Source organism: Musca autumnalis, unplaced genomic scaffold (assembly GCF_047663935.1).
Source record: "Musca autumnalis isolate F117 unplaced genomic scaffold, ASM4766393v1 scaffold_4, whole genome shotgun sequence".
NCBI classification, from domain to species: domain Eukaryota; kingdom Metazoa; phylum Arthropoda; class Insecta; order Diptera; family Muscidae; genus Musca; species Musca autumnalis.
Genome location: NW_027411977.1, coordinates 108012286 through 108156464, shown reverse-complemented (window position 1 = coordinate 108156464; position 144179 = coordinate 108012286).

Here is a 144179-nt window from a genome sequence, read left to right as displayed (position 1 = left end):
TAAATTTTTAAGAGTTTTTATTACAACAACAAGGTTTGTTTTATTTTCATATTTATGTGTCTGATTTATATAAATTCATTTTTCTCGGAACGTTGAGCTGCAGAGCTATTTTCTAATAAAATGTTGCAGTTTTGTTTGCTGAATTCATGGTTTAGAACTTTTTTAATAAAAATATATATTAGTTATGCGTAAACACCCCAACTGCTGTTTCAGTGCATTTAATTGCATTTCAAATAAAAAAAAAAATCATAAAAGTACCACACTCATTTTTGTTTTAATAACAGATGAACAAATACATACATATGTGGGCGCACTATATTGCATAATTTAAACGAATATAAAAACTTAATATTTATACATCTATAATTAACATTTTTAAACACACAGTTTTTAATAACCTCAGTCTTGTGACTAAAGAGGAAATTTTGATACAGAAAAAATAGTGAATTAACAATATGAAAACATGTAAAACTGCTTTAAGTTCGGTGGGGCCACACTTTTCAACACCACTAATTGTATTGAAGTAAAACAGAATAATTAATATCCTTTCGTCTATGAATGTAATGAGCTCATTCGCCACGTCAAGGCTTATTCGTAGGAACAGTAGACGGTCAAATACAATGATGGACTATTTATTATCAATGAGACATCAATGCTTTCAATCCAGTTAAAATTCGAAATACCAAATCACAGTCTAGTATAAAATCTTGAAAATACAATAATTGGGGGTATGGGGTATATATGGTAACATGGGGCAGCTACGCAAACTGTAATTGCTAGAAAAAAAGGCAAAATTCTTTTTCACAATAAATATGGTACGTATGTTTTGTGATATATTATTTACCTTTTGCGATATCAAAAACATATTTAAAACCGTTAGAAGACAACCACTGAAGAATAGAAATCCCAATAATTTGCATAAAAAAGCAATTACACATCTCATTATATTCATATTATGAAATCTATAAGGGTTGGGGCCCCTATGTCATGATAGGGGCATGTTGGGATAATGTCAGAAATTTTTCATATTTAACTTAAATTCTTTATGCCATAGATATACCACACTATAACGTGAAGTTAAAGTCGAATATTCTGGTAAATGTATCTTATTTAATAATATTATGATTTTTGTACCTCAATTCAAGGTACCTACTTCAAGCGCTAGAATCGGTTTCTTTTTGTGAATTTTCGAATCATTTTTGATTATTCAATAAAAAAATTTCCTTTTTCGCATAGTGCTGATATTTAGGAAGAAGTATGGTAATTTACAGTTTTGGAGTCCGTTGGTGAAAGTCCCATACATGGGTGGCTACATGGGGCAACTTGTCCACTTTTTACACATTTTGTAAATTCTCAAAAATAATATTTTAAGAACAAAATTATAACCATAAATATATGAAAACTTATAGTCAAGATCTGCTAATATTTTTATCAAAAATAATATGTTTAAAAAACTTTAACGGTACCTATTTGAAAAAAACAAGTGGCGAAGGCGCCCCATTTTACCATATATATGTACCAAAACATAGAGCAATATTGATAGCTTTTCGTTGAATAGCCGATGCAGCTCGGTCGATATTCACCGTCAACGCATATTGGCCTGGAGATCTTTCGAAATACCAAGTACCAAGTCTACAGATGTGTCACTTCTTTTAACGTTTGCATCTTGTATAACTTTTTGCAGCAGGTTGATGAAGAGCTTAGGAGAGTTTTTTTATCTGAGGACCGGAGGAAATTTCAGTGTTGGGGAATATCAACGTATAGGACTCTCAAAAGTTGCTTTATAATCGAAAAGATATGGTGTGTGTGTCCAATAATTTAATTGATATGACTCAATAACTTAATTAAACCCTATGATTTGGGAATATAGTCTTATTTCGTTTCTTGTGGGCGGAACGTAGGATTCATCAGGCACCCCTTCCTCATTCCAGATGGTGCTAACTACATATCATCCTGTCGCCTCCAGTCTTTTTTTAGCTCGACTGGAATGTCGAAGACAGGTTCCTGCGTCCTTATTATTCCTAAGAAACACTGTGTGTAATTTTTTGAGTCATGTTTTATTAACCTGTGATAGAAGACCAAATAGAGAAGGCACGTGTCCCTCCGTTTTTACCTATCTCATAAACTTTCGCGGTTATAGGTCTCCAAAGGTTTGAAGCTTTGATGTCAAAATGAATAATTTTGTCAGGACCATATCTTCCAAATCGTTAAGAAATTTTATTGAATCTCAGGGCATTGTTTTAGCTATTGTCTTAAAGAAAAATAGTGAACACATAAAATCCATCAAACTTTATTTGCAAGGTAAATTTGTAAAAATTTTTTCGGTTTATGGTCTACAAATATTTGCCCATTCTTTCCTGTTCAGGTCCGTAAATACATGACGTTTAAAATTTTCTTGAATTTTGAAGAGTTTGTTATTTACAGACCTGAGTAGGGGAAAACGTACAGCACTATTGAATTGCCCAAAATTCATTTAGTACCAAAATAAATAAGTCGTTCTGACGATGTGTCTACTTCCGTCGATTAAAAATTGTCATCTAATTCCAGTACGCAATTATGGATCGATTGTCACGAAAGTTTGCAGGAGGTCGGGTTCCGGGCAGAAAATACACCTATAAAAAATATTAAAATATTTATGGGTGAAATGGGCGAAATATATAATTGTGATCCGATTTTCTAGATTATATGAGGATCCGGCAATGCACTATGGTCTCAAATCCAAATTTTCTGGCCATAACTATTTAAACGTCCATTTTGTATTGCAATTGATTATTATTTATAATATATGTGTAAAAACAGTAATTATTACGTGTACAAAAATGGGGTCTAAACCAAAACATTGACACATATTAAATTTTTTTGGTACGGAGGGTTCTTATTTTTTAATTAAAGTGGCAAAAAGTGGCAAGAAATGACTACTGAATTTGTTAGTAAAGACCCCCTGCCAGCTTCCAAAATCAATTTGGCGGAGGTTATATTTGGTAATTTTTTAAGTTTAAATATATTTAAAAATATTTGCTAAAAAATAAATTTCAATATAAATAAAAACAAGTGAGAAAAGGCTATAGTCGGTACGGGGCCGACTATGTGATACCCTACACCACTACCTCTGTGCATAATCTTTTCACACGAGATACGAACGTTTTCACCTAACTGGCTTTTATACCAAATGACTTAAGGCGAACTTTGCATAATTTTAAAGATGGGATTTTCTACTTTCTTAGTCAGGCTTTGCTTTTAGAAGGTCCCCCACCAAAGGGGTGATATCCGTCATTATTATTAAAATCGCAAAAATGAAAAGATGGGTTCTATTAGCGACTATTGCGATATCTTCGTTGTTTGACCACCTACGACAACCTGCGTTACGCCGTTGTAAAGGTAATATTTTCTACTTTCATTGCCCCTTATAGACGTTGTGATATTTGCTTTGGTATAAAATGTTTTTGCTCATTCAGTCCTCTAAATATTATCCGACCATCACCAAAATCAATAGGCTTCTTCCTCTGTGACGATCCGATCAAAATTGCGACCTGTAGCGTGATTTCCAAAAAAATGGAAAAATGGGATGAATTACCGACTATTGCGATATCTCCGTTATTTGGTCACCTTCGCCGACCTAGTTTGCATCATTGTAAATATGGGATCTTCTACTTTCATAGTCAGGCTTTGCTTTTGGAAAGTTCCCAACCAAAGCTGTGATATTCGTCATTATAACTAAAATCGCAAATATGAAAATTTGGGTTTAATTTGCGACTAGTGCGATATCTTCGTTGTTTGACCACCTACGACAACCTGCGTTACGTCGTTGTAAAGGTAATATTTTCTACTTTCATTAGCGACTATTGCGATGTATTCGTTGTACGACAACCTACTTTACTTCAAGGTGATATTTTCTGCTTTCATTGTCAGGTTTTGCTTTTGGTATACCCCTTATAGAAGCTGAGATATTCGCTTTGGAAAAAAAAACGTTTTCTTTTTATCCAAATAAGTTTTTTGCCCATTCTGACCCCTAAATATTATCCGACCCTCACCAAAATCAATAGGCTTCTTCCTCTTTTTTAGACCCCCATCAACACCCAAAATTTCGTGACGATCCGATCGCGACCTGTAGCGTGATTACAAGGTTTAGATGGACAGACGGACGGACACACATAGCCAGATCGACTCAGGTCGTCGAGACATTCATTTTGGTTTATATAAGTATGGGTCTACGACCATTATTTCGACGCGTTACAAACTTTTTGGCCAAAACCAACTTATAATACCCTCCCCATATTGTGGCGTAGGGTATAAAAATTGATTTTATATATTATGAAATATTATGAAAGTACTCACCATCAGCTTCCCAATTCATAATAAATTTTGTCTCACTTCTGTTTATTTATGCAAGGACACAACAAAAACAGTATATTTAACAACACAAAATCCTTTTTTATTTTTATACAAAAAAGTGCCAATATTGACACTGCACCAGCTAACGGTATCTATCGGTATTAACAAAAACTAATTTTTTTGGTTAAATAGAAGTGTTTTTTATTTTACTGCTGAACAAAATAAAATTTTGAAACCTCCAAAAATAGTTTTGGCCAAAAATTTCGTGATTGAAACCATATTGCAATGTCAAAGTGACTTTTGCGTGAAAATGATGAAATAGATAGTTTTAGGCAACCGTGAGAGGAATTCCCACTTTTACACAAAATAACTAATTATGAAAAATCTTTGGCACGAATTTTCCTTCACTGGGTCTCATATATGTATGTACATAAGGGTGGGGAAATTAGTGTGGAATGAAAGAAATCATACATCTACGGTGAAATCGAGCTTCCACGTTTTGACTTGTAGTTTTTTTTTTATACCCTCCACCATAGTATGGAGGGTATATTAAGTTTGTCATTCCGTTTGTAACACATCGAACTAATCATTTGCGACCCTATAAAGTATATATATTCTTGATCAGGATAAAATTCTAAGACTATCTAGCCATTTCCGTCTGTCCGTCTGTTGTAATCACTCTAGCGTCCGCAATAATTGAGATAGAGTGCTGAAATTTTGCACCCGAGGGTCTGCATAGGCAGGTCAAGTTCGAACATGGGCTCTATCGGTCCACTGTTTGGTATAGCCCCCATATAACGGTACCTCCGGATTTGAGGTATTTTGAGAATTTTAGCCACAATTTGTAGCCAAACTATCTGCAATTTGACATTTGAGGTTCTCAGTGGCCATAAAACATCTCCACGAAACATCGTCAACATAGGTCCATGTTTTGGTATAGCCCCCATATATCGCTACCCCCCGATTTTCGGTATTTTGAAAATTTTAGCTACAATTTTTAACTGAACTAGCTGTAATTTGCCATTTGAGGTTCTCAATGGTCATGAAACATCTCTACGAAACATCGTTAACATAGGTCCATGTTTTAGTATAGCCCCCAGCTACAATTTTTAACCGAACTACCTGTAATTTGCCATTTGAGGTTCTCAGTGGTCATGCAGTATCTCCACCAAACATCGTCAACATAGGTTCATGTTTTGGTATAGGCCCCATATAACGGTACCTCCCAATTTTCGGTATTTTGAGAATTTTAGCCACAATTTGTAACCAAACTATCTGCAATTTGACATTTGAGGTTCTCAGTGGTCATGAAACATCTCCACCAAACATCGTCAACATAGGTCCATATTTTGGTATGGCCCCCTTATAACCGTACCTCCCGCTTTTCGGTATTTTGAGCATTTTAGTTACAATTTTTAACCGAACTATCTGCAATTTGACATTTAAGGTTCTCAGTGGCCATGAAATATATCCACGAAACATCGTCAACACAGGTCCATGTTTTGGTACAGCCCCCATATATCGGTACCCCCGATTTTCGGTATTTTGACAATTTTAGCTACAATTTTTAACCGAACTAGCTGTAATTTGCCATTTGAGGTCCTCAGTGGTCATGAAACATCTCCACCAAACATTGTCAACATAGGTCCATGTTTTGGTATAGCCACCATATAACGAATTTTAGCTACAGTTTTTAACCGAAATAGCTGTAATTTGACATTTGAAGTTCTCAGTGGTCATAAAACATCTCCAACGAAACATCGTCAACATAGCCCCCATATAACGGTATCTCCCGATTTTCGGTATTTTAAGAATTTTAGCTGCAATTTTTAACCGAAATGGCTGTAATGATCGGTATTTTGAGAATTTTAGCTACAATTTTGTCTATTCAAAAATAATCGTCAATATAGGACCATGTTTTTGTATATCCCTCCATATAACTGTACCTTCCGATTTTCGAGAATTTTCAGTGGTCACGAAATTTCTTCACGCCATAACGCGGAAGTTCGACTCACGGCGCATCTGTCCTTCGGGGTTTTTAATATGCACACACCAAGGGCTTTCATCTCCAAAACGAATTATCTCTGCCCCAACATTTGTGTTCACAGTGTAATTTAAGCAATAGTGGGAGGCAGTAGGAGTCTATTCATTGTCGAAAAGTTGTTCCACCTAAAATTGTGAAAGGACCCTAATTTTTCCATTTTAATTAATACTATTTCATGGTGGAGGGTATAAAAAGTTGGGCCCGGCCGAACTTAAAGACTTTTTACTTGTTTTTTGAAAATTTGCAATTTTTCGGGCTCATATTTCGTAACTTTTTGTAATCTCAAGATAGGTTTTATTTTCAAAAATTTGAAATTGTAGAAAATTCGCACTTTTGATGGTTTTTTTTTTAGAATAAAATATGTTCCAAAAATAGAATATGCTGCAAAAAGTTTGAAATGCGGTTTTATCAAAATGACATTTTGGAATGCCGTGCCCACTGTAGCTCGAAAACATAAGCGAGAGACTTTAAAGTTTTTGACGTATTTATGCCGAAAAAACTATAATTTTTTTAGTTAAAATCGAAATTTCGACTTTGACAGTTCACTTTTTTTTAAATGAATATTTTTGTATAATCCCACAAAAACATATGCTGATTTGTTTTCCAGCTACAGTGACCACCGCAAACTGCTTTAGTAAAAATAGTGTTTCGTAGGCGGCTGTTTGTCAGAATACTGCGCAATATTTTTTCAAAAGAAAATCCGAAAGTAGCCCAATGTGTGATCTATTAGTTGAAAACAAAATCTTTTGAAAAACAATTGGTAGATTTCTTTAAAAAAAAAAACTCATGAAAAGTGTTATTTTACGTGATCAATAAGTGTCCATAACCCCTTAACACCCAAAAGCTTTGAAACGCTCCTTTAGGCAGTTTTTGCCTTGTGAAAATGCAAAGTTTTCGTGAAAATATTGATAAGTTACCAAAATTTGCTCTTTTAAAACGACGAAACTGACAGAAGGGGTATTCTAATGCTTTTGTGCTGTACTAAAGAGTTCTTAACTGTTTTAAATACAATTTTAGTAGTGGGTCGAAAAACTCGATTGTTTGGCTGGTATAGGCCAAAATATAAAAAAATGTCAATAACAGTGAATTTTCTACATTTTCGACTTGTTGCCATGAAAATGTGAAAATATTCAGAGACATTATAGCACGAAATGCAAATTTTCCAAACACAAAACAGCTTCAACATGCTCAATTTTCTGGTATGGTCTAATGTACTTTTTTGCGTAGTATAAACTAAAGCATCAGAAACGCGAAGCGCCCATTAAGATGTTAAAATCGCCCCGCCCTAATGTACATACATACATTTGTTCCCGCAAACATCTCCGAATTAAGAAAGGAGACCTCTCTCATAATGTACAGCGATTTCTGCAGGGAATATGCCATTAAACCAATTTTCGGTTCACCCAGTACCATATTAAGGAATATTTATGTACAGATGTATTTTAGGAATCGTGTAACTCTATTATTATACCTTAGGCATTTGAAACCATCTGAAAAAACTCCAAATAAATGACAAGAGTTTACCATGAATGTGCAAAGAAAATATATTACTTTCCAATGAAAATTCAATGAAACTTTACCAAAATACCACCACTTTGGGGGTTCTTGGTGGGTCATAAATCCTTTTTTGTCATTTGGGTCCACTAAAACAATTGCTGTAAAAATTATTTCCAACAAGCGGATTTTTGTAAACTTTTTTTGGCCACCATTACAACGTTTTAAACTGCAATCCAATAATATCCTTCGTTTATAACTAACATCACATATTTCTTATCCCTTTCCCGGTTTATACAGCCAATTTATTTAGAGAGGGGTTTTATGTTTGTGGGGGGAGGAAGGGTTTCATATACACGCTTAAACAGTTTGGGGATATCTGGCATATGGCCGTACACTAACTCTAAAACTTTTGCCGTAAATCACAATTTCCGGTAACTGTTGTCGCCGTATTTTTGGTGGGCAATTTTGTGGTTGAAGCCCTTTGGCGATGTTTGGTGTTCGGTTTGGCTCCTGCTGATTGTATTGTTGCTGCTGGCTGGCGTTTATAGTACATACATAGGTCTGTTTTATTGGTTGCTGTTTGTTGGAATAATTTATTGCGTTAAAGGATAAGTGCTTTTGTTGTTGTCGTTGTTTTAAAAACAATAATAGCTGTATATCCGATATTGAGAGCTAGCAGCAAAAAATCAATTGAATCAGTGCAAGGAAATTGAATTAAATTGGCGGAAAGACAACAACAACAAGAGCATGTACATAATCATATTGTAGGGCGTTAGTGTCTTTTTTGTTCCACCTTTTATTTTAAATTATGGTATCTGTGAATATTGAAAATAGCTATTAATTCTTAATAAAAACCAGGATAACCAGGTGGCGATGTCATGTCATTTATGACATCCGCTGTTGTCAATGACAATTTGCCTTCCTGTTGACTGGCATTCTTACTGCCGTGTCGTCATTCTTAGTTGTCATTATAATTAAATTGAGAAACAAATCCCGAAACAGGCAATGCCCAAAACACCGAGACGCTTGTCAATCATTTTGAGTTTCTGTTTCGTCGTTTGGTGAAAACCCAAACAATTCCGCGCACAAAAATAGAACAAGCCAAAATTCAGCTAAACACCGAGTAAATGAAGTTAACAACCCTGATATTTCAATATTCGTGTTTTAATTTTCATTGGATTTGTTGTAAGACACATCTGTGCTCATCCAAAAAATGTACACACATTTTTATTTTGTAATTCACCATCTTTGAAGGTATGTATGTATATTTTTTTTTTTGACAAAACTGACGGTGCCTCCTTTTTTCGTACAAAAATAGTATTTCAGGGGGAGAAAGAGGGTGATTTAATAATAATGGTGAACAGTTGAAGTTACAATTTTGCGCACGAATTACATTCGATCTTCCGACAAAGCAGCCTCACGTTTTTAGGCAACTAAACCCATGATTATCAGATTGTACTATTGTAATTTTTACGACTTCATAGCCCTATATATTATTTTGATGAGTTTTTATTTTAAATTAGATAACATTTTACATATAAGGTGATTCCATAAAAAATAAGTAAAAAAGTGTTAAATTAGGTCGGGCTGTACCACGGCACATTCACGAAAATTTAATGAAAATCGGTTCGTTAGTTTTCGAGGTACAACATATGTAAAAATTGGACAGGGTGTGGACTTCGGGCTCCAAATAAGAACATTGATCGGGGCACTAACGCCATTGTCTCGCAACATAATTTGCAAGTTTGGCACTTATAGCGAATATAAAACAATAGGGCCCTTTGAAATGCATTAACAAATATATACCCTACTTTCACGCCGGGATATTCCTGAACATTTTCTGAAAATTTCATGAAATTAGGTTCAGCAGTTTTTGTAAGTAGTTTCTATTGAAAATTGTGGACGTGGTCAGGGACGTACGCAGGATTTCATTTCGGGGGGGGCCCAACTTGACCAAAAATCATGAAAATTAAAAATGTTGTGTATCGTTTCGTAAAGCTATTTTTAAGGGTTTTTAGTTGATTTTATGTATATTCAATATTACCACAAAGTATATACATTCAATAGAGAGAGATCACAATATTTTAGATACAAGATTGAAATTTGGAACTGATTATAATATACTAGTCATTGGTATAGTTTCCATACAAAAGTTTTTAACCAAATTATCCAATTGAATTGAAGCAATAACTAAAAAATCTTTCAAATGAATATTACCCATATAGATGTACGTTTTGGTGTATCCCAGATTTTTCAACCACATTAGCTCTTATTTGGATTCTATGTCCCGCATCGAATAGCTTTCGAAAGATTATCTGTAATTCGAGGCATTAGCATAGTATTTAAAAATATCGTCAGTAATATGGATTTTGGAAATCCTTTTGGTTGGAGAACTTCCATGAAAAGAGTGGTGAAAATAGATCCACGTTTGAACACAGGGATTGCATTTGCGAATATGTCGAATAGATATATACAGTGTTTGGAGGATATAAACAGTTCGATCCGACGCCGTTTCTTCTTCAAAGTACATATATCACACACTAACTTCAGTGTCATTAAAAAAGTCTTGTATTATTGTAGGAAAATAATATTCTTTAATGTCATAAAAACACCAAAACTTTACTATTTTACCAGAAGTGATAGAGTCCGCGAAAGGAACCGGGCGTTGCAATCTATGACTCATAGACTCCGAATCCAACTCGCAGTATTGTTTGAGACTACGCAAAAACATGGTCGAAAAAATATCTCTAAAAAGAGCTCGGCAACTTCTTCTTCTTCTTTATTTGCCTATTCGTTTTACGAATTTATGGTGATCAATGCAGTTACATAAAATGTATTACAGTATATTCGGTATATATATATGTGTTTATAAGTTGTTGATTATTTCAGCAAAAGATTGTCGATTTCTGCACTCGCTAAGTAGAGTTGCAACATCATTAATACCGGTCCATTCCTGAATATTATTTATCCAAGATTTCTCTTTTCTTCCCCTGGACTGTCTTCCCTCTATTTTGCATCGGATAATGTTTTGGAGTAGTTTGTATTTGTTGTTTCGCATGATGTGTCCAAGATATGCTGTTTTTCGTTTCCTTATTGTACGTATAAGCTCTTTTTCTTGATGTATTCTTTGCAGCACTTCATTGTTCGTTACAAACTTGGCCCATGGTATTTTTAGAATTCGTCTGTAGGTCCAAAACTCGAAAGCTTCAAGCTTCTTCATGTCGGCTGCCTTCAGGGTCCACATTTCGACTCCATATAGCAAAACTGACCATACATATGTTTTCAGATATCTTAATTTTGACTTTATATTGATATCATGACTCACAAAAATTTTCTTGTATTTTATGAAAGCTTCTCTAGCCATTTCAATTCTGCTTCTTATTTCGTTTGAAATGCTCCACTTGTCATTTATTGTGGCACCAAGATATTTAAAACTATGTACTCTTTCCACGTCGATATTTTTTTATTTTTAAAGGCGTTTGATTGCCCATACTCTCTTTGGAAATAACCATATACTTAGTCTTTCTAATGTTTATCTTTAAACCGTAGCTTTAACTGTGTGCTGCCAGTCTATGTAGTAGGTATTGGAGTCCTGCAAAGCTATCAGCTAGTATGGTTGTGTCGTCTGCATATCTAATATTGTTGAGAAAAGTAGCTAAATTTTGAAGAAATAGGTTAAGTCGAAAAACTTCATCTGATACATCAATGGTTGTTGTTCCCGCTTATTTCTATCTTAATTGTACGACTAGCTGTTTATGGACTCGATAACCTTTAAAACTTTCCAACGAACAATCACTTCTGTCGGCACAGCGGAGACAAACTGATGAAAATTCATAACTTTTGTTTTCTGTAAAACAAGTAAAAAGTAACAGTCGGGTTTGCCTACAGAGATATGTATACCCTCAGCCTGTATGGGTTGAGACTTTTATATATAGACAGAGCGAATACGGGCAACATAGCCAATTTTTTGTAATATATAAATTGTGTAGCCAAGAAGTTCCAGAATTTCGTCTCCTGTTTTGGAAGTATAAACTTTCCAACAAAAATTTCGAAACATTTGGGGTGTATAACTTCACGATTGTTGTTACGAATCAATGCTTATGTTGTGCTCAAAAATGTGACTTCTATGAAAGCGCAAAAGTTTTGCACTTTTGTACAACCGATACCTGAAAGTATCGACTGATATAGTCCATTTTGGAAGTGGGCCTAATTTTGGAATTCAATTTAGTTGGTCGGCGCAAGATTTACAGCTTTTGGACCAATCCTGACATACCATGGACTTACGCACTAAAATACAATATCGCTGTAAACAAGACCGCAAGAAGTACCATTGGTCAAAAAGTGCAATGGTTCATCGAACAGCCCTTAAACTACACTAATGTTGAACTTTTGTGAGGGATGTATCCGAAGATGTTGTCCCAAATAGACCCTCTTGGTACTTGATATACATATGTACGTAATTATACCCTCAGTCTTTAGGCTAAAGAGGGTATTTACACTTTGATACGACCAAAAATGTGCCTCATCGAAATAATGGTTTTAGACCCCAAGTATGTTTGTACGATGTCCGTTTCAGACAATTTTGAGTAGATCTAGCAATGTCCGTCCGTCTGTCTGTCTGTCTGTCCGTCTGTCTGTCTGTCTGGCTGGTGCGCACGATAACTCTCGAACGGATCAATCGATTCGGTTCAAATTTTGGGTATCGAAATATTTTGTCCAGATTTGATTTAAGTTCGAAGATGGGCCATATAGATCCACCCCTTCAGGTACCTCCCCCACAAATGTTCAAAAACTGTCGCAAAACTTGTGCGCACGATAACTCTTGAAGGGAGTAACAAATTTGGTCCATACTTTGTATATCGTAAACATTCTACAAGAGGAAGATGAGGTTCCAATATGGTCTCAATCGGCCCACTCCTTCGAGTACCTCCCACACAAAATTTCGGAAAAGTTCAGTTTAGGGCCATCTCTCGAATCACTGTGATTTTTGTTTTAGCAACTTGCATTTACTGCCCTCCAGACGACCGAACAAGTTTTATTAGGGGCAAGTCCATACTTCCTGAGAAAATAGCCTGAAAGTTGCAAAAAACCCCTATGACACCGTGTGAGGTGGTTGGAGCGCAAGATAACTCTAGAACGGATCTGCCGATTCGGTCCAAAATTTGGCCATAGTAATATTTTGTCCAAACATAGTCTAAGTTTGAACATAAGCCAAATCGGTCCACTCCTTCATGTACCTCCCCCACAAAAGTTCAAAAATGTTCGGAAAATTTGTTCACAAGGTAACTCTTAAAGGGAGTGGCCGAATTGGTCCATACTTTACACATCCTAATATATCTATTAGATATAGATCAGGTTCAAATATGGACTATATTTGTCCAATCCATCCGGTACCTCCCACATAAAATTTGGGATAAGTTCACTTTAAGACCTGCTACGGAATCACTTTGATTTTTGTGGAAGCAAATTGCATTTGCTGCCTCAATTACGATGGTAAACGTTTTTTCAGGGGCAAGTCCATACTTCTTGAGTAAACATCCCGAAGTGTGTAAAAACCCCATATGGCCCCATATGCAGTGGCTGAAGATCCACTTCCGTAATGGTCAATGTAGATCCATTCCTTTTAGTATCTCCTCCGCAAAACTTTTGACCCCTAATCCTAATGAATATTTTTGTCGGTTCAAATTCCCAAAATTTATAAAAACCCCTAAATACATACGTTTTTTTGGGAAAAATTGTTTCAATATATACAGGCTGAGGGTATATCTCTGTCGGCAAAGCCGACTGATACTTTTTTACTTGTTTTAGGATGTTTATAGTTTCGGTCAAATCAGAAATTTGAAATTTTGTGTTGGAGGTATCTGAAGGAGTGAATCGATATAATCCATATTCGAACCCACTCTAGGTCTCGCAAAAATCGAATTGGACTTTGCTCAAGATTTTAGGGAAACATTTTGAAGTCTGGTCCCCTAAGGAAGTTTGGACAAAATATTGCGCGATACAAAATTTGGACCAAATCTGCTGATCTGTTCAGGAGTTATAATGAGCACGAGCCTGGAACTGGAATAAATCGACTCCAAATTGTTTGACGAGGGTTTCGTCAAAACATTTGATTATTCTAAGAACATTATTTCAATTAGGTAAATTTTTATCGTGATGGTTCAATATCACGGTGCTCTTGAACCAACGTTAAATGAAAGAAGCTTACAACTGGGAATTATTTGAGGATTCTAAAACAGCAATGTTCATAGATGAGAAAAATCCAAAAACACGAAAAAATCGCTGGAGGGAATTTTAAATAAGTTCACATTTTTAGGTATATTTTAGGTTTTCGCGATTTTGCTTGGAAACCGCTAGTCCTATCGAAATGGGGCTAAAGAAAATGTTGTAACTTTGAAAATTTGTTTGATTTGTTCCTAGGTTGCTCCATTTTTGAGATAAAGAAGTTCAGGTCACATTTTTGGGTTTTTTGTTAGGTTTTCATTCAATTGCTTCAAAACAGTAAGTCTTATCGAAATGGGACTACAGAAAGTCGTATAGCTGTGAAAATTCTCTACAAGATTGGGATTCGTAATTTTTTACTCTGTTGTACCATTTTTGAGATATGTAAGTTTAAGTTAGAAAATTGTAGTCATGACATTGTTTTATAAAGATACGATACACTCAGTGAATTGTCCCAATTTGAACTTCTATATTTCAAAAATGGTAAAACCCACGAAAATATTATAGAAAAACAATATTGTAGAGAATTTTCACTGCTACAACATTTTCTTTAGTTACATTTTAATATGGATTTTGGTTTCCCAGCAAACCGTCCAAACCTAAAAAACCCTAAAATTGCGATTTTTTTATTTTCTTATCTAAGCTTCTTTCATTTAAAGTTGGTTCAAGAGCACCGTGATATATAATACAAATTACAGCATATTTTAATACAATACCATATAACCAAAGTTTAAGCATTAATTTCGTTTACGGTTGTTTTCAGCTACAAATTTGTTACTGATAGGAAAAAATTCAGATTGGCATGCTATTTATAGCAGATATTATCACTTTATAATGCACAGCAATACATTTTTCTCCATTATTTTATTCCACTGTTTAGCAACAAATTGACATAAACTAGGAATACAAAATTTTGATTAAGGCAATAAAACAATTTTCTAAATGGTTTTCGAGATATACTCCACGAAAAACCCTTGTTATGTCGTACATATTGTCCAATAGACATTTCATTTTTGTACTTCTAATCCGCACTATACTGAATTTGTAATCGTTTTGAATACAAAATGAGTTTAAAGCCTCAAGACCTTTATATTCATTACAGAATTTCAAAACACTGGCATGGTATAAAGAAGGAATTCAGTTTTACTGGAAGTTTCTCTAAAAAGAGTATTCACACAAAAAAATTAAATATTTCTTAGACAACTTGTTGACAAAGTACATTTTCAGTACAGAACCTTCAGAACAATATCAGATTTCATTTGAAATTTCAAAAACAAAAATTATTTTAGAGAAGAAATCGTAATAATTTGTTAAAGTAGCTAACAAAAATTTGTCGGACCAAACCATTTCGGGGGGGGCCCGGGCCCCCCGTGCCCCCCCCCTGCGTACGTCCCTGGACGTGGTTATCAGTTTTCAAAATAAAACATATTTAAAAAAGTGGGCAAGATCGAGTATTTTGGCTCCAAATATATATGTACATAAGGTCGAAACACAACACCATTATCTCCCGAAAGTAATGGTCAAACCGATATGGCCATAAGTTTTTCATATATCAGTAAAAATTTCTAAAATTGTCTTTTCCATTTCAAAAAAATTAAAATAAAAAAAAATGATACTTTATCAGTGGTACATAGATTAAGGGATTATACCTAGTTGTGCAGACAAACAAGCTCATTTTTCACTATATTCGACAGCTATTTTTTTGGACAGTTTAGAAACTAATAATCTTGTCTCTAAGCGAAACAGTGTTTAAAAAAATTAACTGTTACAGCCTGTCACAGACATAAATACAACTAAGACTAGACAAAATGCATGCAACAAAAAAATGTTTACGAAACTTTGTATAGAAACATTACCCTTAATAGTCCGGTCAAAATAGACATTGAAATAGCAAAAATTCCCACAAAGCTGAATTTTGGTGGAGAGCTAGGGTTTGCCATTAGAAGCAACGTCCTAAAAGTCCCCTTCGATCCCATGTGTGCAAAAAAATTATTCGGGGTCAAAGGTCAAAATTTATGGGTTTTTAGGTTTTCGGATTTATTTTTTGAAAACGGTTGATCTAATCAAAAAGTGACTAAAGTAAATATTGTAGACAGAAAAATTATCTACAAGTTTGATCCTTACAATTTTTTTCTTAGAAGGAACCATTCTTGAGATATAGCTGTTCTAAAAAACACATGATTTTTATGCACTTATAAGGGAAATATGCTCATATTCAGACGAACCGGCTAAAATAAGCGAAGTAATCGGGTCTGTCCCCCAAAAAATATATATTTTCTTGAAGAGCGAAATTATAGCTATCTTCTAAAAAAATTCCAACAAAATCGGAGTGTGTTTAGTAAAGTTACTCAATGTTAGAGTAATTTTATGCAAAAATAGTCCATTTAACCCACATGTATAATCGAAAGCCCAACGGGAACGACCCCAACGAAAACTCTCCGATTTTTTCAAGTTTTGTCCGAAGGTAGGGTTTGTTGCGCTGATTACGGTTATTAGACCCGAAAGGCCAAATTTAAAAACCGGGTTAGACCAGGTTCTACTAAACCGATTACTGTAAAGTGGATATCGTTTGAAAGCTTACGGAAGTATCTAACAGATAGTGTCGTTACATTAACCGGTTCGCCTCATAATGTACTTACGCGGCTAATTTTTTATTTGACCTTTAGATCGAGATATCTCGAAAATGGTAAGTCTTTTTTAAGAATCATAAAGACCAATCTTGTAGACAATTATTGAATCTACAACTTTTACTTTATCGGACTTTTGCTAAATATTACCGTTTTTGAGAAAAATTAAAAAAAACTGAATAATGCCTCCAAAAATGACCTTTGACCGCGACCAACCCTAGCTCTCCACCAAAATTCAGCTTTGTGGGAATTTTTGCTATTTCCCCCTTATACGCATGTCTATTTTGACCGGACTATAACAGGTTGCAGTTAATTCAAAATCGCAACCAAGGAGGAACATTTCATGTAATGGTATCAGAAATGAAATTTATGAATTCAAGGATCTATTCAAGAATAATTCTATGTATCACCATATCGTGATATAACTTTATGTTAAATTCAAAAGCCATTCACTGAAGAATGATAACAAAAAAATGTCTTATCTTGTTGTATTTATGTCTTTGGCCTGTTCATGTACGTCGACCGAAAGGTTTTTTGCGCTTCGGAAGTGGAAAAAAATCATTTTCTGGGGCTCAATTCTGTTTCTATGAAAATGTGAAATAAAAACTTTTATAAAGGAGAAAGCTGTCAAATGAAAAAAAATATAAAGAAAATATTTTTCATTTCAAATTTTCATCGCACAAGAATACAGACGCCGTTCATGTAAATGTCTTCTACCCTAGACAGACGGCAGAGTTAATTTGCATTAAAAATGCCTTAATTTGAATTAACTTTTTAGCCTGACAGACGATAGTTTCTGCATTTATGAAACAGCTGTTTATGTTGTTTGTTTGTACCCAGCAGACAATTTCATAAAGTTTTACAAAAGTTCGCCAAAATATGCGAAGCAAATAAGGCCGCTGCACATACGGCGCGTTGAGCGTTGCGCTACAACAACCACATGAAAACTTCAAGAACAAACTTGGCATCACTTACACATTTTTCATGTGGTTGTTGTTTTCATCGCGCAACGCGTCGCACCACGGACTGTATGTATTTGGCCCATATTTCTACCATCGACTCTTTCACCACGATAATGCAAAAATAAATTTAATTTGTTCGCGATATTTTTGAGTTGTTTTAATGTTAAACAAGTAAAAAAGCGTTAAGTTCGGCCGGGCCGAACTTTTCATACCCTCCACCATAAAATATTCTCAACTAAAATGGAATAATTACCGTTATATAGGGGTTATAATAAAACATGGACCTATGTTGACAGTTTTTGATAGGAGCTTTTAATGTCAAATAACTCCTAATTCGGTTAAAAATTTTAGCTAGAATCCTCAAAATACCGAAAATCGGTACATAACGAGGGAACTTCAAATGTCAGTAACAGCTAGTTCGGAGGTATGTGGGCTATACGAAAATATGAACTTAAATGAACAATTTTTGTTGGCTTTTAAATTTAAAATTACAGAAAGTTCGTCCAAAAAGTAAGGCTAAGGTACGGAAAATTGCGAGGTTTGTTTTGGGGCTATACCAAAACATGGACCTACGTTCGGTTATACATTTTAAGTAAAATCCTACCGAAAATCGGGAAGTATCGTTATATTGAAAATGTTGAAAATTGTTGATGCAGATGTGTGGTGACCACTACAACCTTCAAATGTCAAATTACAGTTAATTCGGTTAAAAATTTTAGCTAAAATTGCCAATTACTGAAAATTGGGAGGTACCGTTATATGGGAGCTATATCCGAACATGGACCTATGTTGACAATTTTTTATGGAGAGGTGTTGTGACCACTAAGAACTTCAAATGTCAAATTACTGCTAGTTCGGTTTAATATTGTAGTTAAAATCATCAAATTACTGAAAACCGGGAGGTACTTTTATATGGGAGCTTTATCAATACATCGACCGTTCTTGACAATTTTTGGTGGAGTGGTGTGGTGACCACTAAGAATTTCAAATGTCAAATTTTCAAATTACAGATAATTCGGTTAAAATTTGTAGGTAAAATTCTCAAAATACCGAAAATCAGTTTTATGGGGATATCGAAATCCGTTATACCGAGGTACCGTTATATGGGGCTATACCAAAACATGGACTTACGTTCATAATTATTTCTAATACAAGTTTTTTGGTCACTAAGAACCCTATATATCAAATTATTGCTAATTCGGTCTAGAAATGTGAATTTAAATGTCAAAATACCTGAAATCGTGCGGTAACGTTATATGGGGGCTATTCCAAAACATGGACCTATGTCCACTAGTAATATAAGTTTATTGACATTTAAGAACCCTAAAAACGTCAAAATGCCATAAATCGGGGGTATCGTTATATGGGGGCTATACCAAAACGTGGACCTACAGTTGCGTTCAAAATAATAGGAGCGCCCATACAAAAAAAGAAAAATGTCAAAAAATATGGTTAAACTTATCCATTTTGGTTTATTTTGAATTTGTTTAACATTGTTGACATCCCAACAGTTAATTCATCAGCAGAAATGTGGCAATCTGTTTTAAATTATTTACTGTTTACACCAACATTATAAATCGTGTTTAAAGTTTTTGTTCAAAAAAATAGGAGTGTGGAAGAAAAAGGACGATAAAAATAGTTTTAGTTGAGTTTAGGATCAAAATTGTCAATATTTTAGTTAACAGTATTAAATCCATTAGATTTTATGAGATTTGATTGCTGTATGAAAACAAAAGCCCTTTGGAGGTAGCCAAAAAGAGGAGATTGTCCTTGCAGAATTTTTTTCCATAAATTGAGCACTTATTGGGCAACTCAATGGATTTTGTAAACAGAAGCTTTAACGATTAGATTTGTTGATGCTATGGATGTTATCTCTAACAATATATAATGATTGGTATCCCATAAATTTGTGTATTTTGATCCTTGAGCCAAGTTTAAGACAGTTTACATTAGCCCTTAAGGTAAGGATTGGCCAAAAAACCGTATCTATAAGGAATTTATTCCCCAACCAAATACTATTTGGAAGTCCTTAGGATGCTAACCTTGTGTATGCAATCAATTTCGCTTCTATTCAAAAAATGTTTAAAACGTGAACGGTTGAAATGTACTTTGAACCATTTAGTGATAGGCAGGCTGGGATTGCACTATGGTTGGTATATGCCGTAATATATTTTTCAATGTAAACGTACCTTTTTAACTCAAAAATACTTTATTTAGGTTAGTTTCATTAGAAAACTGTTTATTATACGATGCAAAACCTAATAAAAATAATCTTAGGCCAACATCAAAAGTATGTCTTTAAAATTTCCTTCTCAACAATGCGTTTTGAAAAATGTCTCATATGTGCCAATCATCCAATTATTTAAAAATGAACCATATAATGAATTCTGCGTGCAGTTAAGACGCTAAGGACCTCAAAACATCACTTGATCTAGAAATTAATGCCTTATAGATACGCATTTTTTAACCGATCCTTACGTAAAGAGGTAATGGAAACCGGCTTTAACTTAGCTCAAGGATCAAAATACACAAATTTCTGCGATACCGATCATTATATATTGTTCGAGATAACAGCCAGAGCATCAGAAAACTCTAATCACTAAAGTTCTGTCTACAAAATCCATTGAGTTACCCAATAAGTGCTCAATTTATGGAAAAAATCGCTGGAAGGACAATCACCTGTTTTTAGGCTACCTCCAAAAGAACTTTTGTTTTTAAACAGCCATCAAATCTCATAAAATCTATTGGATTCACTACTGTCTACTAAAGTATACACAATTTTGATCTTAAACTCAACTAAAAATATTTTTATTGTCCTTTTTCTTCCGCACTCCTATTTTTTTGAACAACAAATTTGAAGGCGATTTATAATGTTGGTGTAAACAGTAAATAATTTAAAACAGATTGCCACATTTCTGCTGATTAATTAACTGTTGGGATGTCAAGAATGTTAAACAAATTCAAAATAAACCAAAATGGGTAAGTTTAACCATGTTTATTCGACCATTCCCTTGGTGTGAATGAGCACTCCTATTATTTTGAACACAGCTGTATGTCCACAACTTTTGTTATATAAGTTTATTTACACTTAAGAACCCCAGATGTCAAATTATATCTTAATCGACCTGAAAATGTAGCTAAAACGTCAAAATACCGTAAATCGGGGGGCACCGTTATATGGGGGCTATACCAAAACGTGGTCCGATATAGCGCATCATAGAACTTGACCTGCCTGAAAACAAAAGACGCATTTTCCCAAAATTTCAGACAATTTTGGTGGAGAGGTGTGGTGACCACTAAGAACTTCAAATGTTCAAATTACAGATAATTCGGTTAAAACTTGTAGGTAAAAATCTCAGAATACCGAAAATCAGCAGGTACCGTTATGTGGGCTTATACCAAAACATGTACCTATGTTCATAATTTTTTCGAATATAAGTTTTTTGGTCACTAAGAACCCTAAATATCAAATTATAGCTAATTCGGTCCAGAAATGCGACTAAAATCGTCAAAATACCTGAAATCGGGCGGTAACGTTTGTTATATAAGTTTATTGGCACTAAAGAACCCTAAATGTCAATTTATAGCTAAATCGGTCTGAAAATGTAGCTAAAAACGTCAAAATACCGTAAATCGGGGGTACCGTTATATGGGGGCTATACCAAAACCTATGTCCACAACTTTTGTTATATAAGTTTATTGACACTTAATAACTAACCCTAAATGTCAAATTATAGCTAAATCGGTCTGAAGATGTAGCTAAAAACGTCTAAATACCGTAAATCGGGGGGGTACCGTTATATGGGGGCTATACCAAAACGTGGACCTATGTCCACAACTTTTGTTATATAAGTTTATTGACACTTAATAACCCTAAATGTCACATTATAGCTAAATCGGTCTGAAAATGTAGCTAAAAATGTCAAAATACCGTAAATCGAGGGGTACCGTTATATGGGGGCTGTACCAAAACGTGGGCCTATGTCCACAACTTTTGTTATATAAGTTTACTGACACTTAAGAACCCTAAATGTCAAATTATAGCTAAATCGGTCTGAAAATGTAGCTAAAAACGTCAAAATACCGTAAATCGGGGGGTACCGTTATATGGGGGCTATACGACTCAGAATTTTACCCTGATCAAGAATATATATACTTTATAGGGTCGCAAATGAGTATTTCAATGCGTTACAAACGGAAAAACAAACTTAATATACCCTCCATACTATGGTGGAGGGTATAAAAATGTCGCAAAACTGTAAAGAAACTTTTGAAGAAGATATTATTTTCGATAGAATTGGTATGGTGGGTAATGAAATGCTTGTGAAAATAAAAAATTTAAAAATAGATTTGATAGAAGGAGCGAAAAACGATTAGCTGCTATTCTATTCGCGAAAGACCACTACTTATTTTAAAGAAACCCGAAAATTTCAGATTTGTTTTACTTTTTTATTTTCTTCAACATGGAAATTTGACAAAGACTATTGATTTTCAACAGCATTGCCATATTGAAATTGCTAAATTCATTATAAATTCAATTTGATTTTGTGCATTTAAAATGGGGATAATGTTCAAATTAATTTGAATAAAGGCTGTTAATGCAAATTAAGACTGCCGTCTGTCTAGGCTATTCGAAACGAAAATCTATGCGAACGACAAGTCATACGAAATAACACGTAAACGTACACTTTTCCATTAAATTTGGGTTTATGTATTTCGAAAGGACTGTCTCTTATAGAAAGAGAATGTCAAAATCACTCACTTGCTTTGTAGCTGCCGAGTAGAACGTAAACTCGCGAATAACACCAAAAATCTTAAAACAAATTTATGCAACACATTCTTGAAACAAAATAAAAGTTTTATAGACACGTTTTAAAGGAGGTTTCATTCATTATTTTGAAGAAATCAATAAAATAAAATAATTCAAAATACCGACACATTTTATTTTTCAAACAAAACATCACATATATTCCAATGTTTGTATGTATATGTGGATTTTGTTTTCATTTCTCATTTGGCTCTCATTTATAAACATAGTTGTACAAATGTACATTCAAATTAGTAGTATTTCGCATAAGATACGTAACGGCAGTCGCACGATAGTTTGCGAAATACATGAACGCATTTTTAGACGGAAGTGAGTGACTGCTTTCCTTTCGTACAGGTTTCCGTGCGACATGCAGGAACAGGCGGTTAAAGTCATAATTTCGATTTTAACGAACAAATTTTACTTTTTTGTCAAAAAAGTGGCAAAAAAATTTTAAAAATCTTGCTCGCTTAGAGGTATTTTACACTATCTATCAATGTCATATGACACGAAAAAAAAAAAAACATTCCATATCTATCCACGGAGGCAATGTGGCGACGTAGTTTTTTACATTTTTGCTTGTGTGGGCCCACAGAGTAAATGGCGTAAGGAAAATCTCCAATATTGCAAATATTACCGAATATATAACGATGGAAATTTTCATGTCATATGACATTTACATATAGTGTAAACTACCCCTTAAAGACAAGCTTTTTATACCCTCCACCATAGGATGGGGGTATATTAAGTTTGTCACTACACGCAAAAAAACGGCCTCTCTAACATATGTCCCAAACATATTTTGCAGCAAACATATATATGTTTGCAACAGTCCCAAACATAATATATGTTTGGGTCTGCAAACAAATATATGTTTGGGTGCAAACATATATATGTTTGGGTGCAAAGATATTTATGTTTGGGTGCAAAGATATATATCGTCTGCTCCGTCGGAAAAGGTCGTAAGTCCCTCTCAATAAATTTTTCAGGAGGAAGAAAAAACATTCCAGCGCTTTCTGTATTAAAGATTTTATTATGGTGGTAAAGGCAGTATTCTTCGTTTATTTATTCGGCTTCAATACCTGTACTTTGTTTGATAAAATCCCATCGCGTTTGTGAGATAATTGGATGTCTTTGGACTTACGACCTTTTCCTTGTACAGTTTTGTATTTTTGTAGGGACTTACGACCTTTTCCTACAATTTACGGACGTTTTTAAAAAAAAATATTTATACTTTACAAAACAATGTGGAAAGGGTATTATAAGTTTGTTTTGTCCAATATTCGTGTAATATCGCGAAGTATTCGTCGTAGACCCCCTTCCTTTGCTATTTTTCATATCTTGACGTGATAAAGCGATCTAGCTATGTGTGTCCGTCCAACCATTAACAATTGTAATAAAACTCCAGGCCTCAATTTTAGACCTATCATCACGAAATTTTGTGGAGAGGTCGGGTTCCGACCAGATGTGACCCCATTAGATGTTGGTTATGATCGAAAGGTGTGAAATGGACCAAACTCGACTTTGTAGCTGTCCTGTAGATCGCAGTAATATTCCGATTGGCGCGAAATTTTAAGAATGAATTGTATTTAAGACAAAGCTTGCAATTTAACATGGTGATGTGATAATTATTAGCGGGTTTAATGACCAAAACTTTTGGGTGAAATCTTATATATAAAAGACAATGTGTGTATGTTTGTATGTTCCGCATAGATTCAAAAACGGCTTAACCGATTTCTTTTTGAAAATTTCAGAGAATGTACAAAGAACAACCGAGGTAAAAATAGGCTTTATATATTTTGAATTTCGGAGGGGCGGGGGCAGGCCCTATGTAAAAAAACGTTTTTTTTTTTTGCAAAATTTATGAATGTATTGGTCAGAAAATTAATTTGTTGAATCTCCGACCCTAAGTACTTATTCAATGTAATTTTCAGATTATGCACAGGGATGTCTCTTAGTTGAAGTAGGCTATATATTTTGTTGAATTTCGGAGGAGAGGGTTATATCAGTGCCCTATGTTTTAAATACCCAATCCTGGGTACATATTTTAGCAATAAGACCCGACAACTCCCACTTTCAAAAATATGCTACAAATCAATGAAAATACCAGATGTTATACATAACGAAGCTTTGGTCTTATTGGAAAGCAAGTGTTTAGATTAGAAGGCAACATATCTATAGTTTCATCAGGTATATAAGATACATTATATTAAGGTGGACACAGTCGGTATGCCTTAAGTCATCAGTTATTTGGCGGTATGTTAAAATTGCATATCAACACCAACATTTCTGAAGATTTTTATACACTCCACCATAATATGGAGGGTATAATTAAATTTGTCATTCAGTTTGTAGCATATCGATATATTCAGCTGAGACCCTATAAATTATATATATTCTTGATCAGAGCAAAATGCTAAGTCGGTATAACCATGACCGTCTGTCGGTCTTTTGAAATTAAGATACAGCTCCCATTTTTTAAGATAGATCTTCGTGATTTGGTATAGAAGTTTCTATTACTTGTAGGATGTTTGGTATTGAAAAGGGTGTATATCGGCCCACGTTTTGATATAGCCCCATAGAACGTTACCTCCCGATTTCCGGTATTTTGAAGGTGTGGCCTCAATATTACTCTGAAATGGCTGAAATTTTGTATTTATTCTTCGTTTGGGGTATAAAACGGTGACTCCCGAATTCCGGTTTTTTGAAGGTTAGCCACATTGTTTTACCGAAATTGCTGAAATTTGGTATTTAGTCTTATTCATAAACGAAAGGAAACTAATTGGTGGAGGGTATAACAAGTTCGGCCTGGCCGAATTTAACGACGTTCTTATCTTATTGATAGTCACTTGCATATACCAACTAATTTGCGATGCAAACAATATAATTGACATAAAAAAGGTAACATAAACTGTTTCAAGGGCCAGCAACGTGGACCGGTTCGGCTAATATTTAATATAGAACATGACACGTTATACTTACGACCTTCTATTTTTGCTTTCCTTAGCTACATTGTAATCCCAAATAGAGTCCTTTTTTGTCTCCCAAGTGTTTCTGCCCCATGTTTGTCTTCCTGCGTTTAGGAAGTTTATCATCAGAGCTTTCAGATTCACTGTGAAAACCATAGGGAACTGGACCCATGACACCATCGTCTAATTCCATTCCAAATTCATACTGCTCTTTGTTAGCAAAAAACATGATGTCTTCTTAGTTTAATAACATTTTAATCAATTATTATTTTAGAATAATTTAATAATATAAACATTGCACTTACCCGTCCGTTAGAAGGTATTACTTTATTGAATTCAGAATACAAACTTATATCGTTATGTGAATAAATGTCCCTAGAGAAACCACAAATTACAGTTGATAAAGTTAACTAAGATATACGACAGTAAAAACTGAGATTTTTTTAAAAATTGTTCAATATATAAGGTATTTGAACACATACAGCATCCCAATTTGTACCGATGAATATGCCAGAAGTCGATCTTTCATAATCAGTTCGCTTATAGGGAAAAATAGATTTGAAATGTAAATTTTCGTTGTAATGTAAAAATTATCACATTTTTGTTAAAAAGTTTGGTCCACAGGCTCCGCCAAATATCGTCCGATTATCATCCAAAGGTGTAGGCTACTTCTTTATATGGTACCCCAACCATGGATGACGTTAAACATTATATCTGAACTACATTAGCTGTAGTATCCTTTTAAACTATAAATTTTCCTGTGGACTTACGACATTTTCGTACTCAAATTTGTACGTTTTGTGGACTTACGACCTTTTCCGACAGGGGCAAAACATATAGAAAAACGCAACATACTACAATTTTCTTTGTATCATACGACGTGTTTTGACTTGTACTATCATCCTGTAACAAAAACGCGATTTCCAAAAAAGTGGACTTACGACCTTTTCCGACGGAGCAGACGATATGTTTGGGTGCAAACAAAGATATGTTTGGGTGAAAACAATTTTATGTTTGGGTACAAACATTTTATATGTTTGGGTGCAAAAAAATACAAACCCAAAAGGCACAAAAAAAAACAAACACATGCACAAGTGGGCGCTTACTGAGAGCAAGGGAGCGTAAAATTCAATGTAAAACACTTTAAAATGTGTGCTCACTTGCTCTCAGTAAGAACTCACTGGCTATCTCTATAGTATACACACAAATGTTGTGGTTTTTTATTAAAAGACAAAAGAACAACAAACACATAGGTACATACAAAAGTCCAAAGAAATACATAACACACTTTAATAAAAGAAAAACTGATTGAAATAATTTGTAAATAGTCACACTTTTAAAAAGGAAAAATATATAGAAACGTAGTTGAACGCTTCTCCTTAGTTGTGAAATAAAACAAATTGTCCTCATAGTTGAAATCATCAGCGGGGAATCGGCATCTAGAATCAAATGAATATGTAATGTAATAAATAAATATGGATATGCCATATTTCAAATATACATAAGTATGTATGTAATTACCAATATTAAATGCGATTTCTTCCTTGTCCAATAAAATAATTCCATTCAACTTTCCGATTCAATTATAAAATGTATTGGGCATTTAATTTACTAAAAAGCACAATTTCTTTAAGAAAACCCAAAACACTGATTTATTCACTCACTTTACCGTCTTGACTCTACAAAGGCAACTAAAACACTGAAGAAAGAAAAAACAAAATAATTCATACCATTTCTTCTTATCCTCTTCGCCTGCTGTTAACAACAACAAAACAAGAAACACACGAGTTTGACGCATACACGCCATCAAAGCACCAAAGCCCCCTTCTTCGCTTCTACGTCTTCTATTATACAATACACACAACTCTTTATTATAAAACAGCATTCCGAAGCCGCGAGAGCACTGTTATTACTCTCGTTGACAAACATTCTCTCTCCACCCATGAAAAAAATATTCTAACATAAAAAATATGTTTTACCCAAACATATCAAATTGAAATATGTTGCAAAATGTTGCAAACATATATTTGTTTGGACCCAAACATATTATGTTTGGATCCAAACATATATTTGTTTGGAACCGGTCCCAAACATAAATTTGTTTGGATCCAAACATATTTCTAACATAAATTTTTCTGCGTATACGTTTGTAACTACTCAAAATAATCATTGTAGACCCCACAGACTATATATGGGAAATGTTGCCAATTATTTCATATTCCATTTCCAAAAAATTGATTTTTTTCTTTTCGCGCTACATTAACGATTTTTGGTACATAGGTTAAGAAAAAATTCCCCAGTACAAATCCGCTCGCGAGCAAATTTTTGGTTGTTGCGGACAAATGTTATCGCGGTTTTACTTCTGCTTTTAAGAAAAAAATATTATAAAAATGCTAATTATTTTATTGAGCACAATTGTCACTAAAAAGTTATCACGAAGTGACGTCATTAAGTAGATTGCATAATATTTGTAAAATGTTACTCAGCATTCGCGGAATTTACAAAAAATTAACAAAATTTTAAATGTAATCCGTATTTTTTGAAAATATAGGTCCATTTATCCGTCAACAATTACAAAGAAGTAACAGTTTTAAAGAAAGACTTCACGGGGAATCAAATGAGACCAAACTTATAATCATCGGGATAGTAGTTTGGATATAATAGCCAAAATAAGCACATATTTGTGTTAAAAAACAAGTTTTGGTTTGGAATAATAGTTTTCACATGCATTCTAGAGTTGAAAATATTGGAAAAATTCTATAGGAGTACTTCTTTTATTTTTCTTGAAACTCCCAAGAAAATGGGGGGATTTTGCTTTATCTATATTCACATAGAAGGTTTCCCATTGAGGAAAGTTATCGGGTTGTTGAAATAAATCATTAAACTTCTTAAACGGAAATAGAGTTCAAATAAACCGATTTAACTTATATACATTATTAAAATATGTGTAAATCGCGTAATTATCAAAATCGTTTTGTCCGCATGTGATTTTCATGTACAGCAAGACCATATCTTTTAATTTGTATATATTTTTCGAAATATAATTTGGACGCTAAGATGTAGCATCGGCTGCATCTTAGCATTAAAAAGCCTATAAAACATCGCTAATTTGCGCAAAGTTCATACAATTTCGTTCCGCATCCGGTTTTAGTGTCACCATGAAAATCTGCATCGATAAATACCTATTTCAAGGCAATTAGTCAAGAACCGTGGATGTAGCATCACACACTATTTTTGGGATAAAATGAATGTAGTTCCCTTATCAGTGAAGTTTTTAAATCTCTGTTTCCGCAAAAAGGAAGATGCTGCACTAATTTGTTCATAGTAGTGCAAGCGGCCGACAGAATACGCGATAAAATGTGCGATATTTTCAAAAACAATATTAGGTGATTTTCCTACCTTGGAATTTCTCCTATCTCGCGTTTTAGTAGATGGATTTTAACGAATAATGATTTATTAGATCAGCAACGTAAAAATCCAAATTTTGCAATCATGCACGTGTAAATCGAATGCCAATTGTACAAATTAGACACGAAAAATATGATTTTCAGAAATTTGTTCGCACAAAATTTTCGTATTTGGATACAGATTTCTCTGAAGCTGTGTAGGCTACATTCACGACACATATATCAAATAAATCAGAATCGTGAGTTCTTCATTCCTATACATGATTTTTTGAAAAACCTGTTTGCGGAACGAAATTATAAGAAAATTTCAAAAAAAACTTAAAATCTGGCTTCAAAATGTCAGCATCATTTAATGGTAGACGCAGATCAAATTTTGAAAAGTTATACAGTGGTGGGATGATCCTTATTTAGTTGGCTTCTACTTTCACTTTGACAGGAAAATCGGGAAAAATGTGGTTTAATCACAAATCGAGAGAAAACAAAAAAAGTCACGTTGGCTTCAACCCATTTTTACCCATTTTTTAACATAAATATAGCCACAGCTTCCACGCAAATCAACTTTGAAGGCCAATATTTTTTGCCAAGTCTAAAAACATTTGAATTAATTCTCTTTCGAGTTGAGCTATTTAGACCTAATAGGTACATTGAAAAATTAGGAATCCACCGAAGTCCCACACATTCAACCACTATGCTACGTTTCACGGGTGGTTAGACCGATCATCAGGCATATTGAATGGTTGTTGTTGTTGTAGCAGCATATAATGCTGGGTTGGCAGCCGCTGGCCGAAACACTTTTGGTTTCGGGTCAATCCGGTACGTAAGAACCCGCTGCCGTGGGATTGCATATTGAATGGTGTTTTTTAGTGGGTGGACGAAGGCTAAGCTTGGAGACTAGCATTTATATCACAAATCATTCGAAATTTGTATATTCGAATTATTTATTTTTTTAATGTTAGTCATTTAATTCCAAACCTTTCCTATAGTCCGACTTGGCTGGTAACCCTATTTTTCAATGCTTTATTACAAATACTAAGGCAGCTTTTTTCCACCTTTATTTTATTTGTTCTTCTTATCAGAAGATTTTGATCATCAATATTTGTCATCGGAATCTTTGACAAGTTGATGGTGGCTTAGAACGCTAAGACGCCTGCAATCGTGTCACTTGGTTGTTGGGGTCCCAGGTTCGAATCCCAGCCTGACTCATGCTGAAATCATTTTTTTGTTTTGCCTTATTAAGGCGAAGGTCATTTTTAGAGTGATATTTGAATTAATTCTCTTTCGAGTTGAGCTATTTAGACCTAATAGGTACATTGAAAAATTAGGAATCCACCGAAGTCCCACACATTCAACCACTATGCTACGTTTCACGGGTGGTTAGATTTTAGCATTTAAATTGTACAATATACAACCACTATTCGCGAGTTATAAAGGGGTAATCCTTGGCTTCAACGATGTTAAATTTTCAATAATATTGCCCATATATTCTTGATCAGCGTGCAATTCTACATCGATATAGCCATGTCCGTCCGTCTGTCCGTCTGTCCGTCTGTGGAAATCACTCTAGCGTCCGAACGGATTGACGTAGGTGGATGAAATTTTGGGAAAATCTATTTGTACGTAGGACTTTTGGTATTGAAAGCGGGCTATGTAGGTCCACGCTTTCGTATAGCCTCCATACAAAATGACGCGTGACGCGTCATCGTTTTAAGGAATGTTTAAGATATTTGTCCCATTTTACCACCGAATTGGTTGTAACTTTGTATTTTGTGTTTCCAGAGGCTAAGAAATATTTCTACCATAAAATATTTATATATGTATGTAATAGGCTCATCAAACCATATGAAGATGAGTTAATTCATTTTCGAGTTATTGTTGGCACCGACTTCAAACATGCCATACTGAGAGACACGCGTTTAAAGTCTCCATATGCTACATACAAATCAAAATAAATTGTTGCCTTCCAATGTTCAGATCTTAGCCAATTTTGCTTCAAACTACCTGTACTTCAAAATAAGCCAATATCGTCATTTTAAATCACTTTTTGTAACTAACTTTGATGATTGCGCGTATATGGGCGTTCTAATTTTATTAATTAAAAAAATTTTAAAAAATTCGCGGCTTAATATAATAAGCTGTATAGGATATAAACGTTAAATGAACTTGTACCCTTTTGTGATGACGCAAAAATACACCTAAAATGTACCAATGGATTCGCGAAAAATTAAACTTCTGTTACAAAATTTTAGTATTTACAAAAATTGTTTGATTTTCTTAGATTTTTATAGGAAAAGTTGGATAAAAAATTTAATTAATTTAATTAATGAAAAAAGTTTAAGTTCTTCCACTTTTTTGTCAATATTTCGCGCAATAATGAAGATTTTCCGTTGCAGCAGTAGTTATCCTATTGGTGAACATTATTAGATAATTTTATTAAATCAGATGTACACCCATTTTGTGTTATAAAATTAAAATAAAGTTATACTAATTATTACAAAACTGGATCCGCGTAATGACATGGTGCACATCCGATTTTCTAAGACAGCGAATCAATTCATGTTATTTGATATACACTTTGTGACATTCTATTTGGCATCCACGATGTAGCATCTTCTGCAGATTAGGTCGCAAAAAATCCAGTAAATGCCCATCATTTCCAGGAAGTACGTTTACACTTTATGCGCATCGAATTTCAGTAATTTCCAATAAAAAATACATCATTCTATGTCGTTTAAATGCATTCCATCAAGATGTAGCATCACACAGGGTTGGTCAATTAATTGTCCTTTCCGTAAAATCCTATGTTGGACTATGACGAACTTTTAAAAATATGCAAATCCAGCCGTTCTCAACTGATGCAATTACGAACGAACTACATTTAATTTTTGTTTATATTAGACTAGCTGAAACGGGGGCGCTTCGCAAACCCGACTAAGACCAAATATACATTGATTTACAGGTTCCATCTAAGACTTGTAGACTTGTAGGCTGTTTCATCAGGTAACAGGTACATCTCCCCTGAGGATAATCTAGCCCATAAAGAAATTCGTTTCAGTAGGAATGACCCTAAGTTTGAGTGCTTCAACCATGAGGATAATTATAAATTATTTTCATCTTTTGTCCTATGTTATAAAGTACGAGTACCAAATTTGATATTTGGGTTCTTTGTTACTTCCCCTGATGCTACCCGTCTTATTTTTTCGCGACTTCATATATTGCTATAAGATTGATCCTTACCGAGGTTGATATTTCTCAAGCATAAAGTGAGTCTGATATATTAAATTTATTATTTCAATGCATTATGGGGTACCTTCCCCATGCCACTACTCTCTTACCTTATCACTAGAGACATTGTAAACCTTAACGTGGTGATGATTGTTGACATTTGGCAGTTCTGGATAATAAGGCAGAAATATTAATTTTTGTTTTAGTAATTAATTCTCTTTCGAGTTGAGCGTTCATAACCTAAGAGATACATTGAAAAATTAGGAGTTTAACGAAGTCCCACGCATCCAACCATTACGCTACGTTTCACGGGTGGTTAAGCTTATCTTCAGGCGTATTGAGATGTTGTTTTTTTTGTGGCAGACGAAGGCAAAGCTTGGTAACTAGTATATACATATATCGCACTTCATTAGATAAATGCATATGCGAAATTATGTCAGTTAATTGAAACTCCAAACTTTTCCTATAGTCCTGCTTGGTAATCCCATTTTTCAATGTTCACAAATACTATGGTAAGTTTTATTCCTACGTCATTAGTAATTGCTCTTTTATATCAGAAGATTTTTGATCATCAATTATTGTCTACTAGAGTTTTGACAAGTTTGTAAGAGATGATGTGCACTTACTTCCCGCTTATGTTGACTAAATCTGGAGACTATATCGGTAACCATTCTATAGATATTTGAATTTTAAATTAATTTTTTTTTGGAGGTACCTCCGATTCTATGCTATATCTCTTGATTCCCACGAAATTTCAAAAATTTGTATAGCCTATGTTACTTTCAGGCGATGCTGGAATATACTCTTAAAATTTCAGGAAAATCTGTCCAGCGGTTTTTGAGTTGTTAAGGCACAAACAAACAAACGTACAAACATTTTTCTATTTCATATATCGTCTTCTGTAATGCCCAAAGACGTAACCCTTTAAGGGTCACATGTGACGATATATTGATTACGGAACATGAATATTTATGGAGTAAACTATCGACTGAACAGAAAATGCAATATAACAGACATGGAACAATATATAGTAATTTAAAAAATTGTAGCATTAAACAAATCAAAATTGCCCAACGAATACAATTTCCTTAAAATACTGTATTTTAATTAGTATATTCTTGTAATATTCCCCTTAACATTGTAAACCAAAAAAACACAATATACAGTCGTGCGCATTTTTTACCCTCCCTCGTATATCAGACTACAATTTCTAAATCCACTAAAGCAATTTGGCTTAGTACAACCAAACAAGCTGTTTCAATTTACTTCAACATTTCACAATCCTATATTTTTTAACGACAAGAAACACCAAAAAGGGAACAACAAATAATTCGACTGTGTATGAAATCATCCCTTTTCCGTTTCGCAGGTTCGTGTGTCTCGTGTTTTCAATTGTCTGTGCAAGGATATGAAATAAGAGCATATTTTAAGGAAATACAAAATAAATTTGACGCCCGCACTTTGCCCAAAACACAGAAAAAGAGCCAAAACAATGTTAGAACATGTACATTTCCTTGTGTGTTAGATGTGTTACACCCCCTCCCCCTGCACAAATGCAGGAAACAAAATAAAGTGGCTAACTATTATTTCATATCCACAGACTGTATGACCGACCGACTTGTCGAACGACAACATTTAAGATTGACATTAACATTTCATTTCGATCTTTTCATTTTCGTTGTCCCTTGTGATGACGATGATGCGACAGCACAGGGGAATTGACGTCAAACTAAATTCCACTAAGACCTATTCACCCTCTTCAACACAGTGAATGAATATATATATATTTTTTTTTTCTAAAAATGACTCTAGTGTTAATCCTTTAATAGCTTTAACAAAATGTTAAATGGTTGAATACACCTCCTCCTCACATTGTTTACCGTATATATTTGAATTCAGAGCGAATTGTTTTTAATGGAAATGGGGGCGTGCCAAAAGATTTAAATGTGATCGGTTGGCTAATCATTTCCATTTAGTACACATATGGACAAATTTTCATGACAACTTATTGTAACAATTGTGTTCCAGAAATCATTCGTTGAAATTAATATTCAAGTGTCAAAGTCAATATTAAATGTTTAGAAAATAGACATACAGAGTGCTGTGTATGTATGTTTATATCGTTCTCTATGTTATAGGTGGTGTGTTTTTGTATTTTATTAACACACTCATCTCATGGTATTACTTATGGGGTATATACAGCGTTGTCGACTGTTTTTGATCGGAAATGGTAAAAAATTTCAATAACATTTGGAAAATCGTTAAAAATTGTCAACATGTTCTAAACTAGGTTGGGTTACGGTTTAAAATGATTTTTTCATCAATGAGACTGACTACATAACATATACAAACCGCAGCAATAAATCTACTCCAGCCTAACTCAAAACCGCCATAAAAACAGTTTTGATAAAATAAGAGTTTTTACCGAGTTCGCAGTAATGCAGCAAGGTAAAGCTGAACGACAGCTTTTGTTGAAATATCGTATACTTGACAGTCAGACTGTCCATATTTGTTGGTCATCCACATTTCGGACATCGATAGAAACTTTTTATGGAAAATCCATTAACTATCCTAAACGAACATTTTATTTGTAAAGTTTGACAGTTTTTTGCCTAAAACGTAGCAAAGTTTGACATAAGACCAAGTGTTGTGTTGTTTACAGTGACTAGAAAAAATCATCCGATCATTTTTCACAAATTTCGAAGTGGATAGTCACGGCAAGAGTGCATCGATCAAATTAAATCTTTGTATGGATATAAAGGATCATCCAATAGTACTATCAAACAAGTTAAAAAGGTTTAAGTTCGGCCGGGTTGAACTGCGAATCTGCACCAGAAATGTTCGCACTCTTTATAGAGAAGGTGCAGTTTACGCATTGGCAGATGTACTTGAAAAGTACAAGGCCGACATTACTGTCATACAGGAAATACGATGGAATGGGAAAGGCGTCACAACAACACCTAAAGGTGACGCGCCATGACACAAAGCATGAGTTTGGTTGCGGATTTGTAGTTGGTCGGAGGTTAAAGCATCTGGTCTCCAGCTTCCCCCAGTGAATGAATTCGATTAAAAGCAAAATTCTTCAACATCAGCTTTATTTGCGCTCGTGCTCCCACTGAAGACAAGGACGAGCAGACCAAAGATATATTATACGAGCGCTTAGAAGGAACTTATGACCGTTGCCCTGTCCGTGACATAAAAAATATACTAGGCGATTTTAATGCCAAAATTGCAAAAAAGAGAATATCTTTGGCCCAACCGTCGGGAAATTCAGTCTCCACAGTGAAACATCTGATAATGGTATGAGGCTGATTTACTTTGCAGCTGCAAGAAACATGGTAGTTTGCAGTACCATATTTAAGCATCTCGATATTCATAAGGGCATCTGGATGTCGCCAGATCAAAGAACAAGAAATAAAATTGATCACGATGTGATTGATGGAAGACATGCATCAAGCGTGTTGGATGTACGATCGTCCTGAGGTGCAAACATAGACTCGGTTAAACGTAGCAATCAAAGTGCGAACAGACACAACACGGAAGCTGGACATCGGTAAGCTGCAATCAAAACAGATAGTCACAGCATATTCCACTCAACTGGCCCAACTGCTTAATCAAAGCACTCCTCGTCCCTGTAACATATCAGGACAATGGCAAAACATTGCCAACTCCATGCAAACAGCCGCAAAATCAATACTTGGATACCAGAGACCTTCACCAAGGAATCCATGGTATGGCCAGGAGTGTCGTACTGCTACCGAAGAGAAAAATGCGGCATATAGGGCTACTTTACACTCAGTAGCAAGGCGTAGCGCACGAGAGAGGTATCGGGAGAAATGGAGAGAGGAGAAACGTCTTTTCCGCAGGAAAAAGACAGAGATGGAAAATCGGGAGTGTGAACAAATCGAGATGTACAGAAGACAGAATGAAGTCCGAAAATTCTACCAAGGAGTGAAACATCAAACTGATGGCTTTGGCACTGGCACATCCTCCTGTAGATACCAGCAAGGTAATCTAATAACCGATACATATAGGGTGCTAAGGATATGGAAAGAGCATTTTTCCAAAATGTTGGTATCTAATAGTAGCGAAGTCGACGAATATACCACAGATCCAATCCGGCCAAGATGAGGTAAAGACAGCAATAAACCGGCTGAAGAATAATAAGGCAGCAGGAGCTGATGGCCTACCAGCCGAGCTGTTTTAAACCGGAGGCGACACGCTGATAAGGTGTATGCATCAGCTAGTTAGCTCCATCTGGCATGAAGAACGCGTACCCGATGATTGGAACCTGAGCATCTCTTATAAGAAAGGAGATAAGACTTTATGCTCCAACTATAGTGTCAGGCATAGTGTGCGAACGACTAAAGCCCATGGTCAACGAAATATTTGGACCATACCAATGCGGCTAGACCTGGCAAGTCCACCATTGACCACATATTTACCCTGCGGCAAATCCTGGAGAAGACCGAAGAGATACAGATTGACACCTACCACCTTTTTGTCGATTATAAAGCAGCCTTCGACAGCCTTCCACGTTCAAAGGTATTCCAAGCCATGTCTGAATTTGGTATCCCCGCAAAACTCTTCCTGCTTTGTACAATGACTCTAATTGACACAATATCTTCAATTAAAATAGGAAAGAACCACTCCGAAGAGTTTTGTACCAAAAGAGGTTTCAAGCTAGGAGACGGCCTTTCGTGTGATCTTTTCAACATCCTGCTAGAAAAGGTTATACGAGAGGCAAACGTCAAAGAAGTGGCACAATGTACACCAATAACCACATGTTACTTGCTTATGCTGATGATATAGACATCATGGGACGATCAGTAAAAGAAGGTCGAAGGAGAATCTGCTAAAGTGCGTCTGGCGTTAAACGGCGAGAAGGCCAAGTTGATGGTGTCGACGCGCAATGCGTCCCTTGAGATCGGACCAACTGTTAAAGTTAATTCCTATAATATTGAGGTAGTAAAAGACTTCGTATACCTCGGCACCACGGTAAACACAACAAACGACATCAGTTGTTAAATAAAAAGGAGAATTGTATTGGACAACAGATGCTACTTTGGCTTAAGTAAGCACTTCAAAAACAAAGCCACAACTCGTCAAACAAAAAGAACGCATTACAAAACACTGATACTACCCGTGCTGATGTATGGTTCCGAAGCCTGGGTACTTGCGCAAGCAGAACAAATTAGTTTTACTAGGCGATCTCAATATAGACATTTTAAAACATAATGCTGTTACATCTAAATACCTCAGCATACTATCAACAAATGGAATGAAATCTATGATATCCAAAGCAACGAGAGAAGATGAAAATCGCAATACAAAAACATGCATAGATCATATATTCATCAGATGGAACAAAAAATTAAGAGAGGCATACTCTGCAATTATAACGAGCCCTATATCAGATCACCATGCACTATACGCTTGTGTAGATGATGAAACCCCGAAAATAATGAAAGATACTCAAAAAAACACAAAACATAAAATCAACACAAATAATGTAAATAGACAAATCAGAAATATTAATTGGGAAGAGATTATGAGCTCCTCAAATAGCTCAGATGAACTTTATACCAATATTTATAACACTTTCAATAAAATATATGAAAACTCAACTTCTGAACATTCAAAAAAGAAAAATCGTAACGGACTTCCTTGGATGAACGATGATATTTTAAAATCGTGTAGTATACGAGACGTTTTGTATAAAAAGTGGTATAAAAATAAGTCAAATAAAACCAATGAAAGCATCTACAAAAACTTCAATAATAGACTAAATAAGATAATAATCAAAGCTAAAAACGAACATACGTATAAGCAATTCATTAAAAACAAACATAATATTCGTGGAACATGGCAGGTAATTAATGATGTTATAGGCAAGAAAACTAAAAATATTGATGAGCATATCAAAAATAGTTTCACTGGCAAAGACATAAAGGAAATCGCGGACGACTTTGCGACAAATTTTAACCAAAATGTTCTGAACATAGTCCACCATTGCGATACAATCACTTTAAATACACGCTCAGAAAGAATAATCCCTAATTCAATTTTCCTTGAGTATACGACAGATGTCGAAATAAGTGGAATACTGAACACACTTAATACAAATAAATCTGCAGGTATCGATAATATCAGGACCATTGATATTAAAAATAATGCAACTTATCTCACGCCAATCATTACAAAATTAATAAACCAGAGCATATATGAATCATCAGTACCGCAGTTACTGAAACAATCAATAATCAGACCCATATACAAAGGAGGCAGCAAAACAGATTATGGAAACTACAGGCCAATTTCGATTCTACCAGTATTAGAAAAGGTTCTGGAAGAGGTCATAGTAAGAAGGCTGACTGGTTTTTTAACAAAATACAAAATAATTAACAAAAACCAATATGGTTTCCAAAAAAACAAAAACATAAATAAGCTACTAGGACACTTCTTCAAAATTGGGTCCAATATTGTATTTAATTTATACGAATGAAATGACACAAAATCTACACAATAGTACTTCATTCACTTATGCTGATGATACTGCTATAATAGTATCCCATAAAGAGATAAAAGAAGCCAGCTCTATAATGCAGCAAGAATTTAATATAATAACTAAATGGTGCCACGATTATGGACTCATTATAAATCCAAACAAAACAAAGGTTATGCACTTTAGGTCAAGAAGTGTGCCAAAACAAAACATACAAATAATTTTCCATGACAACAACTGCCTTCACAAACAACATACGCACGAAAATCAAGAAACGTGTACGACGAAATTGGAAATAGTTGAAAATTATAAATACTTGGGTGTTCACTTGGACCACAATTTCAAATGGAAAACCCACATCGATATTCTAAAGAATAATTACGCAATACCCAAATATAAAAATGAGTATGGAAAACTATCGCTTGATGTCGCTCTCCCAACCACTCTGAATGAACTTCCCAAGGAGATCTTAGAAATTAGTAATAAAATATTAAAAATAAAACAAATAAAAAAGTACTTTATTAATAAGTAAAAATGTTATTTTTAAAATGTTAAAATGAAGCCTACAGCAATGAATAACAAATCTATACATAAACATATTTATATTTTTACAGACAAGCCTTTCAAGGGCTTCGTAAAAATAATGTAACTGAATTATATTTTGAAATCAATAAAGAAAGTCCGTAAGGACAAAATTAAAAAAAAAAAAAAAAAAAAAAAAAAAAAGATAAGGCAGTGCTTGGCGTGTTTGAGAGAAAAATTCTTCGAAAGATCTACGGACCAATCTGCGTTGACAGTGAATATCGACGTCGTATGAACCACGAGCTGTATCTGCTATACAACGACATCAATATAGTTAAAGGTATCGAGATGCAGCGATTGCGTTGGCTAGGCCATATAATAAGAATGAGCGATGGTGAACCCGCTAAAAGGCGTATAAATTCGAGCCACATGGCGGTGCACGCAGAATTAGCAGGCCAAAGAACGCCAGACGCAAAAAAACACAAAACATAAAATCAACACAAATAATGTAAATAGACAAATCAGAAATATTAATTGGGAAGAGATTATGAGCTCCTCAAATAGCTCAGATGAACTTTATACCAATATTTATAACACTTTCAATAAAATATATGAAAACTCAACTTCTGAACATTCAAAAAAGAAAAATCGTAACGGACTTCCTTGGATGAACGATGATATTTTAAAATCGTGTAGTATACGAGACGTTTTGTATAAAAAGTGGTATAAAAATAAGTCAAATAAAACCAATGAAAGCATCTACAAAAACTTCAATAATAGACTAAATAAGATAATAATCAAAGCTAAAAACGAACATACGTATAAGCAATTCATTAAAAACAAACATAATATTCGTGGAACATGGCAGGTAATTAATGATGTTATAGGCAAGAAAACTAAAAATATTGATGAGCATATCAAAAATAGTTTCACTGGCAAAGACATAAAGGAAATCGCGGACGACTTTGCGACAAATTTTAACCAAAATGTTCTGAACATAGTCCACCATTGCGATACAATCACTTTAAATACACGCTCAGAAAGAATAATCCCTAATTCAATTTTCCTTGAGTATACGACAGATGTCGAAATAAGTGGAATACTGAACACACTTAATACAAATAAATCTGCAGGTATCGATAATATCAGGACCATTGATATTAAAAATAATGCAACTTATCTCACGCCAATCATTACAAAATTAATAAACCAGAGCATATATGAATCATCAGTACCGCAGTTACTGAAACAATCAATAATCAGACCCATATACAAAGGAGGCAGCAAAACAGATTATGGAAACTACAGGCCAATTTCGATTCTACCAGTATTAGAAAAGGTTCTGGAAGAGGTCATAGTAAGAAGGCTGACTGGTTTTTTAACAAAATACAAAATAATTAACAAAAACCAATATGGTTTCCAAAAAAACAAAAACATAAATAAGCTACTAGGACACTTCTTCAAAATTGGGTCCAATATTGTATTTAATTTATACGAATGAAATGACACAAAATCTACACAATAGTACTTCATTCACTTATGCTGATGATACTGCTATAATAGTATCCCATAAAGAGATAAAAGAAGCCAGCTCTATAATGCAGCAAGAATTTAATATAATAACTAAATGGTGCCACGATTATGGACTCATTATAAATCCAAACAAAACAAAGGTTATGCACTTTAGGTCAAGAAGTGTGCCAAAACAAAACATACAAATAATTTTCCATGACAACAACTGCCTTCACAAACAACATACGCACGAAAATCAAGAAACGTGTACGACGAAATTGGAAATAGTTGAAAATTATAAATACTTGGGTGTTCACTTGGACCACAATTTCAAATGGAAAACCCACATCGATATTCTAAAGAATAATTACGCAATACCCAAATATAAAAATGAGTATGGAAAACTATCGCTTGATGTCGCTCTCCCAACCACTCTGAATGAACTTCCCAAGGAGATCTTAGAAATTAGTAATAAAATATTAAAAATAAAACAAATAAAAAAGTACTTTATTAATAAGTAAAAATGTTATTTTTAAAATGTTAAAATGAAGCCTACAGCAATGAATAACAAATCTATACATAAACATATTTATATTTTTACAGACAAGCCTTTCAAGGGCTTCGTAAAAATAATGTAACTGAATTATATTTTGAAATCAATAAAGAAAGTCCGTAAGGACAAAATTAAAAAAAAAAAAAAAAAAAAAAAAAAAAGATAAGGCAGTGCTTGGCGTGTTTGAGAGAAAAATTCTTCGAAAGATCTACGGACCAATCTGCGTTGACAGTGAATATCGACGTCGTATGAACCACGAGCTGTATCTGCTATACAACGACATCAATATAGTTAAAGGTATCGAGATGCAGCGATTGCGTTGGCTAGGCCATATAATAAGAATGAGCGATGGTGAACCCGCTAAAAGGCGTATAAATTCGAGCCACATGGCGGTGCACGCAGAATTAGCAGGCCAAAGAACGCCAGACGCAAAAAAACACAAAACATAAAATCAACACAAATAATGTAAATAGACAAATCAGAAATATTAATTGGGAAGAGATTATGAGCTCCTCAAATAGCTCAGATGAACTTTATACCAATATTTATAACACTTTCAATAAAATATATGAAAACTCAACTTCTGAACATTCAAAAAAGAAAAATCGTAACGGACTTCCTTGGATGAACGATGATATTTTAAAATCGTGTAGTATACGAGACGTTTTGTATAAAAAGTGGTATAAAAATAAGTCAAATAAAACCAATGAAAGCATCTACAAAAACTTCAATAATAGACTAAATAAGATAATAATCAAAGCTAAAAACGAACATACGTATAAGCAATTCATTAAAAACAAACATAATATTCGTGGAACATGGCAGGTAATTAATGATGTTATAGGCAAGAAAACTAAAAATATTGATGAGCATATCAAAAATAGTTTCACTGGCAAAGACATAAAGGAAATCGCGGACGACTTTGCGACAAATTTTAACCAAAATGTTCTGAACATAGTCCACCATTGCGATACAATCACTTTAAATACACGCTCAGAAAGAATAATCCCTAATTCAATTTTCCTTGAGTATACGACAGATGTCGAAATAAGTGGAATACTGAACACACTTAATACAAATAAATCTGCAGGTATCGATAATATCAGGACCATTGATATTAAAAATAATGCAACTTATCTCACGCCAATCATTACAAAATTAATAAACCAGAGCATATATGAATCATCAGTACCGCAGTTACTGAAACAATCAATAATCAGACCCATATACAAAGGAGGCAGCAAAACAGATTATGGAAACTACAGGCCAATTTCGATTCTACCAGTATTAGAAAAGGTTCTGGAAGAGGTCATAGTAAGAAGGCTGACTGGTTTTTTAACAAAATACAAAATAATTAACAAAAACCAATATGGTTTCCAAAAAAACAAAAACATAAATAAGCTACTAGGACACTTCTTCAAAATTGGGTCCAATATTGTATTTAATTTATACGAATGAAATGACACAAAATCTACACAATAGTACTTCATTCACTTATGCTGATGATACTGCTATAATAGTATCCCATAAAGAGATAAAAGAAGCCAGCTCTATAATGCAGCAAGAATTTAATATAATAACTAAATGGTGCCACGATTACGGACTCATTATAAATCCAAACAAAACAAAGGTTATGCACTTTAGGTCAAGAAGTGTGCCAAAACAAAACATACAAATAATTTTCCATGACAACAACTGCCTTCACAAACAACATACGCACGAAAATCAAGAAACGTGTACGACGAAATTGGAAATAGTTGAAAATTATAAATACTTGGGTGTTCACTTGGACCACAATTTCAAATGGAAAACCCACATCGATATTCTAAAGAATAATTACGCAATACCCAAATATAAAAATGAGTATGGAAAACTATCGCTTGATGTCGCTCTCCCAACCACTCTGAATGAACTTCCCAAGGAGATCTTAGAAATTAGTAATAAAATATTAAAAATAAAACAAATAAAAAAGTACTTTATTAATAAGTAAAAATGTTATTTTTAAAATGTTAAAATGAAGCCTACAGCAATGAATAACAAATCTATACATAAACATATTTATATTTTTACAGACAAGCCTTTCAAGGGCTTCGTAAAAATAATGTAACTGAATTATATTTTGAAATCAATAAAGAAAGTCCGTAAGGACAAAATTAAAAAAAAAAAAAAAAAAAAAAAAAAGATAAGGCAGTGCTTGGCGTGTTTGAGAGAAAAATTCTTCGAAAGATCTACGGACCAATCTGCGTTGACAGTGAATATCGACGTCGTATGAACCACGAGCTGTATCTGCTATACAACGACATCAATATAGTTAAAGGTATCGAGATGCAGCGATTGCGTTGGCTAGGCCATATAATAAGAATGAGCGATGGTGAACCCGCTAAAAGGCGTATAAATTCGAGCCACATGGCGGTGCACGCAGAATTAGCAGGCCAAAGAATAGATGGCGCAAACAAGTAGATGAAGAGATGACAAGGCGCGGTATTCCAAAAAGCGAAGCACTAAACAGAGAGAATTGGAGACCTTTTCTTAGTTCGGTCTATGGAACAAATGTTCTGTAATGGGCCAGTTAAGTAAGTAAGTAATTGCTTGTTCATATTATCATCAAAGACTTCAGTTTTATGTAATTTGGAAAAGTGAAGTGTCCTGAGAAATTCGAAAAACGATCATGAGAAGACGAATCATTGTGCACCATGGGAATGCGACCTCTCAAATATCGATTCAAAGAAGCGCAATACTTGGAATTGATGGGTACAGCACTGCTTTGGCATCCAATGACTTGATTTAATTCCCGAACATCAAGAAAAATGCGTGGTCAACGCTTTTCGTCGCCAGAAGATGCTGTTAAAACGTTCAAAAACCATGTGTTGGAGGTGTCCCAATCAAGTCACTGTAAACAACATAACACATGATCGTATGACAACCTGTCCTGAGTACGTTTAGTCTAAGAACTGTAAAATTTTTCAAAAAAAAAAAAACATACAGATGGCGTCTGGCAACAGTGCGTGCCTAGGCCGCAAACTTGTCTAGTTCTCCTCGCATTCCAATAAACTGGCCCAATTGCTTAATCAAAGCACTTCTCGTCCCTAAAACATGTCAACACAGTGGGCTATTCTACAATAAGTATCAACGGGCAGCGCGATAGGAAGGTTTCAGGAGAAAAGGAGAGACGACAAATGGGGTTTCCTAAGGAAAAAGACAGAAATGAAAAATTTGGAGTGTGAAAAATGTATATGTACAGGAGCCAGAATGAAGTCCAAAAATTCGACAAATGAGTGAAACATCAAACTGGTGGCTATGGTACAGGCACATTCTCCTGCAGACAAGGTAAAGTGTGTGCTACGGTTATAGAAATAGGATTATTTCAAAACATTGGTACCCAATAGAAGCAAAGACGAAGATACCGCAGATCCAGTCCCAGAAGGTGATATTGAATGTATATCGCTTTAAAGGCATCAATAAACCGGCTGAATAATAATAAGCAGCAGGAGCCGTGTGCTTTCCAGTCGAATTGTTCAAAAGCGGAGGAAACCCACTGATAAGCTGTATGTATTAGCTAGTTAGCACCGTCTGGCAGCAAGAACGTGTACCAAACGATTGAAACCTGAGCATCGTCCACAAGAAAGGAGATAATACTGTGTGCTCTAAATATGGGGGCATAGGTCTGTTCCCTATTGCTTATAAGATTGTCAGGGATATTGTGTGAGCGTCTAAAGCATATGGTCAACGAAATAATTGGGCCATACCAATTCGGCTTTAGACCTGACAAATTGACCATTGACCAAATATTTACCCGGCGGCAAATCCTGGAAAAGACCCAAAGATGATGATGATGATGATGCAGATCGGCATTTACTATATTTTTGTCGACTATAGGTCAGGTTGAATGAGAATCTACTAATGTGGGTCTCGCTGTAAACGGTGACGAGACCAAGACAATGGTAACTACGCGCAACGCGTCGTCTATCTACAGGGTATAAGTCTGCTTCCTATAAGATAGTTTCAGAAATGTTGTCTGAGCTACCAAAGCCTATGGTCAACGAAGCAGATCGATCCTTACTATATTTTTGCCTATTATAGTACAGCAGCCTTCGACAGCCCTATACGTTTAAAGGTATTCTAAGCCATGTCCGAATTTGGTATTCTCGCAAAGCTCAAACAACTTTGTAAGGTGACTTCAACTGATACTCGTTCCTCAGTTGAAGTAGGAAAGAACCTTTCCGAACAGTTCAGTACCAAAAGATGTTTCAGCCAAGGAAACAGCATTTCAAGTGACCTCTTCAACATTCAGCTGGAAAAGGTTATGCGAAATGCGAACGTAAATAGAAATTGCACAATGTACACCAATATACCCATTTTAGTTGTCAACGACATTAATATCATGGACCGATCAGTAAAATAAGTAACTGTATCTTTAAGAAGGTCGAAGGAGAATCTGCTAAAGTGGATCTGGTACCGACGTGCAACGCGTCCGTAGAACCCGGACCAACTGTGGAAGCTTGCACCTTTAATTTTGAGGTAGTTGAAGACTTCGTCTTCCTCGGCACCGCCATAAACACACCAAAAACATCAGTTGTAAATAAGAAGAATAGTATTTCAAAAGATATGTTACTTTTTCTTAAGTAGTTTAAAAACAAAGCCACATCTCGTCAAACAAAAATAAAACCTGCACATCCCTTGCTTGTATATGGTTTCGAAGCCTGGTAACTTGCGCAAGCAGGTAAGGCAGTGCATGGTGTGTTTAAGAGAAAAATTATTTAAATGATATACCGGTAAATATACATTGACGGTGAATATCGATTATACAACGAAATCAGTATAGTTAAACGTATCGAGATACACCAATTGCGTATGGTAGTTCAATCCATAAGAATGTGCGATGATGAGCACACTAAAAAGGCGCAGGACCAGGTTTCGATGGAGTAAACAAGTGGAAGACGAGATCGAAAAACACGGTATTCCAAATTGAGGAACTAAAGCAACAAACAGAGAGAAATGGAAAGCTTTTCTTAGTTATGGTTGTAGGACTAATTTTCTCTAGAGCACGAACTAAATAAGTAAGTAGTAGACAGCGGAATTTTATGCAACCCCTATTTTTGGTCCGATTTATGTCAAATTTTGGGACTTGGCATATTTTTGGGTTCTGATTACATTGCAATTGAAACATATGACATATGCAAAATGCATAAATTTTTGCATATGCAAAATTTATACATTTTACATATTTTCTTATGCACCAAATATTTCAATAATAGGTACAAAAATGTTTGTGTGTAAAATTTTTCTATTTAAAATTCGCTTCAGACAAATCAATAAAGTATCGAAAATAGGGAGGTATCGTTCTATGGGGGCTATATGAAGACCTGAACCTAAAACCACAAATATTAGGTGGAAAGTTTTTTACCCCCAAGGAAGACTTAGTACCAAATTTCAGCCATTTCGGAGGGATATTGAGGGCACAACCTTCAAAATACCAGAAATCCTGAGGTACCGTTCTATGGGGGCTATATGAAGACGTGGACCTATACCGACAAATTTCAGGTGGAAAGTTTTATAACCACAACGAAGACAAAATGCCAAAATTCAGTCATTTCGGTGGGATATTGAGGCCACAACCTTCAAAATACCGAAAATCGGGAGGCACCATTCTACGTGGGCTATATGAAGACAGATTTCAGTTGTAAAGTTTCATACCGCTAAGGAAGACTTAATACCAAATTTCAGCCATTTCGGTGGGATATTTAGACCACAAATCCTTGAATATATTTTTGCATATGGTTTTGCATATGCTCATTTTTGGCAGATATGTAAAAATATGTCAAAATATGCAAAAATGTCTGGTCCTAATTCGTTTTATTTTGTAATAAAACGAGTTTCTGTCAAATCAGATTTTCACTACGACCATCCTAACCATATATGCATTTGCATAGGATTCCGCTGTCTAGTAAGTAGTGTGGCCAACATGGCGTTCTTGCATTAGACCCCAAGTATGTTTGGACGAAATCCGTTTAAGATAATTTGGAGCGCACGATAACTCTCAAAGGGATAATCCGATTCGGTCCAAAATTTGGCGTTCGTAATATTTTGTCCAGACATAGTTTAAGGTCGAAGATGGATTATATCGCTCCACTGTTACCGGCACTTCGCCCACAAAATTTTGAAAATATTTGGGAATTTTGAACCGATTTGGCCCATACTTTGGTCATCGCGACATTTCTACCAGACTTAGATGAGGTTCCAATATGGACTCAATCGGCCTCAATTATGGCTCCCAAAATAAGATCCACTTTAATAATGGACTATGTCGGTCCATTCCTTTAAGTACCTCCTCCGCAACACTTTTGAACCTTAATCTTAATCCACTATTTTGTCGGCAAGTTCAAATGTCCAAAAAGGGACGCAAAAGGCCCTTAATGCATTCGATCTGTCCGTAGATGAAAGTTTCAATTCACATACGATTTTAACTTATTTCTTTTGATAGTCATATACGGTCATAAGTCTTCAGCCTGATTGTGGTAAAAGCTCTTCAAAAAGGCGGTATTAAAATAGCAAAGAACCACTTCCGTGTGATATGAACTCAATGAGGTTTCAGAAAAAGAGGCAGTCAATAGCTCATATTGGCAAGGTTTTAACCCCTGATTATTCTTTATAGAACGGGATGGTGAACAATTTATTTTCGTCGAACCAATTTGCAAATTTCGAATTGAATCGTCTCTTTAATCTTCACACACTTATTCTTATATTGTTAATTATCACAATTCTAACAAATTAATATTTCAATAAACATTCGTTGATATTGAGTGTCATAATGCGATAGCAAATGTTGATGTTTTTATTATGTTAGATATCATTCATTCATCGAACATTGACATTACATGATTTAGCTTTTTTCGCAAATCCCTCTTACATTAATTGAATCAATGCGCATTAGTCTCCTTCTACCCAAATTTAAATGAGATGTTTTACATCTAAAATGGAGTTATCACAACTCGACACGCAGGCACTACTACCGGATGTGTACTTGTTTGTTACATATTTACCAACAACCATTGTGTCATAAAAGTGTGTGGGTGTGTGCGTGTGTATGTGAGTGCGTAATGGAACCATCAAATTGTGCAAATTCATTTACCATAGTAGAGTAATACAATGAAGCAGCAATATGTCATGTCATCATTGTTTGTCGTTTGAATTTTTTCCGCGTTTTTATATTAAGTGCTATGCTTTCATACATACACACATTATTATGTTCCCCGACTCATATCTCATATACAAGAAATCACATACAATTGCTAACAAATTGATACACACCGACATACTTGTATCGATCCAGTCATACAATATGTGCCGCCCACTTAGAGAAGCAACAACATCCAAGCAAATTTTGTATTGAATGTTAACGGTCGTTATTTGCTCACCAATCCTTCCTCCTCACATGTCTTCTCTAGACGACTAATGAAAACAAAACAAGTAAGATAGGGCTATATTCGGACGAGGCCGACCATGTGATACCCTACACCACTACCTCTGTGCACTTGTTTTCCACGGTATTTTTTATATGATTTCTACATACATATTTTAGCCGTCAAGTCAATTTACATTAAAGGTCGAGAGTTTCTCCTCCAAATATAACTTACGTGGGTAAAATGTTTCTTCCAGGAATAAGTTTCTCCTCCAAATATAACTTACGTGGGTAAAATGTTTCTTCCAGGAATAAGGATATAGTCATTATAAAAACAATTTTACCAAATTTCACACAAAAGTGTTGGTCGATTTAACCCGCTAAATATTATCTGAACTTCGTGGTACATTGCAAGCTTCTTCCTTGCCGTAAACTCAAACCTGACATAACATTTTACGCCGATCAGACTATTCAGCCGCTACAAAATCGGATAAAAATTTTGTTTTGGTCCATTTCATCCACTTAATATTTTGCGATCATCACCAAAAACTATAGGGGTCTATTCTGGTCTGAACCTAACCCATAATTGCAGCCTGGAGTTTGATTAGGGATCTATTCTGGTGTGAACCCGACCCATATTTGCAGCCTAGAGTTTGATTACAATTTTTAATGGACGTACAGACGGACGGACGGACACACATATTAAAATCGCTTTATCTCGTCGAGATATGAATTTTTCTATAGTCGGACCTCGATTATCCGTGAATCGATTATTCGGGAATCTCCATTATCCGGGATTGGAAAGAAATGTCGGTCTTTTTTCCATTACCTCTATTATTCGTTATAAACTCCATTATCCGGGAGTAAAAGCACCCATTTCATTTAATTTGATAAGAAATTCCCCCATTTCAAACAATTTGGATATTTATGCTATCACAAGAACTTTGTTCCATGGCTTTTGTCAATTCGTATGAATATGATGACGATGATATGATCATTCCCAAAATAACTTTAAAAGGAGAAATACATGCTTCCACAACATTTTTGGACTTCATGGAGACCGCTATCGGAACTAATATTTCAGAACGAAACAAATTGCAAGCTTACCAAGAAAAATGCATAAGAAGAGACAAGCAACATCAAAAAACATCATTTCAGGAAAAGAGATGGACCCATAGTTCCTTCTAGGGATATGTATAGAATCACATTCTGAGTCGATTTATGCATGTCCGTCCGTTCGCAACGTACAGGTCGCATTTATTGTCTGATTTGGCTGAAAATGGGATAAGATCATTGGGTAGCCGTCGGAAGAACGCTATTGGTTTTGGTAAAAATCGGTTCAGATTTGGATATAGCTGCCACATATATTTTCGGCCGATTTGAGGTATTTGATGCATCAAACACGCTATATCTGTGCAATTTTGATGAACTTTGGAACGTCTGACGTAATGAGGTCTATAGATAAATGTGCCAAATTTATATCGAAATCGGTTCAGATTAGGATATAGCTCCCATAGATATTTTCGGCCGATTTGAGGTATTTGATGCACCAAACACCCTATATCTGTCTAATTTTGATGCAATTTGGAACGTCTGACGTAATGAGGTTTATAGATAAATGTGCCAAATTATATCGAAATCGGTTCATATATATTTTCGCCCGGTGCACCAACTTTGATGCAATTTAAAATGTGCTATGGAGTTTAGTCTAACTACGCCAAATTTGATTGAAATCGGTTCAAATTTGGATATAGCTCCCATATATTTTTTTCGGCTGATTTGAGGTACATGGTGTACCAAAAGACTTGGCGTGGCTTTGAAAGTAAGTGCTTTTATCACTAATCTAAGTACTTTTGTATTAGGAAGTGAACTGATTATTCCATTTTAATATATTAAGACTGGTGTAGGGTAACATATAGCCGCCCCGCCCGACATTGGTGACAGATGGTTTATCATTTTGTTTTTTTATTTTTCTTATATTAGTTTGTTAATGTTTTCGTATTTCAATAGATTTTCAATTAGGTCTAGGTCTTGCTTTGATGTTGAACACATCGCGGAATCTGAAGGACCATCTGTCCCGAAAAGAATCAAACGTGGCTCAATCGTGGAAAATCCTAACCATGAAATTGGCATTGCTACTGGACTCCTGTGCGTTGGACTCCTGTGCGTTACACCTATCATTTTGGCTACAGTGAAAGCTCTCGGAGAGAATCCCAACAGTTATAAGATCTCTAGAAGCTTTATTCGTGAACAGCGGAGAATAAACCGTGAACAATACACTCAACAACTTCAAGGAAGGCTTAAGATACCCCAAAACGAGACTATTTGCGTTCTTTGGCATGGAAAACTATTACCAAGTACATATTCTCAAAACAGAGCAGAAAGAACGGGTTGCTGTTCTGGTATCACATGGGGGTAAAGAACAACTCCTAAGCGTTCCTGAAACTGACAGTAGCTCAGGGCAGAAACAATACCTAGCAGTGTACGACTGCCCAGAGGAATGGGATCTCACCAGCTCCCCAGCTCGAGCAGATCAAGGGTTGCTGGACCTTCGTGCAGACTTACACTGTGCAACATTTTTATTCTTGAAGATGAAGATTCAAATAGGTTTCAGAGATGTAGCCCAGAATTGCTTTAAAAAGTCAATATTTAACCATGTTTAGATGGTGCCATAAGATCCAAGCTGGATCTGACAAAACAAAACCCAACTAGGGTTTTTGTCGTTTGGGTCTGAACTTTCAAAAAGCCCCCGGCTCAAATTGTTTGCACAAGATTAAAATAAGGACAAGAATAATATATTTGTTAAGGTAATCTTGTGCAAACAATCGCTGAAACAACGGCTCTTGTGGATTGGTGCAAAGAAATTGTGAATAAAAACAATCGCGGTGCTTCAAACGACATTTATAAGATCGCCACAGATGACGAATCTGTGATCTTTGCTTAGGAGCCCGAAACAAAACACGAATCGACCGTTTGGGTTTTCGATAACGAGCCAAATCCAACGAAAATTGTTCATGGAAGAAGACCTTCGAAGCAAATGGTCGACTGTTTCTTCAGCAAAACTGTCCGTTTGGGTACTATACGTCTTGAGAAATGTAGCACGGTTAATTCTGAGTGTTACACAACAATTTGTTTGCCTAAAGTCTCCTGAGAAATTCGAAAAACGAACAAGAGAAGACTAATCGTTCTGCATCATCACAAAGTGAGCTCTCACACATCGATTCTAACCAGCGCACAGTGCGAAGTAAGAGCACTTTAGCGGAACTTTACTAAGAACTTTTAAAGGAAAGGCCGTAGATTCCTAAAATTTTGCAAAAATGTCGCTTATATTAGTGGATAGTGTGGGGCTCTTTGCCAGCATATGCCCTCCAGGAAATAAAATATAGACCAAAAATATTTTTTGTATTTTTCATACAAAAGTAATAGTCCATTTCAACCGATAAATAATATCAGATCATAATCCAAAATTGTAAGCATCTTCTTCTACCCAAACTTTTACCTAGTGCAAAATTTCGTGATTATTGAGCTATAATTGCGAACTGTAGCGTGATTATGATAATACTACAAACAGATAACTGGGTATATGAGTCTGTAACTCTGTTATCTTATCATGTACACCAACAAAATTGAAATCAATAGAAAGGTCAAGCGTTCCTCCTCCATGTATAGCTTACATGCCCGGAATGTCTCTTCCAGGAAAAAAAAGATTTAAGCTGTATATTAAAAATTTTCACAATTTTCACACAAAAGTTTTGGTCCATTTAACCCTCTAAATATTATCTGATTGCGATTTCAAATTGCAAGCTTCTTCTTTGACATATACTCTTACCTTATTTAAAATTTTGAGGCGATCGGACTGTTTTTGCGACCTACAGAGCAGCTACAAAATCGGATAAAAATTATGTTTTTGGTCCATTTCACCCGCTAAATATTTTACGATCATCACCAATTGAAATAGCGATCTATTCTGATGTGAAACCTACCTCCACACCAAATTTCGTGACGATCGGTCCATAATTGCGGCCTGGAGTTTGATTACAATTTATAATTAGACAGCGGAATCCTATGCAAATGCATATATGGTTAGGATAGTCGTAGAGAAAATCTAATTAGACAGAAACTTTGGAACGTCTGACGTAATGAGGTCTATAGATAAATGTGCCAAATTTATATCGAAATCGGTTCAGATTAGGATATAGCTCCCATAGATATTTTCGGCCGATTTGAGGTATTTGATGCACCAAACACCCTATATCTGTCTAATTTTGATGCAATTTGGAACGTCTGACGTAATGAGGTTTATAGATAAATGTGCCAAATTATATCGAAATCGGTTCATATATATTTTCGCCCGGTGCACCAACTTTGATGCAATTTAAAATGTGCTATGGAGTTTAGTCTAACTACGCCAAATTTGATTGAAATCGGTTCAAATTTGGATATAGCTCCCATATATTTTTTTCGGCTGATTTGAGGTACATGGTGTACCAAAAGACTTGGCGTGGCTTTGAAAGTAAGTGCTTTTATCACTAATCTAAGTACTTTTGTATTAGGAAGTGAACTGATTATTCCATTTTAATATATTAAGACTGGTGTAGGGTAACATATAGCCGCCCCGCCCGACATTGGTGACAGATGGTTTATCATTTTGTTTTTTTATTTTTCTTATATTAGTTTGTTAATGTTTTCGTATTTCAATAGATTTTCAATTAGGTCTAGGTCTTGCTTTGATGTTGAACACATCGCGGAATCTGAAGGACCATCTGTCCCGAAAAGAATCAAACGTGGCTCAATCGTGGAAAATCCTAACCATGAAATTGGCATTGCTACTGGACTCCTGTGCGTTGGACTCCTGTGCGTTACACCTATCATTTTGGCTACAGTGAAAGCTCTCGGAGAGAATCCCAACAGTTATAAGATCTCTAGAAGCTTTATTCGTGAACAGCGGAGAATAAACCGTGAACAATACACTCAACAACTTCAAGGAAGGCTTAAGATACCCCAAAACGAGACTATTTGCGTTCTTTGGCATGGAAAACTATTACCAAGTACATATTCTCAAAACAGAGCAGAAAGAACGGGTTGCTGTTCTGGTATCACATGGGGGTAAAGAACAACTCCTAAGCGTTCCTGAAACTGACAGTAGCTCAGGGCAGAAACAATACCTAGCAGTGTACGACTGCCCAGAGGAATGGGATCTCACCAGCTCCCCAGCTCGAGCAGATCAAGGGTTGCTGGACCTTCGTGCAGACTTACACTGTGCAACATTTTTATTCTTGAAGATGAAGATTCAAATAGGTTTCAGAGATGTAGCCCAGAATTGCTTTAAAAAGTCAATATTTAACCATGTTTAGATGGTGCCATAAGATCCAAGCTGGATCTGACAAAACAAAACCCAACTAGGGTTTTTGTCGTTTGGGTCTGAACTTTCAAAAAGCCCCCGGCTCAAATTGTTTGCACAAGATTAAAATAAGGACAAGAATAATATATTTGTTAAGGTAATCTTGTGCAAACAATCGCTGAAACAACGGCTCTTGTGGATTGGTGCAAAGAAATTGTGAATAAAAACAATCGCGGTGCTTCAAACGACATTTATAAGATCGCCACAGATGACGAATCTGTGATCTTTGCTTAGGAGCCCGAAACAAAACACGAATCGACCGTTTGGGTTTTCGATAACGAGCCAAATCCAACGAAAATTGTTCATGGAAGAAGACCTTCGAAGCAAATGGTCGACTGTTTCTTCAGCAAAACTGTCCGTTTGGGTACTATACGTCTTGAGAAATGTAGCACGGTTAATTCTGAGTGTTACACAACAATTTGTTTGCCTAAAGTCTCCTGAGAAATTCGAAAAACGAACAAGAGAAGACTAATCGTTCTGCATCATCACAAAGTGAGCTCTCACACATCGATTCTAACCAGCGCACAGTGCGAAGTAAGAGCACTTTAGCGGAACTTTACTAAGAACTTTTAAAGGAAAGGCCGTAGATTCCTAAAATTTTGCAAAAATGTCGCTTATATTAGTGGATAGTGTGGGGCTCTTTGCCAGCATATGCCCTCCAGGAAATAAAATATAGACCAAAAATATTTTTTGTATTTTTCATACAAAAGTAATAGTCCATTTCAACCGATAAATAATATCAGATCATAATCCAAAATTGTAAGCATCTTCTTCTACCCAAACTTTTACCTAGTGCAAAATTTCGTGATTATTGAGCTATAATTGCGAACTGTAGCGTGATTATGATAATACTACAAACAGATAACTGGGTATATGAGTCTGTAACTCTGTTATCTTATCATGTACACCAACAAAATTGAAATCAATAGAAAGGTCAAGCGTTCCTCCTCCATGTATAGCTTACATGCCCGGAATGTCTCTTCCAGGAAAAAAAAGATTTAAGCTGTATATTAAAAATTTTCACAATTTTCACACAAAAGTTTTGGTCCATTTAACCCTCTAAATATTATCTGATTGCGATTTCAAATTGCAAGCTTCTTCTTTGACATATACTCTTACCTTATTTAAAATTTTGAGGCGATCGGACTGTTTTTGCGACCTACAGAGCAGCTACAAAATCGGATAAAAATTATGTTTTTGGTCCATTTCACCCGCTAAATATTTTACGATCATCACCAATTGAAATAGCGATCTATTCTGATGTGAAACCTACCTCCACACCAAATTTCGTGACGATCGGTCCATAATTGCGGCCTGGAGTTTGATTACAATTTATAATTAGACAGCGGAATCCTATGCAAATGCATATATGGTTAGGATAGTCGTAGAGAAAATCTAATTAGACAGAAACTCGTTTTATTACAAATTAAAACGAATTAGGCCCAGAAATTTTTGCATATTTTGCATATTCTGCATACCGTGCATATTTTGACATATTTGTGCATATCTGCATAAAATGAGCATATGCAAAACCATATGCAAAAATATATTCAAGGATTTGTGGTCTTAATATCCCACCGAAATGGCTGAAATTTGGTATTAAGTCTTCGTTAGGGATATGCAACTTTACAACTGAAATCTGTCCGCATAGGTCCACGTCTTCATATAGCCCCCATAGCACGGTACCTACCGATATTCGGTATTTTGAAAGTTGTAGCCTTAATATCCCACCGAAATTACTGAAATTTGGTATTTAGTGTTCGTTGGTGGTATAAAACTTCCCACCTGAAATTCCTCGGTATAGGTTCGCGTCTTCATATAGCCCCCATAGAACGGTACCTCCCGATTTTCGGTATTTTGAAGGTTGTGGCCTCAATATCCCACCGAATTGACTGAAATTTGGCATTTTATTTTCGCTGTGGGTATAAAACTTTCCACCTGAAATTTATCGGTATAGGTCCACGTCTTCATATAGGCCCCATAGAAGGGTACCTCCTGATCTCAGGTATTTTAAAGGTTGTGTCCTTAATATCCCTCCGAAATGGCTGAAATTTGGTATTAAGTCTTCGTTGGGGGTATAAAACTTTCCACCTGAAATTTATCGGTATAGGTCCGCGTCTTTATATAGCCCCCATAGAACGGTACCTCCCGATTTTCGGTATTTTGAAGGTTGTGGTTATACATTTTTCTATTTTATTGACTTGTCTGAAGAGAATTTTAAACAGAAAAATTGTACACACAAACATTTTTTGTACCTATTATTGAAATATTTGTTGCATAAGAAAATATGTAAAATGCATAAATTTTGCATATGCAAAATTTTATGCATTTTGCATACTTTTGCATATGTCATATGTTTCGATTGCAATGTAATCAGAAGCCAAAAATATGCCCAGTCTCAAAATTTGACATGAATCGGACCAAAAATAGGGGTTGCATAAAATTCCGCTGTCTATTTATAATGGACAGACGGACACACGGACGGACGGACGCACATCTCAAAATCGCTTTATCCCGCCGAGATAATAAGATTATTATACCACATTTTGGGTCTCCGACGAATATTTCGCGGTGTTACATGCATTTTTACCAAAACAAACTTAAAATACCCTGTCCACCGCATGTTTCCGCAGCAGTTTTATGGCTTTGCGAACAGAGGAGACTCCAAACTTTCAGATCATGTATATCTTAACACGGAAATGTACGGAACTCACTTTTGAAATATCCACGGAAAATAAAAAAATAATTTCAAAAAAACTCTTCTTTCCTATTAAAATTGCACGAAAACAATAAGAGTTTTTTTGCATTTTGTTAAAGAGTTAAATATCATAATTGTTTTGTAAAATATTAAGAAAAATAAATCATGGCATACTGACTTACTGACTTTGTCCGCGCCACGCTAGAAGATGCTGTAAAATCGTTCAAAACCCATGTTTTGGATGTGTTTCAATTAAGCCACTCTAAACAGCCCAACACATGGTCGTAGGTCTAATTGTCCTGAGTACGCTTAGGCTAAAAACTTTCGAATTTTCCATAAAAAATGTTAATTGACGCCTGGCGACACTGCGAGTTTCCTAAACCAGTATGCTTTCTAGTACCGCTCGTAGTTTGATGCATCACTTCGAAAACTGAACGAAACAAATTGCATTAAAAAAAAATTTTATGTTTTATAATATTTTCGTGTTATGTAAGTAAATATTTCATTTTTTCGGTGACGTTTACTCCCTTTTTGTAACTTATATCTGTTTGTTCGACTTTTTATACCCTCAGCCTTTAGGTTAGAAAGGGTATATGAAGAAAAGACAAAATTTTTTAGTTTTCCATAAAAAAAAAAATAATTAACAATTTTTTTTAAGCTACATGAAAGATTTTTAGTACATAGATTGGGGAAAAAATCCCATTCTTAAATCTGTTCGAGATACTTATTTTGGTTGTTGCGCGCAAAAGTTATGGCGGTTTCAATTCTGATAAAAAGAAACAAATCTTTAAAAGACTCTAATCATTATATTGAGAAACTCTCTTAATTAGGGGCTCTCTACGTAATATATGATTACTGAGGCCCCATAACATTAATGAAAAAGTTTTAAGTTTTCGCGGAAATTGAGAAAGAGTTAAAATAATTGGTACTTTGCAACTTGTTTTAATAAAATTCAAGCTGTTTACGCATCCTAAAAATATTTAAAAAAATATGTTCGTAATCTAAACATCGCGTTGATTCAAATGAAACCAAAACTATACAAATCCGTTTAATGGTTTGCATATTATAGCAAAAACAAAAAGATATATTGAGGAAATTTATAAAATTGTTGTAAGAGAAAATATTTATTAAAATTTATTTTGTGAGTTATTTGAAAAAGTGTAGGAAAAATTTGTCAGTGTTATTCTTCTATTTTAGAGAAATTTCACGCAAAAAATCGAATTTTTTATTCTAATCACTTCTCGAATACAAACTAACATCTAGCGGAAGATATGGGTATCGTTCAAATAAATGTTGGGTTCCTTTTAATGGGGTATACTCTTGAAATAAAACTGTATCGAGTAATGTTCTTTTTGAAATACGTGTAAATCGCGAAATCTTCAAAATCACTTGATGCGCATGCGGTTTAACAACACAGCGAATTCTTCTCTTTTAATTTGTACACATTTGCTAGGATTTACTTTGGCCGCTAAGATGTAGCATCATCTGCAGTTTAGTGTGCAACAAACTGTATAACGCTTATAATTTGCATAAAGTGCATACACTTTTTATGCGCATCCGATTTCACTATCATCCATGAAAAAATACATCGATCTAAACCTATTTCGATAAAATCCATCAAGAACCGTCGATGTAGCATCACACACTATTTTTGGGATAAATCGGATAAAGCTCCCATGGCACTAAATTTTTTAAACCACTGTTTTCGCAAAAACTCGAGTGATGTGTCAGTTTCTTCATTGAAAAGGAAACGATCCACAGAAAACGCGATTTAATCCGCGATATATTCAAAAACATTTTTCGCAAATTTTTCAATTTTTGCAGTAGCCATTACCGCCGTTCTAGTAGATGGATTTTTACGATCTGTGATTCAAATGATCCGGATCGTCGAAAAACTAAAATATCGCGGGGTACCAGCACACTCAAAAAGATATTGTTAATACTGTACCCAAAAAATAGGTTTTTTAGAAAAAATATCGCACTAAATTTTGGCCTTTGGCAGTAGATTACTCTGCTGCTGTGTGGGCTACAAATTCAATATACATATCAGATTATGCGAAATCGCGAGTTCTTTAATCCTATAATTGGTTTTTCGAAATTTCCGAATGCGCGTCCCAGTTACATAAAAAATACAAAAAACACCTGAAATCCGGCTTCAAAATGTCAGCATCCATAAAAGGTGGATGCAGTGGAAATTTTGGAAAGTGATACATTAGAAGTGTAATCTTCATTTTGTATTCTCCTACTTTTACTTTGGACAGATGTCCGTCATTTGAATGGTTTAATCAGAAATCGAATAGCAATGTAAAAAACCTGTTTAGCTTCAACGTGTTTTTACCTATGTTTTTTCCTTTACGCGGTCGTAACTACCACGTAAATTAAATTTTTTTGCTTAATTTTTGAGCTTTGTACAAAAACATGTAAATTAATCCAGCAATAGTCATAGTTACTGGTAAACTACAATAGTTCGCGTATTATAATACTGCAAACCTTGGCTTCATGGAAACTAAAAAATTTTGACTTTTTCTCATATACACTTTGATACGACCAAAAATGTGCCTAATCGAAATAACGGTGTTAGACCCCAAGTATGTTTGGACGATATTCGCTTCAGACAGGAGTCGATTTAGCCATGTCCGTCCGTCTGTCTGTCTGTCGGTCTGTCTGGCTGGTGCGCACAATAACTCTCGAAGGAATCAACCGATTCGAACCAAATTTTGGGTATCGTGATATTTTGTCCCAACTTAGTTTATGTTCGAAGATGGACCATATCGGTCCACTCCTTCGGGTACCTCCCCCATAAAAGTTCTAAATTTTTCTGTAAAATGGTGTGAACGATAGCTCTCGAAGGGAACAATCGATTTGGTCCAAACTTTGGGTATTGTATTATTCCTTCTAGACATAGATAGGGATCGATCCACTCCTTCGGGTATCTTCCATACAAAATTCGGATAAAGTGAAGTTTAAGAGCACCCTCGGATCGTTTTAAAATTCTTTTCAGTAGGTTGTCCTTGCGGCTTCCTTTACGACGGTACACTTTTTTTTGGGCGCAAATACATACTTCCTGAGATAATGGCCTAAAAACTCCAAGAAACCCTGACGGTACGCACCAAAATGGTAAACCTGCAAGATAAATCTCACAGGGGGTTTCTGATTGGGAAAATTTTTGCACATCGTATTATTTCTTCTGGTCATGTATCAAGTTGGAACATGGTCTACATCGGTCCACTCCTTCGGTTACCTTCCGCACAAATTTCGGGAAAAGCGAAGTTAAAGCTCCTCTTGGATCGTTTTGATTCTTTTTTCAGTAGGCTGTCCTATTGACCCCATTTACAACGGTACAATATTTTCCGGTGTAAGTCCATACTTCCTGAGATAATGGCCCAAAAGTTCTAAAAACCCTGCCAGCACACTAACTACTACACATACTACACACATACTAAACTGGTTATTGCGCAATATAACTCTAGCACTTTTTCAAAAATTTCTTCGAAACTTAGTTTAATGTTATTTAATATGTATTTCGAGTTCTCTATGAATCAGAAGTTTGCTTACTAAAAATTGTGTGTATACGTCGATGATTTGGTATGGCCCCACATTGCAGTACCTAGAGATTCCATATATTTAAAATCAAATTGCACTGATTTTTTTCAGTGGCTGAGGGTATATCTCCGTCAGCACAGCTGACTGATACTTTCTTACTTGTTTCGTAATAATTTAGGCATCATTTGCTCAGCCTCTAGATGACATAGAGGCCTGATTCTTCGTAGACACGTTAAATATATAGCTAAGAATGTCTCACTTAAAAATTATCCCTCTATATTTGCGCTGAGTCAAGTAAATTGATTTACAAAATTTGACAATTCGTGTGAGTTGAATAACATTTTTTACAAAAACAGGGGGTTACTAGCACAGTGTAATCTACAAAAAAATCGTCGTTAAACGTTTCTTTGAAACGAATTTTGGTCCAATCAGAATCTTCGTATCTTTATTACTAAAAAATATGTAAAATCCGATGTCTATATATCACATATAATGTTATCTTGCAATATTTTCTTTACGAATCGATTTATGTTTCAAGTTTCTGCTTTTCCGCACAAATTTCGGGAAAAGCGAAGTGGTTCAACTAAATCAAATTCTTCATAACTCGACATGAATGCTTCACTCCCAGGACCTTGAATAAATAAGAACTCTGTCAAGAAATGTAGCTGCTAAATATCATCAAACGACACACTAGAACTAGAACCTTTTGCAATGACGAACTTTCTCGATTCACCATTCATAAGTATCCATAACAAAGAACTCTTGCAAACATTAAATGCAATCTTTTTATTAATAAAATTCATTAAATTAATTACATTTTTAAAAACTTTCATGGGTGGTTACTTTGGCAAAGATTTAATTTTGCAATTTGCTATTTACATTTGCATTTGTGTAATTAAAACCTATGTATGAACCCACTTGTTTGCGTATAACACAGTAAATACGACCTTACAACCATCACACAGTATCGTTTTATAAACAGAAAAGTTTATAATTATCAGTGCATAGTAAATATGTATGTATGTATTCGCTGTTGACAGAGTTATGAGAGGAATCCTTTTTTATGTACTAATTGAGTTCTACAGACATACTAAAAGTCTGTGTGAGTGTTTGTGTTTGTAAAACCATACATTGCAATTATTATTTGCTAAATGTATGTATGTGGATGATAGTGAGATGGAGTAACGGCTATATGGTTGGCTGTTGGTCAATACTGAGAGGTGGTGAACAAACCAAACCCACTATTGCCTGTTTATCGAAATGAGTAACGAACGAAAGGTCGTTTACTGTTGACGTTGATGAAAATTACGTTTTTGAAGTTGACAAGTCGAGATGTATGTAAACATTCATCGATGGCTGCATGTCATTTAAACAAAATAAAAAGTGAGAGAAAGATCAAATGCAAGTGACTGTGTTCTGCCACATAAATGGTTGGGGGTGGTCGCATGAACTAAAAGTGTACTGTAAACTTTGCCATCAATTTTTGTTTTTGATTCCAATATACTATTTTTGATTAAATTACAACTTTGGGTTATAATATGTATGTACGTGGCAATATATTATATTTTTTCTACCATGTGTAATTATACCCTGCACCACTATGTGGAAAGGGTATTATTATACCCTGCACCACTATGTGGAAAGGGTATTATAAGTTTGTTTTGGGGAAAATTTATGTAACACCGCGAAATATTCGTCGGAGACCCCCAATGTGGTATACCAATCTTCATATCTCGGCGAGATAAAGCGATTTTGAGATGTGTGTCCGTCCGTCCGTGTGTCCGTCTGTCCATTAAAAATTGTAATCAAACTCCAGGCCGCAATTATGGACCGATCGTCACGAAATTTGGTATGGAGGACGGTTTCCCATCAGAATAGATCGCTATTTTAATTGGTGATGATCGTGAAATATTTAGCGGGTAAAATGGACCAAAAACATAATTTTTATCCGATTTTGTAGCTGCTCTGTAGGTCGCAATAATAGATGGATCGCCTTGAAATTTTAAATAATGTAAGAGTATATGACAAAGCAGAAGCTTGCAATTTGAGATGGCGATCAGATAATATTTAGAGGGTTAAATGGACCACAACTTTTGTGTGAAAATTGTGAACATTTTAAATAAACAGCTTATATATTTGTTCCTGAAAGATACATTCCGGACAAGTAAGCTACCGTTGGAAATGGAACGCTTGACCTTTCAATTGATGCCAGATGTGTTGGTGTGCATGATCAGATAGCAGAGTTACATCCCAATATTTTCAGTTATTCGTATATAGTGTTATCATAAACTCGTTAGAGGTCGCAATTTTACTCCAATAGTCACGAAATTTTTCACCGAGTAAGAGTTTAGGTCAAAGAAGATGCCTACAATTTTGCATGATGATCTGATATTATTTAGCGGGTTTCATAGACCATTACTTTTGTATGAAAAATATACAAATTTTATTTTTGGTCCTTTTTATTAATTCCTGGAGGGCATATAGCGGCAAAGTAGCCTACATATGGAATAATAACTACTGACATTTCCCCTGATGCAAATTACAATAACATGTTTGCTAGATAACGCACCTACTGCCTGATATATAATGTGTGTTTGTGTAGAGAACCACAATTTCCTCCCATGCTACAAATTGTCTCTATCATGACAGAGAAATTTTCAGTTCAGTTGTCAAATTGGATTTTTTATACAAATATTACAACATGGGGTCGCTTCGCCACCTATTTTATACCTCAGGATTTAGGGTAAATGGGATACAAACAAAATACGACAAAAGATGTGTCTCATTTCATTTCATACAACGTAGTATTTTGCCCAAACTTTGTTTAAGTTCGAATGTAAGCTATGTCGGTCCACGCCTCCCACAAAAAAGTTCAAAATTGTTTTCGAAAAATTGTGTGAACTATAACTGGCGAAGTGAGCAATCGATTTACTCCAAACTTTCCATATATTATTATTCCTTCCAGATATAGATCGGATAAGACTATATCGGTCGTTAGGGTACCACACAAAATTCGGAAAAGGGAAATATAAGAGTCCTCTCGAATAATAGTCCAGAAGTTCCAAAACCCCCTACCGGCTCCAACTAAAATTACAATTCTGAAAAAATAGTTCTCAAATATTTCGAAAACTCAGAATTTAGCTTACTAAAATTGATTTGGTATAGCCCCATATTACGATACCTACAGATTTCACGTATTTTGAAGCAAACTCGTGTTACAAAATAAATATATTTTTAGAGGCTGAAGGTATATCACCGTTAGCGCAGCTGACTTATACTATCTTCATTGCTGTATAATTGAATATGAATAATTTTGGGATTTACAAATTTGTTTGCATGCAAAATTTTTGAATTTCTATTCATTGTTAGTTATTTCTACTGGTATCTATATATGAGGAAAAGTCAAAATTTTTTAGTTTCCATGAAGCCAAGGTTTGCACTATTATAATACGCGAACTATTGTAGTTTACCAGTAACTATGACTATTGCTGGATTATTTTAGATGTTTTTGTACAAAGCTCAAAAATTTAGCAAAAAAATTTAATTTACGTGGTAGTTACGACCGCGTAAAGGAAAAACCATAGGTAAAAACACGTTGAATCTAAACAGGTTTTTTACATTGCTATTCGATTTCTGATTAAACCATTGAAATGACGGACATCTGTCCAAAGTAAAAGTTGGAGAATACAAAATAAAGATTACACATCTAAAGTATCACTTTCCAAAATTTCCACTGCATCCACCTTTTATGGATGCTGACATTTTGAAGCCGGATTTCAGGTGTTTTTTGTATTTTTTATGTAACTGGGACGCGCATTCGCATATTTCGAAAAACCAATTATAGGATTAAAGAACTCGCGATTCCGCATAATCTGATATGTTTATTGAGTATGTAGCCCACACGGCAGCAGAGTAATCTACTGCCAAAGGCCAAAATTTAGTGCGATATTTTTTCTAAAAAACCTATTTTTTGGGTACAGTATTTACAATATAGTTTTGAGTGTGCTGTTACCCCGCGATATTTTAGTTTTTCGACGATCCGGATCATATGAATCACAGATCGTAAAAATCCATCTACTAGAACGGCGGAAATGGCTACTGCAAAAATTGAAAAATTTGCGAAAAATGTTTTTCAAAATATCGCTGACTAATTCGCGTTTTATGTGGATCGTTTCCATTTCAATGAAGAAAGTGAATCATCACTCGGGTTTGTGCGAAAACAGCGGTTTGAAAAATTTAGTGGCATGGGAGCTGTATCCGATTTATCCAAAAAATACTGTGTGATGCTACATCCACGGTTCTTGATGGATTTTATTGAAATATGTTTAGATCGATGTATTTTTTCACGGTTGATAGTGAAATCGGATGCGCATAAAAAGTGTATGCACTTTGTGCAAAATATAAGCGTTATACAGTTTGTTGCACACTAAACTGCAGACGATGCTACATCTTAGCGGCCAAAGTAAATCCTGGCAAATGTGTACAAATTAAAAGAGAAGAAATCGCTGTATTGGTAAACCGCATGCGCATCAAGTGATTTTGAGGATTTCGCGATTTACACGCCTTTCAAAATGAACATTACCCGATACAATTTTATTTCAAGATTATACCCCATTTAAAGGAACTCAACATTTATTTGAAAGATATCCATATCTTCTGCTAGATGTTAGCGTGGTTTCGAGAAGTGATTAGAATAAAAAATGTGATTTATTGCGTGAAATTTAACTAAAATAGAAGAAAAACTCCGACCTATTTTTCTTACATTTTGTTCAACTAACTCACAAAATAAATTTTAATAAATATTTTCTCTTACAAAAATTTTATAAATTTCCTCAATATATTTTGTGTTTTTTGCTATAATATGCAAACCGCTAAACGGATTTGTATAGTTTTGGTTTCATTTGAATCTTCGCGATGTTTAGATTACGTACATATTTTTTATATATTTTTCAGATGCATAAACAGCTTGAATTTTATTAGAACAAGTTGTAAACTACCAATTGTTTTGAATGCTTTCCTAATTTCCGCGAAAATTTACAACTTTTTCACTAAAGTTATGGGACCTCAGTAACCATATAGTATGTAGGGAGCCCCTAATTAAGAGAGTTTCTCAATATAATGATTAGAGTCTTTTAAAGATTTTTTTCTTTTTATCAGAATTGAAACCGCCATAACTTTTGCGCGCAACAACCAAAATTAGTATCTCGAACAGATTTAAGAATGGGATTTTTTTCCCAATCTATGTACCAAAAATCATTCATGTAGCTTAAAAAAATTTTTTAATTTTTTTTTATGGAAAACTAAAAAATTTTGTCTTTTCTTCATATATAAAATTGAAATTTGTTTGTCTGTTTGTTTGTGCCTTATAGACTCGAAAACCGCTGAACAGATCTTACTGAAATGTTTAGGGTACATAGCTACATGGCCTGGAATGAAAATAGGCTATATAATTTTTTGAAATTTCGCGTTGATCTGGAGATATAGCATCAAAACCGGAGGTACCTCCAAAAAATTTAGATTTTGTATGCAAATATCTTTAGAACTGTTACAGATACAATCTCCAAATTTTGTATGCGTGACGGAATTTGATGTAGAAATAAATTTACTAAATTATATTCAAATCGGTTCAGATTTGGATATAGCTCCCTCATACATATATTTTCGGCCGATTTCCTTATTTTATGTACCAAACATGCTATTTATGTCCAATTTCGATGAAATTTGGAATGTATGACGGAACTTGGTCTGGAAATAAACGTGCCAAATTATATCAAAATCGGTTTAGATTTTGATATAGCTCCCATACACATATATTTTCGGCCGACTTCCTTATTTTATGCACCAAACACGCTATATATGTCCAATTTCGCTGAAATTTTGAATTTCTCACGGAATTTGTTCTAGAAATAAATGTGCCAGATTATATTGAGATTGGTTCAGATTTGGATATAGCTCCCATACACATATATTTTCGGCCGATTTCCTTATTTTATGCACCAAACACGCTATATATGTCGCTGAAATTTGGAGGGTCTGACGGAATTTGTTCTAGAAATAAACGTGCTAAATTATATAGAGATCGGTTCAGATTTGAATATAGCTCCCATATATATTTTCGCCGATATCCTGTATTTTATGCACCAAACACGCTATATATGCCCAATTTTGCTAAAATTTGAAATGTGTAACGGAATTTGGTCTAGACATAAATGTGCCGAATTATATCGAAATCGGTTCAGATTTGGATATAGCTCCCATATATATTTTCGGCCGATTTTACGCATTTGATGCACCAAACACGCTATATATGTCCAATTTGGCTGAAATTTAGAATGTGTAAAATCGGTTCAGATTTGGATATAGCTCCTGTATATATTTTCGGCCGATTTCCTGTATTTTATGAACCAAACACGCTATATATGCCCAATTTTGCTAAAATTTGAAATGTGTAACGGAATTTGGTCTAGACATAAATGTGCCGAATTATATCGAAATCGGTTCAGATTTGGATATAGCTCCCATATATATTTTCGGCCGATTTTATGCATTTGATGCACCAAACACGCTGTATATGTTCAATTTCGCTGAAATTTGGAGGGTCTGACGGGATTTGTTCCAGAAATAAATGTGCTAACTTATATAGAGATCGGTTCAGATTTGAATATAGCTCCTATATATATTTTCGGCCGATTTCCTGTATTTTATGCACCAAGCACGCTATATATATCCAATTTCGCTGAAATTTGGAATGTGTTACAGAACTTGGTCTAGAAATAAATGTGCCAAATTATATAGAAATCGGTTCAGATTTGGATATAGCTCCTGTATATATTTTCGGCCGATTTCCTGTATTTTATGAACCAAACTCGCTATTTATGTCCACGGGATTTGGTCTAGACATGAATGTGCCGAATTATATCGAAATCGGTTCAGATTTGGATATAGCTCCTATCTATATTTTAGGTCGATTTTCTGTATTTGATGCTCTAAACACGCTATATATGTCCAATGTCGCTGAAATTTGGGATGTCTGACGGAATTTGTTCCAAATATAAATGTGGCAAACATATGTCCAATTTCACTGAAATTTGGAAAGCGTGACGCAATTCGTTCCAGAAATAAATGGGACAAATTATACCGAAATCGGTTCAGATTAGAATATAGCTCCCATATATATTTTCGGCTGATGTTCTGTATTTTATGCACAAAATGTGAATGTGAGACGGGATTTGGTCTAAAAATAAATTTGACAAATTATATCGAGAGCGGTTCATATAGGAATATAGCTACCCATATATATTTTCGGTCGATTTCATGTTTTTGTTACGTATGGTCAATTTCAATGAAATTTTGAAGACTTAGCAGTCAGTAAAAGTCATTATTATTTACAGAAGTACTTATAGTCGGGAAGGAATTGACCAAGGCTACAGCTATTAAGAATCATGTCTTTGAGAGACTTCTTAAGATTAATGTTTTATTATGATATATCTAAATCATTAGGAATACTTATAGGCGGAAAGGCTTTCGGAGGAATGTTACCTCCTGAAACATACCAAAATACCATACTAGCTCCATAACAACCCTGAATAGGTATATAACGCCTTCCTATCTCCTATATTTATTCGTTAAAATATTAAAAACATTAAAATAATTCTGCCATTCCATTATATTTTATCGGCAGCAAAGCGCACCGGGTTCAGCTAGTAAAATATATTTTTGATATCACAATATATGCCCACAGTGAACTATTTTCGAAGCATATGTGAGGTACAAGTTCTCAATTTTTGGACTATAGATCTTCAATAAACTCGCAATTTTCCCAATTATCAAATATACCAAATTGCATGGTATATACATATATTCATTTATTTTAGGTGTATTCCAAAAAGGAACCTGATATTCAAAGACTATTTGAAGATGTAGCAGGAGGGGCTAATCAATATGAATTTTCCAATATTATTTAGAAATTTATAATTTCTTATATGAATGGATTTTATTATGTTATTCATATGTGACCTAGTTTTTATCGCCGAGTCCGAACGGCGTGTCCTAAGTTGCCCCCCGTAGAGACGTTTTTCATGGCTGAAATACTCAGGAAATATCGCCAGCATTACTAAGGGGTATTTTGCCACAGTAGACAATTTGATGGGAATCGAACCCGGACATTCAGCGTGCAAGGCGGTTGCACATAGCTAATTCCTACAGGTTGTGGTGTAGGGTATCACATGGTCGGCCCCGTCCGACTATAGCCTTTCCTTACTTGTTTTTCTGTAATATCTTTTTACTCAATTACTTGAAAGAAAGATCTACTCTCCTCATCATCATTCTGTTAAAATATTGTCGGCCAGATCTTCATCTCGAAATAATTCAAGATAAGCTGATTGATACCATATTTTTCCCACTAAACTATAGGATCAGGTGGTGTCCCATGCCACATAAAATCAGGACTGATTTCACTGTGACACAAAATGGAACTCAAAGTATGGGGGGTGGAAAATTTCTTTTGATTATGTAAGCCCTTGATGAGTATACTAAGAACCCGAAAGGAAATTTTCGCCATAGGTCAAGCTTCTGAGATATCTCGCGATGAAGTTTTTGATTTTTTCCCTATAATACTTGGTAAAATAGCTCCATATCTCTGTTTGGCGTTCTTGTAGCTTCATTTTAAGGTGACATGTCTTCAGTCAAATCATTTGGCGAATCTTTTTGTAGAACATTTCATTCTTCTAACTCAATGCCTTTCAAGTCCTTTTCGTCCTTTATTTTTTGAACCGTAGTTAAAGTACCACAACATGATATTTTTCAGCATCAATATATTCTACAAAAATGTTGCTCAGAAGATTTAACTACTAATCGATTTTGTCCCGTTTTCATTGTCATTTTTGGCATTTATTCGGATTTGGTTCAGAATTAAACTATGTTTTGTTTTTCTGTATATTCGTCATTGGTTATTTATTGGTATGTAGACATAACAATTGGTTATTGCTTATGTAGACATCTGGGGTGCTTCTGAAATATTTACCACAAATAGCTCTTGTAATGATGAACACGTTAATAAAAAATTTTCTTGGAGGATAGATCCGGTTATCTCAATTTTTGATCCGGATATTCCGGCATTAATACGGATTTTTGAACCGGTTGTAAGTAACCGATTAAACTTATATGTATACCATTAAAAAGCTTATAGAGTTGTCCATCAAATTAAATTAATTCGCTTCGGAAAACTTTGTTAGTTGCAGTTCTAGAACAAAAAAACCGTTTTCTTAAACCGTTTTTAAGGAAAAATATCAATACGCGCAAATATGAAGATCAAAGGCTGGGGGGTGAAAAATTTTTTTTGGCGATGAAAGTTGATGAAGATAATATTACGAACCCGGAAGGACAGTTTTGCCATAGGTCAAACTGGGGTACTTCTTAAACATTTTACAAAGTACAACTATTTACTTTACTCCTTACTAAGTATTGAGTACGGTGGCACAGCGCGTGTAAGTCCGAATACAAATCCGAGAGTTGTGTGTTCAACGCTCACCGTCGGCATTCGAGTTTTTTGTTAACAAGATAAAGAAGAACAGTTGGTGGTGCATATTTAAGCGTTTGAACAACCCTTAATGTTCGCAAGCATGGCGCATTGTGTACAAATCAGAGATTCGCATGATCAAATCCAATGAGAGCAAAACAAAATAAAAGAAGTAAGAGAGGGTTATAGTCGGACAGGGCCGTCATTACTGAAAACGTAAGGTATTATTTTCTGTATATTATAATGACCAATCGGGACTTTTTCGCTACATATTATTAAAACAAGTTAGAAAGTATCAGTTGGCATCGTCAAAGGAAGTATGGACTTGCAAAAAAAAAAAAATTGCACCGTCGTAAAAGGGGCCGTAAGGCGAACATGTTTCAAACAAATTCGAAACGGTTCGAGAAGAGCTGTTAAACTATACTTTTCCCAAAGAAGTGGGCCGATATAGTCCATATTCGAACCTGATGTATGCATGGAAGTAATAATTCCACATCCCTAGTTTGGAACAATTCGGTTAGCCTCTTCTGGAACATGTTTCAAAAAAATTCGAAACGGTTCAAGAAGAGCTGTTAAACTATATTTTCCCAAAGAAGTGGGCCGATATAGTACATATTCGAACCTGATGTATGCATGGAAGTAATATTTCCACATCCCTAGATTGGAACAATTCGGTTAGTCTCTTCTGGAACTATCGTGCGAATAATCTTAGCCAAAAATTTTACATCTTCGAACTTAAACTAAGTTTGGACAAAATTTACGAGACCTAAAATATGAACCAAATAGGTTGATTCTTCGAGAATTATCGTGCGCACCAGCCAGCCACACAGACGGTCGTCAGAAATGGATTTCTTCCAGACATACTTGAGGTCTAAAATCATTATTTCGGTAATCTCGTTGGCCTAAATGTTGAGGGTATAAGCAAATACTAAAAGAATTTTAGAAATAGTTTTCGGTAATTTTGTCGAGTCGATCAATGAAAAAAACCACTATTTCGAGGTACTATTACATTACTTATTACCAAAGGTATCACAAAAACTATAAGACCCATTTCACCCGCTAAAAACTATCTGATCATCATGTAAAATTGCATGCTTCTTTTGTGTCATATGCTCACACCTTATTTATTTCGCGCTGATCGGACTATGATTGCGATCTACAGAGCAGATACAATTTCGGATAAAAGTTTTGGTTTTGGTCCATTTCACCCCCTAAATATTTCACGATCATCACCAATAACAATAGCGATCTATTCTGATGTGAAACCGACCGCCATACTTAATTTCGTGATGATAATTGCGGCCTGGATTTTGATTACAATTTATAATGCACAGACGGACGGACGGACACACATCGCTTTATCTCGTCGAGATATGAAAAATGGTACATAACATTGGGGGTTTACGACGAATATTTCGCGGTGTTACATGCATTTTTGGCAAAACAAACCCTTCCCACATTGTGGAGTAGGGTATACATATTAAAAACCTACCGTTGTATGGGCCATACACCTAGACATGACCTAATTTCACAATTTTTGCTGTAGAAGTTGTCACCACTGGGAACCTCAAATGTCACATAAAAGTTAGTTCGTTAAAAAAATGTAGCCATCATTCTCAAAATACCGAGAATCTGGATGTACCTTTATATGGGGTTATACAGAAACTTGGACCTATGTTGACATGTTTAGGTGGAGAAGTTTACGGGAACTTCAAATGTCAAATTACGTGTAGTTCGGTCAGAAAATGTAGCTAAAATCCATAAAATACCGAAAATCGGGATGTATCTTTACATGAGGGTAATCCCAAAACATGGACCTATATTGTCACTTTTTCTTGACCAAATGTGTAGCTACAACCCTCAAAATAACAAACATCGGAATGTACCAACTATGGTGGCCATACCAAAACATGGGTCTATGTTGACAATTTTTGATGAATAACAGCGTGTTTTTGTATAAAGTTTTTGCCCATTCGTTCGTCGATTTTATGAACGAAGACACAATTTGGTTTTCATAGCGGTTGACGTTTGTATTCGTTTGAAAAACAAATGAAAGCTTTTCATTTTTTTGGTTTTCGTAACAAAATCAGACGAACGAATACGTCAAAAATAAACGAATGGAAAAGAACCATCGTTTTGAATGAAAATTAAATAATTTGAGTAATAAATGACACAAAACACACGAAAACTGGAAGGGAATGCTATTTTATTTATTTCCATAGAAGCACGCGCGTATATGTACATCCATTTCTTCATATTATCACAATTATTTTTGGACAAATTTGATTACATTTTTTTCTTTTTTTTTTTTTGTTTGTCATCTGTTTATGGGGTTTGCCAGCAAGTAACACATTTTACGTGAAGATGCCTACACAAAATTCACAAAATAAGTATCATGGAAACCCTGAAATATAAAAGCTTTTATGAAATAGACGAAAGCTTTTAGATAGAAACGAATGGTTCGTAAAATTTTACAAGAACCAAATTTTGAACGTATACGTTTTAGTATGAACGGTTCGTGTGACAGGCAAGCATTTTTACAAAAACACGCTGTAAGTTTAGTGACTACAGGGAACCTCAAATGTAAAATAATGGGTAGCTCAGTAAAACAAATTGCTAAACTTTTAACATACCGAACATGGAGAGGTTCTGCTATATGGGACTATGTTGACAATTTGTAATGAAGAAAGTTTGTTAGCACTGGGAATCTCAAATATCAAGCTGCAGGTAGTTCGCTCGAAGAAGTAGCTAGAATTCTCAAAAATCGAAAATCGCAAGGTATACCAAAACATGGACCTATGTTGCAATTTTTGATGGAGAATTTTTGTGACCACCGCAAACCTAAATGCTGGTCAAAAAATGTAGCTAAAATTCTCAAAATACCGAAATTCGAAAGGTACCATTATATAAGGACTATTCCAAAACATGGACATATGTTTTCTTATAAATAAAATGTTTGTGTATGTGGGAGTGTGTGCGTGTGAATATGTAAACTAGGGTTATGAGGTTGTATAAACCTCGTATCCCTGTATGAAATTTTGATGAGGTTTTACCTAAGATTGCATAAAATCTTAATTAAAAAGTGATTCGATGAAAGAAGCTTCCACACAACAAGCTTTTAAAGTTTTTATTTTTAAGAACTTTTGACAATTTTTTGAAGTCACACGACTTAACCAAAATGACATAACCGTTTGTTTCTCACTAATTTTATCATCGTATTATAACATATACAGTGAGTGTCAAAAATATTCGGTTTTAAATTTCACCAATAATAACACCTCAGTATTTTAGAAGCCCATGCCCAATATCCAAAAAACCAAATACGTAAAAAAATGTTGGTCGTGTGGCAATTAAAAAGTATATGTAACATGGATCCATGGCAACCCTATAAGCGAGAATAATAAAGAAAACGTTGCTAACCCTGTTTTCTATGCGTCAAAAATATTCGGTTTTTATAACTTTGGTTAAATATGTAGGCAAAAACGGTCATTATCGAACTTTTTCTGCAATATTAGTATACATTTTAATAACTGCGAACAGTATCTTTGTTCCTGTGTGCAAAAATATTATATTTGATAGCAAATTATTAAAATTTAGCGCTAAGGAAAAACGCTACCCCAGAAAAGAGAAAACTGGTCATATTTCATTATAAAAACAGCAGAAATAAAAGGAAATTTTGCTTATTTTTGAATATTTAGTCGAATATAGCCGAAATAATGTGAAAAAGTCACGAAAATATAGAAATAATCGATTTCGTGAAACACATAAGCCAGCCAAAACCAAGAATTTGAAGGGAAGGTAGAGGAATCTCCTGAAAAATTACGGCTAATATGCCATTTAGATATGGCACCATTAGCCGGATTTAGCCCATTATCAGGTTTTATTTGCTAAATCCAGCCAAAATCTACCAGATTTCCCATACAAAAATAAATCCTCCTATTGAGTGGATTTGTTTTAAATCTGGCATAAATCCTCGTATACAACTCTGTTTTTTGCAACATGTTGCTAGAAAATACGAAAAGTTGCAAGCTGGCACAAGAAACAAGGTAGATGCATCGGTGAATTGCTACACTAAAAAAAATTAAAAATGTAAAAATTTGTTAACATGGCGGAAAAATTAAATTTGTTTTGATGTACAAAGTTGATATTAATCAACCAAGAATAATATTTATGATTTGTAAACAATAAAATAATTCGTTTATTTACATATTTCAGATGGACAAACTGCGATAAAATAATTCTTTATTTGCTCTTTAGTTAGCATTAATAGACATTATGCTATGCACTATGCTAACATTTTCAGTATTAAATAATAAATTTGTAATTTGACGTGTGTTTTTTGAGACGAATTCAATTTACAAAAAATTCTTTTAACGTTTCAAATTCGTTCAGATGGGCTGATGCATCTACCTTGGTAATTGTGCTATGAACAAAAATCAGCTGACTGTCATTTAAATCCTCCAAAATGTATATCTAAATGCAATGAGATTTGTACTGGATTTATTATATCCAGTCGAGGATTTATGGCTAGTCTAAATGAGCTATAAACCGCCTTAATTTTCTTGAAATAGGTCACTGAGTCCTAAATGACTTTCAGAAGATAGAAAATATGCACTTACATTACAAAAAATCGTAAGGATAAAGCCTTTCATGGTCTTGTAACACATCACAAACCATCGGCGTATTTACGTAACCAAAAATCTAGTTCAAGTTTCGCCTTGATGTACCTTCAAAACTTGATGTACATCAGAAACTTGGTGAAATGGAGCTAGTTTTGAATGCCTAAGCAGGAAAACAGTGTTCGAAAATAAACACTATAATATCGTACCGTACCGTTCTGTACCGTACCAAGGTGGATAGGTACACTACGATAGTGTACCGCTCCGGAGCACAAACACTAAAAAATATTTTAGTGATACTGTACCGGAACACAACGATAATCGTAGTGTACCCCATGCCGGAGCACTAAAAATCGTAGTGCTCCGACTGCGGAGCACTAAAAATTTTAGTGTTCTGACTGCCGGAGCACTAAAAATCGTAGTGCTCCGACTGCGGAGCATTAAAAATTTTAGTGCTCCGACTGCGGAGGACTAAAAATTTTAGTGTTCCTACTGCCGGATCACTAAAAATCATAGTGCACCACGTGTTGGAACACTAAAAAATAATAAAGGTATTATGTTTTCTTAGGAAAATTAAATATTTGGTTAAATTTGATCAAATGAAAATTAAGGTAAACTGTTACATCCATGTATGTTTAAATTAGTTAAACACATTGCGAAATATGGTCAAAATTATAAAAAAACAATATTTAGTTTTTGTGGAATGAAGCAGAAAGATCGTTGTGCCGGAGCACTAAAAATGGTTTTGTACCACGTTTTGAAACTATAAGGTAATGAACCATACATTAATTTATTATGATTTCCGAGGAAATTAAATATTATATATATATATTTTTTTAATAAATAAAAATTAAAAGAAAATGTGAAAAACATCTGATTTGGTTTTTGGACAATGGAGCACTAAAAATCGTAGTGTTCCGACTCCCGGATCACTAAAAATCGTAGTGTTCCGACTGTCGGATCACTAAAAACTGTAGTGTTCCGACCGCCGGATCTCTAAAAATCGAAACAATGGATCAATAAAAATTGTAGTGTTCGGTTGTGGAGCACTAAAAATCGTAGCGTACCAAGAGCCAAAACGCTAAAAATAACGTCAAAGTAATCGTCTGTTTATTATAATTTATGAGGGAAATTAAATATTTTATGTTTTTAGGATAAATAAATACATATTAATAAATAAAAATTAGAAGTAAATGTGTAAAATATCTGATTTGATTTTTGGACAATGGAGCACTAAAAAACGTAGTGTTCCGACGGCCGGATCACTAAAAATCGTAGGGTTCCGACTGCCGGATCACTAAAAATTGTAGTGTTCCGACCGCCGGATCTCTAAAAATCGAAACAATGGATCAATAAAAATTGTAGTGTTCGGTTGTGAAGCACTAAAAATCGTAGCGTTCCGACTGCCGGATAACTAAAAATCGTAGTATACCACGTGCAATACAATAAGGTAATGTACCACACAAGAGTTTTTTAATAAATACAAATTAAGAAATAAAAATAAAATAAATAAAAATAAAAATAATCCGGCAGTCGGAACACTACGATTTTTAGTGCTCGCAGTCGAACACTACGATTTTTATTGATCCTTTGTTTCGATTTTTAGAGATCCGGCAGTCGGAACACTAAAATTGTTATTGCTCCGCAGCCGAACACTACGATTTTTATTGATCCTTTGTTTCGATTTTTAGAGATCCGGCAGTCGGAACACTAAAATTTTTAGTGATCCGGCAGTCGGAACACTACGATTTTTAGTGCTCCGCAGCCGAACACTACGATTTTTATTGATCCATTGCTTCGATTTTTAGAGATCCGGCAGTCGGAACACTACGATTTTTAGTGCTCCGCAGTCGAACACTACGATTTTTATTGATCCATTGTTTCAATTTTTAGAGATCCGGCAGTCGGAACACTAAAATTTTTAGTGATCCAGCAGTCGGAACACTACGATTTTTAGTGCTCCGCAGCCGAACACTGCGATTTTTATTGATCCATTGTTTCGATTTTTAGAGATCCGGCAGTCGGAACACTACGATTTTTAGTGCTCCGCAGTCGAACACTACGATTTCTATTGATCCATTCTCCAAAAATCAAATCAGACGTTTTTCACGTGTTCTATTATAGTTTATTTCTTAATTTGTATTTATTAAAAAAAATTAAAATATTTAATTTTCCTCACCAATCATAATAAACTCCTTTGTGGTATTTTCTATGTATCCACAGTCAGAACACTACAATTTTTAGTGCGCCATTGTACAAGAACCGAATTAAAGTTTGTCATATTTTCTACTTAAGTTCCCAACGTTATTAATTAATATGTATACATACATGGATATAACAGGTGTATCTGTGTTTTTATGTCTTAATTTGTACTTAATTCAAAAATTATAAATATTTAATTTTCCTCCCAAATCATAATAAACTCGTGTGTGGTACATTATGATTACGTTATTTTTTAGTGTTCCGACATGTGGTACACTACGATTTATTAGTGCTCCGACTGCTGAACACTACGATTTTTAGTGTTCCGACTGCGGAGCACTACGATTTTTAGTGTTCCGACTGCGGAGCACTACGATTTTTAGTGCTCCGACTGCGGAGCACTACGATTTTTAGTGTTCCGACTGCGGTACCCAACGTTTTTAGTGTACCAAAATGTGGTACACTACGTTTTTCGTTGTGCTCCGGAACAGTATCACTAAAATATTTTTTAGTGTTTGTGTTCCGGAACACTAACGCTAAAAATATTTTAGTGATACTGTTCTCGGAGCGGTACACTATGTTAGTGTACTGTTTATTTTCGAACTCTGCAGGAAAATCAGTATACCACCAAGTTTCCGGCCTTTCTGTGTACTCCAACACAAAAAGTACAAAGGAGCTTCTAGGAGACATGTATTTATCAATGACTTATGATGTGTTACAAGGCCATGAAAGGCTTTATCCTTACGATTTTTTTGTAATTTAAGTGCATATTTTCTATATTCTGAAAGTCATTTAGGACTCAGTGACCTATTTCAAGAAAATTAAGGCGGTTTAGCCGTAATTTTTCAGGAGATTCCTCTACCTTCCCTCCCAGTTCTTGGTTTTGGCTGGCTTATGTGTTTCACGAAATCGATTATTTCTGTATTTTCGTGACTTTTGCACATTATTTCAACTATATTCGACTAAATATTCAAGAATAAGCAAAATTTCATTTTATTTCTGCTGTTTTTATAATGAAGTATAACCAGTTTTCTCTTTTCTGGGATAGAGTTTTTCCTTAGCGCTAAATTTTAATAATTTGCTATCAAATATAATATTTTTGCACACAGGAACAAAGATACTGTTCGCAGTTATTAAAATGTATACTAATATTACAGAAAAAGTTCGATAATGACCTGTTTTTTTGGCAAAATATTTAACAAAAGATACAAAAACCGAATATTTTTGACGCATAGAAAACAGGGTTAACAACATTTTCTTTGTTATTCTCGCTTATAGGGTTGCCATGGATCCATGTTACATACACTTTTTAATTGCCACAGGATCAACATTTTCTTAAGTATTTGGTTTTTTGGTTATAGGGCATGGGCTCCTAAAATACTGGGGTGTTATTTTGGTGAAATTTAAAACCGAATATTTTTGACACTCACTGTATATCATTTTATATTATTCTAGCAGACACCGGTCGTTGGGTTTTAATGACAACTTTTTATGGATTTTATGCTTGACAATTCAAAAATAAGTATTTTCTACCTCACTTCTTCGGTTCATTGTCAAACCCAGGAGGATTTTAAATTTACCAACAGATTTTGCCTGTAACCTTTCTTTTCTCTTATGGCCTGTTGGATTTTTTCGCCCATTGATGCTGTTTAGGATTTATTATCGTCCATGTCACCTGTCTTTATCCTAAAGCGATCTAACTATAAAAGTTAAAAAAATTGTTAAGTCGAATTCTCACGATTATTGAGACTTAAATGTTTTAGTTTTTCATGGCGGAAATTTGTAATTTAAGGAAATTTGTAAATATATCGTTTTTCTTGATCGGGGGCGCAACCACCGTTGTCTCGAAAATTAATTTGCAAGCCGATGCAATCATAATTTTAGCAAATAAAGCGATTATAAAATAACAGGCCACCGAAATTCCTCTACAAATTTATAGCGTTTTGGACCAAGGGATATTCCTAAACATGTTCTGAAAATTGCATGAAATTAGGTTCAGTAGATTTGGAAAAATAATATATTGGATTGATTGGGCGCTGTCAGCAGTTTTCAAGATATAACACATTTAAAAAAGATGGCGTGGTCCGGTATTATTGCCTCACAAAATTTATGCTGAAATCGAGATAATCAGAAGTTTGGCTTATACATATAGCGTTTAAAAGAAAGGCGTGGGGAAGGTACCCCACTTCCTCCGAAATGAAACGGCAAGCATTGAGCTTTTGCTGCAAATTTTATGGAAATCGGTTCAGTAGTATTGGCGATATAACATTTTAAACAAGTAAGAACGGCTTTAAGTTCGGCCGGGCCGAACTTGTTATACCTTCCACCAGGAGTGGTATTAAAGTAAAATGGAACAATTAGTTTCCTTTCGTTTATGAAAAAGACATAATACCAAATTTCAAATACGTAAATTCGGGAGGTACCGTTCTATGCGGGCTATATGAAGGCGTGGACCTATACCGACAAGTTTCATATGGAAAGTTTTATAACTCAAATGAGGAATAAATACCAAATTTCGGCAATATCGGAGAAATATTGAGGCCACAACCTTCAAAATACCGGAAATCGGGAGGTACCGTTCATTGGGGCTATATGAAGGCGTGGACCCATAGCAAACAAATTTTTGGGGAAAATTTTATATTCCCAACGAGGGCTAAGTAGCAAATTTCAGTCATTTCCGAGTGATAACGAGCTAAAACTTTCAAAATACCGAAAATCGGGTGGTACCGTTCTATGGGGGCTGTATTAAGGCGTGGGCCTGTACCAACAATTTTCTATGGGGAAAGTTTTATTACCCGAACGAAGACTAAATACCAAACTTCAGCCACTTTGGATGAATATTGAGGTCACAACTTTGGGGGCTATAATACCTCTAACGAAGACTAAATACCAAATTTCAGCCATTTCAATGGATTATTGTGGCCAAAACCTTCAAAATACCGAAAATCGGCAGGTACCGTTCTATGGAGGCGTGGACTTATACCGACAAATTTCTAGGAGAAAGTTTTGTAACCCCAACGAAGACTTAATACTAAATTTCAATCGCGTACTGTTCTATAGCCCCCATAGAAGGCGTGGACCCATACCAACAAAATTCGGGGGGAAAGTTTTATACCACCAACGAACACTTAATACCAAATTTCAGCCCTTTCCGTGTGATAATAAAGCTAAAACCTTCAAAGTACCGAAAATCGAAATCGAAAACCGATGTAGCCCATTTGCAATACCAAACATCCTAGGAGTAATAGAAACTTCTATACCAAATTTCAAAGCTCTATCTTAAAAATAGCCAGCTGTATCTTGATTTCTATATTTTTATTCTATATACATTATAGGGTCTCCGATGAATATTTCGATGTGTTACAAACGGAATGCCAAATTTAATTATACCCTCCATATTATGGTGGAGGGTATAAAAACAGGCGTGGTCGGGTCTTTAGGCCCCAAAGAAGTAATACTTTGTAGATTAATCCATAAATTAATCCATAATTATTGCAAATATAGCGTTTTTTTTAAATATCGCATAGATGAGGTACCCTGCTCCTCTTTTTTTAAATATGGCAAAGGGAATTACCCCGTCCCCTTCGAAATTCAAGAAAATATGCATCCTATTTCCACCAGAGGCCATTCCTTTACATTCCCTGAAAATTTCAGGAAAATCAGTTCAGTAGTTTTGTAGATGTAAAATATTTTAAAAAGTGGGCGTGGTCAAGTCTTTGAGTCCAAAAAAGTAGGTAAGCTCGGAGACACAACCACAATTGTGTCGCAAATTTATTGCCGAACCGGTACACTCGTAATTATTTTAAATAAAGGATTTTTAAAGAAATAGGGTATGGGAGAAGTACCCCGCCCGCTCCGAAATTCAACTAAATTTGTAGCCTATTTTACCGGGGGCCATCACTGTGCATTCCCCGACAATTTCAGGAAAATCGGTTCAGTAGTTTTTGTAGAAAAGAAAAAAATTGAAAATTGAATAAAAGTGGGCGTAAAAGTGGGTGCAGTCAACATTTCCTTGCATAAAGACCAAGTCAAGTTATGGCGCACATTTCACAAAACGATCCAGCCGTTCTCAACTGATGCCATAACCAACGAACGAAATTTGATTTTTATTTATAAAGATAAAGTTATATCTTTCATTTCATATATCATAAAAATTAAAAGCGGTGTGTGCGGGACCTTTTTTTAAAATTTAAATGAAATAAAAGTTATTTTAGTCATTAATAGGCAAAAGGCCATTCATTCATGCAACAGGAAATAATTTTTTGAGATTTTTTTTTCATTTCATACGATAGTAAAGTAAGTAAGTGCGCCGAATGCTGATGTAAATGCATTCTACTTATTGTTAGGATTTCGTAAAATGAAATCATTCAAAGTGCACATGCAAATAAGGATTTATTTATTTCATACGGATATACCTATACACAATATCAGAAAAGGCATTATCCACAATAGCTATTTATGTGATAAACAACTTTGGTTGGCGAACTGCACACAAACATAACATACCTTGCAATAAATCCACATGCATTGACTTCGATTTGCTGCACTGGCGTCAAGACAAAAAATTGTGGCACTTAAATTCCAACTAATTTATACGGTTTGCTGAAAATATTTGTCGGTTTCATTTGTGACGTTTATGGCATTACAAATGACATAAATGGTTTATAACTGGCACTGCAACTGTCATTCCAAACACCCTGTGCGTGTGACGGTGATTGAATGAGTGGATGATGAAAAATATTTACAGACAGACTGCTTTAATGAAATTGAATTCATTAATTGTTAATCGCCACAACCTTTCAAAATCATAGTCAGTGACGATCGCAGTGGTTACAATCACGTTGAACAGATCTTCGAATATTTAGGTAGGTAGACTGCATCAAGAAAGCGTAAATTCGAAATTAACAGAAGAAATCTGACCATAGACATATACTAAAAGTATTTAAGTACAAATACATACATAAGTCTATATGCACAAATTGCATAAATAAATAAAGATGTAAGACACGAAGTTTAAAATTCTACGAAATCAAGCCTAAACCACACTGACATAAATATGTATGTTAGTTAGTATCCATGCCTTAGCAATGTCATAAAAGGGGGCCTTTGCTTATTGAATATGCACCCGACCACCTCCAGGTATATGGCGCCAGTAAAATGAACAACATAAACAAGCTTTACAAATATGTTGATTAAAATCTTGTGGTCAATATGTTCGGATCGAAAGCATTCGAATTACCTGTAAAATTATTGATTATAATGGAATGTATGAAAGATGGCGTGCAAATTGTAAGGTATAACTGGAGCAGGCAATAACTTATGTAGAGCTTATTAAAGAAGGGTCAAGCGCTTTTCGGTGAAGAATGTTTCCATTACGCACATTTGATAACGTTTTCCAAAGCCTTTCACTTTAACAAATAAATAAATAAAATAAATTTTATTTTTGGAAATTTCAAATGAATTTTTTGGAAAATCTGAATTACTTCAAATAATAAAAGGTCGCGGAATTCTGTAATGAATATAAATGTCGTGCGGCTTTAAACTCATTCTGTATTCGAAAAATTACGATTTCAGTATTGTGCGGATTAAAAGTGCATGAAATGACATGTCTATTGGACAAAATGTACGATATATCAAGGGTTTTCCGTGGAGTATATCTTGAACACCAATTACAAAATTGTTTTACTGTTTTGTTTTACTTAAACAAAATTTTTATTCCTATCTTAGATAAATTTGTTGCTAATAGTAGGAGAAAATAATGGAGAAAAATTTATTTTTGTGCGTCATAACGTGCTAATAACTGCTATAAGTAGCATACACACCTGAATATTTTCCTAACATTAGCAAAGCTTTAGCTGAAAACAACAGTAAACGATTTTAATGCTCAAACATTGGTTATATGGTATTAAAATCTGCAGTAATTTGTATTGTATCTTGTACCCTCAGCCTTTAGGCTAACGATAAAAATGTTTCGCTAAAATGGTGCGCACAATATCTCTCGAAGGTACAATTCGATTTCTTTGAGTTCGAATATAATCCATATAATAATCGGTTCCATAATATAATCGGTTCACTCCTTCAGGTACCTCCCACACAAAATTTCAAATATTTGATTTCACCTAAACTTTGAACATCCTAAAATTACTTCAAGACGTACATATTTCAAGTTACAAGAGGGTCCATATGAGAAAACATCTTCGGATCCGTCCCCCACAAAAGATCAACATAAATGCGGTTTATGGGCTGTTCGAGGATCCATTGGACATTTTGACCAATGGTACCCCTGCGGTATGGTCTACAGCGATACTCTATTTTTCGTGGGTAAGTCCATGCTTCCTGACGTAATGGTCCAGAATAACTAAAATGAGGTCCTCTTCCAAAATGAACTACGAGTATATATTCTTTCAGGTATCTTCTCCACAAAAGTACAACATTTTTACGCTTTTATCGAAGTCGAATTTATGAGCACAACATAACCATTTGCCCACAATCGTGAATTTATATACCCCAAATATTTCGATATTTTTTTTTTGTTTTGAAAGTTTATACGTTCAAAAAAGCCACAAAATTCTGAAACTCCCTGATTACACAATCTTTAGGAAAAATATTTTGGTTATGTAGCCCGTATTCGATCGGTCTATAGATAAAAGTCTCAACTCACACATGCTGAGGGTATACCTCTGCGAGTAGGATTTGGATTCTATGAGTCGTAATTTGTATCGCCCGACCCCTGATAAAAAAAATTGTTTTCTTGATGTAATTTTCTGAATTTTTAAGTTGGCTTGCACGGACTCTATCACTTCTTGTAAAATAGTAAAGGTTTGGTGTTTTTATGTAAAAAAAATAATATTTTCATTCAATAGCTGGATATACAACCAGTTTTGAAAAAAGGTGCCGTATAAAATTTTTGATTCGAAATATTCAATACAAGTCTAATCTGCACTCACGGATTTGAGTTACTTTTCTATTTGGGGGTATTTATTTCAATTAATTAATTATTGGTATACAAACTACATTAAAAGGATATATGTACGTATATATTCGCGAATGCAACCCTGTATTCCAAAGTGGATCTATTTTGACCAATTTCTGCATGGAGGTTCTCCCACAAAAAGGATTTCCAAAATTAGAACCCAAAATGCCAAATAAGAGCTAATGTGGTTGAAAATTCTGGGATACACCAAATTCATTTGAAAGATTTTTTAGTGAATGCGTCAATTCTGTTGGAGAATTTGGTTAAAAAACGTAAAAATACCGGAAAGAAATTTTGTATGGGAACTATACCGAATATGGTTCATTTTCAATTATTAACATCCAAGGACTAATAACCAAATTTCAAACTTGTATCTAAAATATTGTGAACACTCTATTTTGAATGTATATACTATCCCCCAGTTTTTGTAAACATTTTTATTCTTCTCACTCGAATTGTCAAATTTTGTAGATCGATTTACTCGCTTTAGCGCAAATGTAGAACGCTGATTTTTAAATGAGGAATCCTTAATGATATATGGAACGGGTATATGAAAAATTAGATGTGTATGTCATCTGGGGGCTGAGCTATGAATGCCTAAATTATTACGAATATAGACGAACGAACAAAAATAAGTTACAAAAACTGGGGGTATGTGTCAATATTACATATAAAATCAATTTAAAAAAACTTTTAAAATAACTCTAAAAAATTTTTAACTTTCATCAGTTTTGGTCAATGTTAGACTTTTGGCACTTTTTTTGGTTTTCTGATCATATCTTGAAAACATTACGATTTTTCAGAACTATGATAAATTTGTAGATTATAAAATTTTATACGAAATCGGAGCTACGTTTCCCGAGATATGAGTCACGCATTATAGAAAATGCAAACAAAATTATGTCACTTATTCTTTTACACTTATTTCAAAAGACATAGTCTCTATCAAGAAATGCTCAAAGAGAACGCGTAAAAAGTCGTTAAATTCGGCTGGGCCGAACTTTTTATAAATTCCACCATAAAATATTCTTAACTAAAATAAAATAATTAGTTTCCTTTCTTGTCCAAAATTTTAGGTTCAAAAATTTTTCGACAACGGATAACCCAGATGCCTAAATTTTGTAATCTAATCTACAAAAATGTGTACACTCAAGTGATACCTTTATATGGGGGTTATATCAAATTGTTGACATATGTTCAAAATTTTTGGTGGAAAAGTTGTGAGAGTGCAGGGAACCTAAGATGTCAAATTACGGATAGTTCCGTCAATAAATGTAGCTAAAATCCTCAAAATACCGAAAATTGGGAGGTACTGTTATGTTATATGGGAGCTATACCAAAATATAGACCTATGTTGACAATTTTCTGTGGAGAAGTTTCGTGATGTATCAAATGACTGGTAGTTCGGTCAAAAAGTGTAGGGAAAACTTTCAAAATACCGAAAATCGGGAGGTACTTTTATATGGGGCCTAAAAATACCGGAAATCGGGAGGTACCGTTATATGAGGGCTATACCAAAACATGGACCTAAGTTGATAATTTTCTGTGGAGAAGTTTCGTGAATGCAGAGAACATCAAATATCAAATTACGGGAAGGCCCGACCAAAACTTTAGGGAAACTCGTCAAAATACTGAAAAATCGGGAGATACCTTCTTATGGGGCTACACCTAAGCATGAACATATGATGACAATTTTTGGTGAAGATGTGTTGTGATCCCTTACAATCTCAAATGTCAAATTTCAGCTAATTCGATTAAAAATTGTGGCTAAAACACTAAAAATACCGAAAATCGGGAAGTACCGTTATATGGAGGCTATACCTAAACATGGACCTTTGACAGTTTTTGTTGGAGTAGTGTTGTGATCCCTAAGAATCTTAAATGCCAAATAACAGCTAGTTTAGTAAAAAATGTAGATAAAACCCTCAAAATACCCACAATCGGGTGGTACCGTTAACATGGACCTATGTAGACAATTTTTGGTATAATAGTGTTATGATCCCAAAGAACCTTAAATGCTACAACTTTTTAGGTTAAAAATTGTAGCTAAAATCCTCAAAATATGGAAAATCGGGAGATACCGTTATATGGAGGCTATACCAAAAATGAGCGATATAGCACATATTCGAACTAGACATGCCTATGGAAAAAAATATTCGGGTGAAAAAATTCAGCCCTCTTGCTATATTTTTGTGGACGCTAGAGTGATTACAACAGACGGACATATCTAGATCGACTCTGATTCTGATCAATAATAAATGATGTGTGCGCGAAAACTATCTCGCCTAGGCAACACCACGATTACCAGAACAAAAATTTAAGCCGTGCTTGAACGAATAATGCAAGATCGTCATGTTATATACCGCGGGATAGAGGCATCCTGGTACATTTCTTCCACCAACTAACATTTAATATTGCATGAACACCTGGATTTTTCTCGTTAGATCCAGCAAAATTGGAAAATCACTCAAAAAGAGGCTCTTGTGGATTGGTGCAAAGAACATTTATAAGATCTCACGGACGACGAATCTTCTTGGATCTATCCATTGGAGCCCGAAACAAAACAGTAATCGACCATTTAGGTCTTCAAAAGCGAGCCAAATCCAGCAAAAAATGTTCATATAAGAAGCACTACGAAGCAAATGGTCGCCTGTTTCTTCGGCAAAACTGACCGTGTGGCGACTACATGGCTTAAGGAATGTAGGACGGTTTATTCTGAGTGGTACACTACAATTTGTTTGCCAGAAGTCTCCTGAGAAATTTGAAAAACGAACAAGATTAACGAATCATTCTGAATCATGACTATGCGAGTTCTCATGTATCGATTCAAACCAGCGCCTTTTTGAGCGGACAAAACGTGGATTTGATGGGTCATCCAGTGTACAGCCCTGACTGAGGATTCAATGACTCAATTTGATTCTAGCATATCAAGAAAAAAGGCGTGGTCAACGATATTCGTAGCCAAAAGATGCTGTAAAAGCGTTCAAAAACCATGTTTTGGTGGTGCCTAATCGGAGTGGAAAAAGGGATTCAACAATTGGTTTGAGCGCATGAAAAAGTGTATAAATCATGCTGCAGACTACTTAAGGAAACAGTAAAACTATTTTTAATGTTAAATATTCGCATTTTCACTGTTAGGCCAGATAGTTATCGTGCAGTCCTCGTATATAGCCTAGCAGGCTCCTTTCGGTGTGTCTTAATACTGTAGTAATGTTGCATTGCTTATGTTCGCCATCTAGCCTGTTGGTTACAAGAGTAAGCTCTCTAATTTTGGGTCATCAGGGTTCGGACGAAAAAGCTCATCATGTTCATTTCCTAATATCATCACCTATCCTGTGATATATGGTCCAATTTCGAATATTCTAAAAGCAGGTATCAGATGTTTTCTCAGCTACCCGTTAACTGGGGAAAGCTTCCCAAAGAATTGATTTGTAAATTCTCCGAACGCTTGCGGCCAGAGGTTATAAAGTCGGCTGGGCTTACGATGCTAGGAAGATGGTCTGAGCCAAGCGAAATGGGGGATTATCAGTACACGTTATTTACTATACCAGATGCAGATTATCCTCGAAGACCGCCAGAATGAGTAGCTACCGCTTCTTCTTATAGACCCTTACATAGTAATTAAGCTCTACCCTGCATGAGACAAAGTAAAGGGATAAGTTCAAGGGAGAGTTAACTCCATCCGGAAAAATGAGTGTAAGAGTCTTAAAACTTTGCAAATATAACCTGCACGGTGCTCTTGCACCAAATTTAAATGGAAGGTGCTTACACCTGGGAAGTTTTTGCGGATTCTGAAACTACAATGTTCATAGATCAGAAAAATAAAAAATCGCCGGAGCGCTTTTTAAATAAATCGCGATTCAAATTGACATTTTTAAGGTTTTTTTAGATTTTCACGATTTTGCTTGGAAACCCAAAGTCCTATTGAAATGGGACTAAAGAAAATATTGTAGCTACAAGATTGACTTTGTGACAATTGTTTTTATCGTTATTGAGATACAGAAGTTCAAATTGGGACAATGGATTGACTGTATCGCCTCCTGATAAAACAATGTAATTATTGTAATTTCCCAACTTATATACGTTTAAGTTGGGTGTTTTTTAAGCTAGATAGAACTTTAAATTGTAAAAAGTAACACAAAAAATTAAATTTTGATGAAACTTTTTTTATTTGTTTCAGTATACTCTGACAAATCATCATGAATAGACTCACGCTTGAACAACGCTACGAAATTATCCAATTTTACTTTGAAAATCAGTCGTCGGTTAGCGCAACTTATAGACGACTTCGTCATTTGTATGGCGTACATAATCGTCCATCTGAACAAGCCAAAATTGCCGCATATGGAGTAAGACCAATCCACAAGAGACCCTACAGAGTCCATATGTCATGTCCTAAGACACCAATTGTAGAGTAGTTTTACATAACTGAAATACTCAGAAAATGTCGCAAACCTTACTGAAGGATATTTTGCAACCGTTTAAAATTTGATTTTGCCTGGCTGTGGAATCGTTTTGAAAAAATGTGGCAAAGCGACCCATGCTGCAATGTATGTATAAAAATCCAATTGGACAATTAAAACGTTAGGACTTCATGTAATTTGCAATAATGCAAAAACTGGGAATAGGAAACTGTGGTTCTCCACACAAAACACATTATATATTAAGCAGTAGGCCCGTTATCTAGCAGACACGTGATTGCAATTTGCATCAGGGGGGAGATCAGCAGTTCTATATCCATATGTAGTCTACCTTGCCGGTATATGCCCTCCAGGAAATAAAATATAGACCAAAAATATATATTTTTATTTTTCATACAAAAGTAATGGTCCATTTCACCCGCTAAATAATATCAGATCATCATCCAAAATTGTAAGCATTTTCCTCTACCTAACTCCTAACCTCGTGCAAAAATTCGTGATTATTGAGCTATAATTGCGACCTCTAACGTGTTTATGATTACACTACAAACAAATAACAGGGTATATTAGGATGTAACTCTGTTATCTTATCATGTACACCAACACAATTGACATCAATAGAAAGGTCAAGCGTTCCTCTTCCAAGTATAGCTTACTTGCCAGGAATGTCTCTTCCAGGAATAAAGATATAAGCTGTATATTAAAAATTTTCACACAAAAGTTTTGGTCCATTTAACCCTCTAAATATTATCTGATCGCCATCTCAAATTGCAAGCTTCTTCTTTGCCTTACCTTATTTAAAATTTCGAGGCGAACTGACTATTATTGCGACCTACAGAGCATCTACAAAATCGGATAAAAATTATGTTTTTGGTCCATTTCACCCGTTAAATATTTTACGATCATCACCAATTAAAATAGCGATCTATTCTGATGTGAAACCGACCTCCATTGATTACAATTTATAATGGACAGATGGAGACACGGACGGACGGACACACATCTCAAAATCGCTTTATCTCGCTGAGATATGAAGATTGGTATACCACATTATTGCTTTTTCAGAATGCGCAAAAATGTCCCTAATGTAAGCGGTTAGGTGCACATTGTAATATAAGGAGGCGTTACAGTCATTCCATGGTCCTAATTTGAACTTCTATATCTCAATAACGGTAAAAACTACGAAGATATCATAATTGTCATTGTTGTAGAGAATTTTCATAGCTACAAAATTTTTTTAGGTCCATACGTCTTGCGGCTTCCAAGCAAAATGGTGGAAACCTAAAAAACCCTTAAAAATGTCAACTTGAATCGCGATTTATTTAAAAAGCGCTCCGACAATTTTTTGTTTGTTTTTTTTTTTTTTTTTTTTGATTTTTCTCATCTATGAATATTATAGTTTCAGTCTCCACAAAAACTTCCCAGGTGTATAACCTTCCATTTAAATTTGATTCAAGAGCACCGTGACCTGCCGTGGTTAGCTTCGGAGGCACTGAAGGGGTGGAAAATTTTTTCACCTTCCCATGAACTACTTCATTCGGAAGTGCACTTAACAGCTTCTCCTCGAAACAGTCAACAGAGAATCATGACAGATGCCGTCTTTTCCTTGTCTTTTCACAACACAAGTTGCATATCATCAAATTTATTTTATATTAAAAAAATAATGATTTTTTAAATTGATTTCCAATCTGCAAAGACATATTTCATATTAGAGATTTCGTTGTTAATGCTCAAAAACACTCAAACACATTTTAAGATTGTTTTTTATCAAAACCATGACTTCTTTCGCGTGAAAAGATGTTATCCGGAATCACTTGTACTCATAATTCTATTACTTTTTTCCTACAAAAACGTGGAGTTTGTTTATGCCTTTAATAGCCACACTGATTGGTAACTTTGGAAATTGATGTAGTGAAAGACTAAATATTTTCAATATAGATTTCTCCATTGTGTTTCGGACTAAGGAACTCTTTGGTTTTTATCTTCACATTTTCATTACATACATTTCAGCTAATCTTTCACATATATCATTTCCAACAGAACTTAATCCTGGTTCGTTATTTTTATCTTAGTTACCATTATCGAACTAAAGACGAAAATATTAGAATAGTCATGAATATATTATTGTTTGAAATCCTAATGTTTTCTATAAAGTTGGGTACATGCCGTAATGGGCGAACGCTGCAAAACAAACAAAATTTGAACACGTGTTTGGACTTAAAACATCACCTCGACAGAATTGATGGCGGCCAAATGCTTAAGTGAAAAAATAGACTCAAAAGGGGACCACAACAATGTCTGCAGGACTTTGAATGACAGCTTTGATATCACAAGCACACGCCTTAGAGAATTTCACTGAAGTTGTTGTTTTTGTCGTGTGCACTTGTAATACATGGAGTAGAAGGACTTTTGATATTTTTATTATGGTTGCTGTGTTGTTGTTTTCCTTTTGTATGACTGTTGTTTTGTTTTGAAGGTTGGTCACTTTCAATGGCAGTGGCCGAACTTCCTTTTTATTACGGAAGAAAAACGAACTTACCTCTTAGAACAAAAACAAATAAGTTGTCATTGAAACATAAAATTAAAATTCTAACAAGTTTCCGATGACAAGTGCATCCACTCGACATAAATAGAAATAATATTCTGTCCTGTGGGATTCTAACATAATATTTATTTTATAAGAACTCGTTATCGAATTAAAAATATCTGAAGTGGGACGTTATTACTAACACAGGACATAAACCATCGTACAGCATGTTTACACCCTCCACCATAATAAAGATGTATAATTAATATAATTGCAACATATCGAAATATTCGTCAAGGTCCTATAAAACAAATATATGTATAAAAGTTGATATAACAATGTCCGTCCGTTTGTTGAAATCAAAATACAACTCGCAATATTTAGATAGAGCTTTATAATTTGGTACATATGTGCACGCAGAAAAATGTATATTAGAAATATGTTTGGATCCAAAGAAATATATGTCCATATTTACATTAGGCAATTTTCCTTGCGGCATTTGTCAGCTTGTTGGTGAGAGAGGGCGTTGAGAGGCAAAGGGTTACCATATGCCTCACCTCTCTCACCTTCAAACTGACAATTGCCGCAAAGAAAATTGCCTAATGTAAATTTGGACTATGTAGGGGACTGGTTGCAAACAAAGATATGTTTAGATCCAAACATATTATCATATTATAACATATTATGTTTGTGTCCTAACAAATATATGTTTGCAACATATATCAATTTTTTTTATTTGGGAACCAACATATTTTTATGTTAGCACATATTTTTTATCGGTGGATATGGATTTTTGTCAAGGAGGGCTCCCGCTTATTTTATTATAAAGAGCTGTGTGTATGGTGCAATAGAAGACACAGAAGCAACGACGGTAGGGCGAAAAAGTTTGTTTTTGTTTTGGTGGTGTTTATGCGGCCAAACGCCTGCGTCTCGTTTTTTGTTGTTGTTGTGATTTATTCTTCCACAAGCAATATTTTTTTTTGTACTCAGCAACCAACCTAGCAGGCGAAAGAAAAAAATGGTATGAAAGAACGGAACCTCCCAACTTTCCGTATTTAAAGTTTTTACCACAATTTCATACGGAAATGTCAAAAATTTGGTGTTTAGTCTTCCTTGAGGCTACAAAAAATTTACCCCCGAAAATTTGGGATCATAGTTCCACATTTTGGTATAGCGCCCATTGGACGGAACCTACCGATTTTCGGCATTTCGAAAGTTTTAGCCTCTTTATCCTACCGAAATGTGTGCAATTTGGTATTTGGGCTTCTCGTCGATGCACGACTTTCCCCAGAAATTTATCAGTGTAAGTCCACGTGTTGACATTGCGTCTTTAGAATGGTTTCTGCCTATTTTCGTTATTTTGAAGATTTTAGTAGCATTGTTATACCCTCCACCATATTATGGAGGGTATAATTAAAATTGTCATTCTGTTTGTAACACATCGAAATATTAATCGGAGACCCTATGAAGTATATATGTATATTCTTGGGTAAAATTCTAAGTCAATATAACCATTTCTGTCTGCCCGTCCGTCCGTCTGTTGAAATCAAGATAAAGGTAGCAACTTTTAAGATAGACCTTTTTAATTTGGTATAGAAGTTTATATTACTCCTAGGATGTTTGGTATTGCAAATTGGCTATATCGGTCTACGTTTCGATATAGCCCCCATAGAACGATACCCCTGATTTTTGGTACTTTGAAGGTTTTAGCCTCTTTATCATTCCGTAATGGCTGGGATTTTAGTCTTCGTTGTGGATACAAAACTTTTCCCTAGAAATTTGACGATATATGTAGGTCAAAGACTTCATATAGCCCCCATAGAATGGTACCTCCCGATTTTCTGTATATTGAAATTTGTGGCCACAATAATACCGAAATGGATATATTTTTTTTTTAATTTTAATTTATTCTTCGTTGGGGGTATTTAACTTTCCCTTAGAAATTTGTCTGTATAGGTCGATGCCTTCATATAGCCCTCCCTATTTTCGTATTTTGAAGGTTGTGGCCCCGATATTCCTCCAAAATGTCTGAAATTTGATATTTAGTATTCGTTGGTGGTATAAAACTCCACCAGAAATTTGTCGGTACAGGTCTCTGCCCTAATATAGCCCCTAAGGAATGGTAACTCCCGATTTTCGGTATTTTGAAGGTTATGCCCACAATAACCCACCGAAGTGGCTGAAATTTGGTAGTTAGTCTTCGCTGGTGGTGTGAAACTTTTCCCCAGAAATTTGGCGGTAAAGGTGTTCATAGAAATTACCTCCCGATTTTCGGTATTTTAAAGGTTGTGGTCTCAATAATACATCGAAATGGCTGAAATTTGGTATTTGGTCTTCGTTGGGAGTATAAAAATGTCCATGTGAAATTTGTCGGTATAGGTCCCCGCCTTCATATAGCAATCATAAAACGGTACCTCCCGACTTTCGGTATTTTGAAAGTAGTAGCCACAAAAATCCACCGAAAGGCTCAAATTTGTTATTTAGTCTTCCATGGGGTTATAAAATACTCCAGAAGAGAATTATCAGGTATTATCAGGTCTACGTCTTCCCATATTCTCCATAGAAGCGTGCATCTTGATTTTCGATATTTTGAAGGTTTTTGCCCATTATCTTACCGAAATATCGGAAATTTGAGTCTTCTTTGAGTCCAAAACATTCCGCCAGGAATTTATAGGTATATATCGACGTTTTGATGTAGCTCGCATAGAACGAATTTCGGAATTTTTAAGGTTAGCCACATTGTTTTACCGAAATTGTTGACATTTGGCATTTGGTCTTCTTCATGAACGAAATTAAACTAATTGTTCCATTTTACTTCCATACAACTCGTGGTGAAGGGTATGACTAGTTCGGCCCGGCCGAACTTGACGCCGTTCTTATTGGTTGTTCTTAATTTTGGAATTTGGCCTTTTTTCGGGCTACAAAGTCTAGCCCAGAACTGTACCGCCTAATTAATTGTGGGTTTAGATCAGGGATGCGCTTTTTGCAAAGACAGCATACTCACTGAGTTGTTTATGTATTTGCTTTTCTTCCTCACGCACACTGTATGTGAACAAAAACAAACGATAAACATCATTTGGTTGTTGCCTTTTTTACTCATACATTTACACAAGTTTTCGTTTCGATCGTATTTTGTTGGTCTCCACTGGTTTAGATGCACGTTTAATATAGCCCCGATAGAAAAGGTATTGCGGGTTCTCAGGTTGGAAGGCACTATGACACCGCTCAGGGTAAAGGCTTTTAAAGGAACAGTATATTGTAGCGTCTGTAACTTGGTATTTCGGATTCTCAATGGGTACAAAAACACAACGAAGAATGTGATCACTAAAGGTTCATATTTTGGTTATTCCCATCATGAAGGTACCTCCAGATTTTAGGTATTTTGAAGGTTGTACACAAGTCGTACAAATGAAGATTATATGGTATTTCGGATTCTGAATGGGTAGAAAACATCGGCGTCTCATTGATATTAAACCTTTTTCAGCAGAAAGCAATATTCTTCACCTAGGGCCCTTAACCCATTAATGCCCATTGGCAACTTAAGTTGCCAAATGACATCTTCCTCTTTGTTGTACTCTAAGAAAGAATTGGGAATTGGGAATAGAAAAGTAACTTTGTAGACACATGCTATTGTAGACACATGCTATTTTTAATTTTGGTTTATTTCATGTCAATTGCCCCTCGTGTTTGCATTTTATAAGCTGCTAATTTTTGACCTGTTTCAAAAATCCTATTTCATGTGAAACTGCTGTTTTAAAATGAAAGTTTTTCTATTATAGTAACTAATTTTATAGCAAAGTGTGTTTGTATATATAGAAATATATCTTAATTATGTTTTAGATCAAGAATATGTAGAATTACTGTTTTATACTTAGAGATATAATGTGACCACGGGAACTAAATTTCGGGCAAAACTCCAACAAAAAAATCTGCACATTAATGGGTTAATATTTTCGTAAAGGAAAGGAAACTATTTGTTCCATTTTTCTTCAATACAACTGATAGTTGAGGGTATAAAAAGCTCGACACGGGTGAACTTAAATTGTTTACTACAAACAGCGAAGAAATCTTACGATTTTTTTTCCGCACGGAAAACAATTTTGTCGGGTAAAAGTTCTTCACAAAAATGTATGTAGGAGCGGGTTACGCAACTGCATTCTTCCTTGCGTTACGAGATTTAGTAATTCATCTTATTTAAATGAACGCAGACAGATTAAGTAAACGCTGACATCACAACATCACATTACAACACACAATTTGACGCCGACCAACTGACTTACACAGTCGCTGAGTTAGAAGTAGAGAAAGCACACAGAAGAAGTTTGTCATAAGAAGAGTGAAGAAGTTTAATTGTGCTTAGACGTTTAGAAGTGAACATCCATAGAAGTGAATATAAAAAGTGACGAGTTTAAATAATTAGAAGAACAAACATTTAACATAATTTTGTGATCGATCAATGTATATTTACTTTAATTTAAGATTAATAAACTAAGAACATAAAATAATATTAATAAACAAAGAAATTGAATTATATTAAAAAACATTAAACAAAGTGTTTTAATTCGGACTCTAAAAGGTAACCAAACCTATAACTTGGGGGCTCGTCCGTCCGAAATTAATTAAAGTAAATGCAAATGATATGTATGTATGTGTGAATAAAAATTAAATGAAAGTGATTCTTAAAAACTGATGCAAAGAGACGAAATTACAAAAGAAATTTAAGTGCATGTGAACTAAACTTTTGTCGAGAAGACAATTATGATCAAAGTGAAGCATAATTAGAAAAGAGTTTCTGATGAAATACTTTAATGATCATTAAAAGAAAGCAAAGACTTCACAACAACAAAATTGCTTGGGTACTGTAACAACAACAATTGTTCGTGTGCATAAAATTTACAAAGACGGTGTCGCTGGTAGATGGCAAAAGAAAATAACAACAACAATAGACTTGTGTGGCCGTTTGTTAATAGAAGTCGGCAACAACAACAACAAAAACTGAATGTGCGTTCACAGAAGCAAGCAACAACAATAATAAACTGGAGTGCCCGTTACCTGATACCGCAAAAAGCAGGCAGATTGTGTGCATGTCAACAAGAATTTGCAACCCATTTGGTGATCGAGAAAAATCAAAGCAAGCAACAATTGATGGAGAAGAAGAATTTGGGTACAGCTGAACTTGTGTATGACGCAATTATGAGTTAATGTGTTAGCATGTAAGTTCATTAGAAGTAAAGAGTATTAATGTTGCATTGTTTTTGTAAAACCAAATTTGATATTTAGGGAGACTGAGTGTCTTTGTTATTGTATTTTAACGGCATAGAAGTAACGTTAGGGTGATGTGATGACTGTGCGCATTGTTTTTGCAAGCTAAGAGCATACATTTGAAGCAAACGAAATAACGTAGCCTAGTTTTGCTTGTTTTTATAATATTTTTGTTGTTGTAAACTTTTTAAACTGATATCATACAATAAGTAACTTTCTTTGGAATATTTTTAAGTTTATTTTGAATATTAAATTTTAATTTGAAATTTAGATTTTCCCTTATATTGTAAAGCGGCTGTTGACATACAGAACTTCAACATGGACAAAAAAGATATAGAAGCGTTGACAGTAGAAGGTTTGAAAGTTAAATTAGAGGAATTAAATTTACCTCGTACGGGAAATAAGAGTGAGTTGCAGGCTCGCCTTATCGATCATTTCGGCCATTCCACAGCAGATGAGGGTTCTGAATACGGTGAAGCAGCGTCGACAGTAGGGTATAGCAATTTATTCACGATAAAAGATATTCAGGATTCGGTCTCAAGCTTTTCAGGCGATCAGTTACCCAATGTGAACCAATGGCTTCGAGAATTTGAGGACTGCGCTTGCACAGTCGGATGGGACGACTTAAGAAATTTATATATGGTAAACAGTTGTTGACTGGGGCGGCAAAAATTTTCGTAAGAAGTCAGCCCAGTATTAAAAATTGGGTAACGCTCAAACAAGCTTTAGAAAGGGAGTTTGGTGTGCAGGTATCATCGATTGAGGTACACAGACAATTAGCGAGTCGCAAAAAGAAACACAGTGAAAGTCTACGCGAATACCTGCACAGCCTAATGGAGATAGGGCAGCCAATTCAATTAGACGACGAAAGTTTAATTACCTACTTTGTTGAGGGGATACCAGACAGCAAATTGAATAAAACCGTTTTATATCAAGCGACTTCGTTAGAGGACTTAAAAGTAAAAATTAAGGTTTATGAGAAAATGTACGGTAGTGAAGTTCCGTCAACCACACGAGGTCAGCACGAGAGTAGAAGCGACAATTTTTCAAAGAAAACGACAGCCCGTTGCTTTAAATGCGGCGACAAGGGCCACCTCGCAAATCAATGCAAGGTACCTGAAACGAAGTGTTTTAAATGCAAGGGTTTAGGGCATAAGTCGTTCGACTGTAAAGTAGATATAAAACCCAAAGGCAAAGGAGAGAGGGCACCTCAAGAAAAGAAAGACAACGTACATACAGTGTCGGAAGATATTTCCCAGGCTTCTCGAAAAGTTTTCAAGGACGTTCACATTCTCGGAAATAAGTTCTCAGCTTTAGTAGATACCGGAAGTGACGTAAGTTTGGTGCGCAGTGATGTAGTTCATATATTAGGGAGTGTAGATATCGATAACCAAATTAAGTCTTTAAATGGCATAGGTGGAAAACGCATTCACACATTGGGGCGTATCCAAACAAAATTGAATATCGACAACATCGAAGTAGACATCGCATTCCACATTGTTCAAAAATCAGATTTAGTATATCCTGTTATAATTGGCAGTGATATTCTGGACAAGGTGGACATGGTTATCGATGCACAGGGACCTAGATTTTCAACAAGAGGATATCAGGGAATGTCAATTGAAGATAAAAGTAAGACGTCTTTGAATCAAGGTTCAAACCAGAAGGACATTAATCCTATCTCGGAACTAAAGGAAGAGTTCAAAGATATCTTGCAGTTGACCACAAGTCAAGGCTTTATCGAAGATGGCATCGAAGTTGACCATTTAGATGAGAAGCATAGAAGTCAAATTAGAAGCATGGTAGCTAATTATAAGCCAGCTAAACCTGAGAATCATCCGGTGGCAATGAAAATAATTTTGACTGACGATATCCCAGTTGTGCAAAGACCTCGACGAATGTCGTACCCCGACCAGTGTGCAGTCGACGACCAAGTAAACGAGTGGCTTAGGGAGGGTATTATCAGGAAGAGTTGCTCGGAATATAGTGCACCGGTAGTACTAGTAAAAAAGAGAGATGGCTCAAGACGATTATGCTGTGACTACCGAAAACTAAACGAGAAAATAGTGCGCGATAATTTTCCCATGGCGGTTATAGACGATGTTATTCAAAGATTGCTGAATGCTAAGATTTACACCACCTTAGATCTTAAGAATGGGTTCTTCCATGTTCCAATTGAGCGAGATTCCCAGAAATACACGGCATTTGTGACACATAATGGTCAATATGAATTCAGGTTTGTTCCGTTCGGCATTTCGAATTCTCCTGCTGTATTTTGTCGATACATAGCGTCCATATTTAGACAGTTAGTCTCAGAGGGAACATTAGTAATTTACATGGATGATATAGTCATTCCATCGAAGGACTATGTAGAGGGTATAAATAAACTTGGAAAAGTATTGAAAGTCGCAGAGACGAACGGACTATCAATAAAGTGGAAAAAGTGTCAATTCCTGCAGAGCAAAATAAACTTTTTGGGCTACGTAATAGAAAATTCGACGATATTGCCTTCGGTTGAAAAGACAAAAGTAGTAGCAAATTACCCGTTGCCCCACTCCAGAAAGGCTCTTCAAAGATTTTTAGGTTTGACGTCATATTTCAGAAGATTCGTAGAGGGATATGCTACAACTGCAAGGCCGTTAACTGACATGTTGAAGAAAGAATCCAAATTTAAAATGGGAGATAACGAGGTCTTAGCGTTTAACCAACTCAGGAATGCATTAGTAAAAGCACCCGTTTTAAAAATATTCGATCCAAAAGCGTTGACAGAGATTCACGCGGATGCCAGCATGTATGGGTATGGAGCAGCATTACTCCAAAAGGATGAGGACCAAAAATTCCATCCTGTTGAGTTCATGAGTAGAAAGACTACCCCCGCTGAGCAAAAATACCATTCTTTTGAGTTGGAAGTGTTAGCGGTTGTAGAAGCACTTAAGAAATGGAGGATTTATGTGCTAGGCCTAAATATCAAAATAGTGACTGATTGTAACGCCTTTGCCCTAACGATGCGTAAGACTGATGTTCCGCCAAGAATATCGCGTTGGGCATTGTATTTACAGGAGTACAGTTATACTATTGAACATCGAGCAGGAACTAGAATGAGACACGTAGACGCTCTGAGTAGGTTGTCATGTCTGATAATTGAAGATTCATTAAGACATCGCATAAGAGAAGCACAATTAGAAGACGAATGGATCAGAGCAATCAGAAAAGTCTTAGAATATAGTACGTACGATGACTACTATATCCAGTTCGATATATTACATAAAGATCCAAACAAGGAACTAATTGTAATACCATCGGCTATGGAGAAAGAAATAATAACAGTTGCTCATAGACAGGGTCACTTCGCCGCGAGGAAAACACAAGACTTAGTCGCCAAAAACTATTTCATTCCAGACTTATCTAAGAAGACAGAAACTATAGTGAAGAATTGTGTAGAGTGCATAGTGATAGATTCTAAAAGAGGTCGAAAAGACGGGTTTCTCAATCCGATAGACAAATCGGATAAACCCTTAATGACGTACCATTTAGATCATGTGGGTCCAATGGAAGCTACTCACAAACAATATAACCATATCCTAGTTGTGGTAGATGCTTTTACTAAGTTTGTGTGGTTATACCCCACCAAGAGTACAAGCACAAACGAAGTAATTGATAGGTTGAGCAAACAATCGGCGGTTTTCGGCAATCCACGTAGAGTAATTACTGATAGAGGTACAGCATTCACGTCTAAACAATTCGAGGAATATTGTGAAACGCAGGGAATACAACACTTGTTGATAGCAACTGGTGTTCCACGTGGGAACGGACAGGTAGAACGAATGCACAGAATTGTTGTACCAATGCTAGCAAAACTGTGTGTGGAGTCACCAGGTAATTGGTACAAACATGTAGATCGTGTGCAGAGAACAATTAATAGCACTCCGCCTCGCAGTACCAATATATCGCCGTTCAAGTTATTGATAGGAGTAGACATGAAAGTAGAAGACTGCCCTGACATACGGAAGATGTTAGAAGACTTTGCCTTAGAAGAGTTTGAGAATGAGCGCAATTCCATCCGAGAAGAGGCGAGAACAAATATTTTGAAAATACAACAAGAAAATAGAAGAGACTATAATAGGAATAGGGTGCCGGAGTCTGTTTACGACATAAATGAATTAGTTGCTATTAAGCGAACCCAGTTCGGAACAGGGATGAAACTAAGACCAAAGTTTTTGGGTCCTTATAAAATTGTCCAAAAGCTGAACTACGGCCGATACGTTGTAGAAAAGGTAGGTGATAGTGAAGGGCCTAAGAAATGTACAACCGTGTCAGAATACCTCAAACGTTGGAACGGACATTCGCGGTCGAATGTAGGGTAGGATGGCCGGATGTAGGAGCGGGTTACGCAACTGCATTCTTCCTTGCGTTACGAGATTTAGTAATTCATCTTATTTAAATGAACGCAGACAGATTAAGTAAACGCTGACATCACAACATCACATTACAACACACAATTTGACGCCGACCAACTGACTTACACAGTCGCTGAGTTAGAAGTAGAGAAAGCACACAGAAGAAGTTTGTCATAAGAAGAGTGAAGAAGTTTAATTGTGCTTAGACGTTTAGAAGTGAACATCCATAGAAGTGAATATAAAAAGTGACGAGTTTAAATAATTAGAAGAACAAACATTTAACATAATTTTGTGATCGATCAATGTATATTTACTTTAATTTAAGATTAATAAACTAAGAACATAAAATAATATTAATAAACAAAGAAATTGAATTATATTAAAAAACATTAAACAAAGTGTTTTAATTCGGACTCTAAAAGGTAACCAAACCTATATGTATATCATACGGGAAAATATCTAAAGATATTTTTAAGTTAAGACATAATTTTACGTCATTGGCAAATTTATTTTCTTTGATAGAAAACTTGTCTCTTAGTATAGTGTTTTGAAACCCAATAAAATACTGAATTTATAGAGTCAAATCCAGAAAAATGTCCCAAAACCTCTGACATTTATGTAAATATACCCAGTTTGTTGTATTCCGTGTGTAACCACTTCATTGTACAAGTACTATGTACTATATCTCCAACTTGACTTCGTTCATTTGCACCCCCAAAATTTCATCAAACTCTTACTTTTCAACTTCAAAACTTCAGTAGCATCCGTTATACACACTTCTTGTTTTGTCGACTCCCCTTGTTTGTTGTGTATCAACTTGTATTTCAATGGGGGTTGTTTGACAAGCTCGAGCTTTGTGTATTGTTGTGATTTTTCGAGCATTTTGTTTACAATTCTCACGCGTGTGACTTTTAAATGACAGATTAGTTTAGGCAAATGTTTGTTTTATGAACGCAGGTCACCCTAACATCAACCACGAACACTTGCCGTAAAGTACGCTGTAACACGCTACAACAACAAGGACATGATATGACACAACGGTATTTTGTTGTAAATGTTTCAATTCATTGTCTAGAATGTCCTTATTTGATAACACCGACTGACTTGCCTGCCTATACATAAGGCTTTTGACAGACAGAAAAATGTTTCCATCTACCATGTGCTGTGATAACATCACTGATTACTCAAGTTGACTTTCAAACGTCAGCCAGACCAAACGCAGTCCGCATATATTGTTATTGTCATCAAGTTTGGAAATAAAATTTATAGCAATTGTTTATTAAATTATTATTATATGTACTCAGATATGAAAAATATTCCCACCAATTTGTGTAACGTAACAAAAGTGGGTAGTATGATAAACAAGTGAAAATTCTAGCAGCTATACAGTGGTGGTCAGCTAATTGGGGACACTAAATTCAGTTTAATAGATTACTCGACTTCATTTTAAAATTTGAAGAGTTTTTTATTTGTGAGGTAATACAAGGGGTGGAAGATACCAAGCAATGGTCCTGACTGATTTTATCTCAATTGAACACCGACCTCCACGTGGTGTCACCTGGGGAGCTGCCTTTAACACCCGTTAAATAAGAACGATACAAATTTGTATTATAGCTGCCGTGATAATTTATGGTAAATTGTAGTAAAAACTGCGTTATGTTCCGTGGGGTCGAACTTTTTATACCCTCCACCGCGAACTGTACAGAAGTAAATATGAATAATAAGTAACTACTAATTTCTTCCTCTACGTAAAGCAAAACTTCTTGGAGGAGAATTATATATTAACTGATGATATTGACCTTGTACTAATAATTTTATGTGTGGAGGCTTTCTTCCCATTGAGATTACAAAATTCCAATTTACATCCGCTTCATAAGAGAAACTGTAAATGTAACAAAAATCCGTGAGTGCCGTTCTATGAGGGCTATATGAAGATATATACAGACAAATTTCTGGTGGAAAGTTCTACACCCCCAACGAAGACTTAAAAAAAATCTGCCATTTCAGTGAGATATTGAGGTCGCAACTTTCAAAACACCGAAAATCGGGAGGTCACATAATTTTTGCGATTTTTTTTTTAATTTTTGCCCATTTTCGAATTTGATCGAGTATAAACTATTCAACCAAATCGCTTGATCGGTTCGAGAGTTATCGTGCGCAGCATCTAGCCACACCAACGGACGGCCATGTTTAAATAAACTCCAAATAGTCTGGAACAGATTTTGTCCAAAAATACTTGGGGTGTAAAATCATTATTAAGATGGCATAGCTTAAACTCGGCCATATCGGTCCACTCTTCCGGGTACCTCCCCCACAAGAGTTAAAAAAATGTTCCCTAAAATGATGCGCAAAGGAGTAACGGGGTTGGTCCAAACTTTGCACATCGCAATATTTCTTAAAAAAATAGATCAAAATCTATATCGGTTCACTATATCAGGTACCTCTCACACCTGTGATAGACGTGTGATGTCTGTGAACATATTATAATTATTGTCGGATATTTTGTAATTTTGGTTTATCGTAAAGATATTAAGCTAAATTAAACAGTTTTCTAAGCAATAAGTTATGTTAATTTAGATGTCACAGTTTATTTTGTATACATATTGTCTAGAATAACCTCTACGATTATTTGTTGTGACTTTTTGCGATTAAATATCAGATACTACCTGGAATTGATCACATCATAGGAGATAAGAAAATAAAAATTGAAAACGTTCGTCCCACGGTGAAAGTAAAGCGTCTCCAAACAAAATGCTAAATGCAAGTTTTTATTACTAAAAAAGCACGATGAAGTGATTTTGAACTCTTAATATACCCTCCTCCATAAATTAGGTGTAGTAAAATCCGATTTCAGCCGCTGCAGTTGGGTGATGTGGCTGAGGCTTTAAAAACACCGAAAATCGGCGCAATATATCAATAAATGAAGTAACATTTTCAATTTAAAGCTATTCTTATCCAAATTTATAGATAAACATACAATAAAACATCGACTTTTATTATCTGGACGCTAGAGCTGTATTTTTCCCATGGTGTATCGGTTGGGTAACTGGTATTCGTTTTTCCCATAGATATCTCAATTCTCACAGGCTGATGGTATATCTCTGTCGGCAAAGCCGACTTATATCTTTGAACTTGTTTTTCTATTCATATAACCCTCGTATCTACATATAACCAAGTTACTAACTTTTTTCCCTGATACAATTGTCATCATCAATGACAAAATTTGTTTAACAGCACGTGTCGCGGTTTAATTTGGTTCGAATCATAACCGTCAATGATTTTTATTTAAAACGAAAATGCTTACACAGACAAAAGTTGTTGCAGAAAGGAAACTAATTTTCGTTATCAGTCGACAACATGTAAAATACTGTAAACATAGGCAAACGTTGAGAATCATCGCATATCGACCAAGTGGGGTGGGGTGACATTATGACTTAATTTTTTATTAATGCGATTATAATCATCAACACTGGCGCATTTTTGTCACTCACTTTGTTTTTGATCTAAATTGAATTTTTTTAAATCCCAAATACAATTTCCATTGCTGAAGGTTTTTTTTTTGGTGGTGGTTTGAATTTTTTCCATTCGATCATAACGGACACAAATTGTAGTAATGGTGGTAGTGGTGGTGACATTTTAGCCTATTCTTATAGAGCAAATAATGCCTTGACAATTATACGCTAAATGCCTTTTGGAAATGTAGAATTTTTCAAACTTCATTTCTGATATGTTTTCATAGTTGTTCATTTGAACTTCCTGTCTCTGTTTCTCTTCCTCCGTTTAGACATTCTGTTCTTCGTTAGATAATCCTGTGGAATTTAATTTTGTCAGGTTTCCATCAAGTCCGTCAATGCAATATCGTGTTAATTTTTCACAGTGACAGTATGTTAATGACATTTGTCATTTCTGTTTCTATGAATTGCCTTGTTTGTGAACAGAAGGTGGAGGTTTATAAGACCTTTGGTGAAAGTTAGGCAAGAGAAAATTATCATTTAATTAATTTGTTTCAGGATGTTCTACGAGAATTCTTGGAAGTGTCAAATGTGTTGTTGATAGCCAAGTAATTTGTTTGCCATGCGAGAAATTTTTGAATAACATTAATAAAAATATTTTTTGTGGAATAAATAAGTCGCTTGTATTAACCTCCAAATGTCACTCAATCATCCAGAAAAGAAGTTTATCATGTTGTCATAGACGGCACGCATTCCTTCAGAGCGCTAGAAATGCGACTGATTCTTCCATCTGACTTGTTCTGATAGTGTGGATCACATTCTATCTCTTTCATGCATGTCTGTCTGGCCATGTATTTTTGTAATCAAAGTACATGTCGCATTTATTATCCTATCTAGAGTGAAAATTTAATCGAATCCTAAAAGCTTTTGTCAAGAAAATTTCCATAGTTGAGAAATGTTTTCCACAAATACACATTTTCATTCTCTTCCCATATTACAGACTTTTCCTCCCCTGCACAGTGGTGGATCCACATTGGCCAAAAATAAAAAATGAACGTCAAAATTTTGGTACAACATCTAGCAACTCTGGCAGCTATGACATGGACCTTTTTAAAAATATATTAGTTTTTGTTTCATTCGAACGCGATCTTCTTAAGAATAGCTTCAAAAGAAGGAACATTTGACTAATATTTTTATTGTGAGTACAACTTATATTTTAAGTGCAAGTAAATATATTCAAAATATCGCGAAACTAATACGCATAGCAAAATATTATAGTGGATTTTGAAGGAGGAGGTAATGGCTTAATTTTCATTAAAAATAGTGTTTTAGCGTGTTGTGGAATTCTAGTTAGCTGCATGTTTTCTTAGCGTATTTTGTAATGCCAATTCGATCATATACTTAAATTTGACCTAAGGTTTTAGTCATGATGCCCACCAGTGCCCACCTCGGGCATAATTTTCCAAAGTAGGTCACAGGTTTAAGATTATTCAGTATTAAAATCTGCTGCCATCTAGTGCCAGACTATAAATGGTGTGCCGCTGACTAAAGCTGCCCTAGAATAGGGTTTCTATGGTTATATTAGTGTATAACTCTGTTATCAGACCACGTACATTAATATAATTGGCATCAGTGGCAAGATGGAGAAATCTTCCTCCAAGTTTGTCTTACGTTGGCGGTACGTGCCTTCCAGAAAGAACGCTATAAGATCTATATTAAAATTTTTACCAATTTTCGGACAAAAATGTAGATTTTTTTAATCCGCTAAATTGGTTGGATTTTATGTTGTTTTGGAGATAGTTTTGTTTTCCCAAGCCTATTTTTGTACAATAAGATAATCGGGACCTTTGTTCATGTCATTTTGTATAAACAGCATAAAATAATTCTTACTGTATACCCCCTCCAGAGGGAAAAGGGGGAGAATGTTACGCTTGTGGTTTCTTAAAACACTCTTCGCAGCAGCACAAAGCTGTAACCGACGCGTTGGCTTGATTTTTACACTCAAACTATTTTTGGCCACTTCCTCCATACAAGTGAATCCACTGTGCCCTGGAAAGACATGTAAGCCTTACACAATTTACTTAAATTTCGTCTATTGATCCCATTTTCCAACTTTCTAGAAATATTGCAGGTGATTTGAAAGAAATTAACACGGAAGTTTGCAATTTAAATAAAGAGTGCCATTAGTATGTCCAGAACATTTCGAATCTGAAAAACGTCATCTTGTGGTACTTTTATAGCGGCTCTTAAAATAAAGGATGAAAAGGACATTGAAGGAAGCGAGTTAGAAAATCGAAGTGCTCTACGAAAATAATCCTCATTCGATTTGACTGCAGAGATGTCATTTCAAAAATAACCTAAAGCAGCAATGAACATAGATATAATGCTAATTCCTGATGGCTTACGAGGTTCTTAATGTACTTACCAAGGCCTTGCTTCCCCAACAGGAATTTTCCGTGCCCCAGACTTTCACCTCCATTTTGTTGCACAGTGTTATAAAAATTTTAATTTTATTAGATTTTAGTTCGAAAATAACTAACACTGTGCAACACTGGAAATGCAAACAACATCTAATGGGCATTTTCTGAAAGTACATATTGGGACTACAAAAACCTTAATTGGGTTTTGTGTTCTTAGATCGGGTTTGGATTTTATGGCCTCATCTAAACCGACCTAAAATGAGCCTTTTTTCCAGTGATCGGACCTTTATATCCGAAACTAATAAGAATTTTGCTTTGCAGTCTTCAGCAATATTGTGGCCCTAAAGTAGTAGAACTTATGTGTCAAACAGATGAACTAGGAAAAGGTGCATCTAGCTCATCAATCTCGTTAAAATATAGAAAAGTTTACATGATTTCTGAAATTCTGGTCAGTAACAACTAAACTGTTGGAAGTTGAAACAAGTAACCATTCTAAAAATTTTCCAAATAATGTGACCATCAATTCTTCTGAACATTCTGAAACTCTAAAATTGTTATTTCACGTTGTTTAAGGGGTATTTCATAACATACCTTTTACAAAACTTATTTCAAACAATGTTCACACAGGCTGTTTATTCTCATGTTGGGGATTTCAATGAATTATTGAAATATTTACCAAATTGTTGTTGAAAAATTTGCTATAAACAAGGCGATAGAGGCATTTTACAACAATATTATGTTCTGAAGAGTTGTGTATTACATTCCAGAGAATATTTTCCCAAAAGGTAATATTAAGAAGAATTTAACATTTTGGGAGATACGCTGCGAAATATACACAAATTATAGAATTTTTAGATATATTATAAAATTTGAGGCAATAAATGCAATTTTTCGAATTCACTATTCCTCCAAATATTTTTTTCTTGCTCTTATCTACAAGTTTGCTGCAGATGTCAAAACAATATTCGTATTGGTTTCAGAGATACAGCCCCGATTTGATTTAAAAACTCGATCTTTAACCATGTTTAGATGAGGCCATAAAAACCGAACCCGATCTAAGAAAACAAAACCCAAATATGGTTTTTACCTATTGGTCCTCTACTTTCATAAAATTATGGACAGAAGTTGTTTGCACGCGATTGGCTCAAAAATGTTGCACAGTGTAATTCTATTTTTGAATTTTATAACATGCCATTTATGCGTCCATAGCTGTAACTACAAGATTTCACCCGAACATGTTACACCCTCTACCACGAGTTGTATTGAAGTGAAATGGAACAATTAGTTTCCTTTCGTTTATGTAAAAGACCAAACATCAAATTTCAAAATTTTCGGTTCGGTTCGCTTATTGGGGCAAGATTCCAAAAAACGGAGATTAATACAGGGAAGCATTTGAGTGATCTAATGTTAATATTTTTCGAATGTTTACACTTCAATCAATATAACGGAACACAGTTTTGGTGCAAATTGAGATATATTCGAAGCCCTCATAAATTGGTCCCATAAAAACTATAAAGTGTTTTTACGGTTTTGCCTACATTTCTTATTTGATGAATCTAAAATTTTGTAATATGATAAATTATTGGATAAGCTAATATTTGGCAAAAATTATTAAGTTAGGTCAATATTTTAGTGTAGTTCCCATAAAAGGGTATCTCCCGATTTTATGTATTTCGAGGTTCTTGACCACATTTTTTAGTACATTTATCTGTAAATTAGGATTTATAGTTCTGAATGCCTAAGAATTAATAGTGTGAAAAATTTTCAATATAGGTCAATGTTTTGGTATAGGTTCCATATAGATTTACAGTCAAATTTGGGAGTTTTCGAATATTTTATGCATATATTGCAACTAAATTAGCTCAAATTGTGAATTGTACATTTTGAAGGGATTGAAAATATTTCTATCAAACACCATCTCTATATATTCTCGTTTTGGAATAGCCTCCATCAGGGACGTACGCAGGATTTCATTTTGGGGGGGGGGGGGTCCCAACTTGACCAAAAATCATGACAATTAAAAATGTTGTGTATCGTTACGTAAAGCTATTTTAAAGGGGTTTTAATTGATTTTGTGTATATTCAATATTGCCACAAAGTATATACATTCAAAAGAGAGAAAGATCACAATATTTTAAATACAAGATTGAAATTTGGAACTGAACCACCATAGTCTCCTTACAAAAGTTTTTAACCAAATTCTCCAAGAGAACTGAAGCAATAACTGAAACATCTTTCAAATTAATATTACCCATATAGATGTACGTTTTGTTGTATCCCAGAATTTTTAACCACATAACCTTTTATTTGGCATTTTGGGTTCTAAATCCCGCAGCGAATAGCTTTCGAAACATTTTCTATATTCGAGGCTATTAGCATAGTTTTTAAAAATATCGTCAGTAATATGGTTTTGGAAATCATTTTGTTGGGAGAACTTCCATGCAAAAAGTGGTGAAAATAGATCTACGTTCGAACGCAGGGATTGCATTCGCGAATATGTCGAATAGATATATACATTGTTTGGAGGATATAAACAGTTCGATCCGAACATAACGCCGTTTCTTCTTTATTACACACTAACTTCAGTGCCATTAAAAAAGTTTTGTATTATTGTAAGAAAATAATATTTTATATGCACTTAATAAACACCAAAACTTTGCTATTTTACAAGAAGTGATAGAGTCCGTGAAAGCCAACTAATAATTCAGAAAATTACATTAAAAAAAGAAAGAAAAAAATATCAGGATCCGGGCGATGCAATCTACGACTCATAGACTCCGAATCCAACTCGCAGTACTGTTTGAGACTGCGCTAACACATGGTCGAAAAATATCTCTAAAAAAAGCTCGGCAACATTTTAGCCAAATCCTGAAAAAATAGTTTAAGACGAAAAAATACATCTGATACATCAATGGTTGTTGTTGCCGCTTATTTCTATCTTAATTGTACGACTACATGTTTATGGACTCGATGACCTTACAAACTTTTCAACGACCAATCACTTCTGTCGGCACAGCGGATACAAACTTATGAAAATTCATAACTTTTGTTTTCTGGAAAACAAGTTAAAAGTAACAGTCGGGTTTGCCTACAGAGATATACCCTCAGCCTGTGCACTCACATGTGAGTTGGGACTTTTATATATAGACAGATCGAATACGGGCTACATAGCCAACTTTTTTCTATAAATTGTGTAGCCAAGAAGTTTCAGAATTTGATATGTACGTAATTTTAGGATGTTTCGGTCAAATCGGATAATTGAAATTTTGTGTTGAAGTAATCTGAAGGAGTGAATCGATATAATCCATATTCGAACCTACTCTAGGTCTCGAAAAAATCGGATTGGACTTTGCTCAAGATTTTAGGGAAACATTTTGAAGTCTGGTGTCCAAAGGAAGTTTGGACAAAATATTGCGAGATCCAAAATTTGGACCAAATCTGTTGATCTATCCGAGAGTTATAATGGGCACGAGCCAGACAGACGAACGAACTGGGATAAATCGACTCCAAATTGTTTGACGCGTGTTTCGTCAAAACATATGATTAGTCTAAGAACATTATTTCGATAAGGTACATTTTTATCGTTAGCCTAATGACTGAGGGTTCAATATCACGGTGCTCTTGAACCAACGTTAAATGAATGGAGCTTACAAGTGGGAAGTTTTTGTGGATTCTAAAACAGCAATGTTCATAGATTAGAAAAATCCAAAAACAAGAAAAAATAGCTTGAGGGAATTTTAAATTAGTTCACATTTTTAGGTTTATTTCAGGTTTCCGCGATTTTGCTTAGAAACTACAAGTCCTGTCGAAATGGGGCTAAGGAAAATGTTGTAACTTTGAAAATTAGTTTGATTTGTTCCTAGGTTTTACCATTTTTGAGATATAGAAGTTCAGGTCACATTTTTAGTTTTTTTTGTTAAGTTTTCACGATTTGCTTCAGTAAATCTTGTTGAAATGGGACTACAGGAAATCCTATAGCGGTGAAAATTCTTTACAAGATTGGGATTCGTAATTTTTTTACTCGGTTGTACCATTTTTGAGATATATAAGTATAAGTTAGGAAATTGTAGTACTGACATTGTTTTATAAGGAGACGATACAGTCAGTGAATTGTCCAAATTTGAACTTCTATATCTCAGAATTGGTAAAAACTACGAAAATATCATATATGAACAATATTGTAGAGAATTTTCACTGCTACAAAATTTTCTTTGGTTCCATTTTGAAAGGGCTTGTGGTTTCCCAGCAAAACCTAAAAACCCTAAAAATTATTATTTTTTTTTTTTTTTTTTGATTTTCTCATCTAAGCTTCTTTCATGTAAAGTTGGTTCAAGAGCTCTGTAATATACAATACAAATAACAGTTTGACCATTAATTTCGTTTACGGTTGTTTTCAGCTACAAATTTGTTACTGATAGGAAAAAATTCAGATGGGCACGCTATTTGTAGCAGTTATTATCACTTTATAATGCACAACAATACATTTTTCTCCATTATTTTATCCCACTGTTTAGCAACAAGTTGATATAAAATAGGAATACAAAATTTTGATTATGGCAGTAAAACAATTTTTTAACTGGTTTTCGAGATATACCCCCAGGAAAACCCTTGATATGTCGTACATATTGTCCAATAGACATTTAATTTTATGTACTTCTAATCCGCACAATACTGAATTTGTAAATGATTTGAATACAAAATGAGTTTAAAGCCTCAAGACCTTTATATTCATTACAGAATTCCAAAACACTGGCATGGCATAAAGAAGGAATTCAATTTTACTGGAAGTTTCTCTAAAAAGAGTATTCAAACTAAAAAATTTGAATATTTCTTAGACAACTTGATGACAAAGTACATTTTCAGTACAGAACCTTCAGAACAATATCAGTTTTCATTTGAAATTTTAAAAACAAAAATTATTTTAGAGAAAAAATCGTAATAATTTGTTAAAGTAGCTCAAAAAATTGTAGTCGACCAAATCATTTCGGGGGGGGGGGGGGGCCGGGCCCCCAGTGCCCCCCCCCCCCTGCGTGCGTCCCTGGCCTCCATATAAAATATTCCGCTACTTTTTTAACAATAATACTTTTCAAAAATAGGGAAAAATGGATACATTTTAAATTACTTTTTAATATGCTTCTAAACGTCTTTTGCCATAAATATATTTTTCTAAGACTCAGCTTTTTAACTGGAATTGACGATTCCATTCTTTATACACCAACAAAATTTAATTTTTAATGGCGCTCTTTAAATTATAAACAATTCTTTAGCTTTATCCCTGTGTAACTCTAGAAGTAAACAAAATATAATCTCGACATTTTGGTTAAAGGCTTAGAATTTTGTACCATATTACCATGAAACGACAGTTATACCAAAAACCGAATTAAATTTTTTTAATTAATCTCCATTTTTTTGCGATTTCACCCCTTGTGCATCGCCATCATTTCATATAAATCATTATATATAGTAACTATAACATAATGGTGGACCTGCACACATTGTCTTATGTAGGGTGACCACAGACATTAAACCAAAACGCGACATACTGTACAACAATAACAGGGAAAATGAAGACAAAAACCCACAAATTTGACCCACAACTATTTCCACCTTTTTGACATACGAGGGCGGTTCGGAAACTTCTTAGCCTATCAATGAAAGAGAATAGTTAGTTTTTCAAAAATATTTTTATTTTTCAATATAATCTCCTGAAACTTCAATACACTTAGTCCAACGCTTTTCTACCAATTCTATTCCTTGATTAAAATAGTTTTCCTCAAGGTCTTCAAAATAGTGGTTTACAACTGTAATTGCATCTTCATTTGAGGTAAAACGCTTGCCAGCAAGGATTTTTTTAGATTTGGGAACAAGTAAAAGTCACTGGGAGCTAAATCAGGAGAATAAGGTGGGTGGTCAAGCAACTCGTACTTTAATTCGTTGATTTTAGCCATTGTTAAAACACTCTTGTGCGCTGGTGCGTTGTCTTGATGAAAAATTATTTTTTTGTGTTGTAAGCCAGGATGTTTTTCTCGAATTTGTACATTTAATTGAAAAGGTTGCAATAGTACTTTGAATTTATTGTTTTACCCTTTTGCAGATAGTCAATCAATAAAATACCTTTGAAGTCCCAAAAAACCGTTGCCATAACCTTACCAGCCGATTGCATTGTTTTTGCCTTCTTTGGGGCACTTCCTCCAGCTTCAGTCCATTGTTTGGATTGTTCTTTTGTCTCTGGAGTATAGTGGTGGATCCATGTCTCATCAACAGTTATGAAACGACGCTTAAAATCCATTTTATTTCGCTTAAAACGATCCAAACAAGCTTGAGAAATGTTCATTCTTATGCGCTTTGGATCGACTGTTAACACCCATCTTGCAGAAAGCTTTTTCATCTGTAGTTCTTCATGCAAAATTAAATGGACTCGATCATTTGAGATGCCCATGATATTAGCAATTTCACGCAATTTTATTCGTCGTTAATTCGTTAATACCATATCATGCACTTTGGCTACAATTTGTGTTATTGCTGTTTTGGCCGTCCACTACGTGGTTCATCTTCAATGCTTGTACGACCACGTTTAAATTCAGCAACCCAATTTTTTACTGTTGCATATGAAGGAACACTTTCACCTAACACATTCACCATATCATTATGAATTTCTTGTCCCGATAAACCTTTTTTATGTAGATATTTAATGAAAGCACGCATTTCTAATTTTTCCATTTTAAAAAATTGCGGATGCGTCTTTTTTGAACACCTGTTTCTATATGAAGGAGTTGCCAGATCGAAACAAAATTTAACATGTGTTCATAACAGAGATGGAAGTTTCCAAAACACTTCACTTTTTTCTGTTTATACCGCGCTTTTTGTGCTAGGCTAAGAAGTTTCCGAACTGCCCTCGTAACTCAAAATGCGCAAGCAAAACGCATTTTGCCGAATTTTTTAAGCACATTTCTACAAGACATTTTTAGCACAATTTTTTACTAAAATATTAAGAATTATCTCTGTTTGAAATCTCTACTTTGAAAATGCCAAGTTTATGTAGCGTAAACTACGTTACGGCGATTTAAAAGCAGCAACATTTAATACTTTTCACCTGTTTCTGAAATTTTAAAAATATGTTCAACTTTAACACTGTGCTACACGAAAAGTAAACAACATACGACTTAGCTATTTTGGCTAGTGAGGTAGAATTTTGTACCCGTTAACCCTGTCAAGACAGATTATCAAAAATTTGTGTTTCAATTTTTCAATTAAGACCCGTTTTTTTTTCAATCTTGCCCCAACGTGCGTCGACCTATACCTACAAATTTTTGTCGGAAAGTTTTTAGACTCAAATTCGAGAGGTACGCTTTTATGGGGGATATAGGAAGACGTGGACCTATACTGATTTTTCTCTTCTGGAATATTTTATAACCCCATGAAAACAAAATAACAAATTTCAGTTATTTCGGCGGGATATTGACGTCACAACCTTCAGAATTACGAAAATCGGGAGGTACCGTTCTATGGGGACTATATCGAAAGATGGACCTATACTCACAAATTTCAGTCAGAAAGGTTTTTACTTCCAACATAGACTAAATACCAAATATCAGCCATTTCGGTTTGGGGGAGGCTCCGCTCTATGGGGGCAATATGAAGCCGTGGACCTATACCGACAAATTTCTGGTGAAAAGTTTTATACCCTCAACGAAGACTAAATACCAAATTTCAGCAATTTCGGTGTAGTATTGAGGCCACAACTTTCAAAATATCGAAAATCCGGAGGTACCGTTCTATGGGGGCTATATGAAGGCAGGTGGAAATTTCAGGTGGAAAGTTTTACAACTTCAACAAAGAATAGATACCAAATTTCAGCCTTTTCAGGGGGACATTGAGGTCACAACATGCAAAATACCGAAAATCTAGAGGCACCGTTCTATGGGGCTATATGAGGGCGTGGACCTATACCGATTAATTCAGGGAGGAAAGTTTAATACCTCCAACATAGACTAAATACCAAATTTCAGCCAAATCAGAGGAATATTGAGGCCACAAGTTAAAATACCGAATATCGGCAGGTACCGTTCTATGGTACCGACAAATTTCTGGACAAATTTCAGGTAGACAAATTTCTGGTGGAAAGTTTTATACCCTTAAGGAAGACTAAATACCAAATTTCAGCCATTTCGGTTTGATAATGGCCACAACCTTTAAAATACTGAATATAGGGAGGTACCGTTCTATGGGTGCTATATGAAGGCGTAGACCAATACCAACAAAATTCTGGGGGAAAGTTGTGTACCACAAACGAAGACTAAATACCAAATTTCAGCCACTTCCGTTTGATAATGACGCTAAAACCTTCCAAATACTGAAAATCGGGTGGTACCGTTCTATGGGGGCTATATAAAAATGTGGACCGATATAGCCCATTTGCAATACCAATATATACTTTATAGCGTCTCCGATGAATATTTCGATGTGTAACAAACGGAATGACAAATTTAATTATACCCTCCATATTATGGTGGAGGGTATAAAAATTCACAGCAGAGCCCGACTGTCCCGGCTGAGGCTAGTCTTCCTTATGGGTATAAAACCTTCCACCAGAAATTTGTCTGTACAGGTCCACGCCTTCATATAGCCACCATAATGTGGTTTCCAATTTTCGGTGTTTTGAATATCCCAATATCCCACCGAGATTGCTGAAATTTGGTTTTTCGTCTTCGTTGGGGGTATTAAACTTTCCTCCCTGAATTTATCGGATAGGTCCACGCCTTCATATAGCCCCGATAGAACGGTACCTCCCGATTTTCAGTATTTTGAAGGTTGTGGCCACAATAACCAACCGAAATGGCCGAAATTTGGTATTTAGTCTTCGTTGGGGGTATTAAACTTTTCACCCTGAACTTATGGGAATAGGTCCACGCCTTCATATAGCCACCATAGAGCGGTATCTTCCGATTTTCGGTATTTTGAAGGTTGTGGCCACAATAACCCACCGAAATAGCTAATATTTGGTATTTAGTCTACGTTGGAGGTAAAAACCTTTCCGACTGAAATTCGTGAGTATAGGTCCATGTTTCGATATAGCTCCCATAGATCGGTACCTCCCGTTTTTCGTAATTCTGAAGGTTGTGACGTCAATATCCCGTTGAAATTTGTTATTTTGTCTTCCATGGGGTTATAAAATATTCCAGAAGAAAATTATCAGTATAGGTCCGCCGGTACTTACATATATCTCCCATATATGGGGGGATATAAGCGTACCTCTTGATTTTCGGTGTTTTGAAGGTTTTTGCCACAATATCTTACCTAAATATCGGAAATTTTGTATTTAGTCATTTTTGAGTCTAAAAACTTTCCGCCAGAAAATTGTCGACGTTTTAGTATAGCCCCCATAGAACGGTACCTCCGATTTTCGGTATTTTGAACCTTAGCCACATTGTTTTACCGAAATTGCTGAAATTTGGTGTTTAGTCTTATTCATAAACGAAAGGAAACTAATTTTTCCATTTTACTTCAATACAACTCGTGGTAGAGGGTATAACAAGTTTGGACCGGCTGGACTTAAAGCCGTTCTTATTTGTTTGAATTAAGGTGGTTAATTTTAATTACCAAAATTAAGACAGTACCGGATGATTTTAACTCTTTTAAAACCCAAATAATATTAATGTTTTTCACGCTTGATTAACATTTGGATATTGCCTACCAAAAAACACTCTTCCCCCATTTTAATTATTTTAACAAAGTTTCCGTCATTTAGACCTCGAACTTAGCACACTTAATTCCCTAAATTCGGTGTATCTTGAAATAACATCAGTTTCAAATTATAGGTATTTTAAGTTATATACACACTTTTGTGTGAGATTGTCATTATATCTCCCTATACATATGTATATTATTATAATAATTCTAATATAGGACACATTTCTAATAAATTGAAATTATCAAAGTTAACGACAGACCAATCAGTTATAGTTAATCTGTCCCTAAATTACCATTTTCTTCAAAAGATAGCACCCACAAATTTGTATCCCACGATGATTGCTTAAACAAATACATGTCAACATTCAAGGGAACACATTTATTTTGTTTGTGGATATTATAATTTGAAACTATTTACGATTTGTCCCTTTAACCCTAATGAATATGTAATTACTGGTAAATCTCCCATATAGCCATTGAGCAGAAAAATGTATCAGTAGTTAGGAAAAGAAAAACACATTTCACGTTTAGGGTTACGATTAAAGCTCAGTATTACGGCATGTCTGTCCTTTGGTTGCCGTTTATTTATCTCTGCCAATTGTGTACGAGCGGCTATCAAAGGGTCTTGTTAAAAATATCATTTTCCCACACCAAATTGTTTATTTATGTCAATTTAGTTTTTGGCTGTTTGTCTGGCTTTTGCGTTTGTTTGTTAAGCAACAATGATGACTTTTATTGTTGCGCGAGCCGACGTCAATCTGCTGCTGGGAACTGGCAATTCACACAACAGGTCCTGCCGTTGTCTTCCGCCCGCACCCGCACTGATAGAGGACATACGTAAATATACATAAAATAAATGCTCAATTGCGTTCACTTCGATACGGTTTGTTGTCCGTTTCAAATCCTTAAACCAATATCATAAAACTAAGTACTAATCAAACAGAAAAAGAAGCACTAAAGCACCTCACCCCACCTTTGATTTTCATGCGCAACAAAATCACCCCTTACTGGTTGGTTTGTATAACTGTGATGTTTCCTAGTAGTCGCAGCGCATTAAACACAACAACGTCACCACTGTCTTCCTCATAATCATCATCGTCGTCGACTCTGGCGAATGACTAAGTAGAGTGCATTTGATGGACTGGAAAGTGCGTAAACAATGAGCGGCGTTCATTATTTGCATTGTGTCATAGGAAACTGATTATGAACGGCCCGGCAGGGGTTGTGGTAGAATATGCTAGCATGATATTTTAGTGCGAGTGTACTTTATAAATGTTGGGATAAATTCGAATGAGAAATGATTTTCTCACTGTTTTTGCCGTTGGATTAGGTTGCCCTTTTTAAGCTGTGACTTTGACACGTTTCTGGACTTTATTGCATTTTATTACATTTTGTTACATTTCACAGTTTAACTAATGCGACAAGGCAGTGATACTCTCTCTCACACACACATACATTTCAACAATATCCCATGACACACTTCCTTTAGTAGAAGGCTAAGTATAAAGGTGGAGTTTTGGGTTTTACTCTTTAAGTTTTCTAATTATGTGGGCTGTTGCAGGAGACAATGAGGCATTGCAGTCTTCATGCGAACATTTTTGTAGTCTAAGATTTAAGTGAATATATGGAGGGGAGACAATAATTCGTAAACCTAATGTACACTTGCACATTAAACAATTATTAGTGCCAAATATGTACGACATTTATTGGACAAATATTTAATGAAACTAACTTCAAGACAGATTTCTAGACCGAATTCAGTAACACATTCCAAATTTCATCGAAATCGAGTTTCGGGGAAGCGGGGCACCTCCCCTATGCCATATTAAAAAAATGCTATATCATTATAAATAAAGATCAAATGTCGCTCATTGGAAATTGAATACGCCCGGACCGATCTGGATAATTTTTTATTATTCGTCATAGGCCAACATAGATTTTTATGGAAAGAAACATTGACCACGCCCAATTTTTTAAATATATTACATCTACAAAACTACTGAACCGATTTTCCTAAAATTTCCAGGGTATGTAAAGGGAAGGCCCCGGTGAAAATAGGCTGCATATTTTATTGAATTTCGAAGGGAGCAGAGTACCTACCCTTAAGGGAGGGAGCAGAGTACCTACACCTTAAAAAAAGCTATGTCAAATATCGTTCTTGGTAAATCCATCAGTTGAGAACAGCTAGCTCGATTTGGATATTTTTATAGCCTCCACCATATTATGGGGCATACAGAAATAAGGCCCCATGAAATAATACCCTAAATTGAAAATGAAAATAGGACCCAAAGAGGTATATGGAAAACAACAACAAAGCTTTTGGGGCCTATTTTCGTTTTTCTGGGACCTTTTTCATTTAGCTGTTGGGACCAATTTGTCTTCACAAAAAGTAGATCGGAAATTTGAAAATCAAATTGGGGTCTAATTGCATTTTTCATTGGGGTCTTGTTGCACATTTTTAGGGCCCAGATGCAATCCAGTGTTTAACAGAAACAACAAATTGGTGTGAATTTTCGAAAGTTATTATTAAGAAAACGAAGAAAAATTAGGGTGTAATTTTATTAAGAACAAACAATAAAAAACGCTGCCCGGACGTAACACCCACCGACGTAACTCCCAAAATTCGTTGGGAGTTTTGTCCGTGAAGCAAAGCGGACAAACCTACAAAAAACGCGGCCATAACTCCCAACGATTTTGTTCTTATCTTCAAAATTATTATTTTTTGCTTTTCCAAATTTTTCATTATTTTTTATTGATCAAAGAACTGTTACAAATTTTAGAGAAGAGGTTAGAATATAAACGGAATTGTACATTTGGGAAGGCTTAAGTGACAAACAAAGCAAAGTCTGCAGAAAATCTTCTAGATTTCATAATATTATTTAAAAACAGGTAAGAAAGTATCAGTCGGCTTTGCCGACTGAGATATACCCTCTGCCTATGTGAATTGAAACTTTCATCTACGGTCAGATCGAATGTATTTATGGTATTTTCATTATTTTGTGGCCTTTCTTGGACATTTGGATTAGGATTATAGTTCAAAAGTGTTGCAGAGGAGATACTTAAAGGAATGGACCGACGTAGTCCATTATGGAAGTGGATCTTATTCTGGGATATATCGCCCACTAGTAATTTCAGTGGGTCTTCGAATAAATTATGGACCAATATGTCAGGAAGCATGGACTTGTCTACGGAAAACATACTACCGTTGTAAGCAGGGCAACAACGAACAGCATCGGCATACATTTCCAAAGGATCTTCTAACAGACCTTTAACTGCACTTAAACACAAATGTTAAACCTTTGTGGAGGTTCCCTAAGGTACCTTCATTTTAGAAGTTAAACTAAATTTGGACAAAATATTAGGAGATCCAAAGTTTGGACCAAATTTGTTCAAGAGATATCGTGCATACCATATAAGTGACATTTTTTAAATATTCGGGGAACTACCGGAAGTTGTAGGACGGTATTGCCTATCTTCGAACTGAAAGTATGACAAAATATCAGGAAGGCCAAATTTTGGAACAAATCGGTTAAAATCGTGGGCAGGTCTTAAAGTGAACTTACGCGTAATTGTTTGTGATAGGTACCCGAAGGAGTGGACAAACATAATCCATATTCGAACCTGATTTATATCTGGCAGACATATTAGGATGTGTAAAGTATGGACTAAATCGGTCACTCCTTTCAAGAGTTATCGTGCGAACATTTTTGAGCTTTTGTGGGGGAGGTACCTGAAGGAGTGACCGATATGGCTTATGATGGAACTTAAACCATGTTTGGACAAAATATTACGAAGGCCACATTTTGGAACAAATCGGTTGATCCGTTCGAGAGTTGTCTTCCGCTCTAACCACTACACACGGTGTCATAGGGGATTTTGCATCTTTCAAGCTATTTTCCAGGAAGTATGGACTTGCTCTTAATGAGACATGTACCGTCGTAAGCGGGGAAGTGAATACAAGTAGCTGCAACCAAAATCAAAGAGATTCAAGAACAAGTCCTAAACTAAACTTTTCCGAAATTTTGTGTCTGGTAAAAATGTCACGATGTGCAAAGTATGGACCTAATCGGTTACTCTCATCAAGAGTTATAGTGCGAACAAATATTTCGGCTGCGGCGTTTTTCGGCTCTATACAAGTATTTGTAAAATTGTAAAAATATTTTTGAAAAACTAGCGCGATTTTTTACAATTTTACGATTTTTTCGCCTGCGGCTCTTTTCGTTTTTATAAGAGTGTTTGCAATTTTTTAGAAAAACTTTGTAATTACAAATATGAGAAAATATTTATGTAAAAAATCGCTCAATTGTTTTTCAAAAATATTTTTGTAATTTCGTATTTGCAATTTTTTAGAAAAATTCCAAAATTGTGAAAATATTTTTGTAAAAAACCGCGCAATTTTATCAAAAATATTTTTGTTGCGGCGCTTTTCGTTTTTATTTGCAATTTGTTAGAAAAACTTTGTATTTTCTAAAATAGTAAAAATATTTTTGTAAAAAATCGCGCAATTTTATTTTCGCCTGCGGCGCTTTTCGGTTTTATAAAAGTATTTGTAATTTGTACTTCCTTAAATTGTGAAAATATTTGTGAAAAAATCAATTTAAACAGAATTAGAAAAAAATGGAGAGTAGAAGTTTCATTATGTTAAAATTATAAAAAAAGTATAACCATCAATTAGTTACATGTTTGTAATATGTATGTTTCTGTTTCTGATGAATTCGCATTTAAACGAATTCATCGGTTACGTTTATTCTTGAGCTCTGGTCGTCATCAAATTCGGGAAGAGTTCTTTGTTTCAATACAAAGAACTGAGAGAACTGATGAGTCCAAGTGGCGTTGGACGAAACTAGTATTCTTTGCCTTTCCCGAAATTAAATCAATTTTAACTACATCCCACTTTAAATAAAACTTGTTGTTTTAAAAATGTAAAAACAACAAAACCCGAGATTAAGCTGAGTTATTTTACAACAATAAAATAATACACATCTCAACAAAACTGCCAAAAGTGAATCTAAAAATAGACACACAGCACGGTGACGATAGTTTGTTGTTGTTTACAACAAACCATCAAAATTTGTTATGCGTTTCTTTGCAATGCAAAGTACAAACCATCAAAATTTGTTATGCGTTTCTTTGCAATGCAAAGTCCATAACAGTGGGAAGTAGTTACTTGATTTACATATGCGGCTACGAGATTTTTTAAATGTTTCTGATGAATTCGCATTTAAACGAATTCATCGGTTACGTTTATTCTTGAGCTCTGGTCGTCATAAAATTGGGGAAGAGTTCTTTGTTTCAATACAAAGAACTAAGAGAACTGATGAGTCCAAGTGGCGTTGGACGAAACTAGTATTCTTTTGCCTTTCCCGAAATTAAATCAATTTTAACTACATCCCACTTTAAACAAAACTTGTTGTTTTAAAAATTTAAAAACAACAAAACCGAGATTAAGCTGAGTTATGTTACAACAATAATTTAAAAACCTTTTTTTAAAAATACACCACAATTTTAGGGCTTCATTTACACCCCAAATTTAAGTGAATAATTTTGTTGGGGCGTAAATGGATAGTTTGGGGCCTAATTGTTTCAAAAATGCATTTTGGCCCCAATGACATTTTGGGGCATAAATGTAATATTTTTGGGGCCAAATTTCCTAGCTTGGGGCCTTTTGTATTGGGGCATTTTTCAAATTGAAAAAACACCCCAAAAATTGGGGTCCCTGTTCATTTCCGTTTGGGGTATTATTTCATGGGGCCTTATTTCTGTACGCCTATTATAGAGGGTATAATTCAATTTGTCATTCCGTTTGTAACGCATCGACATATTCATCGGAGACCCTATAAAATACAGTCGACATAACCATGTCCGTATGTTGAAATCAAGATACAGATCGCAATTTTTAAGATAGAGCTTTGTAATTTTGTGTAGGAGTTTCTATTACTCCTAGGATGTTTGGTATTGCACATGGGCTTTATCTGTTCTCGTTTTGGTATAGCCCCCATAGAACGGTACGACCCGATTTCGGTATTTTGAAGGTTTTGGCCTTATTATCACACCGAAATGGCTGAAATTTGGTATTTAGTCTTCGTTGTGAGTATAAAACTGACCCCCAGAATGGTGTCGGTACAGTTCCACGCCTTAATACAACCCTCATAAAACGGTACCTTCTGATTTTCGGTGTTTTGAAGGTTATGGCCACAATAATCCATCGAAATGCCTGAAATATGGTACTAAGTATTCGTTGGGGTATTCAACTTTCCCCTTTATATATGTCGGTATAGGTCCACGCCTTCATATAGCCCCCATAGAACGGCACATCCAGTTTTCGGTGTTTTGAATTTTGTGGCCTCAATATTCCACCGAAATAACTGAAATTTTGTATTTACACTTTATTGTGGGTGCAAAACTTTTGCGCGCAACGGTCAAGGTTATTAACAAAAATATATTTAGAATGACGATTTTTTTCTTTATCTATGTACCAAAAATACCCTCGTTAGCATAAATGCCGAGGGTATAAAAAATAAAAATAAAGCTCTGTCGTAAATATAGCGAGCTGTATCTTGATTTCAACAGACAGATGGAGACGGTATGGTATGCATTGGTAATGCAGTAAACCCGAGCTTGTTAATCTCGTAAGAACACTTTTCCAAGCTGTTTTATTATTTATACTGTACAAACTATATATAAGATACGTTATGTGAAGGTAAAACAATTCGCCTTGATAAGAATTATGTGACTAATTTAAAATATATAACTAAAAACACTGTACTGAATTCAACAGACATACTGACATACTAAATAGACATAGTAAGTGATAATGTTGTGCTCAAATGACAGTAGATATCCTCTTCTTCTAACTGAGTATAATATAGTTTTTGCTTACTTGTTTTCTTATAATATGAATAAGTGGGCCAACAAAATTATTTTTTCGCATATTTTTCATATAGGAACAAAATAAACCGAATATGTAGTACAAAATGTTGCCCGGAGTCGGAGTCAAGTTATTTTTTTCGACTCAGACTTCGACTACAGCAAAATTGCTGCACTCGGATTTCGAAATGGTATATCCACCATATAGCGATGCACCCGATTTTCCGCATTTTGAGGGTTTTAACTACAAATTTTAAGCGAACTAGCTGTAATTTTGCATTTGATGTTCTCTGCGATCAGGAAACTTCTCCACCAAAAATCGTAAAAATCCCGATTTTCGGTATTTGGAGGATTTTAGCTAAACTTTTTAACCGAACTAGCTGTAATTTGACATTTGACGTTTTTAATGGTACCTCCCTATTTCCATTATTTTGAGGATCTTAGTCCTCCTATAAATGTACCAAGCCTATCCACTAATATCCTATTGACAACAAAGAAGAAAAAAATCGCAAAGGTCCACGGTTCCTATTCTGTCTGGATTTGAAAACTGGTATCTTCCAAACTGGTACTTACAAAAGGCGAATTCAGACCGTAGTCTTCAGTTGCTTTCAAAAGTTTTTGTACAAAGAATCTACAAAAGATAGATGAGAGCAATAAAATATTCTTCGCGAAGCTTAAATAAAGATGTTGTACACAGATATTCTTTACAGATGCGAGATGTTTGTTATTTATTTTTGATTATTTTGTATTTTATTTTTTTTTATTTATTGAATAATTTCATGTTATTTTCAATTGCATTCCACCTATTCCATATAAATTCCAAGAGTTTAATATATAAAATGAAGAAAAAAATAACAAAAACCTTGAATTTATGTTTATGCCCTCCACCATACACGGAAGTTTTTGCGGATTCTGAAACTACAATGTTCATAGATGAGAAAAATTAAAAAAACAAAAAATCGCCGGAGCGCTTTTTAAATAAATTGCGATTTAAGTTGACATTTTTAGTGGTTGTTTAGATTTTCACGATTTTGCTTAGAAACCGCAAGTCCAATCAAAATTAGACTAAAGAAAATGTTGTAGCTATGATTTATTTATTATAATTTATTAACAGTAATTTAACATTCAAGATTCTTAGGGGTCACAATATTACTCCACCAAAAAGATATAGTCCCAAGTAACGGTACCTCCCGATTTTCGGTATATTTAGGGTTTTAGCAACAATTTTTAATCGAGGTAGCTGTAATTTGACTTTTAAGGGTCCTAGGGTTCATAACACTACTCCACTTAAAACTGTCAATATAGGTCCATGTTTAGATATTGCCCGAATAGAACGGTATCTCCCGATTTTCACACAATATTACTCCACCAAAAACTGGCAACATGAGTCCATGTTTATGTATAGCCCCATATAATGGTACCTTCCGATTATCGGCATTTTGAGGGATCTAGTTACAATTTTTAACCGAACTAGCTGTAATTTGACTTTTAAGGTTCCTAGGGTTCATAACACTACTCCACCAAAAATTGTCAACATGAGTCCTTGTTTAGGTACAGCCCCCATATAATGGTACCTCCCAAATTTCGTTATTTTGAAGATGTAGCTAGAACCTTTTTTTAACCGAATTAGTTGTAATTGAACATTTAAGGTTCCTAGGGGACATAACACTACTCCAACAACAACTGTCAATATATGTCCATGTTTTGACATTTAAGGTAATTTGAAATTTAATGTTCCTAGGGGGTCACAATATTACTCCAAACAGAAAACTGTCAACATGAGTCCATATTTAGGTATAGCCCCCATATAATGGTACCTGCCGATTTTCGGTATTTTGCGGGTTCTAGCTAAAATGTTTAACCGAACAAGCTGTAATTTGAATTTTAGTTTTCCTAGGGGTCATAACACTACTCCACTAAAAACTATAAACATATGTTCATGTTTAGGTATAGCCCCTATATAACAGTACCTCCCGATTTTCGGTATTTTCGAGAGTTTTAGCTACAATTGTAACCGAACTAGCTGTAATTTTACTTTTGAGGTTCCCAGTGGTCATAAAATATCTCCACCAAAAACTGTCAACATACATATGTATGTAGGTACACATTTTGGTATTGCCCCATATAACGGTACCTCCCGATTTGCGATATTTTAAGGATTTTAGTTACATTTTTTGACCCAACTACCTCACATTTGAGGTCATCAATGGTCGTGAAACTTTTTCACTAAAAATTGTCAACATAGGCCCAAGTTTTGGTAAAGCCCCATATAACGGTACCTCCCGATTTCAGTATTATGAGGATTTTATCTAAATTTTTTGAACGAACAACATAGGTCCACGTTTTAGTACAGACCCCATAAAACGGTACCACCCGATGATCGGTATATTGAGAGTTGTAGATACATTTTTGGACCGAACTACCTGTAATTTGACTGTTGAGGTTCCTAGTGATCACAAAACATTTTCACCAAAAATTTTCAACATACACTCCACGTCAGTAGAATAGAACACCTACATTTTTGTTAATGTTAGCTTATTTATCCCAAAACGAATGAATCTGCGTTGTCAATCTTGTGGGGATGTAAAGTCGATAATGTTCCATATCAAACACAGAAAAAATTATGTTTCTAGTTCTTCGCGAAATGATTTTCTGATCATTTTTCCGATAGTACTATGAAAAATAGGCATTTATTTTTGGTCATCAGGATAGAACAGTCACTTTATTTTCGCGAATTTTTGAAATATTAAAACCTAATTTTCGTTCAGTCGATAAAGCAAGGCTTTCTAATCATTTTTCACCAAAGAAAACCTATTAATTATTCCGCGGACACCGAAATAACAGCGTTAAAGGGTTTAAATTGACAGATATTGGAAACATCACGGAATATCAATAGGAGTCGCGCAATTATGGCATATTTTTTCACAATAAGATAGAATATGACACAGACAACCTCGACGGATACAATCGAGTGCTTCGGATGCTGATAAGATGGCATATTTTCAAAATATTTATGAAATAGGTCAAAAATTCTTAAAAAACCATAATGATTTGTTCAATAAAATGATTTTTCCGCGAACATGTCTGCCATTTAATGGTTTGGAAATATGCCCCAGATTTAGAGGAAAATAATCTGATATGAAAATAACCGCTATTTAATACACTAAGGGAAATTTTAGCACATTTTTCAAATTGAACACACCCTTTGGATTTTGAATTTTATATGTGTTCTTATTTCGGTGTCCGCGACTGTTCTTAACAGTGTTATGCTCCAATATAAATGGACCAGTTTATGCTCTCCATACCGGATTTTACGAATTAGTAGTTTTTTTTTTTAACTGAAATCGCAAATGTAAAAGCCCCGTTTCGCGGGAAAACACAGTCATGGAAATTGAGGTTTAAGGTTTCTTATGTTGTTTTATAAGGTACTAAAATTTCCCTCAGTGTACTAAAATAACGGCTGTTTTCGTATCAGATTATCTTCCTTCAAATCTGGAGCATATTTCTAAACCTTTGAACGGCAGACTTGTTCGCGGAAAATCCATTTTATTGAACAAATCATCATGGTTTTTTAAGAAATGTTGACCTTTTTCAAAAATATTTTGAAAATATTCCATCTTATCGGCATCCGAAGCATTCGATTGTATCCGTCGAGGTTGTCTGTGTCATATTCTATCATATTGTGAAGAAATATGCCATAATTGCGCGACTCCTATTGATATTCCGTGATGTTTCTAATATCTGTCAATTTAAACCCTTTAACGCTGTTATTTCGGTGTCCGCGGAATAATTTATAGGTTTTCTTTGGTGAAAAATGATTAGAAAGCCTTGCTTTATCGAATGAACGAAATAATATCTCAAAAATTCGCGAAAATAAAGTGACTGTTCTATCCTGATGACCAAAAATAAATGCCTATTTTTCATAGTACTATCGGAAAAATGATTAAAAAATAATTTCGCGAAGAACTAGAAACATAATTTTTTTCTGTGTTTGATATGGAACATTATCGACTTTACATCCCCACAAGATTGAAAACGCAGATTCATTCGTTTTGGGATAAATAAGCTAACATTAACAAAAATGTAGGTGTTCTATTCTACTGACGTGGAGTGTAGGTCCACACTTTGATCTAGCTCCATATAAAGGTGCTGACCGATTGAAAGCATGTTTACCTTATATGGTCACAAATTTTTTCCGCCTAAAATTGTGGATAGGAAAGAAAATAATTATTCCGTTGTAGTTCAGAATTCAGAATCAGGCTGGGGTTGAAAAATTCTTTTTGGCGATGAATGTCGGCGAAGCTAATGTGATGAACCCGGAAAGACAGTTCTGCTATAGGTCAAACTTCTGAGCTATGGCGCGATCAAATTTCGTTAGGTTTCTTGTCATGTAGGTATGTGTAGTTTATCAAGAAAGAATTAATTTCGCTATAACTCAGAAGTTTGACCTACCACCCAGCCTTTGATCTCCATGTTTGCGCGTATTGATATTTTTCCTTAAAAACTGTTTAAGAAAACGGGTTTTTTGTTCTAGAACTGCAACTAACAAAGTTTGCATAAACGAATTAATTTAATTTGATTGACAACTCTATATGTTTTTAATGGTATACATATAAGTTTAATCGGTTATTTAAAACCGGTTCAAAAATCGGTTTTAACGTCGAAGTATCCTGTTCAAAAATTGAGATAACCGGATCTATCCTCCTAGAATATTTGTTATTAACGTGTTTGTCATTACAAGAGCTATTTGTCGTAAATATTTCAGAAGCACCCCAGCCTCCCGATTTTGACTTTAAGTTTTTTATCTACTTTTTTTTTGACATCTTGGCATATAACAGCTACACCATTGAGATTTTCGAGCCAACACAAAGACAAAAATTGTAGCCAAGACAGTAGTTAAGAACTCTCTCATACATCGCAAAAGCATTGGAACACTTTTTCATGCAGTTTTGGTCTTCAGAAAGTGCAAACTTTTCGGAAAATGTCGATAAATGACACTGTGCTACAAAAGTTGATTAGAAAAATATTCAAGCGTTTTGATGCAAAATTCCATCGTGTTGGGATCCATGGAGAACGAAAATGCATTTAGTTCGTTTGGGTCACTTCGTTTTATTTTTTTATAACGGTAAAAGTAGTGAAAATCTGGGTTTCTTATACAAAAAGCCTATAACTGAGTTTCTCATAATTTTCAAGACATAAACCACTATAACTTAGCCATTTGTTAACCGATTTAAAACAATAATAGCTTATTCAAAATATATTATTTACCCCTTTAATAGGAATAAGGATCAAAAGAAATCAGTTGTGGATAAAATAAGATATGCCCGTTTAAATTTGAAAATATAAGAAACCCAGATTTTCACTACTTTTACCGTTATAAAAAAATAAAACGAAGTGACCCAAACGAACTAAAGGCATTTTCGTTCTCCATGGATCCCAACACGATGGAATTTTGCATCAGAACGCTTGAATATTTTTCTGGTCAACTTTTGTAGCACAGTGTCATTTATTGTCATTTTCCGAAACGTTTGCTCCTTCTGAAGACCAAAATTGCATGAAAATGTGTTCCAATGCTACAATTTTTGTCTTTGCGTTGGCTCGAAAATCTCAATGGTTTGGCTGTTATATGCGAAGATGTCAAAAAAAAAGTAGATAAAAAACTTAAAGTCAAAATCGGGAGGCTCGATTTTCATCGTAGACATATGGTCCAGCAGCCTTTTTTGCTAAGTTCAATCCCAGGAATCAGAATGCGAAGGGCCTATTAAGGTTTTTTTTTTCCTTCCACACAAATCGCCCCGGCCTACTATACATATCAAATAACGAATATACAGAAAAACAAAACATAAACAAAAACCGGGTAAATTTCAAAAAGGACAATGAAAACGGGACAAAATCGAATAGTTGTCAAAAAGAACCGTACCTAAAATCTTCTGAACAACATTTTTGTAGAATATTTAGATGCTGAAAAATGTCATCTTGTGGTACTTTCACTACGGCTCAAGAAATAAAGGACGAAAAGGACATGAAAGGCATTGAGTTAGAAGAATGAAATGTTCTACAAAAAGATTCGCCAATTGATTTCACTGCAGACATGTCACCTCAAAATGAAGCTACAACAACGCCAAACAGAGATATGGAGCTATTTTCTCAAGTATTATAGGGAAAAAATCAAAAACTTCATCGCGCGATATCTTAGAAGCTTGACCTATGGCGAAATTTTCCTTTTGGGTTCTTAGTATACTCATATCCAAAATAAATTTTCCACCCTCAGACTTTGAGTTCCATTTTGTGTCACAGTGTTATTTATGTTGCAATTTGACAAAATATTAAAGCAAACTGGGTCATACCTGCAGATGAACTTGTACGATTGTAATATTTTTTAAATTATTTTGTTTAAATTTCAATACATATTTCAGTTTTGGCAAATGTTTCGTTATATGGATATGAAGTGACTTTTTCGTTATTTTTCACCTTTTTTCCATTTACTTTCCCCATTCGTGTCTATAGTTGTGGTGCTGATGTTTTTTGTTTTTTTCATTTTGGTTGCATAAGTGAAATGTCAATCAAACTGTCCAAATTGGTTTGTTTTCAGAAGTGTTTTAACGCTTGTTAGACTGTCATTAAAAACAAAAGCAACAACAGCCTTTGCCAGAAGTGAGTGAAACTAACGAACGAAGAACACCTATCCACCACCGAACAACAACAACAACTGCAGTAACATTAACCGCGATACGGTGGAAAAAATACATGGTCGGGATGGATATAAAAAAACTGCGAATTACAAAACATCAGACAACAATGCAGAAAAATTACTAATTGCAATGTGTAAAACAGAAATGAAATTACAGAGAAATTTAAACTGACTATATACATACATATGTATGTATGTATCAATGTGACTTTATGTGTGTAAGGTGGGTTTGCCAAAGAGGTGTAAATGCTGGTTGTACTTTGTTACTGAAAAGCACACCGATTCATTGAAATGGTTTTATACGAGACCAATCCAACAATAACTCACAAACATACTTACTTCTTATATTGGTGGATCTTGAACACTGAATTTAAACGCGAAAAAAAAATCATAAAAATACAGCGCAACTGCTACGGGATATAAGCACAAATACACTCGAAAAATAAACTGAACTGCCACGATTCCGATATTCAGGATGTTTGAACCAAATTAAAATGGAAGGTGCTTACAACTGGGAAGTTTTTGCGGATTCTGAAACTACAATGTTCATGGATGAGAAAAATCCAAAAAAGAAAAAATCGCCGGAGCGCTTTTTAAAAAAAATCGCGATTCAAGTTGACATTTTTAAGGTTTTTTTTTAGGTTTTCACGATTTTGCTTGGAAATATTGAGTCAACAACCTTCAAAATACCGAAAATCGGGAAGTACCGTTCAAGGTGTGGACCTATATGGAGGCGTCGACCTATACCGGCAAAATTAGAGGGAAAAGTTAAATACCCCCAACGAACACTAAATACCAAGTTTCAGAAACTTTGATCGATTGTTGTGGCCATAGCATTCAAAAGGGGAAGTTTCTGGGGGAAGTTTTATATCAACAACAAAGACATAGTACAAAATTTCAGCAATTTCGGAGGAATCTTGAGTTCACAACCTTCAAAATACCGGAAATCGGGAGATACCCGTCTATGGGGGCTATATAAAGGCGTGGACCTATACCGACAAATTTCATATGGGAAGCAGTGAGTATTCCTGTCACGATCTAGTGAACAGGCTTCCTCCACCCGGCCCGTCAGGAGAGATTTTCATGATCTAGAGGGAGAGAGGTCCAAAGGTGCAAACGAGAACCCGCTTACAAAGCATTCATACTAATACAGTCACGCATGCAGTACAGACAATCATTGTGAATGCCGTATTTCGAGATCCCCCCATTCATCGCAGCAGAAGAACGCCAGCTGCCAACACATGCAATATATGTGAATTGGGACCACTCGACATGCTACTTCTCTTACTCACTTGTCTCCTGATTCTTTACGGACGGATTCTCTCCAGGTTGCAGAAATTTTGAACCTGGATACAGAGGAACCAGATAACCCCAGCAAAAATTCGGATCCGTTAGTCATTATGTAACCCATTACAAAGAAATGTATAGTAATGTACATATACAGCAAAAATGCGGATCCGTTAGTCATTATGTAACCCATTACAAAGTAATGTATACATATACCTTATTAAGTAATTAGTACGGTGGCACAGAGCATGTGTGTCCGACTACAAATCCAAGGGTTTAGTGTTGAACACTTACCGTCGGCCGGGTACTTTTTTTTTAAAAAAATCAAAGAACAGTTTCTTGTGCGGATGTAAGCTTATGTACACGTTGAAACAACCCTTAAAGTTCGCGTGCGTGGCCGAGTATGTAGCGTGTTAGGCTACAAAGCAGAAGTACGTGTGTTCAAATCCAGCAGATGGCGAAATAAAAAAATAAAATTAGAAATATAAAGTGTGTTGAAATTGAAAACAATTGTTCTAAAACTAGAAAATATAATTTTTTAACTTATAGCTTTTTTCAACTTCCAGTGGCCATAAAATAACTAGTTATTCTAGTGGTTATTGGTCATAGAATAACTAGTTATTCAGTGCGACGTGCCCTTGTTAAAGTAATGGGTTAGTAGGGGGTTTTGTAAGTAGTTACGACTGGGACTGAACACATTTGCGTTGCTAACCCAACAACAACGGACATCGTTATTTAGGCTTAGAATTTCATGCTGATGAAGAATATTTATACGAGGGTCACTTAAAACTATCTGACCTAGGCAACACGCAGTGTCGCCAGGCGTCATTTGACTTTTTGTTTGACAATTTTTAGTCTAAGCGCATTCACGACAGATTGACGTACGATCATGCGTTGTGTTGTTTTCTGTGACTTGAACAAATCACTTTGCAAACAAATGGAATTTATTTGTGAAAATTTTTGTTCGATAATTTTTCGTAACTATCGTAATGGATAATCGCGCGCAAATGTGCATCGATAAAATTAAATCTTTGCATGTCGATAAAGGACCATCTTCTAGCACTATGAAAAACTTGTTTAATGAATTCAATCATGGCAGGCTCTCGCCATTAAAAACGAAGTTCGTGAGGGTCGTCCAAAACCGGCCGTTGTGCCAGAAAAATTTAAGCCTTGTGTGAACGAATAATGCAAGATCGCCATGTTATATACCGTGAGATAGAGGCATCCTTGGGTATTTGTTCCACCAACTAACATTTGATAGGGCATGAACACTTGGCGGCAAAAATGGAGTTTTTCTCATTGCATCCCGTGTTGATCGGTGCAAGAAATTTCGAAAAAATACGATCGCGTTGCTTCAAAAGACGTTTATGAGATGGATCGAGGTGACGAATCATGGAATTATGTGTATGAACACGAAAAATAGCAACAATCGCCAGAAGAAGCTGTAAAAGCTTTCAAAGACCATGTTTTCGAGGTGTCTCAATCAAGCCACTGTAAACAACCCAACATATGGTCGTCTATCAAACTGTTCTGAGTACGCTTAGACTAAAACTGTCAAACTTTCAGAAACAATGTATAAAATATTTTTGAAGTCTTGTTTCTATACAAGCAACCTAGTGTCCGTCATCTACAATCATTTCCAATACATAATTCACATATAAACCTAATTCTTTTATCCTTCTTGATTTTTATTATGTCTTCAAGTTTGTAAGATTGGTAGTGGCTTAGAACGCTAAGACGTTGGCAATAAGAATATATTTCCTACTACCAGACCCCGTTTCGCGTTGCTGACCCGTCGTAGTGAGTTTTAATGACAACTTTTTATGGACTTTATGATAGAGAATTCAAAAATAGGTATTTTCTACCTCACTTCTTTGGTCCATTATCAAACCGAGGAGGATTTTAAATTTACCAACAGATTTTGTCTGTAACCTTTTTTTCTCTTACGGACTGTCGGATTTTTTGCCCATTGATCCTATTTAGAATGTATTATCGTTCATGTCCCCTGTCTTTATCCTAAAGCTAATTATAAAAGTTCAAAAAATGGTTAAGTCGAATTCTCCCGCCTATTGAGACCTATATGTTTCAGTTTTTCATGGCTGATGGACCGTTGAACTTTACCATTTAAGGAAATTTGTTAATATATCGTTTTTCTTGATCGGGGGCACAGCCACCTTTGTCTCGAAAATTAATTTGCAAGCCGATGCACTCATAAATTTAGCAAATATAACGATTATAAAACAATAGGCTCCGCAATTCGTCTACAAATATATAACATTTTGGACCACAGAATTGCATGACATTCGGTTCAGTAGTTCTGGAAAAATAATGTATTAAAAAAGTGGGCGTTGTCATAAGTTTTCAAGATATAACATATTTAAACAAGTGAGCAAAGGCTATAGTCGGGACGGGACTGACCATGTGATACCCTACACCACTACTCCTGTACATAAGCTTTTCACTGGTAAACATTTCTTTTAGGGAATACAATCAGACTACCACCAAACATAATATGCCTCTCTCTCTCTTGGACCCCCATAAGCAGCCAAAATTTCGAGACCATCCGATCAAAATTACGATATGTAGCGTAATTGTAAAAAAATTGAAGAATTTTATGCATTACCGACTATTGTGGTATCTCCCTTGTTTGACCACCTTCGCCAACCTACTTTACACCAATGTAAAGGTAATATTTTCTTCTTCCATTGACAGGCTTTGCCGTTGGAATACCCCTACTAGAAGCCAATACATTCACAAAGAATAAAACTTTGAATTTGTCTCCACATGAGTTTTTCCCCATTCCGACCCCTAAATATTATCCGACTATCACCAAAATCAATAGGCTTCTTTCTCTGTGGTGCCCCCTATCAACCCCCAGAATTTCGTGACTATCTGATCAAAATTCCAACCTGTAGCGTGATTACAAAAAAAGGAAAAATTGGATATATTACTGACTTTTGCGATATTTCGGATATTTGCCCACTTACGCCAAAATACTTTGCATCAATATAAAGGAGATCTTTACTTCTTCCATTGACGGGTTTTCCTTTTGGAATACTCCTACCAGAAGCGGAGATATTCGCATAAAAACGTAGACTTTTCTCCACATAAGCTTTTTGCTTATTCCGACTCCTGAATATTATCCGACTTAATAGGCTTCTTCCTCTGAAGGACCCGCATCAACTCCCAAAAAATTCTTGGCGATCCGATCACAATTGCGACCTTTAGGTGATTACAAAAAATCGGAAATGGAATGCATTACCGACTATTGCGATATCTCTGTTGTTTGACCACCTACTTTCCTTGCCAGGTTTTGCTTTTGATATACACGCAGAGAAAAAATATTTTTCGCTTTTTTTGGAACAAAAATATCTGTTTTGGTTCCAAAAATGTATTTGTTTTGCTCAAACATTGTAGTCCAAATCCAAAAATACCATCCTTTGTTCCAAGCATAGAAAACAAAAACAACTTTCGAATTTCCGCAATATTGTAAAAATCGTTAACAATACCGATTGTAGGAACTATCATAATCTAATTTTGTTTACAAAAACCAGCCCAGAAATTTTTGATTTGAGTGTATATACTTCTCATATACACTCTTCACATAACTTGGATATAAATGTCGCGTATAATATTGCAATCATTGATGAACACAATACATGGTTTGCTGCATTGGCTGACAACAAAGACAAACAAAAAGCCACAAGCACCCACCACAACATAAGGAATAATTAAACACCATAACAAACTCCGGTATAACACCAAACCTCAAAGCACAATAAAGATAGAAGAATGAAACAAAACAGAAACAAATAAAAACAAGAGTCTCATTGTTGGTATACATACACACAAAAACAAAGATAAAGGCATCATGTCATACAAACAAAACTCACCATAATTGTTTTTTTCAACACGGCATCGAATAGCGAGAGAAGAGAAAAAATTGTCGAAGAAAAGAGAGAACTATTGTCCAGTTGACAAAAACTATTTTTGGATTTAACAAAACCCAATTGTTGGAATCACAATACTACATTTGGAAATTAACAATATCTTTACAATACATATTTTGCTCTTCGAATATTGTTGGATCAATCATATTTTTTCTCTGCGTGTACCACTTAAAGAAACAGAGATATTGGCTTTGAAATAAAACGTTGACCTTTTCTCCAAATAAGTTTTCGCCCATCCGAAACTAATTTTGTAGCCTTTTTTCACCGGGGGCCATCCCTGTAAATTCCATGACAATTTCAGGGAAATTAGTTCAGTACTTTTTGTAGAAAAGATTAAAATTGAAAAAAGTAGGCGTACAAGTGGGCGTGGTCAAATTTTCTTTGCAGAACGTCGAACATTTCAATAACATAATTATCCAAATCGGTTCAGCCGTTCTCTACTCATGCCATCACCAATGAACGACATTAGATTTTTTATTTATATAGATTACGATATTCTTGCACCTACACACTGTTTCTTATTTATAAATATTTAATTCAAACCTTTAACATGCATTTTTCTTTGAGATATACGAGTATAATTTACATGGTACACATATATATGTAGATCGAACAGAGTCAAAATGAAATGTATGCGGCAGTGATACTGAGATATTTTGCAACAAACGAAACTCAGTCATTTACATGTCAAACTATCTGTCAGTGCTAATAATACAACGCGTGTAGTAATAAAAGAAATAACAATATTATTATCACTCTTTGCTGACATCTTCAGAAAGAGACGGACAAGAAGAATAGGATCTGATATGCAGACAAGCAGACAGACGGTACACATACGGACGGCGGCCAGACATAATAACTAGTAACGCAAATATGTATAAAGATGTACGCGCCACTACGCTACCTCAGAGAAAAAAAATATCAATGAAAATACAGCAATGTCTAAGAGGAAGAATTTACGTAAGGAGGTACCAGGGATCAACTTGATGTTTGTTAAAAAAAAACAGCTGTGCCAAGTCAAAGTCCTGGGTCAGAAATATGTATGTATATCAAACTGGCTGTTTGATATCCTCTCCTTGTTATCCACAACATTTCCACCACCACAAACGCAGCTTACAATTGGCACTGACTTGTTGGTCAGCTCCACCATTTGTAGCTGTGAAATTTGTACTGCATTAGCGTACAACCTATGTTGAACACAGGTCTTACCAATTCCTTTCCGTTTGTCTCCACCATGTCTCTGGTTGAAGTTTTGGCAATCTCATTGTGGTGTCTAACATGTACAGGCAGGCGGTAATTATTTCAAGTCGACCTCATGTCTGTCAGTATCAACTATGGCATGGCTGAAAACACAGTTCTTTTTTCTTCAGTGGTTAATTTCAGGTTGCTCTAACCCTAAATAAAAATAAAAACAAAAACAAAACAAGCCGTAAATGTTGTGGCAAGCGGATTGAAGTGTGCAATGGAAACCCACTCTCATTTAGACAGTTAACATTATGTTGGTTAACATCTTAATCGGGATATTTTTGTTCAGTTATATTTAACTGCAGCGCACCGAAGATAATTTGTACAAGGTTGTTGCTTTACTGAGTTGCACAAAATATTTGCAAATGTTCGTTGAAATATAATTTGTGCAAGGGATACATGTAAACTGAACCTTGGTAAACCAGAAATATTCGCTTCGATTTGTTAACACTTGGACAGCTGCAACAGAGATCGTTTATCAATGAATGAATGAATGAATGTTGAGATTTTTCTTATTGATTCACAAGATTTGCAAATAAATCACCAAGTCGAATCGTTTAATGATTTGTTATTGATTTTTTGGGACTTGAAGACAAATACATACGTTACAGTTGACATTTAAAATACACATATCAATGTGCAGAGGAACTATTTTATGCCATTCATCGTGGAGTGTATACAGGGGATTTGATTTGTCGAGTTGTCGCATTATTTATATCCTACACCACTGCGTATGTGGAAAGGGTACTAGAAATTTATTTTTGCCAAATATTTGTAAAACTGTGAAATATTAGTCCAAGATCCAGCTTTAGAGATACAGAAATTCAGATATGAAGTTTGCGAGAGGTTAGGGCTTATGTCAAGTAGAAATCTAACTAAGTGGTAGTTTACACTAGCCATCAATGTCATATGTACCGAAATAAAAACATTCTATATCTATCAACGCGGACAATGTGGACACGTAAGTTCACTGCATTTTTGCTGATCTGGACGGAAAAATTAAATGGCTATACCAAAACAGGGACCTATGTTGATGGTCTTTAGTGAAGAACTTCCGTGCCCGCTGAGAACCTAAAATGTCTAGTTAGGTAAAAAATTGTAGCTAACATCCTAAAAATACCCGGTAGGTACCGTTATATGGGGGGCTATACCAAAACGTAGAGCTATTTTGTCAATTTTTTGTGAAGAAGTGCTGTGACCACTTAGAACCTCAAATGTCAAATTACAGCTAGTTAGCTTAAAAATGTTAACTAAAATTCTCAAAATATCGGGAGGTACCGTTATATGGGGGCTATATCAAAACATGCTAACGATTTTTGGTGGAGAAGTTTCGGGACCACAGATATGTTAAAAACTGTAGCTAAAATAGTCAAAACACCGAAAATCGGGAATCTTGAAATTTTTAGTGGAAATATTTTATAACTGCAGGGAACCTCAAATGTCAAATTACCGGTTGTTCCGTCAAACAATGTAGCTAAGGCGCTCAAAATACCGAAAATCGGGAAGTACTGTTATATGGATGCTATACCAAAACATGCACCTACGTTGTTGTGGAGAAGTGTTGTGAACACTAAGAACCTTAAATGTCAATTTACTTTTACTTTTAGCTTAAATTCTCAAAATACCGAAAATCGGGAGGTACATTTATATGGTGACTATACCAAAGTGTGGACCTATTTTGACGATTTTTAGTGAAGAAGTTTCGTGACCACTAAGGGCCTCTAATGTCAAAATGTCAGTTTCCTTTTCTATCTCCAGTTTTAGGAATGTGGGATGTAACCACAGATCTGCTGGAGTTAGTTGAGTAGGCTTGGCAGGGCAGTTGAAAAGTTTGAGTCTATCGTGCGGATATGTATCTCATGCTGGGCAGAGTTTTTGCACGGTTTCATCAGACGGTTTTACAAACCTAAGCATGGTTGAGCCAAGACTACTCCAGTTTGTGGTCGCAGCTGATGCTCATCAGCTGCGGTAGATGGAGATGTTCTCCGAGAACCGCATTCACACGTAGTTGAATGTTGACATGCCTGGGTGGGTGGGTCTTATGCACCTATGTTGATTAGTATGGTTTCCGAGTAAGTACTGCAACGACAGCATATCGCTGTGTTACTGTACTAGAAGAATCGTAGTTTCCTCATCTAGATGATCCACTGAAGACTGAAGTTTGTGGGGCAGCTGATGCTCATCAGCTGCGGTAGATGGAGATGTTCTCCGAGAACCGCATTCACACGTAGTTGAATCTTGACATGCCTGGGTGGGTGGGTCTTATGCACCTATGTTGATTAGTATGGTTTCCGAGTAAGTACTGCAACGACAGCATATCGCTGTGTTACTGTACTAGAAGAATCGTTGTTTCCTCATCTAGATGATCCACTGAAGACATGACGAGGCAACCTGTTACAGTTCTCAGGGCGGCATTCTGCATTCACTTAATCTTGCGGTCCAAACTGGAGCTGCATAGCGTACCACAGAGCGGTCTATCGTGTTATACTCGCATGTTGTCAACAAGGTTTCTTTATCTGCACCCAAAGTGCTGCCGTCTAGGGACATGAGGACCTTGTTCCAACAACCCAGCTTGACGCAGATAGCTGTGGCATGCGCGGACGACATGAACATGCTGTCGAATGTAACTCCTAGATTTTTGCGGTTGTTTGTGGTCGGAATTCTGCTACCATCGACTACGACATTCAACTCTGTTCTTATTTCTGCCTTCCAAGTGGTGAACAGAGTGGCCACAAAGGGTATCAGGGAAGGCACCTGACGCCAAGATTGTACAGCCATTTTAAATTGTGGTTTTTCATCCTCGACAGCAAGAGATCTAACGCGACATGGTATTTTTCTCTTCGCACTGTCACCAGCGTTGCCGAAAATCGTCAAATCGCTAACCAAATTTTTAAAATCGTCAAAAATTGTCAACATGGTCCAAAACTAGATTTGGTTACTGTTTAATCCTATTTGTTCGCTGAAAGTTTTGTCAATGAGACTGACAACATAAGATATACAAACCACTGCAATAAATCTAGCCCAATCTCACATACGAGTAAATACCGCTATAAAACAGTTTTAAAATTAAAGTATACCCTATGGATATCGAGTTTGCAGTAATGCAGCAAGATAAAGCATTGCAAGTTTTAAATGGCTATAAAAAAATCTGTCATTTATAACAGACTGACCGCTTATAGAGAGAATTAATAGGAAGTTAAGAAAGCTAGACTCCTTAATTTTCTTCATAACGATATAATAAATGTTATTTCTATTTTATCTCGAAAACTTTTCAAGGAAGGTGTTCATCCATTAACCATCCTTAACGAAAATTAGCAGCTGATATAATTCGAAGGTGATGCAAAAACCAATCCGTCTATAAATTCTATAAAGCATTAACAATGTTCATAAAATCGAGTTTGCGACCTTGTTTTCCTTAAAGTCTTCCTTGAAATTTTGTTCAAAATATTGTTATCGCCTTTTATTTCATGCAATTTTGGCTTACGTGAAAAATCACTTTTCAATTTTGGCCCAAATAATCGTCAAAATCACGATAAATCGTCAAATTCGGTAACACTGCCTATCACTCCAGGGATGCTCGACAAACTGTCGATTGAAATAACTTCCGCACCTCTTCGGATCAGTCAGCGTAACGTCGTTAAACGCAACTGAGCTCCTTGCTTCTTGCCTTGCTTCCAAGATTCAAGAATAATTAACCGTTGCCCTAATTCATTTATTGCGGCTCCAATGTTGCAACTCTTCACATGTAATAACCACTTATTCCGCTTATGCTCACCGACTTTGTAAAAAATTTAGTGATGAAGTTTCTCAAAGCTCAAACTCTCAAAATACCGAAAATCTGAAGTTACCGTTATATTGCGGCTATACCTACACGTTTCTGGTAAAGAATTGTTGTGTCCTCTAAGACAATTTTTGGTGGGGAAATTTCGTGACTGCAGGGAATATTCAAATGTCAAATTAGTTCAGCCTGCCTATGGATAAATAATCGTCGGGTACTCAATTTTTGTGGACACTAGGGTGATTACAACAAACGGACATGGCTAGATCTACTCAGAAATTTATCCCGATCAAGGATATATGTATATATATGGCGATATTCAAAAAAGTTTTACAATCGATGAAGTTAGGTTTCCCATTTAATAAGTCGCGAACTGTAAATATATTTTATACAATGTGACTGCTTTTATATTAACTGAATTGTTTTAGCGGCGATCTCATAATATGAACCATAACAAATAATTTACATGGAAGCTGTGTTGGTGGTAATACAAAACAAGTAAGAAAGTATCAGTTAGTTGTGCTGACGGAGATATACTCTCAGCCACTGACAACAAAAAATTAAACAAAATAATTATGCCGTATATAAAATATATCGATTTTGAATCAAACGTTTGCTTTAAAATCTGTAGGTACCGTAATGTGGGGCTCTACCAAATCACTGACATATACCTAACATTTTTAGTAACCAAACATCTTCATAAAGGACTCGAAATATTTAATTAGTTTTAGAGTTATCTTGTACAATAGCCATTTTAGTATGTGCCGGCAGGGTTTTGGAGTTTTTGGGCCATAATCTCAGGAAGTATTGACTTACTCCAGAAAAAAATTGTACCATTGTAAATGAGGCCTCTAAAACAACCTACTGAAAGAAAATCAAAACGATGCGAGAGGAACTTTTAAACCTTCGGGTATCATCCACTAAAATCTGCAAAAATATATTTGAAAATCCCGTGCATTGAACCGCGATTTCTTTGAGTATTTTTACGATTATAGTATTTGCCAAAAAAGTGTGTCATAAATTACAGAGATTCTGGAGTAATGGCAAAGAAATTGTGTCATAAATTACAGAGATTCTGGAGTACTATCAATATTTATCCCAAAATAGAATGTGGTGGCACATCCGCAGTTCTTAACAAATCGGTCTGAAATATCTTTGTGAAATATATTATATTGACGTATTTTCAATAGAAGGTCACTGAAATCGGATGCCCTTTATAATCATATCGACACCTCCAATTAATAGTATGCTAAGTCTAAAAAGTGAGTTTTGCAGGAGAAACTCTCAAAGTTTGGAAATTTTTTTGAACTTCAGTACTATGCTAAGTCAATATTTGTTTATAACTTCTGTTCGGATTGATCGATCATTACCAAAATTAGACAGAATTTAAGTTAAAGGACGTTCGACACCTCCAAATAATAGTTTGCTAATTCTGAAAAGCCAGTTTTGCAGGACAAGCTCTAAAAGTTTGGAAATTTCTTTGACCTTCAGTACTATGCTTAGTAAATATTTGTTTATAACTTCTGTTCGGATTGTCCGATCATTACCAAAATTTGACAGAATTTAAGTTAAAGGACGTTAAATATAAAAATGTAAAGAACTTGAAAACATGCTAAGTCGACTTAGCATACTATTGTTTGGAGGCGTCGATATGCACATTGCGCAATTTTTGCTCTCATGAAGGTTATTTTAATAGTAAGATGTAACTGATGGCACACTTTGTCCGCTGTATGAAGCATGGGAAAAATCCACACATATTGGTAGAGATGCACTCGCTGTATCCGAAAAGCACATGCATCTCAACTGATCCACACATATTGATAGAGATGCACTCACTGTATCTGAAAAGCGCATGCACCTCAACTGAAGTTTTAGCAAAGTACTTCATTTTCTGTATCGAAATTTAGCGAAATAGTAGGACTCCCAAATTTTTTCTCCAATTTATCGTCTTAAACAAAAAAATATATAATTTAAACAAATATTCCAACAATAAGTTTTCCTTTTGATGTTGTTGCAATATGTAAGTTATAAACCCAATCGTCACATTTATCTACGCCTTGTCTAGATTCTGTACATATTTATACCCTACACCACTATGTGGGGAGGGTATTATAAGTTGGTTTTGGCCAAAAAGTTTGTAACGCATCGAAATAATGGTCGTAGACCCATACTTATACATACCAAAATGAATGTCTCGTCGAGCTGAGTCGATCTGGCTATCCGTCCGTCCGTTTGTCCATCTAAACCTTGTAATCACGCTAGAGGTCGCAATTTTGATTGGATCGTCACGAAATTTTGGATGTTGATAGGGGTCCCGGAGGGGAAGAAGAAGAATATCACCTTTCTAATGATGTAAAGTAGGTTCTCGTAGGTGATCAAACAAGAAGAAGAAAACTATTGATTTTGGTGATGGTCGGTTAATATTCAGGGGGTCGGAATGGGCAAAAAACCTATGTGGATAAAAAAACAACGTTTTTTCCAAAGCGAATATCTCAGCTTGCATATGGGGTATACCAAAAGAAAAGCCTGCTAATGAAGTAGAAAATATCACCTTTGCAACGATGTAACGTAGGTTGTCGTAGGTGGTCAAACAACGAAGATATCGCAATAGCCGCTAATAAAACACAAGTTTTCATTTTGCGATTTTAATAATAATGACGAATATCACAAATTTGGTTCGGGACCTTCCAAAAGCAAAGTCTGACAATGAAAGTAAAAAATCCCATTTTTACAATAATGTAAAGCAGGTTGGCGTAGGTATCCAAATAACGGAGATATCACAATAATCGGTAATACATCCCATTTTTTAATTTTTTTTATAATCACGCTACACGTCGCAATTTTGATTGGATCTTCACGAAATGTTGGGTGCTAATGGGGGTCCCACAGAGGAAAAAACCTTTTGATTTTTGATAATGGTCGGATATTATTCAGGGGTCGGAATGTGAAAAAATAAACTTATTTGGAGAAAAGGCCAATGTTTTATTTCAAAGCTAATATCTCTCTTCTGTAGGAGTAATATCAACAGCAAAACCTGACAAGGAAAGTAGAAAATATCTCCTATACAACGATGTGCAATAGGTTGTCGTAGGTGGTCAAACAACAGAAATATCGCAATAGTCGTTAATGCATTCCTTTTTCCATTTTTTTGTACAATTGCACTACGAAATTTTGATCGGATCCTCGCGAAATTTTGGGGGTTGATGGGCGTCTAACAGAGAAAGAAGCCTATTGATGGTTGAAGTACATCCCACTTTTCCATTTTTTTATTTGGGTTGTACTGACGATGCACTAAATGCGTTCCAACAAAATTGCCCTGTGTTAATGAAGACATTCAGAGCAAATGCGCTAAGCCATTCCAAATTTAATATTTTGAATTTTACCAGTCAAAAGCTTATGAACAGAGGTAGTGGTGTAGGGTATCACATAGTCGGCCCCGACCCGACTATAGCCTTGGCTCACTTGTTTAATTTGTTTTTGCAGATTTATATTGCCTTTGAGTTAGAATAAATTAAATTAACTCCAAGATTTTTATACCCTCAGCATTTATGCTAACGGGGGTACATGCACTTTCATACGGGAAAAATGTGCTTAATTTGGAGTTGATTTAGCCATGTCCGTCCGGCTGGCTGGAGCGCACGATAACTCTCAAACGGATCAACCGATTCGGTCCAACATTTGGCTTTCGCAATATTTTCTCCAAACTCAGTTTAAGTTTGAAGATGGACTATATCGAACCACTCCTTCCAGAAACTCCCCCACAAAGGTTCGGAAAAATTGTGCGTTCCATAACTTTTTAAGGGAATAGCCGATTTGGTCCATACTTTGCACATCGTGAAATTTCTACCAGACTTAAATGAGGTTCCAATACAGGCTCAATCGGTCTACTCCTTCGGAAAAGTTCAGTTTGGTACCTGCTCTCAAATCACTTTGATATTTGTTGTAACAACTTGTATTCACTGCCCCCATATGACGGTACAAGTTTCATTAGGGCAAGTCCATAGTTCCTAAGAAAATAGCCTGAAAAGTGAAAAAACCGCTATGACACGGTGTGTAGTGGTTGGAGCGCAAGATAACTCCCGAATGGTCTGCCGGTTCGGTCCAAAATTAGGTCTTCGTAATATTTTGTCCAAACTCAGTTTAAGTTCAAAAATAAGCCAATAAGGTACCTCCCCCTCAAAGGTTAAAAAATGTTCGGAAATATTGTTCGCAAGACAACGCCGGAAGGAAGTGACTGCTTTTATCTATACTTTACACATCCTAACATATCTACCAGATATATATCAGGTTCGAATATGGAGTATATTTGTCCACACATGCTCTCGAATCCCATTGATATTTGTTGAAACAACTTGAATTCGCTGTCTCCTTTACGACGGTAAACGTTTTTTAAGTGGCAAACCCACATTTCTTGAGAAAACAGCCCGAAATGTGTAAAAAACTCCTATGGCACCATATGTAGTGGCTGGAGAGCACGATAACTCTCGATCTGATGAACCGATTTGGTCCAAAATTTAGCCTTTGTTATATTTTGTCAAAACTTAGTTTTGATTTCAAAGATGGGCAATACCGGTCCACAACTATCGGTACTTCCCTCCATCATTTAAAAAATGTCACTAAAATATTATGCACGATATCTCTTGAACGCCCCTTTCCTTA